Source organism: Mobula birostris, chromosome 5 (genome assembly GCF_030028105.1).
Source record: "Mobula birostris isolate sMobBir1 chromosome 5, sMobBir1.hap1, whole genome shotgun sequence".
Lineage (NCBI taxonomy): Eukaryota > Metazoa > Chordata > Chondrichthyes > Myliobatiformes > Myliobatidae > Mobula > Mobula birostris.
The window spans coordinates 112710121-112836669 of NC_092374.1; the positions used below are offsets into that span (position 1 = coordinate 112710121).

At 42.7% G+C, this 126549-nt stretch overlaps 1 pseudogene; it reads right to left on the reverse strand.

Moving 5' to 3' along the window:
- Positions 1-55811: 55811 nt before the first annotated feature.
- LOC140198397 (DNA annealing helicase and endonuclease ZRANB3-like) lies at positions 55812-120194 on the reverse strand (annotated as a pseudogene).
- Positions 120195-126549: the final 6355 nt, after the last annotated feature.

Sequence of the window (126549 nt, forward strand, 5' to 3'; positions counted from 1 at the left end):
GGTAGGGCATTGAAGAATGCAGTAGAACAGAGGGATCTAGGAATAATGGTGCAAAGTTCCCTGAAGGTGAAATCTCATGAGGATAGGGTGGTGAAGAAAGCTTTTGGTATGCTGGCCTTTATAAATCAGAGCATTGAGTATAGGAGTTGGGATGTAATGTTGAAATTGTATAGGGCATTGGTAAGGCCAAATTTGGAGTATTGTGTACAGTTTTGGTCACCAAATTATAGGAAAGATGTCAACAAAATAGAGAGAGTACAGAGAAGATTTACTAGAATGTTACCTGGATTTCATCTCCTGAGTTACAGAGAAAAGTTGAACAAGTTGGGTCTTTATTCTTTGGAGCGTAAAAGGTTGAGGGGGGACTTGATAGAGGTATTTAAAATTATGAGGGGGATAGATAGAGTTGATGTGGATAGGCTTTTTCCATTGAGAGTGGGGAGATTCAAACAAGAGGACATGAGTTGAGAGTTAAAGGGCAAAAGTTTAGGGGTAACATGAGGGGGAACTTCTTTACTCAGAGAGTGGTGGCTGTGTGGAACGAGCTTCAGCAGAAGTGGTTGAGGCAGCTTCGATGTTGTCATTTAAAGTTAAATTGGATAGATATATGGACAGGAAAGGAATGGAGGGTTATGGGCTGAGTGCAGGTCAATGGGACTAGGTGAGAGTAAGAGTTCGGCCTGGACTAGAAGGGCCGAGATGGCCTGTTTCCGTGCTGTAATTGTTATATGGTTATATGGTTATAAGTTGTCGGAGTGAGGTTGGGGCATTTTCGAGATGGAGTTGGGGCGTGCGAAGGAAGAAAGGTCAGAGTGGAGGAGCTTCAGAGTCCATCCTCCTAAATAGAGAGCAAAGTCTGATCGATCGAAGCTCTGGACCAATTTGGAAAGGGCGGTACAGGCCGAAATGTGGCAGCAGGGTCCAGGCCCAAAGTGTATCATGGATAAAGGGGCACAACTTCCGGATTGAAGGACGTCCATTTAGAACCAAGATGCGGAGAAATTACTTTCCTCAAAGAGTGGTAAATCTGTGGAATTTGTTGCCACGAGTGGCTGTGAAGACCAAGTCATTAGGTGCACTTAAGGCAGAGATAGATGGGTTCTTGGTTATCCAGGCCGTCAAAGGGCATGGGGAGAAAGCAGGGGAGTGGGAATGTCTGGAAGAATTAGATCAGCACATGGAGCAGACTCCATGGGCTGAATGGCTTACTTCTGCTCCTATACTGTATCTTATGGTCTTAAAGAATCCATCAAACTAGCTCTCAAATTGTCCAACAGACATTTAACATTAACAGACATCCACTTTACCACCAGGTTCCACTCTGCTCTTAAATTCACACAGTCCATTTCTGACACCTCGCTCACCTTTCTCAATCTCGTTGTCTTCCTCTCTGGAGACAAACTGTCTACCAATATCATTTATAAACCTACCAACTCACATGTCTCTCTTGACTACATTGTACCTCCTCCCACCCTGTTCCCTGTAAAAATGTCATTCCCCTTTCTCAGTTCCTTTGACTTCATCAGCGATGTCCTCCTTCTTCAAAGAAAGGGCTTTCTCTTCCCCCACCATTGCTGCTGATCTCACTCCCATATCCTCCATTTCCCAGAAATCCACCCTCATCCCACCTTCCCGTCACCATTCCTCCAGTCCTTATCTTCCACCACATGAGCCTCCACATCTGGCACATCATTCTTCACAATCTTCGCCATCGACAGCAGAATCCTACTACCAAACATCTTTGCACCCCAGCTCCCTTTCTCCACTTTCCCTTACCCATTTGTCACTTCCTGCCAAACACCCTCCTTATCTCTGTAAGTGGAAGAACTGCTCCACCTGTTTATTTGTCTTACTCCCCTCCCCACCTTCCCCTCACCCCATTCAGGGCCCAAAGAGTCCCTGCAGGTGAGGCAACACTTCACCTGCAAGTCTGTCAGGGTCATCTGCTGTATCTAGTGCTTCTAAATTGGAGAAACCCAACATACATTTATAGATTGGGAGATGCTTTGTCGAGCACATTCACTCTGTCTGCAACAAACAGGATTTTCTGGTGGCCAAACATTTAAATTCCAATCCCCATTCCCATTCCGACATGGCCTCCTCTACTGTCTCGATGAGGTCACCCTCAAGAGCAAACCCTTATATCCTGTCTGGTTAGCCGTCAACCTGATGACATGAACATGATTTTGCTAACTTCTCCCTCTTCTTTCTCTTTTCTTCCATTCCCCACTCTGGCTCCCCCCTTACTTCCTCACTTCTCCTCAATTGTCTATCATCTTCCTCTGGCGCCTCTCTTCCTTCCCTTTCTCCCATGGTCCACTCTCCTCTCCTATCAGATTCATTCTTCTCCAGCCCTTTGCCTTTTCCATCTCTCCCCTCCCAGTTTCTCAGTTCACCCCCCTCCCACCCACTGACCTTCCCCCTCACCTGGCGTCACCTGGCATCTTCTCTCTTGTCCTGCTCCCCTCCACCCACTTTCTTACTCTGGCTTCTTCCCCCTTTCTTTCCAGTCCTGATGAAGGGCCTCGACCCAAAACGTCGACTGTTTATTCCTCTCCGTAGATATTGCCTGACCCGATGAGGTTCTCCAAAAAGTTGAGTGTGTTACTCTGGATTTCCAGCATCTTGTATTTATGGTCCCCCAATCTATGTTGGGTAGAGGAAATCGCTCCAGGAGCACCAGATATAGTAGGTGACTGTGACAGACGTGAAGGTAAAGTGTTGCCTCATCTGGAAGGACTGTTTGAGGCCCTGAATAGTAGTGAGGGAGGAGGTGTAGGGGCAGCTGTAGCACTTCTTCCATTTTCAGGGTTGGCTTCCAATCCCCTACATCCCTCCTGAACTCTGTAACCACCCTGCCCCTGCCCCACCAATTTGGACAACACCCCCACCTGCTGGTGATTTGCCTCAATAACAAGCCCTCCTCATCAGAGGACACCACTGCCACCAAGTGGTGTTCCACTGTAATAGCAGTGAGTAACCAGAATGTAACACTGCAGCCTGCTAAAATGTTTATTCCAGATTCCAGAGTCCAGAAAGTTTAATGTCATTTCCAATACTCAAGTGTAAAGGGCAAAGAAACAAGTAATGTTACTCTGGATCCAACGCAGCACAAAAAACACAATAAGATAAAGAACACAATAATAATAATAATAACGCAATAAATATAAATACATCAGATAGTTTATATACGTACATAGATTGATTGTATGTCCATAAAGTGATGCTAGGTACTGGAGTGTCTGTACATAAGGTGACTCTGACAGGAAATGATAAAGTAGTGGTGGTTGGGGGTGTGGAGGGGTGGGTTAGTGAGTGGAGGTGATGATCAGCCTTACATAGAAATGTAGAAACATAGAAAATAGGTGCAGGAGTAGGCCATTTGGCCCTTCGAGCCTGCACCGCCATTTATTATGATCATGGCTGATCATCCAACTCAGAACCCTGTACCAGCCTTCCCTCCATACCTGCTGATCAACTTTAGCCACCAGGGCCATATCTAACTCCCTCTTAAATATAGCCAATGAACTGGCCTCAACTGTTTCCTGTGGCAAAGAATTCCACAGATTCACCACTCTCTGTGTGAAGAAGTTTTTCCTAATCTCGGTCCTAAAAGGCTTCCCCTTTATCCTCAAACTGTGACCCCTTGTTCTGGACTTCCCCAACATCGGGAACAATCTTCCTGCATCTAGCCTGTCCAATCCCTTTAGGATTTTATACGTTTCAATCAGATCCCCCCTCAATCTTCTAAATTCCAACGAGTACAAGCCCAGTTCATCCAGTCTTTCTTCATATGAAAGTCCTGCCATCCCGGGAATCAATCTGGTGAACCTTCTTTGTACTCCCTCTATGGCAAGGATGTCTTTCCTCAGATTAGGGGACCAAAACTGCACACAATACCCCAGGTGTGGTCTCACCAAGGCCTTGTACAACTGCAGTAGTACCTCCTTGCTCCTGTACTCGAATCCTCTCGCTATAAATGCCAACATACCATTCACCTTTTTCACTGCCTGCTGTACCTGCATGCCCACTTTCAATGACTGGTGTATAATGACACCCAGGTCTCGTTGCACCTCCCCTTTTCCTAATCGGCCACCATTCAGATAATAATCTGTTTTCCTATTTTTGCCACCAAAGTGGATAACTTCACATTTATCCACATTAAATTGCATCTGCCATGAATTTGCCCACTCACCCAACCTATCCAAGTCACTCTGCATCCTCTTAGCATCCTCCTCACAGCTAACACTGCCACCCAGCTTCGTGTCATCCGCAAACTTGGAGATGCTGCATTTAATTCCCTCATCCAAGTCATTAATATATATTGTAAACAGCTGGGGTCCCAGCACTGAGCCTTGCGGTACCCCACTAGTCACTGCCTGCCATTCTGAAAAGGTCCCGTTTATTCCCACTCTTTGCTTCCTGTCTGCTAACCAATTCTCTATCCACATCAATACTTTACCCCCAATACCGTGTGCTTTAAGTTTGCACACTAATCTCCTGTGTGGGACCTTACTGCTTGGGGAAAGTAACTGTTTTTGAGCCTGGTGGTCTTGGTGTGGATGGTCTGTAGCCTCCTTCCTGATGGGAGTGGGACAAACAGCCCATAATCAGGGTGGTGGGATCCTTACTGGAACTTTTCCGACCCGTTCTGTGTTTACATGAGGGTATGAACAGGATGATTTGGTGGATGAATGCGTGGCTAAGGAAGGGCTTCTGATTTCTGGATCATTGGGATCTCTTGTGGAGAAGTCATGGCCCATACAAGAAGAACCAGTTACATCTGAACCCAAAAAGGCCCTAATACCTTGCTGGCAGGTTTGCTAGATCTGTTGGGAGTGGGGTTTAAACTAATTTGGCAGAGGGAGAAGGCAGCTGGTATACGAGTATGCATTCTGTAGTGAGACTGCGAGGAAGGACGGGCAGATGATAGGACATAATTGCAGTCTGTGGAACTGGTTGAAGTGTGACTTTAAACTAAATAGTAGATGCAACAGTTGAACAGTTTGGAAAAGAGACAATAAAATAAAGGGGAAGGAGAGGACAGGACAGGGAAGGGAACACTGGCAGGGATGACAGCTGAATAGCAATAGCTTGAATTTCTGGGAGCAGTTCAGAAGGTGCAGGAGAAATTCATCACAAAAGAGAATAAGTGTTCTAAAGATGAGGCAAACGTGCATGACAAAGGAAGTCAAAGACAGCAAAAAAGCAAAAGAGAGGCATATGAAATAATAAAAAATAGTGGGAAGATGGAGGATTGGGAAGCTTTTAAAAACCAACAGAAAGTAACTAAAAAAAACAGTAAGGAGAGAAACGATGAAATATGATGAGAAGCTAGCCAATAACACAAAAGAGGATATTGATATATTTTTTCTGATGTATAAAACATAAAAGATCAAATCTGGGTTATTACACAACACCCAATCCAGAATTGCCTTTTCCTTAGTGGGCATAACCACAAGTTGCTCTAGAAATCCATCTCATAGATATTCTTCAAATTCTTTCTTATGAGATTCAGTATCAACCTGACTTTCTCACCTACTTGCATTCTGAAATCATCGGAACATTGCCCTTATTAAATGATTTTTCTATCTCCCATTGTAATTTGTATCCCACATCCCGGCTACTGTTCGGAGGTCAGTATATAATTCCCATCAGGATCTTTTACCCTCGCACTTTCTTAACTTTACACACAAGGATTCTACACCTTCCGATCCTAATGCACCTCTTTCTGAGAATTTTATTTCATATTTTGCCAACAGAGCCACCCCACCCCTCTGCTTACCTGCCTACTTGGATGTTAAGCTCCCAGCTGTGATCTACTTTAAGCCATGACTCAGTGATTTAGACAACGCCACACCTGCCAATTTCTAACTGCATTTCAAGATCATCTACTTTATTTCCTATACTCTGTGCATTCACAAATAACATCTTCAGTGCTGTATGCATCACCCTTTCCAATTTTGCCACCTGATTAACAGAATTTAATTTATCCCTTACTAAACTTTTTATCTTTTTATTTATTCTGAAACATTCATAACCTCTTCTGTACTGTCTTTCTCTTTACTTTATCCACACTTTTCCAAACTGTTAAAACTAGCCCTCCTGGTAATTAGTTTAAAGTTCTATTCACAGCCCTAGTTAAAGTATGTGATTTGCGAGGACCCTGGTCCTGGGATCGTTCAGGAGGTTCCCATCTCATCAGAACAGCTCCCTCCTTCTCCAGTACTGGGGTCAATGTCCCTCGAATTCCTCTCCACTGCTTCCACACCAATCTTTGAGCTTTGTGACCTTATTACACATTTAGCTCTGTGACCTTATTAGCTCTGTGCCAATTTGTACATGGCTCAGGTAGCAATTCAGAGATTATTATCTTTTTGGTTCTGTGTTTTAATTTAGAACCTATCTGCTCAAATTCCCTCAGCAGAACCTCTGTCCTTGTTGTTGGAATCCACGTGAACTGTGACACCTGGATCTTTTCTTTTCCACTTAAAATTCCTCTGTGTATCAGAAGAGATGTCCCAAACCCAGGCCCAAACCAGGCAGACGGCAGCACCTTTGGAATTCTCAGTCCTTTCTCCTCCAACCCTTCTAATATCCAGTGTGGGCAGGATCAGTATGTGCACTAAGGACACACTTTTCTAAATGCACTGGCACTGGCTTCAAAGCCAGAGTTGTGAAGACACAGACCAATACAACACCCAGCTCTCTAATACAAGGACAGAGATTTAACAAAACACAACACCAATGGCCCAGTGCTAAACAATCCTGGCAATGCACTTTAACACTGACCAATATCTTCAGCACCCTAATGTAAGTGCACAGACCCTTACAACAGCTGGCATAGTATTGTAATATTACTGACCCTTACAACAGCTGGCATGGTGTTGTAATATTACTGACCCTTACAACAGCTGGCATAGTGTTGTAATATTGCTGACCCTTACGATAGCTGGATAAGTTTACAAAGAGTATTTTTTACTGTTATATAGCGTGTTAGTGTGGACACAGCTGCAATAATGTGCTCACTTTTGGTCCCCTAGACTAAAGGAAGAGGATATATTATGACTGGAGGCAATCCATTAAAATTCATCAGGCTAATTCCTGGGACGAGAAGGTTGTTTCACAAAAGGAGGACTTTGTACTTTGGAGCTTAGAAGAATGAAGGTTCAAAGTTCAAATAAATGTTATTATTTAAGCAGGTATACTGTATGTCACCATAATTATACCTGCGATTCATTTTCTTGTGAGCATACTCCACAAATCTAGGGACTAGTATCTATAGTTACTGCCCAACTAGGGCTTTCAACCAGAGTGCAGAAGACAACAAACTGTACAAATGTAGAAAGAAGAAACAATAATACAAACAAATAAGCGATAAATATCAAGAAACTTGAGATGAAGAGTCCTTAGTTTCTGGGAACAGTTCAGTGATGGAGCCAGTGAGGTTGAGTGAAGTTATCTCCTTTGTTCAAGAGCCTGATGGTTAAGGAGTAATAACTGTTCCTGAACCTGGTGGTGTGAGTCTCGAGGCTCCTGTACCACCTTCCTGATGGCAGCAGTGAGAAGAGAGCAAGTTCTGGGTGGTGGGGGTGTTTGTCGATGGATGCTGCTTTCCTGTGACGGTGTTTCAGGTAGATGAGCTCAATGGTGAGGAGGGTTTTACCTTCCCGGACTGGTCATATCCATTACTTTTTGTAGAACTTTCTGTTCAAGGGCATTGATGTTTCTCTACCAGGCTGAGATGCTGCCAGTCAATATACCCTCCACCACATATCTGTAGAAGTTTGTCGAAGATGTCGCCCCAAATCTTTGCAAACCCTTAAGGAAGTAGAGGTGCTGCTGTGCTTTCTTTGTAATTGCACTTATGTGCTGGGCCCAGGAAAGATCCTCTGAAATGCCAACACTGAGGAATTTAAAGTTGCTGACCCTCTCCAGCTCTGATCCCTGGCTGAGGACTGGCTCATGGACCTCTAGTTACCCTCTCCTGAAGTCTACAGCCAGTTCGTTGGTCTTGCTGACATTGAGTGAGAGGTTGTTGTTATCACACCACTCAGCCAGGTTTTCAGTCTCCCTCCCAAATGCTGGTTTGTCACCATCTTTGATTCGGCCCATGACGGTGAACTTATCATCAGCAAACTTAAATCTGTCATTGGAGCTGTGCTCAGCCACACAGTCATAGGTGTAAAGTGAGGGGACTCATCACACAATCTTGTGGTGCTCTGGTGCAGGTGGAGATTGGGGAGGAGGTGGTGTTGCCAATCCAAACTGACTGGGGAGTGAGGAAATTTAGGATCCAATTTCACAAGGAGGTATTGAGGCCAGGGTCTTGAAGCTCATTGATTAATTTTTGAGGGGAAGTTGGTTCTGAATGCTGGTCATCTGTAATGAATGGAAATGTCTTCTCTGAACAAACAGTGAATCTCAGCAACACTCTGTCCGAGATTCGGTGGAGGTCAGATCATTAAATATATTCAAGGTGGGAATAATGTTTGAAAGACATTACCAGAAGAATTAGTTATAGAAGTAGCTACGATAAAAATGTTTAAAAGGAATTTGAAAAAAAATTACCTGGAGAGGGAAGGCGTGGAGAGATAATGGTTAGACATAAGTGAATGGAACTAGTGGAGAGGTATCATAGTCAACGTGGATGGGTGGACATTTACAATAGCCAGCACCGTAGTGTAAGGGCACAGACCTACACAACTGCCAACACCATCATAACTTTAGGGCTCAGACCTTTACAACAGCCAGAACTGTACTGTAAGAGCACAGATCTGTAGAACAGCTGACACTGAACCATGAGGAAACAGACCCAATAACACACAATATTATAAGGTGATGAAAAAATGCCCCAACACCCTCACCTCCGCTCCTCACAGCCACAGGTTTACAACAGCAAAGGCTGCTGATGACAGAAAATGGGTGGAAGGTGTTGAGGTTGTCTGAATCTTTAACAGGGTATCAATGTGTTGACTGGGTGAAACCGTGGCCAGTGGATTTCAAGATGAAGACATAAGAACCCCACACTACACAATGAAGTCATGGCCCACGTTCAGCTCAGTGTGGACACCAGTCACCCCAACACTGGAATGATACAGACATGTGATATAGATCCAGGCTGCACAGACAGAAGCCAGACAGTCCGCAGGGACACAGACTGGTACATGCTCAGCATGATTGTAGTAAGGTGGATGCAGTGAATCTTTGGTATAAAACTTTCACTCTGCGCTGTACAGTAGCAGTCAGTCAGCAGTCAACCTGGCCACATCGACATCGACACACCAAGCACTTCACCATAAGGACACAGATGTCCAACCCTCAGCACTGGGCGGTGAGCAAACAGACCTGTACCCTTCAGCACTGTCCTCCACTCTACAACATCAGTGACAAGTGACTCTGAACCAGAAACACAATGATATAGATAAAACGTTGTGAATCTGCACTAGCTGACGGACAGACTGAGTGGGTGGTTGAAAAGCTGACAATGGTGCTCAGCATGGGGAAGTGTGAGGTGCAAAGGGGCCAGAGTTACAAAGAGCAGATTTTCTCCTCAAAGAACGGGGCGTTGGTAGGCACCGTGCTCGGTTTTGGTGCCCTGATCTAAAGAGATGAGGAAACCTGTAGAATATAGGTAATCTGTCAATATTCATCAGGGCAATTCACTGGATGAGAGTGTGGACCTGCAGAAAGGCTGCATAGCTTGCATCTGATTGCCCTGGTGTTTACAATGAATGAACATTAACTTGACTGCACAGGATTGCAAGAAGGCTACAAACTACAGCTGCCACACTGCATTAGGCAGTGCAGCTCCACTGTACCCAACACATTACAGATCCAGTATTACACTACACAGTACAGATCCAGTGTTACACTACACAGTACAGATCCAGTATTGCACTACACAGTACAGATCCAGTGTTACATTACAAAATACAGATCCAGTATTACACTACACAATACAGATCGAGTATTACACTACACTGTACAGATCTAGTACAGTATTACACTACATTCTACAGAACCAGTAATACAGTACACAGTACAAATACTGTTTTGCACTACAAAGTACAGAACCAGTACTACACTGCACAGTACAGATCCAATATTACACTACACAATATTGCTCCCCTATTACACTGCAAAGTACAGATCCTGTATTACACTGCACAGTACCGATCCAATATTACACTACACAGTATTGATCCAGTATTACACTACACAGTATTGATCCAATATTACACTACACAGTACAAATCCAGTATTACAGTACACAGGACAGATTCAGTTTTGTAAGGCCGGGAGAAATTGAATTCAATATGAACCAACGTTGGGGGAATACTTAATTGGATGTTTTTTTAACATCTGACACAACAAAGTGGTAAAAAGATCTAAATACTTTGTTAATCACTATTTTACTCTGGTAGATGATCTTCTCAAACAGCTGTCTGTAATTTCCATTTGGACGGAGGCATTTCAATGCGGCCGAATCATGGCGAGACGTTGGGCTGAGAGTGAGGAAGGCCTGTAGTTCCATTGATTTTAGCTCCATGCCGAATCAGAAAGGTTGGGTTCAGGCTGAATCATGGCAGCAGGGCCTCGCCCGAGCCTACTGAAGTGACTAAACCCAATGATTGGACAGTGATCGAGTCGCCTGGTCTGATTGAAAGGGTCCAGGTGTTGCCTGGGACAATGGTATGGCCAGTTCAGCTCACTGCTCGGCTCTGCCCTGAACTAGTGGGGATGGACTCCTCCTGCACTTCAGTCCAGAACACAATCTGCTTCCATTTATTGTTTGCATGGTTTGTTTGTTTTACTGCACATTGTGTATTTGGCAGGCTTCTTTTCTTATGGGTTCTTTGGGGCTTCTTTGTTTTGTATCTGCCCGTAAGGAGACGAATCTTAAGATTCTATAACGTATATATACTTCGATAATAAATGCACTTTGAACTTTGAACATTACATCTGTAGTTCTCTGGGAGATGGATGGAGTCTATAGAAGTGAGGCAAAACAGCAGGGAGGTCATGGTCCATATACCAATTACAGAGAAGGAGGTACTTAAAGTCTTGAGGCAAATTAAGGAGGATAATTCCCCAGCGCCTGCGAGATCTTCCTTCAGACCATGTAGGAGATTAATGCAGAAACTACAGCATCCCTAGCAGAGATATTTAAAATGTCCTCAGCAATGGGTGATGTGCTGATCAATTGGAGGATAACTACTGCTGTTCCGTTATGAAAGGCTCAAAGAATAAGCCGGGTCATTATAGACTGATGAGCCAGACATCCGTAGTGGGTCAACTACTGCAAGGTATTCTAAGTGATTGACTATATAAGTACCTGGTTAGACAGGGACTGATTAGGGATAGAACAAAGGATCTATGAATGCAGATCCACAATTCTTTAAAAGTGGCGACACAGGTATATAGGATCATAAAGAGAGCTTTTGGCACTTTGGCCTTTCCTAAATCAACGTATCGAGTACAGGAGATGGGAAGTTATGTTGAAGTTGTATAAGATGTTGGTGAGGCCTAATTTGGAGTATTGTGTAGAGTTCTAGTCACCCACCTGCAGGTAAGATATCAGTAAGAGTGAAGGAGGGCAGAGAAAATTGACAAGGATGTTGCCAGGACTTGAGGACCTGAGTGATAGGAAAAGGTTGAACAGGTTGGGAGTTTATTCCCAACAGCGTAGGAGATTTGATAGAGATCAGAAAATTATAAGGGGTATAGATAAGGTAAATGCAAGCAGGATTTTTCCACCGAGGTTGATTAAGACATGGGTCATGGGTTAAGGGTGAAAAGGCACAATGTTCAAAGGGAACATGAGGGGAGCTTCTTCACTCAGCGGGTGGTGAGAAAGTAGAACGAGCTGCCAGCAGAAGTGGTGGATGCAGGTTTGAGTTCAGTATTTAAGAGAAATTTGGATAGGTACATGGCTGGGAGGGGAATGGAGGGCGATGGTCTGAGTGCAGGCTGATGGGAGTAGGCACATTAATAGTTCAGCATGGACTAGATGGGCTGAAGGGCCTCCTCCTGTGCTGTAATACTCTATCACTGTGACTGGGTGACCGACCTGCAGGTTGGGGGTGTGGGGAAGGATAAATCCAGACATGGGAAGTATGAAGCCATGGACTTCAGTAAGAGGAAACAGAAGGTAGATTGTGGTCTAAATGGGGTGAACTTCTGCTGTTCCTGTGCATGAATCTCACAAAGCTCAGCTGGTGCACCCAACAAGTATTACAGAAAGTAACTGGTACTTTATTTGTCATTTATTGCAGAAGGGCTGGAGCTTAAGAAGAGGTTTTCTTCCTCTTGAACTGGGTGCTGCTTGACGCCCTGCCTGGAACACTGTACACAGCTTTGGCCACCTAAGCTAAGGGTCATAGTACCACAGGAATCAGTCCAATCAGAATTCATCAGGCCACCCCCTGGGATGAGAGAACTGTCTCACGAGAAGAGGCTGGACAGTTTAGGTGTGTATTCCTCAGAGCCTAGAAGAATGAGGGGGACAGTATACAGGCATACAAAACAGGTGAGATGTAGAAGAATCACAGACACGGGAAGACTGTTGAGGTGAAAGGAAATGTGAGTAGTGAACCTCAGGAATACGCTGAGCCAGATTATTGGATATATTTAAGGTGGAGATGAACACTGTTTGAAAGAAATCACCGAAAGGCAGACACATTGTGTTGAAGAGGCATTCAGACAGATAAATGCAGAGAAAACCACTGAGGGATAGTGACAGAGTGGGATGACTGATGGTAGGGCTCACGGACAGCACGGACGGGTGGATACAAGGGCACTCTCTCTGTTGTACAGCTCCCTGACTGAGGAATCAAGGGTCACCGTGAACAAACTCTGAAGAGGAGCTGAGGCCTGGTGAACAGTGGGGCAGGGGTGAGTGGCCATGTGGACAACCCCTTCTCTATTGCCTTGTGTTCTAATGCCCAGCAAGCCTAGGGTGAATGAACTCAGCCGGCCAGGCAGAGAGTAAAGAAAAGAATAAACTGACGACATTTTGGGCTGAGGCTCTTCATCAGACCTGAACACTGTCCTGACAAACTCTCTCCCATCCAGTCCTTTTACAAAATGGGAGTCCCAGACTATATGTCGAAAGTTTAAATCACCTACTATAACAACCTTATTTTTCTTGCTATCGCTCTACAAATTTGCTCCTCTAAATCCCATTGATGATTAAGTGGTCTACAACATAATCCCATTAATGTGATCTTCCCTTTTTCATTCCTCAATTCATCCTACATAGCTTCAGTAGGCAAGAGCCCCAGTCTGTCCAGTCTGAGAACTGCCCTGTCATTTTCCATGACTCGTAATGCCACCTCTCCCCCCATCATGTTTAAAACAACTGAACCTCAGAACATCGAGCTGCCATTCCTGCCCCTCCTTCAACTAAGTCTCACTAATAGCTGCAATATAGGGTATGGTTTTGGGGTACAGAGGTACATGATAAAACAGGCCAGTATCCTTAAGGGGAAAAAATATCACTCTAGAGAAGGAGGCAAAAGAAAGGAAATTATAGACCAGTTAGCCTGACTACAATGGTTGGGAAAATGTTAGAATCCATTATTGAGAATGAGGTTTTAGGGTGCTTGGAGGCACATGATAAAATAGGCCAAAGTCAGCATGGTTACTTCAAGGAGGGATCTTGGAATCTGTTGGAATTCCTTGAGGAAATAACAGGCAGGATAGACAAAGGAGGGTCGATGGATATTGTTGACTTGGATTTTCAGAAGCCCTTTGATAAGGTGCCACACATGAGGCTACTAAACAAGATAAGAGTTTGTGGTATTACAGGAAAGAATGCACAGAAGATTGGCTGACTCTAGGAGGCAAAGAGTGGGGATAAAGGTGTTTGTTTCTGGTTGGCTTCTGATGACTAGTGGTGTTTGGCAGGGGTTGGTGTTGGGACTACTTCTTTTCACACTAATGATTTGGAATTGATGGCTTTGTGACCAGGTTTGTAGACGAAGGGACTTGGGAGTCCTTGTGCAGGATCTCCTAAAGGTTAACTTGCAGTTTGAAATAGTGGTAGGAAAGGCAAATGCAATGCTAGCATTCATTCCGAGAGGTCCAGAGTATAAAAGCAAGATGTAATGCAGAGACTTTACAAAGCACTTGGAGTACTGTGAGCAGTTTGGGAGCTCTTATCTAAGAAAGGATATGCTGGCATTGGAGAAGATCCAGAAGAGGTTCAAGAAAGTGATCCTGGAATGAAAAGGTATGAGGAGCATTCAGTGGCTCTGGTCCTCTACTAGCTAGAGTTTAGAACAATGACAGGAATCTCATTGAAACCTATCGAATATTGAAAAGCCTAGATTGAGTGGACCTGGAGAGGATGTTTCCTATACTGGGGGAGTCTAGGACCAGAGGACACAGCCTCAGAATAAAGGGATGTCCCTTTAGAATGGCGATGAGTAGGAATTTCTTTAGCCACAGAGTGGTGAATCTATGTAATACATTGCCACAGACAACTGTGGAGGTTGTTATTGGGTATAATTAAAGCGGAGGTTGATAGATTCTTTATAAGTAAGGGCATCAAAGGTTATGGGGAGAAGGCAGGTGAATAGAGTTGAAAGGATAGTCAGCCATAATGGGATGGCAGAGCAGATTTAATGGGCCAAATGGCCTTATTCTGTTCCTATGTCTTCTGTTCTTATAAGTGAGGATGGCTAACGTGATGCCTTTATTTGAAAAGGGCTGCAAAAAAAAGCCAAGGAACAAGGCAGTGGGCGTAACATCAATGGTTACTCAATTGGCTTGATGGTTGCAGAGGGAGGGTGTTAGCCATACGCAGGTTGAGCACCCTCTATCTAAAATGCTTCGGAAGACATGTTTTAGATTTCAGATTTTTTTTTGGATTTTGGAATATTTGCATCAATATAATGAGAAGCCTTGGGGATGGGACCCAAGTCTAAACACAAAATCGATTTACATTACATATACAGATTATACATTATACTGTATACCCTGAAGGTAGTTTTATATAATATTTATATAATATAATATTTTTAATATCTATCAATACCTCAGCCACCCAGGTGAACAGTTGGTAGGTGTTTGGCATCACCATTATTTCCAAATCTGAATCAATGTGTGACTGATAAGCAGTCTTTGTCTTGTACTTGTTCATCACACGTACTGTAGGTTGCTGGATTTTCATCAGCGACGATCTTGGCAAACTCAACAATGAATTTCTCTGCTGCTTCATGACCAGCAGATGCTTCATCACTACAAACCTTTAAAAATGCAATGTCGTGCCTATTGTTAAATTTCTGCAACCCACCTGCTGAATATTCACAATTACCTTCAATTTTCAGTTCAGCGTGCTAGATAGTTGCCTGTTTCATGATCAGCATACGGTTAAGTGGTATATGTTCACTCTGATGCTGACGAATCCGCTCTTTCAATACATCATTGAGACCTATATACAGTGTTTTTCTATTTTTCATTAACTTCTGTTCGTTACATATGTGAGATCACTTCTCAGAACTGTCTATGATGCGCAGAGACCTATGTATTGGCTGGGAACGTTCCCAGCATCTTGTGGAATTTTCCACTTGTGATATCATGTTAGTACTCAAAAGAATTGGATTTTGGAATTTTGGATTTTGGGATTTTCGATGAGGGGTGGTCAACCTGTAGCCACCAACCTTTGAGTGAAAAAGCTGCTCCTTAGGTCTCCATTTACATCATCTCACCCTCACCCTAAACCTATGCCCACTAGTTTTCGTCTTCCCGGCCCTGGGGAAAATCCAGCTTATCTACAATGCTCATAATTTTAAGCATTTCTATAACATCACTTCTTCAGTGGTTTGATCGAGGCACGACTGCGCAAGCGCATGGACGTCAGCCAGTGAGAACAGCAAGAAGAGTTTAAAAGGAGACAGATTTATTGAGCGGGCAACGGCATAGAAGGAGACAGAGCAGGAAGGCTTTGGCTCAACGGGACTTAGACATTAACGGGTTGAGGTGAGGTAGGTTGCCTGAGTAAAATACAGACAGGAAAAATTGTGTGAGGCCGGTGTTCTGTACTGGGTGCCAGATGTGGGAGGTCCGGGAGACTCCCAGCCTCCTGGACTGCCACATCTGCACCAGGTGCGTCGAGCTGCAGCTCCTTAAGGACCGTGTTAGGGAACTGGAGATGCAGCTCGATAAACTTCATCTGGTGAGGGAAAGTGAGGAGATGATAGAGAGGAGCTATAGGCAAGTAATCACACTGGGGCCTCGGGAGACAGATAAGTGGGTAACAGTCAGGAGAGGGAAAGACTGGAGTCAGAGGCTAGAGAGCACCACTGTGGTTGTACCCCTTGACAATAAATACTCCTGCTTGAGTACTGTGGGGGGGATGGCCTACCTGGGGGAAACAACAATGGGCATGCCTCTGGCACAGAGTCTGGCCCCGTGGCTCAGAAGGGTAGGGAAAGGAAGAGGATGGCCACAGTGATAGGGTACTCTATAGTTAGGGGTCAGACAGGTGATTCTGTGGATGCAGGAAAGAAGCACGAATAGTAGTTTGCCTCCCAGGCGCCAGGCTCCAGGATGTTTCTAATCGCATCCAAGATATCCTGAAGTGGGAAGGAGAACAGCCAGAGATCATGGTACATATTGGTACCAACAACATAGGCAGGAAAAGGGAGGAGGTCCTGGAAACAGACTACAGGGAGTTAGAAGTTCAGAAGTAGGACAACAAAGGTGGTAATCTCGGGATAACTGCCTGTGCCACGTTACAGTGAGTATAGGAATAGAGTGAGATGGAGGAAATATGAAGCTATCAAGCAGGAACTTGGAAGCATAAATTGGAAACCAATGTTCTCAGGGAAATGTACAGAAGAAATGTGGCAAATACTCAGGGGATATTTGCCTGGAGTTATGCATTGGTACATTCCAATGAGGCGGGGAAAGGATGGTAGTGTACAGGAACCGTGGTGTACAAAAGCTGTTGTAAACCTAGTCAAGAAGAAAAGAAGAGCTTACGAAAGGTTCAAAAAGCTAGGTAATGATAGAGATCCAGAAGATAAGGCTAGCAGGAAGGAGTTGAAGGATAAAATTAGGAGAGCCAGAAGGGGCCATAAGAAGGCCTTGGCGGACAGGATTAAGAAAAAACCCAAGGCACATGAAGAGCAAGAGGATAAGGCGTGAGAGAATACGACCGATCAAGTGTGACAGTGGGAAAGTGCGTATGGAACCAAAGGAGATAGCAGAGGTACTTAATGAGTACTTTGCTTCAGTATTCACTACAAAAAAGGATCTTGGCAATTGTAGGGATGACTTACAGCAGACTGAAAAGCTTGAGCATGTAGATATTAAGAAAGAGGACGTGCAGGAGCTTTAGGAAAACATCAAGTTGGATAAGTCACCAGGACCAGACGAGATGTACCCCAGGCTACTGTGGGAGGCAAGAGAGGAGATTGCTGAGCCTCTGGCAATGATCTTTGCATCATCAATGGGGACGGGAGAGGTTCCGGAGGATTGGAGGGTTGCAGATGTTGTTCCATTATTCAAGAAAGGGAGGAGGGAATTACAGACCGGTGAGTCTTACTTTAGTGGTTGGTAAGTTGATGGAGGAGATCCTGAGAGGCAGGATTTATGAACATTTGGAGAGGCATAATATGATTAGGAATAGTGAACATGGCTTTGTCAAAGGCAGATCATGCCTTACAAGCCTGATTGAATTTTTTGAGGATGTGACTAAACACATTGATGAATGTAGAGCAGTAGATGTAGTGTATATGGATTTCAGCAAGGCATTCAACAAGGTACCCCATGCAAGGCTTATTGAGAAAGTAAGGAGGCATGGGATCCAAGGGGACATTGCTTTGTGGATCCAGAACTGCTTTGCAAACAGAAGGCAAAGAGTGGTTGTAGACAAGTCATATTCTGCATGGAGGTCGGTGACCAGTGGTGTGCCTCAGGGATCTGTTCTGGGACCCCCTACTCTTCGTGATTTTTATAAATGAGCTGGATGAGGAAGTGCAGGGATGGGTTAGTAAATTTGCTGATGACACAAAGGTTGGGGTGTTGTGGATAGTGTGGAGGGCTGTTAGAGGTTACAACAGGACATTGATAGGATGCAAAACTGGGCTGAGAAGTGGCAGATGGAGTTCAACCCAGATAAGTGTGAGGTGGTTTATTTTGGTAGATCAAATATGATGGCAGGATATAGCATTAATGGTAAGACTCTTGGCAGTGTGGAGAATCAGAGGGATCTTGGGGTCTGAGTCCATAGGACACTCAAAGCTGCTGTGCAGGTGGCACAACCTCGGATTCGGCAGCACAGTAGATACGGCAATTGCGATTGTGAATTTGCATGTGTCAGATAATTATTATTTAATCATGATAGTATTTAACTACATTCTTGTTGTCGTAGTGCTTGTTGAGACTTGGACAGAGCATAGTAATGCTTTGCTGCTGTTTTGCTTTGAGCCATTGGACATTCAAAATCAACTGACTCTTGAAGGTACTCCAAGAGTGGGGACCGGCATGTCTGTCTACCTGCCTGGGTCCAGCTTAAGCTCCGTTCCATGAATCCCCTCCTGTGTCAGCCAAGGATGTGGACCTGTCTGGGATTCTGGCTGAATATGCCGATCTCCTTGAGGTTTTCAGTAAAAGAAAGGCCACCACCCTGCCCCCACACCGGCCATACGACTATGCCATAGACCTCCTACCTGGCACTGGTCCTCCCCGGGGCCGGTTCTTTTCCCTCTCTCGTCCTGAAACGGTGGCTATGGAGGAATACATTAAGGAGGCATTGAGCATGGGGTTTATCCGTCCATCAACCTCGCCGGCAGGAACGGGCTTCTTCTTTGTGAGCAAGTAAGATGGCAAGCTCCATCCCTGCATCGATTATCAGTCCCTGAACAACATCACTGTGAAGAATCGCTACCCTCTTCCCTTGCTGGGGTCTGCGTTTGAACATTTCCAGGGAGCAACCAGGTTTTCCAAAATTGATCTGTGCAATGCTTATGATCTGATTGGCATAAAAGAAGGGGATGAGTGGAAAACAACTTTCAACACCTCTAATGGCCACTATGAATACCTGGTGATGCCTTTTGGTCTGGCCAATGCTCCCGCTGTATTCCAGGCCTTGGTTAATGATGTGCTCAGGGACATGGTTATCTATTCCCGCTCTCATCAGGAGCACATCCAGCACATCCAGCATGTCAGGAGAGTACTCAGACACCTTCTTGAAAATAACCTGTTCGCCAAGCCTGAACAATGTGATTTCCATAAAGACCAGGTCATTTTTGGGCTATGTACTTAACCCTATCCAGTGTTCAAATGGAACCTAGTAAAGGTCAGGTGGTTGCAGAGTGGCCCAAACCATCTACAGTCAAACAGGTATGGCACTTCATGGGGTTAGCGAACTTTTATCCCTTGTGCCTTTCTTTCCTGTCGCTCGACTCCGGCCGAAAGGGATTACGACATTGGAAACCAGGAGCTTCTGGCTGTCAAGGAGGCCCTGGAGGAATGGCCACACTGGTTGGAGGGGGCAGAGCATCCATTCTTGGTCTGGACAGATCACAAGGTCATCCTATATTCAGGATGCTAAGAGACTCAACTCTCATCAAGCCCATTGGGCTCTCTTCTTCACATGTTTCAATTTCGTCCTCACTTACTGTCCCGACAGCAAGAATACAAAGGACAATGCACTCTCCCGACAGTTCGACGGATCTGAGGACAATACCGTACCGATCCGGAGCACATTCTTCCTCGCTCCTGTATTGTTGCTCCGGTGATCTGGGGAATACGGGCAGTGGTGAGGACCGCCCAACAATCAGATCCAGGCCCGGCTGTTTGTCCCGGCTGCAGTGCGTTCCAAAGTGTTGGAATGGGGTCACTCCTCCTGTCTGGCTGGACATCCGGGAACTCAACGGACTCAGGAGTTTATAAGGAGACAATTTTGCTGGCCATCTATGTCCCAGGATGTCCACAACTTTGTATCTGCCTGTCCCACCTGTGTTCGGAACAAGACATCATGCCAGCGTCCTGCGGGTCTGTTGTGTCCACTGCCTGTGCCCCACCGTCCTGATCCCTCCTCTCAGTAGATTTCATCACTGGTCTGCCCCCGTCTAGTTGAAACACCACCATTTTGGTCGTTGTGGATCGATTTTCTAATGCTGCCCACTTCATTGCCCTCCCCAAGCTCCCATCGGCTCGTGAGGCTGCCACACTCAGTTCAGCATGTGTTCAGGCTCCATGGGTTTCCTCAAGGCATGGTGTCTGATTGTGGATCACAGTTCACTTCCCGCTTTTGGAAGGCTTTCTGCTCTCCTGTAGGAGCCACGACCAGCTTCTCATCTGGCTTCCACCCCCAATCTAATGGCCAGACTGAGAGAGTGAACCAGGAGTTGGAGACAACCCTGCGCTGTCTTGCCTCTTCCAACCCCACGTCCTGGAGCTCCCAATTGGTTTGGGCAGAGCTCACCCACAATAACCTCCAGTCGTCCTCCACCGGTATGTCTCCCTTTTAATGCCAGCAGGGATTCCAGCCCCCGCTCTTCCCTGATCAGGAGATTGATGTATGAGCTCCTGCAGCTGAACAGCTGATCCAGCGCTACAAGAGCACCTGGAGATGAGCCAGGGCTTCTCTGCTGCAAGCCCAGAAACAGCATTGCCAGCAGGCTGATCGGCTCCATCGACAGGTAAGGCCATTCAAGCCAGGAGAGGAGGTCTGGTTGGCATCAAGGGATCTTCTGCTGAAAGTCAAGAACCGGAAATTGGCACCGCGCTACGTGAGACCGTTTGTAGTGGAAAAGGCTGTCAACAAGGTGTCCTGTAGATTGCATCTACCAGCATCACTGAAGATCCACCCAGTATTCCATGTTTCCCAGCTCAAGCCGGTTACTACCTCTCCCCTGGCCCCAGTCACCCTACCTCTCCCTCCTCCCTGCCTGGTAGGTGGTTCCCTTGTCTATACTGTGCGGCGCCTCCTGGCATCTCACCGGGTATGTGGTAAGGTCCGGTACCTTGTGGACTGGGAAGGATATGGCCCAGAAGAATGTAGTTGGATCCCGGCGAAGGACATTTTGGACAAGTTGCTGATCCGGGACTTCCAGCGGACACAGGTCTGTGGCACCTTCGGTGTTGTGCCTAGCAAGGGGGCCCTGTCACAGCCATGGATTCGGCAGCGCAGTAGATACGGCAATTGCACTCGTGAATATCCACGTGTCAGCTAATTATTATTTCGTTATCATTGTACTTAAATAGTACTTGTCGTGGTAGTGCTTGTGGAGACTTGGACAGAGCATAGGAAACAGAACATAGTGAAAACAGAGCTTCGCTGCTGTTTTGCATTCGGCCTTCCCTGAGCTATTGGACTTTCAGAATCAACTGACTCTGAAAACTAGCGGTATTCGTTTAATGTTTAGATATTCTTTTCAGCCGCAGTGTAAGCTTCATTTTCTTTTTGAGAGTTTTAGTTAGCAGCCCTGTTTGGCCTAGCGCTTATTGTTTTATTTTCCCTTTTTGGAATTGAAGTCTGTGAACTATCGACCTGCTTCTGTGCCTCTCCCTCTGCACTTGGGCCATGTCCAAACCATGGTGACAGCAGATTGACTCTGTGGTTAAGAAGGCATACGGTGCATTGGCCTTCATCAATCATGGATTGAGTTTAGGAGCCAAGAGGTAATGTTGCAGCTATATGGGACCCTGGTCAGACCCTACTTGGAGTACTGTGCTCAGTTCTGGTCGTCTCACTACAGGAAGGATGTGGAAACCATAGAAAGGGTGAAGAAGAGATTTACGAGGATGTTGCCTGGATTGGGGAGCACGCCTTCTGAGAATAGGTTGAGTGAACTCGGCCTTTTCTCCATGGAGTGACGGAGGATGAGAGGTGACCTGATAGAGGTGTACAAGGTGATGAGAGGCATTGATCGTGTGGGTAGTCAAAGGCTTTTCCCCAGGGCTGAAACGGCTAGCACCAAGAATTGATTATTTTTTGTTGGACACTCGTTTGGTGCCCTCTGCTGCTGATTGTGTGTATGATGTCATTGCGTTGTCGGATCATGCACCTATGAAATTAACTTTGAAGTTTTCTGATAATATACTGAAGGTGCCTCAGTGGAGGTTTAGTGCTACGTTGCTACAAGATTCAACCTTTGTAAGTTTTATGAAAGAGCAAATTTCTCTACTTTTTGAATTAAATACAACTGAGGGAATGTCAAATTTAGTTATTTGGGACACAATGAAATCTTTTCTTAGGGGACAGATAATTTCATACTCAGTAGATTTAAGAAGGAAAACCAAGGCTGAACTTTTAGTCATTACTGATAGGATTAAAGAAATAGCCAAAGTTTATTCAGTAATGCCTAGTGAAGATCTCTATAAGGGTAGAACTCCAAGCACAGCATGATTTACTTTTGACTTTTCCCATTGAGCAGCAACTTCTTAAATCTAAAAGCCAATTTTATATACTTGGGGATAGTCAGGCAAATTATTGGCTTGTCAATTAAAGGCAACTATGTTTAGAAGACAGATCCTGAAAATTCGAAGACCTGATAGAACCAAAATGGTAGATCCTTATGAAATTAATAAGGTATTTATGAATTTCTACTCTAACCTTTATCAATCTGAATTTTCAGACAATATTACTTTATGAATAGATTTTTGCAAAAATTGAATACACCTAAAATTTCTATCAAAGATGTGAACACATTAAATGCACCTATTAAACAAGAGGAAATAGCAAGGGCTATATCCTCTTCCCAACCAGGCAAGGCTCCAGGACTGGATGGATATACAGTGGAATTTTATAAGACTTTCACTGAAATACTTACACCTTATTTATGTCAAATTTTCACTGACTCCAAATCCTCTGGGCAATCTCCCGAAAACTTTTTATGAAGCATCAATCTCACTAATTCCTAAAAAAGAGAAAGATTTATCTGAATGTGCTTCCTATAGATCAATCTCTTTACTGAATGTGGATTTTAAAATTCTTTCTAAGATTTTGGCTAATAGACTTAAGAGTATCTTACCTAGCATTATTTCCAATGATCAAACTGGATTTATTAAAAATAGATATTCACATTTTAACATTGGAAGATTATTAAACATTATTCATTCCTCTCCAGCTAAAGAATCTGAATGTTTCTCTTGATGCGGAGAAAGCTTCTGATAGGGTGTAGTGGTTTTACTTAATTGAGGTTTTGGAAAGCTTTAGTTTTGGTCCGGGACTTATTTCCTGGATCAAATTGAGCTATCAAGCCCCGATGGCTGCGGTTATAACTGATAATCAAAAATCTCCTTACTTTAGATTATACAGAGGTACTCGGCAGGGATGTCCTCTCAGCCCTTTATTATTTAACTTGGCTTTCGAGACCCCTTGCTATTGCTCTCAGAGATTCCATTACTGTTCAGGGTATTAAGAGAGGGGACAAAGTACACAAGGTTTCGTTGTATGCAGATGACCTGTTAGTTTATATTTCAGATCCTAGGAGATCTATTCCTTCTATGATATCTATATTTTCTGAGTTCAGTAGTCTTTCTGGATATAAATTAAATTTTTTATAAAAGTGAATTATTTCCCATTAATAATTACTCAGATCAATATCATGAAGTACCTTTTAGTATTGCTAAAAATTGCTTTGCTTATCTTGGTATTGAAATTACTAAGAATTTTAAGGACCTATATAAATATAATTTCCTCCCATTAATTGATTACACCCAACAAATACTTTCTAAATGGTTACCTATGACGTTATCATTAATAGGTCGAATTAATGCCATTAAAATGATAGTTCTACCGAAATTCTTATATACATTTCAGGCAGTTCCTACCTTTGTTCCTAAAACGTTTTTTGATAGAATAGGTTCTATAATCTTATCTTATATTTGGAATAATAAAAATCCTAAATTGAGTAAACCTTTATTACAGAAATTAAAAAAGGATGGTGGTATGGCTTTGCCAAATTTTAGAATGTATTATTGGGCCATTAATATTCGATATATTACTTTTTCGATTCATAACTCAGACATACATGAATGTCCTTCATGGTTGGACTTGAAGGAAAACTCAGTGAAGGGGTTCTCTTTGGCCTCTTTACTGGGAGCTCCTCTTCCCTTTTTGTTTTCTAAGATTAGTGGACAAGACTTTAATCCTATTATTAAACATACTTTAAGAATTTGGTTTCAGTTTCGTAGATTTTTTGAGTTAAATAATTTTGTTCTTTCTAATAATATCCATTTCAATTTTTTTTAAACCATCTATTTTGGATAAGACCTTTTTAATTTGGAAAACCAATGGAATAACTACTTTTTCAGATTTGTTTTTACAGGACTGTTCAATGTCTTTTTCTCAGTTAGTGGATAAATATGCTTTATCTAATGTACATTTCTTTAGATATTTACAAATTAGGAATTTTTAGGTAGTTTGCTGCCAAATTAACCTTCTGCTTATCCACCTAATTTGACAGATGCTCTTTCTCAGCTTAAACCACTTCAAAAAGGGTTGATAGCTATAATTTATAAACGGATATTGAATTTACGAATGATATCTAACGACAAAATTAAACGTGCTTGGGAATTGGAAGTTCAAAAGTCATTTTCAGATAATCAATGGAGTAAAATTTTTCATTTGGTTTACAAGTCATCTATTTGTGCCAGTCAGTCCTTGCTACAGTTCAAGGTAGTGCATCGGGCCCATATGTCAAAGGATAAACTCGCACGTATTTTTCCAACATCAATCCTATTTGTTACAGATGTAATATTGGGGTGGCCACTGTAACTCATATGTTTTGGTCTTGTGTAAAGCTAGACAATTTTTGGAGAGATGTTTTTAAAACATTATCAAAAGTATTGGATCTGGAGCTACAACCTAATTTGCTTGCAGCAATATTTGGGATTACCCCATCGAAACCAGGAAATATTCCTTTTTCTGCTCAACACATGATGGCCTTTTCAACTTTATTGGCTAGGAGAGCCATTTCACTGAAGTGGAAGGATTCTAATCTGCCTACTGTCTTTTATTGGCTTTCCTCCATTATGTCCTGTTTAAGTTTAGAGAAAATACAAGTCGGACATTTGATAGATCCTTTAAATTTGAGCAAATCTGGTGACCTTTTATTCAATATTTTCATTTAATTTGATTTATTGTTCTTCCAATTTTTTTTCGAAGTTTTAGATTTGATCAGAAAGTCTTTCTTTTTTTTTGGTCGTATCCTCAGAATGGACTGCCCAGTCCCATTTTGTTTCCTTTTTTTTATATAGTGTAGTGGTTTTTTTTTCTTCATTTCAAATTCAAAGGTGTTGGCATGTGGCCAAGTGGTTAAGGCGTCGGTCTAGTGATCTGAAGGTTGCTAGTTCGAGCCTCAGCGGAGGCAGCGTGTTGTGTCCTTGAGCACGACACTTAACCACACATTGCTCTGTGATGACACCGGTGTCAAGCTGTATTGGCCCTAGTGCCCTTCTCTTGGACAACATCGGTGTAGTGGAGAGGGGAGACTTGCAGCATGGGCAACTGCCGGTCTTCCATACAACCTTGCCCAGGCCTGCACCCTGGAAACCTTCCAAGGTGCAAATCCATGGTCTCACGAGACTAGCAGATGCCTATAAAAAAAATTCAAAGATTTTTCCTTCCTTCTCATGAACTGATAAGAGGAGAATTGCTGTTTTCTTTTTTATTATACATTATATACTAGCTGAACACAATGTATGATTTTGATAATGTCTATTTCAATCTCTGTTTGTATTGTTATTGATATATATATTTGAGATAATTCTCCTCTTGTTTGTATTTATGTTCTTTTTAAATCAATAAAAAGATTAATAAAGAAAGAAAGAAATGGCTAGCACAAGAGGGCACAGTTTCAAGGTGGTTGGAGGAGATGTCAGGGGTAAGTTTTTTACGCAGAATGGTGAATGCATGGAATGGGCTGCCAGCGATGGTGGTGGAGGCAGATACGATGGGGTCTTTTAAGACACTTCTGGACAGGTATATGGAGCTCAGAAAAATAGAGGGCTATGGGTAACCCTAGGTAAAAAAAATTTCTTGGGTAAAGACGTGTTCTGCACAGCTTTGTGGGCCGAAGGGCCTGTATTGTGTTGTAGGTTTTCTTGTTTCTACTCCTTTGCTCCAAGGAATAAAAGCTAGCTTGGCCAACCTCTACCTGTTAATGAAGTTCTCTCGTCTTGGCATATCCCTGAAAATCTTTTTTGCATTCTTTCCAGTTTAACCATGTTGCTCCTAAAAGCAGGGTGATCAAATCCATATACAGACCTCCAAGTGTGGCTTCACCAAAGACTTGTATAGTCTCCATTCCCCTACTCAGTACCACAGATAAAGAAGGCCAGTGCACCAATGTGCTCTTCACCATTCAGTCTACCTGAGATGCTGCCTTCAACAAAACAGGCACTTGCACTCCTAGATCCCTTGAGCCTGACCATTCATAGTATAAGTTCTGGTTTGACTTTCCAAGATGTATCACTTAACAGTTCTCTGTATTGAAATCCATTTCACACTCCACAGCTCACTTCCCTAACAAGATCCACCTATAATCCTTTGCTATTAACAACCTCTCCTAACTTTGTGTCTTCTGCAAATTTACCATCCAAATCATTTATGTAAGTAACGAATATCGGGGTCCCAAAGCCAAGCTCTGCGGTACACCACGAGACACCAGTCTCCATTACAAGAAAGATGGTTAGACTGCAGACAACACAAAAGTTAATGGTGTTCTGAACAGTGAAGTTTATCGAGGATACGATGGGGTCTGGATGAACTGGAACAGGACAAGTAATAGCAACACACACAAAAAATGCTGGTGGAATGCAGCAGGCCAGGCAGCACCTCTGGGTAGCCTCCAACCTGATGGCATGAATATTGACTTCTCTAACTTCCGTTAATGCCCCTCCTCCCCTTCACACCCCAAGCCTTATTTATTTATTTAATATATATATTTTCCCCCTTTTTTCTCTCTCTCTTTTTTCTCCCTCTGTCCATCTCACTATAACTGCCTTGCCTGCTCTCCACCCTCTGGGCTTCCCTCCCCCCTTCTCTCTCTCCCCAGACTTCCCGTCCCATGACCCTCTCCCTTCTCCAGTCTGGTATCCCTTTTGCCAATCAACTTCTCAGCTCTTAGATCCATCCCTCCCCCTCCTGTCTTCTCCTATCATTTTGGATCTCCCCCTCCCCCTCCTACTTTCAAATCTCTTACTATCTCTTCTTTCAGTTAGTCCTGATGAAGGGTCCCGGCCCAAAATGTCAACTGTACCTCTTCCTATAGATGCTGCCTAGCCTACTGTGTTCCACCTGCATTTTGTGTGTGTGTTACAAGGAATAGCAGATGGAATTTAACTCAGACAAGTGTGTGGTGTTGCATTTTGAAAATTTAAATGAGAGCTGAACTTCCACAGCAAATGCCAAGACCTTTGTTTTAAGAAAAAATGAGACACATCAGAATACAGGTGTATTGTTTCCTGAAATTAGTGACTTAGGTAGAGAGGATGGTGATGGTGGCATGAGACAAAGTTGCCTTCATCAGTCAGTGCATCAAGTAAATGAGATAGGACCTCAGTTTACACACGCACACATTGTTGGTGAGACCACAATGTATTCTGTAACAGTTCTAGTCACCCAGCTATAGGAAGAATGTCATTAAGCTAGCAAGGGTGCAGTAAAGGTTCAAAGGAATCTTTGCTTTGTGGATTCAGAGTTTGCTTGCCCACAGCAGGCAGAGGTTAGGTATTCTGGAGGTCAGTGACCAGTGGTTATCTGCAGAGATCTGTTCTGTGACCCCTGCTTTTTTGTGATTTTTTTTAATATAAGTGACTTGGATGAAGAAGTAAAAGGAGGTGGGGGTTAGTAAGTTTGCAGATAACCCTACAGCTGCTGGTGTTGTGGACAGTGTAGAAGTTTGTCATAGGTTACAATCAGACATTGACAGGGTATAGAGCTGGGCTGAGAGGTGGCAAATGGAGTTCAACCCAGAAAAGTGTGAGGCAATTCACTTTGGAGGGTCAAAATTTAGAAAGTATACAGGGTTAATGGCAGGATTCTTAACAGTGTGGAGGATCCGAGGGAACTTGGGGTGCACCTCACAAATCCCTCAAGGTTGCTGCATGACTTGAAAAGTCACGTGGTGCATTGGCCTTCATTAGTTGGGGGAATGAGTTCAAGAGCCATGAGGTAATGATGCAGCTCCACAGCACCCTGGTTAGTCTACACTTGGATTATTATGCTCATCCCTGGATTATAGGAAGCTTTGGCGATGGTGCACAGGAGATTTACCAGGATGTTTCCTGCATTAGAGAATGTGTCTTATGAGGATAGGATGAACAAGCTACAGCTTTTCTCTTTGGAGCATAGAAGGTTGAGAGATGACTTGGTAGAGGTGTGCAAGATGAGAAGAGGCATATTTTGAGTGGATAGCCCAAGGTATTTTTCCAGATCAGAAATGGCTAACATAAGGAGGCACAATTTTAAGCTGATTACAGTAAAGTATAGGGCGTGTCAGAAGTAAGATTATTTTAACTCAGAGAGATGGGGGCATGGAACACCTTACCAGAGATGGTGGAACACTTAAGAAACTCTTTGATAGGCATATGGATGATATAAAAATGGAGAGTTATGCCGGAGGGAAGGTTAGATTGATCTTAGAGTAGGTTAAAAGGTCAACATAACATCATGGGCTGAAGGGTCTGTACTGTGCCGTAATGGTCTAAGAATATAACCAGGACCAGAGTGGTTGAGATACAGTTTGTGAATAGGATGTAAATGTATTTCCCTTCTATACACTCTACAGTTACTTGTTAATGCAAATATCTAATCAACCAATCCAGTGGCAGGAACTCAATGCAGAAAACCATGCAGACGTGGTCAAAAGGTTCCGTTGTCTTTCAGACCACAATTGTGAAGAAATGTGATCTAAGTGACGTTGGCTGTGGAATGATTGTTGGTGCCAGATGGGCTAGTTTGAGTGTCTGAGAAGCTGCTGATCTCCTGGGATTTTCACCCACAACAGTCTCCAGAGTTTACAGAGAATGGTGCAAAGAATCAAAGCTCATCCAATGAGCAGCAGTTCTGTGGGTTAATATGCCTCGTTAACGAGAAAAAAACAGAAGAAAATAGCCAGACCGGTTCAAGGTGCAGGGAGATGGCAGTAACTCAGATAACCACACGTTACAAAGATGGTGTGCAGAAGAGCATCTCAGAACACACAACACATTGAACTTTGAAGTCGATGGATACAGCAGCACAAGGCCATGAACATCCACGTGGTGGCCACTTTATTATATCTGAGGAACCTCATAGAAATTTGGTAAATCATGGTGGAGGGTATAGATTAGGTGGATGATAATGTTCATTTCTCAGGGTGGGGTAATCTAAAACCAGAGGAGAGCTTTAAGGTGAGAGAGGAAGGATTTAAAACAACCCAAGGTGCAGCTTTTTTCACACAGGTTGATAAATGGAATGAACTGCCTGAGGAAGCTGTAAAGATAGATACAATTAGAATGTTTAAAAGATATTTTGCTTGCCTCTCTATCACATGAGCACTGCCTGCCCCCTGGAGACTAACCGCCCTACACTTGAGAAGGTTCACACGTGATAGGGAAGGATGAGATTGTTGATTGATGAAGGAGACTATCACTGCAGTAATGAGGGCAGATGTCGCAGAAGGCTCTTCGCATGATGCCGTGTGGGCAGATCTGAGAAATTAAAGGGTCTTCATGTTGCCACAGGCAAGAAGCCAGGTGACTGCAAGACAACAGATGTGGGATCCTTATTCAGGAAGAGTAACATGGTAAGATAGATAATGTAGTCAGTTTCAGATCTATAGGACGGAGAATATTAGAAAAATATTCCAAGGGACTAGAATAATCTGCACTTGGAAAGACAGGGATTAATCAGACACAGGTAGTATAGTTTTGTTAGAGGGAGACCCACCTGACTAATTTAATCAACACCTATTTTTGAAAGGATAACCATATTGATAAAGGCACTGTGTGTAACGTGGTTCATATGGACTTTGGTAAGAACTTTGACAAGTCCCCTCATGGAAAGTTGGTGCAAAATGTAAAAGCCACAGAATCTAAAACTGTCTTGGTAACAGGAAATAGGTCATTGGGAATTACAGTATGGCTCTTTGGCCCATCTCATCCATGCTGACCAAAATGTCCATCCGATCTGGTTCCATTTGCCTGCATCTGGACCATACCCCTCTAAGTGTCTCCTTTGTGCTTTTCCAAATATGAACTGGTTAACTGTTGTTATTCTGTTTGCCTCAGCCATTTCTTCTGGCAGTTTCTTCCATGTACCCACTGGTCTCTGTGTCAGTAAGAACTGTCCCTGAGATCCCTCTTAAATCTTTTCCACCCTCACCTTAAACCTTTGGCCTCTAGTTTTTCAATCTCTGACCCTGGGATAAAGGACAGAACAACCAACCAGTTTGTGTCACTCATGATTTTATGCAGTTCAAAAGGTCACCCCTCAGTCTCCTGTACTCCATGAAATAAAGTCTTTGCTTGCCCAACCTGACACTATAAGTCAGAACCTAGTACTGGCAGCATTCTCATAAACCTTCTTTGCATTCTTTCCAGATAAAACACATTCGTCCTGTAACACAGTAACCAATTTGTACACAATAGTCCATCTGCAGCCTCACTGACATCTTTTACATCTGTAACAATAGATCCCAATTACAATATTCATAGATGGACATTGAGGGTGATGGTGGAGGGTGGTTTTGTGACTGGAAGCCTGTGAGTGGGCTTGGGGTTGTGTGACTGGAAGCCTGCGACCAGTAGTGGACCACAAGGATCGGTGCTGTGTCCCTTGCTGTCATCTTCAGTACATGAACAATTCAGATCTGAATGGGGGTATGATCTCCAAGTTTGCAGAAGACACAAAACTGGTGTTTGTGTTCAGCTCCGGTTACCACAATGATTGAGAGAATGCAGAAGAGACTCAGGTGAAAGCTGGCCTGACTTATAAGGGACTGAATCTGAGTTTGTTTTCCCTGGAGAAAAACAGGGGGCTGAGAGGTGACGCAAAACAGGTATAGAGAATTTTCTGAGGCATAGATCGGATGAATTGTCGAACTCTGTTTTTCCTGGTAGAGGTGTCTAAAGTTAGAGGGTGTAGGATTAGAGTGACAAGGAGGTGGTTCAGGGGAACCTGAGAGCCAAATTTCCAACACAAAGAATAGCTGCTATCTGGAATGAGCTAGCAATGGTGATGGAGGCAGCAACCCCACAAGTTCTCTCTGTTGAACAACACACCCTAGGACCCTGCCATTTACTGTATACATCCCCCTTGGTTTAACTTCCCAAAATAGAGTCATTTATTTGTACAACACAGAAACAGGCCCTTTGGTCCAATTAATTCATGCCAGCCAGCTGCTGAACTCAACTAGACCCAATTACCTTCAGTTGGGCCACATCATTCCAAATCTTTCCTGTCCGCCTACCTGTTCAGATGTAGTTTATGTAATATGAATTTACTTATCTCTGCAGCTTCCTCCGCATATCCTTCTGTGTGAAAAGTTGCCCTCCCCACCCCAGGTTACTTTAAATGTTTATCACACTATATATTTATACTCTTTACATTAGACTCTTCTATCCTGGGGGAAAAGACTGTGACCTTGTAATTATATAAACCTGTACAGGGAAAACAGTCCCAGTCTATCAATTCCCTGCTTATAACTCTAGCTTTTTCCATATAACTCCAGATCCAGAGACATCCTTGTGAATATTTTCTGCACCCTTTTCAGCTTAAATGGCATGTTTTGTGTGATTCTGTGACCAAAGCTGCAGACAGTGCACTAAGTGCAGTCTCAGGAGAGCCCTGTGGGACAGTGGGATATAACATCCAATGAGTTGTACTCAGTGCTCTAACTGGCAAAGGCAAATGTACCAAATGCCTCTCCGCCACTCTGTCTACCTGTGTGGCCACTTTGAGGGGTTTAAATACTTGCACCCCTTTGTTCCGCTGTTTTACAATACTCACCAGGGCCCTGCCATTTACTAAGTAGGTACTGTCCTGATCTAAATGAGTAAAAAGCCTCGCTGTGTACTTCTCTGAGTCAAATTCCATTTGCCAATTCCTTGCCCACATTCCTAACTAATCTCTCTCACTACCTTCAGAGCAGTCCACTCTACCACCAACCTTGGTGTCATCTGCAGGTTTAGTGGTTAAACCATTTACATCCTCACCCGAATCATCAGTGCGTGCGCCAAACACCAGATCCAATCTAAGGTGGGAAGTGAAGTTCCAAAAGGGGCCAAGCATGTGGATGGGAGGGGTATGGAAGGCAGGCCGATGGGGCAAGGCAGATAAATAGTTCAGCATGGACTAGATGGGCCGAAGGGCTTGTCTCTGTGTTCTAGTGTTCTATAACTCTGTGTGGGGGAACAGATATTTCAGAGGGACACAAGGACTGGAGGAAGTTACAGAGTGTGAGGCTACAGAAGAATTTATTCTTATCTAGGCTTATTTAGTTACCTTTCCATGAATTAATGTGCCTCTTTCAGCTCACACCTCAGCTTCTTGTGCTCCAGAGAAGACAGACCCAGTCTATCCAGTCTGTCCTTGTAACTCGGGCCCTCTGGTGCCAGTAACGTCTTTGTGAATGTTTTTTGCACTTTCTCCAGCTGAACCACTTTGTTGCTGTAACTGGGTGACCAGAACCCCGTGTAGTCTAACCAACGGTGTATACTGTTGTAACATAACATCCAACTCCAATACACACTGGCATGACCAATGAAAGTAAGTGAAGTCCAGCGCTTTCTCCATCACCTTGTCCACATATGTACGCCCTTCCAGGAATTCCATCGCCAGCTGCCTCTGTTCTGAACAATCACTACTTAATCTTTAGCCCTGCTTTTTGGTGTGGAGAAAGGTGTCAGGGCCTGTGTCGTGGTTCAACCCCAGGAGCTGCTTGACTGAAAACTCTCTGCTCTGGGATTGATGCAGGAGTATCACCGCAGCCACCGCAAGGGCTCGATGGGGAAGGAACACGTTGTAGGGTTTGTCTCCTGCTGGAGAGGGAGGGGTCAGGTTGGGAGAGGATGCCTCTCAATTATTAGTACATAGGACAGTTCAGCACAAGAATGGGCCTGTCAGCCCGCAATGTTGTGCCAGAAGAATTACATTATTAATCAAGTTGCCAACTAAACTAATCTCTCCTGTCTACACAATACTTACTGTATATCCTTTCATTTTCCTCTCATTCATGTGCTTATGCAAACATCTCTTCTAAGTCCCTAATGTATCTGCTTCTACCACAACCCCAGGCAGTGTTTTCCAGGCACCCTCCACTTCGTGAAAAATCTTTCCCCTCCCATCTCCTTTGGAATTACCCTCTCTCATCTTTAGATTAGATTAGATTATGAGAACACGCAGTACTCTTTTATTGTCATTTAGTAATGCATGCATTAAGAAATGATACAATATTCCTCCAGTGTGATATCACAGAAACACAGGACAGACCAAGACTGAAAAACTAATAAAAACCACATTATATAGTTACAACAGTGCAACAATACCATAACTTGATGAAGAGCAGGCCATGGCACAGTAAAAAAGTTCAAAGTCTCTCAAAAGTCCCACATCTCATGCAGACGGGAGAAGGAAGAAAATTCTCCCTGCCTTGCCCGACCGCAGTCCGGCTCTGAGTCGTCCAAAAACTTCGAGCTCTGATCAGCCCTCCAACACCGAGTACCGAGCACCATCTCTGCCGAATGCTTCGACCCCAGCCTCAGTTGCCAGCCGCAGGCAAAGTCAGGGATTTTGGGGCCTTCCCTCCGGAAATTCTCGATCGCACAGTAGCAGCAGCAGCAAGCCGGGCATTTCAGAAATTTCTCCAGATGTTCCTCTGTGCCTTCTCACGGATGTCTCCATCAAAACAGAATTGTGCACGGCATCCTACTTACAAATACAATATCATTTCACCGGAGAGCTGCGCGCGCTGCGTTGTGTCGCCAACTTCTCCACCCACCAAGTGCATGCCCTCTGCTATTGAACACTTCAACCCTGGGGAAAAAAATACTGTCTACTCTATCAGATCTCCCCTCAGCCTCCGCTGCACCAGAGAAAACAACCCAGGATCTTCCAACCTCTCTGGTTACGTGGCCTCTAATCCAGGCAGTATTCTTGTAAACCTCTTCTGCAACCTCCCCGAAGTGTTGACATTCTTCCTAAAATGGGGTGACCAGAACTAATTGCAACACTCCAGGTGTGGCTGAACTAGAGTTTTATAAACCTGCAACATGACTTCCTGACTTTTCAACTCAATGCTTCAAATAACAAAGGCAAGCATGCCATATGCCTTCTTAACCACCCCGTCAACCTGTGTAGTCACTTTCAGGGAGCTATGAACTTGGACCCCAAGATCCATCTGCTCATCAATATTGGTGTAATGTCTTTTTGTATTTGACCTACCAAGGTGCAACATTTCACATTTGGCTGGGTTAAATCCCATCTGCCATTTCTCTGCCTATACCTGCAACTGATCTATATTGTGTTTTATTCTTTGCCAGTCTTCTACACTATCCACAACTCCACTAATCTTCATATCATCTGCAAACTGAACATAATACTTCAAAAATAGCCTCAGCAAGGTGAACTGTGAGGCAACTTTGAAGGATCTGTCATCGTGAATCATATGAACCCTCTGATTCATCACATTGTAAGAATTCTACCATTAACTCTGTATTCTGCCAGAGTTTGTATGTTCCTGTCGGAGTAAAAGGCAAGCAACACACATCAAAGTTGCTGGTGAACGCAGCAGGCCAGGCAGCATCTCTAGGAAGAGTACCGTCGACGCTTCAGCCAAGACCCTTCGTCAGGACTAATTAAAGGAAGAGCTAGTAAGAGATTTGAAAGTGGGAGGGGGAGTGTGAGATCCAAAATGATAGGAGAAGACAGGAAGGGGAGGGATGGAGCCAAGAGCTGGACAGGTGATTGGCAAAGGGGATATGACAGGATCATGGGACAGGAGGCCCAGGGAGAAGGAAAAGGGGGAGGGGGGGGGTAAAAGCCCAGAGGATGGGCAAGGGGTATAGTCAGAGGGACAGAGGGAGAAAAAGGAGAGAGAGAGAAAGAATATGTGTACATAAATAAATAACGGATGGGGTACGAAGGGGAGGTGGGGCATTAGCGGAAGTTAGAGAAGTCAATGTTCATGCCATCAGGTTGGAGGCTACCCAGACGGAATATAAGGTGTTGTTCCTCCACCCTGAGTGTGGCTTCATCTTTACAATAGAGGAGGCCGTGGATAGACATATCAGAATGGGAATGGGATGTGGAATTAAAATGTGTGGCTACTGGGAGATCCTGCTTTCTCTGGCGGACAGAGCGTAGGTGTTCAGCAAAACGATCTCAGTCTGGCCACATCGGGAGCACCGGACACATATATCACCCCAGCCAATTCACCTCCCTTGTCCTGGAATGAAAAGCCTCATCCTGAGAGCAGATGCGGCGGAGACGGAGGAATTGCGAGAAGAGGATGGCATTTTTGCAAGAGACAGAGTGAGAAGAGGGATGTCGCATCTCCCCATTTCACGCTCTCAAACACATCTCCCCCATTTCACGCACATCTGCTCTCACTCCATCCTCCCACCACCCCACTAGGAATAGGGTTCCCCTGGTCCTCACCTACCACCCCACCAGCCTCCAGGTCCAACATATTATTCTCCGTAACTTCCGCCACCTCCAACAGGATCCCACCACTAAGCACACCTTTCCCTCCCCCCCCCCCCCCCCCGTTTTCCACAGGGATCGCTCCCTACGCGACTCCCTTGTCCATTCATCCCCCCCATCCCTCCCCACTGATCTCCCTCCTGGCACTTTTCCTTGTAAGTGGAACAAGTGCTACACATGCCCTTACACTTCCTCCCTTACCACCATTCAGGGCCCCAGACAGTCCTTCCAGGTGAGGCGACAATTCACCTGTGAGTCGGCTGGGGTGATATATTGTGTCCGGTGCTCCCGATGTGGCCTTCTATATATTGGTGAGACCCGACGCAGACTGGGAGATCGTTTTGCTGAACACCTACGCTCTGTCCACCAGAGAAAGCAGGATCTCCCAGTGGCCACACATTTTAATTCCACATCCCATTCCCATTCTGACATGTCTATCCACAGCCTCCTCTACTGTAAAGATGAAGCCACACTCAGGTTGGAGGAACAAAACCTTATATTCCGTCTGGGTAGCCTCCAACCTGATGGCATGAACATTGACTTCTCTAACTTCCGCTAATGCCCCCCCCCATACCCCATCCATTATTTATTTATATATACATTTTTCTCTCTCTCTCATATCTCTTTTGCCAATCACCTGTCCAGCTCTTGGCTCCATCCCTCCCCCTCCTGTCTTCTCCTATCATTTCGGATCTCCCCATCCCCCTTCCACTTTCAAATCTCTTACTAGCTCTTCCTTCAGTTAGTCCTGACGAAGGGTCTCGGCCTGAAACGTCGACTGTACCTCTTCCTAGAGATGCTGCCTGGCCTGCTGCATTCACCAGCAACTTTGATGTGTGTTGCTTGAATTATCATCTAATGTCACTTAGATCTTCAATTATGAATGCCGCGTCAACTGACCCACCAACTCCCTCAGAATTGAAAGCAGGATTTGAAATTAACATAATCTGCTAGACCATTTTTAAAAATAAATCGTTTGCCTTAAAAGAAAATCCAAATATATTGAATGTAATTTACACTGATAACTGGGCAAAATTGTTATCTAAAATCAGATTTCATGGTTTGTGGTTGCAGAATTTTAAAAAGCTATATTCAGACAAAAATCTATGGAGAAATGCAACAGCCAAAGGGAGGCAGCTTGAGGTAATACTTTGCAAATTACATCTTTCATTTCAGATTTATGGCAGTGACTGTGAACACAAATCGAATTGTTCCAATAGTGTCATAATCCAAGAGTAGCTCCAGTAGTTTTGGAGCCTTAGTAAAACCTGTAGCTTAAATTGTTGCCTTGTCAGCGTTTTGTTCCTGTTAAAAACATTTTTTTTCTTTTTAAACTGCTGTTGAAAAATAGATGCAATAAAAATGATGTGATATACTTTAAAATACGAAAGTGAGAATGTACTAATATCAGTGAACAGGTAGCCTAGCAGAAATTTCTCCATACAAATGCTTCAGTATAATTAGTGTTTAGACATCTTTGCAATTAGTAATTGAGTATGAAGATTAGTGTTTATATTTGATGAAAGACAATTATATTCCCACATGGGAGAAGAACACTTTATCTTGAGTATAAGCTGAATTTCCATTTGGCACCCAGGCCAATGCTTGATTAAGAAATCCCATTTTTTTGCTCCACTTCTTTCAAATGTTGCCTTATTCCATTCAAGGGGTTTCTGGTAACATGCCACCTTAAGTGAAGAAATTAAAGTAGTTTATTTCCACAGAAGACTTTATGAATGAATGTTGTACTCACACTAATTCTATTATGTTGGCTTTTAATAAACAAACAATTCTTCACTGGGAAACTTTCTAAACTGGCTATAATTTCTGAAATTTAGTAGTACATCACTTTACGCTCTGCAGTATGGTTGATAAATTTCATGACCACTTAATTTTATTTTACACTGACCTGCCCTGAGATGTTAAGAAGAGAAGGACAGAGTTAACATTAAAGATCAATGACCTCCCTTCAGAATTGATGACTGTTGTCCAAAATACCCCTGCTTGCTGAAAATAATCTAGACAAAGGAAGATCCCCTTCCTCTCCCAGCCACCTTTCATCCCTGAGGGCCCAAACTGAGCCTGGAAGCAAAAGGGCCAGGGTTTCATTCTGCTAGGATATTTAGCTACACAGTGGGACTGAAAATTCTTGATTGAGCTGGAGAAGGAAAAGCCATTTAACCATGAGAAGGAGGAAGGTTACTGGTCTCAGTGGAATGGCTAGGGACTCTCTTCTTCGGTATGCAAGCAGCTTGGCGAAGTATGTTGTTGCTCTGCCCACTTTGCAACTGGAAACAAAAAAATCACACAAGAAGTCCTGCAGGTGCCGGAAATCCAGAGCAACACACACAAAACGCTGGAGGAACTCGGCAGGTCAGACTTCATCTACGGAAAGGAATAAACAGTTGATGTTTCAGGACAAAATCCTTCATCAGAAAAATTACAAGCCAATTACCCCTAAACATCATAGAGTCCAGTCATCACCAATGTGGTCGGATGATAAGAATACTAAGTGCCTTATGTAAGGACAATTAGACAATGCCACAACAATAATTGTGTACAAGTACAAGTTTGAATAGGGCCACAATACACAAGAATAAACCAGTCATCATAAACTTGCACCAGGTTTAGCTTTGAGTATTAAGCAGAGTTTTTGACATCCTCGTTCCAGAAAGACATTTAATATTATTGACAAATCCATTCCAGATTTATTTAAACTGAGAGAGTTTTAAAAGGAGGACTCCAGGGTGAGAAAGGCTGAGGACAATTTAAAAGATATTTTGAGAATTATCGAAAGCTTTGTTGGGGTTTACAGGGATAATTAGGTTTAGGGAATCGGGGATCAGTGATTATTTAAATTTTGATGTGGAGGCTATGAGGAGAGATTACAAGAAAATTCTTTATATAAAGAATTGTAACAGTGGCACCAGAAAGCTGCAGGAAATCTCTGAGCTCAAGACCATCGCACGGTCTAAAAGAAAAGCAGCTTATGGTTACTGTGGGCACTCGCTTCAGCTAAAAGCTGCAATCGGTTTCTGGGTACCAACACTGGTAAATAGTTTGTTAAACTGTAGTAATTTGATGTTGCAAATTGAAAGAAAATGTTAAAAATGCCTAACAAGTGTTGACTCATTCCTTCAATGCAGAAGCAATATATAGTAAGCAGCACAAATACCAATTAAAGATCACTTTTTGAAGAATTTCCTTGGTATAAAAGATCTGAAATAATCACCTTTATTCAACATTTTCATCGAAAACATTCTGTTCTCTATGCCCCATTTGATAACTATGTCACACCTTTACAGTCACCAATTTCTGGACTGTTGACCAAATATACTTCCCACCCTCTGTAATGAAGCACTTTGTCTGATTTATGTAATCCACACTGAGCTCATTCATCTCTGTCACAGACACAAGAGAGTCTGCAGATACTGGAAATCCAAAGCAAAACTCACAAAACGCTGGAGGAACTCAGCAGGTCAGGCAGCATCTATGGAAATGAATAAGCAGTCGACATTTCAGTGCTGATGAAGGATCGCGATCTGAAACGTTGACCGTTTATTCATTTCCTGCTGAGTTCCTCCAGCATTTTGTGTTTTTAAACTTGCCTCTGTTTTGTCTCAAGAGCTATTCTCCAAACTAAACGAAGTTACAGCTTATCATGTTTTCTATTAACTTAAAGGATTGACGGTGGATATGCAATGGCAAGCATTTAAAGGTCGCATGGATGAACTGCAACAAATGTTCATCCCAGTTTGGCAAAAGAATAAATCAAGGAAGGTAGTGCACCCGTGGCTGACAAGAGAAATTAGGGATAGTATCAATTCCAAAGAAGCAGCATACAAATTAGCCAGAGAAAGTGGCTCACCTGAGGACTGGGAGAAATTCGGAGTTCAGCAGAGGAGGACAAAGGGCTTAATTAGGAAGGGGAAAAAAGATTATGAGAGAAAACTGGCAGGGAACATAAAAACGGACTGTAAAAGCTTTTATAGATATGTAAAAAGGAAAAGACTGGTAAGGACAAATGTAGGTCCCCTGCAGGCAGAAACAGGTGAGTTGATTATGGGGAGCAAGGTCATGGCAGACCAATTGAATAATTACTTTGGTTCTGTCTTCACTAAGGAGGACATAAATAATCTTCCAGAAATAGTAGGGGACAGAGGGTCCAGTGAGATGGAGGAACTGAGCGAAATACATGTTAGTAGGGAAGTGGTGTTAGGTAAATTGAAGGGATTGAAGGCAGATAAATCCCCAGGGCCAGGTGGTCTGCATCCCAGGGTGCTTAAGGAAGTAGCCCAAGAAATAGTGGATGCATTAGTGATAATTTTTCAAAACTCATTAGATTCCGGACTAGTTCCTGAGGATTGGAGGGTGGCTAATGTAACTCCACTTTTTAAAAAAGGAGGGAGAGAGAAACCGGGGAATTATAGACCGGTTAGCCTAACGTCGGTGGTGGGGAAACTGCTGGAGTCAGTTATCAAGGATGTGATAACAGCACATTTGGAAAGTGGTGAAATGATCGGACAAAGTCAGCATGGATTTGTGAAAGGAAAATCATGTCTGACGAATCTCATAGAATTTTTTGAGGATGTAACTAGTAGGGTGGATAGGGGAGAACCAGTGGATGTGGTATATTTGGATTTTCAGAAGGCTTTTGACAAGGTTCCACACAGGAGATTAGTGTGCAAACTTAAAGCACACGGTATTGGGGGTAAGGTATTGGTGTGGGTGGAGAGTTGGTTAGCAGACAGGAAGCAGAGAGTGGGAATAAACGGGACCTTTTCAGAATGGCAGGCGGTGACTAGTGGGGTACCGCAAGGCTCAGTGCTGGGACCCCAGTTGTTTACAATATATATTAATGACTTGGATGAGGGAATTAAATGCAGCATCTCCAAGTTTGCGGATGACACGAAGCTGGGTGGCAGTGTTAGCTGTGAGGAGGATGCTAAGAGGATGCAGGGTGACTTGGATAGGTTGGGTGAGTGGGCAAATTCATGGCAGATGCAATTTAATGTGGATAAATGTGAAGTTATCCACTTTGGTGGCAAAAACAGGAAAAATGATTATTATCTGAATGGTGGCCGATTAGGAAAAGGGGAAGTGCAACGTGACCTGGGTGTCATTATACACCAGTCATTGAAAGTGGGCATGCAGGTACAGCAGGCGGTGAAAAAGGCGAATGGTATGCTGGCATTTATAGCGAGAGGATTCGAGTACAGGAGCAGGGAGGTACTACTGCAGTTGTACAAGGCCTTGGTGAGACCACACCTGGAGTATTGTGTGCAGTCTTGGTCCCCTAATCTGAGGAAAGACATCCTTGCCATAGAGGGAGTACAGAGAAGGTTCACCAGATTGATTCCTGGGATGGCAGGACTTTCATATGAAGAAAGACTGGATGAACTGGGCTTGTACTCGTTGGAATTTAGAAGATTGAGGGGGGATCTGATTGAAACGTATAAGATCCTAAAGGGATTGGACAGGCTAGATGCAGGAAGATTGTTCCCGATGTTGGGGAAGTCCAGAGCGAGGGGTCATAGTTTGAGGATAGAGGGGAAGCCTTTTAGGACCGAGATTAGGAAAAACTTCTTCACACAGAGAGTGGTGAATCTGTGGAATTCTCTGCCACAGGAAACAGTTGAGGCCAGTTCATTGGCTATATTTAAGAGGGAGTTAGATATGGCCCTTGTGGCTACGGGGGTCAGGGGGTATAGAGGGAAGGCTGGGGCGGTGTTCTGAGTTGGATGATCAGCCATGATCATAATAAATGGCGGTGCAGGCTCGAAGGGCCGAATGGCCTACTCCTGCACCTATTTTCTATGTTTCTATGTTTCTATTCTCTCTTTACTGCCCATCCATCCACCGTCTTCCTGCACAGAATTTCACAGATATAACTCCAGGACAATTCTCCTCATCTTGCTACTCAACAGCTTCCTATTGCCAGTGTTTCCATACTTGCATTGATATTGGTCTACCAGTGAAAATCTCACCTTGCATATTCCTCATACAATTCAAATATTACACAGTGCACAGAGGCTGACCAAGGTAAAAGAATAACAATGCACAATAAAGTTTATCAGTGACAGAGTAAGTGGGATGCAGCTAAACAGAAGTATAGGCAGAGTCCCTGGAGAGGAGGCTGGTTTCCATGATGTGTTGAGCTGTGTCCACAGCTCTCTGCAGTTTCTTTTGGTCACAGACAGAATAGTTGGCATATCAAGCCACTGTGCATCCAGGTAGAATGCTTTCTATGGCGCATTGATAAAAATCGGTAAAGGTCGCCAGGGACATGCTAAATTTCTTTAACCTCCAGAGGAAGCAGAGCTTTGCTGAGCTTTTTTGGCTGTGGAATTTACATGGTTGTAGCAGAACAAGTCACTTGTAGGAACTTGAAGCTCTCAACCTGAACGGTGTTGATATAGACAGGAGACTCTGCATTCACACAACACCCACCCACCCCTCCTACGTCAATGATCAGCTCTTTTGTTTTGATGACATTGAGGCAGAGGTTGTTGTCATGACAACATGTATCATGGCTGAAGGATGGTTGTAGTTGGGAGCTGAATGTCCAAGGTTACACATTGTATTGGAGGGATAGGAAAGTAGGCAGAGGGGGTGGTGTGGCTCTACTGGTAAAGAATGGCATCAAATCAGTTGAAAGATGTGACATAGAATCAGAAGATGTTGAAACCTTATGGGTTGAATTAAGAAACTGCAAGGCTAAAAGAACTGATGGCAGTTATATGCAGAACTCCCACAGTGGCTGGGAAGTGGACCACAGGTTACAGCAGAAAATAGAAAAAGCGAGTCAAAAGGTAGTCATGGGAGATTTTAACATGCAGGTCAATTGGGAAAATTAGGTTGGTGATGGATCTCAAAAGCGAGTTTGTTGAATGCCTAAGAGATGGCTTTTTAGAGCAGTTTGTCATTGAACCTACCAGGGGAGCAGCTATACTAGATTGAGAGTTATGTAATGAGCCAGAGATGATTAAGGAGCTTAACGTAAAAGAACCATTAAGAACCAGTGATCACAATAAGACTGAGTTCAATTTGTGAGGGAAATTACACTGGTATGAGAGAGGATATGGGAAAAGTAAATTGGAAGGAGCTGCTGGCAGGGATGTCAGCAGAGCAGCAATGGCGTGTGTTTCTGGGAAAAATGAGGAAGGTGCAGGACATATGTATTCCAAAAATGAAGAAATACTCAAATGGTAAAATAGTACAACTGCGGCTGACAAGAGAAGTCAAAGCCATTGTAAAAGCAAAAGAAAAGGCATACAACAAAGCAAAAATTTGTAGGAAGACAGAGGATTGGGAAGTTTTTAAAAACCTACAGAGAGCAACTAAAAAAAATCATTAGAAGGGAAACGATGAAATATGAAGGCAAACTAGCAAATAATATCAAAGTGGATAGTAAAAGTTTTTCAAGTATGTTAAAAATAAAAGAGAAATGAGAGTGGATATAGGACCTCGAGAAAATGCGAGAGGAGAAATACTAATAGGGGACAAGGAGATGGCTGATGAACTAAGTGAGTATTTTGCATCAGTCTTCACTGTGGAAGATACTGGCAGTATGTCTGATGTAGTGTGTGAAGGAAGGGAAGCAGGTGCAGTTACTATTACAATAAAGGGGTGCCCTTTCTAAACAGAGATGCAAGATACTTATTTAGCCAGAGGGTGGTGAATTTGTGGAATTTGTTGCCACAGGCAGCTGTGGAGGCCAGGTCACTGAGTGTATTTAAGGCAGAGATTGATAGGTTCTTGATTGGACATGCATCAAAGGTTACGGGGAGAAGGCCGGGAACTGGGGAGGAGGAGATTTAGAAAAAGGATCAGCCATGATGGAATGGCGGAGCAGACTCGATGGGCCAGATGGCCTAATTCTGCTCCTATGTCTTATGCTCTCCATCTCCTTTTTGTACTCTGACAGTCGTATCATCTGTAATCTCATGAATGGAGTTCAAAGACAATGCCGCCACAAGTGTACAGGGGGGACACAACCTTGTGGAGCACCTGTGTTTAGGATAGTGTTGGTGGAGGGGTTGATGACATCTGATTTGCAGGAAGTTGAGGATCTAATTGCAGAGGGAGGTTCGGGAGTTTGGAGTTGAGTTTGCTTGGAATTACAGTACAGCACGGAAGGTGGAGTTGTGTCAATAAACTGCAGACAAGCGTGAGGTGTTGCATTTTGGAAGGATAAGTCAAGGTGAGACATACTTTTACGTAACTAGTAACAATAAATAGCAATCGAGACAGGTTATATAAAAACAACCAAACATTTATTAAACATGGATAAACAATAAAACACAAACGAAAACCTTAACCCGAAGTTAACCGCTATGCAGCCGTTCAACAAATTGTCACTCAGCACTGGTTCTTAAAGCATTAAATGCAAAAACAGTTCTTAAAGCAGTAAAGTCAAATACAGTTCTTAAAATGATAAATTCGAAAGTCCAACAGATTTATACGTTCAATTGGGAGAGACTTCTCTGGAGAAGGATTTTTTCATAGACACGACCTTCCTGTTGGTTCTGTCCAAAGGATTCACGATGCAGGAGATAAGCAGCTTAAAACAACTGACCTTAAATTCTAGAGAGCACCTTGCATGAACTACCTTGCTCTTTTGGCAAGTTATCTTTGATGCAGGTCGCTACTCCTTCAACGAACACTCAATAAGGTCGATCCTTTGTTAAACTGCCGAACGATACCAACTTCTCTTAATCCTTCGGGTCCTGTACTTCAATAAAGTCTTCACTCTCCAGTACTGCTGGATAAAGGTACATCAACACATCTAGCAAAAATTTCCAGTCCAGCACTATTGTACCTTGCAACAGAACGTAACACTCCGTTTTAAAAATGAAACTGCATCATAAAAACAAATACTTAACAGAAACGGAGACACAGACGCACGTCCTAGCTGGAAAACTAAACACTAAAAACTAACTACGTTATCTGAGGTCTTTCCTTATATACCTATGGTGAACATGTCCTCACGTGACCGCACATTGGTGTGAAAATTACCTCAGGTGACCTCCAAAAGACCATTACATCATTCTCACAAAAAAAGTCACAGATCTCCTTGAGGTATGTAACACCTCCCTCCAAAAAAAAATTTTGGTCTCTTAAAGAACAAAATTTTAACAATTAACAATTTATACAAAAAACACAATGATATAAAATTTACAACATACACAATATATACAGTCTTATCTTTCAGCACTTTACAAACGAATATACAGTAGGAGTGTTACAAATGTTAAAATACCACTCCATAAAAAAAATTTTCATTGTACATTTAACTTCTAGACAGACAATCAGCGATCACATTATCTTTACCCTTAATATGAGTGATCAAAACATTGTACTCCTGTAACATTAAACTGTATGATTAAATTGGAGTTTAATTTCCTTAACCCTTTTCCTTAACAGTCACAGTGGCATGACCAAATTCACTTTTAGCTAAGTTAATAGTTAAGTTAGCTTTTGAAAGTCTCTCAAATAGTTTCTCCACTGCAGTAATATATGCTTTCCACGTAGTATTTCCTGTAACTAAATCATCAATATAGGCATCTGTATCTTTTAATCCCTGAATCACACTATTTATCATCCTCTGAAAAGTACCTGGTGCATTCTTCATCCCAAATGGAAGAACATTATATTCATATAACCCAGATGGGGTTACAAATGCTGAAATCTCTCTACCTCTATCCATCAATGGAACACACCAATAACCTTGTCACAAATCAATTTTTGTAGAGAATTTGGCTTGTCAAGCTTTATCCACACAATCATCTACCCTAGGGATTGGATATGCAGAGCATCAATGGCATGTGTTTCCGGGAAAAATGAGGAAGGTGCAGGACATGTGTATTCCAAAAATGAAGAAATACTCAAATGGTAAAATAGTACAACTGTGGCTGACAAGAGAAGTCAAAGCATCAGTTTTTGTCACAGCATTCACCTTCCTGTAATCTGTACAAAACCTAATACTATTGTCTGTCTTAGGCACCATAACACACGGTGAACTCCAATTCGAATTAGAATGTCTAATAATATCATTCTCTAACATATACTTAATTTCTTGTTCAGCAAGTTCACATCTTTCCCTGTTCATTCGATACGGATGTTGTTTTATGAGTTTTGCATCTCCAACATCTACATCATGTGTAGCTACAGTGGTTCTTCTAGGAACGTCTGGAAATAAATCTCTGTATTTAAAAATTAACTGTTTCATCTGCTCTCTCTGCTCTGGCTGTAAATGAGCTAATTTTTCATTAATATTTTCTAGAATTTTTGAATTTGGTAACCTGGCTGAAATAATGTTGGGTTTAAAATGAGTTTCAGATGAATCCTCCATTAAGTTTTTATCAAGATCAGACTCATTATTGATCACAACAGTCATAGTAGCAGCTTCTCTCTCATAATACGGTTTTATCATATTTATATGACACAGCTGTGTTGTCTTTCTATGATCTGGGGTTTTTATCACCTTATCCACATCATCTACCTTAGATTTAATCTCATGAGGTCCATGAAATTTAGCTTGTAATGGATTCGTTTGCACTGGGAAAAGAACCAACACCTTACCTCCAGACTTAAATGACCTCATCCTAGCTTCCTTATCATACCAAGTCTTCATCTTCTCTTGAGCTAATTTTAAATTTTCCTTTGCCAAGCTACAAGATTTATATAATCTTTCTTTAAATTTTAAAATATAATCTAGCAAATTAGTGTGTACCTGTTTATTAATCAATTGTTCCTTCAACAAGACTAAAGGTCCTCGAGCTCTATGCCCAAACACAAGTTCAAAAGGACTAAAACCTCTTGCACTGCAAAAGGTAGTAAATGTATACCTTCATCCCAGTCCTTTTCATTTTCTACACAATATGTCCTAATCATAGTTTTTAATGTAGAATGAAATCTCTCCAAGGCTCCTTGTGATTCTGGATGATAGGCTGATGAAATAATCTGTTTTGCTCCCAGTTTATAATCTATGTGCTGAAACAACCCACACATAAAATTACTACCTTGATCTGATTGTATTTCCTTAGGCAACCCAAAATAAGTGAAGAATTTTATAAGAGCCTTTGTAACAGTTTTGGCTGTTATATTCCTAAGAGGTACTGCCTCTGGAAAACTAGATGCTGTGCACATAATAGTTAATAAATATTGATGTCCAGTTTTAGTTTTTGGCAAAGGACCTACACAGTCTACAATAATTTTTGAGAACGGCTCACCAAATACTGGAATTGGTTGCAGTGGGGCCACTGGAGTAACCTGATTATGTTTACCCACAATTTGACACGTATGACACGTTCTACAAAATGTGGTCACATCTTTTCTTAAACTAGGCCAATAAAAATGTTTAGAAACCTCGTTCATAGTTTTCTTTACACTAAAATGACCACCCAAAGGAATACTATGAGCCACAGTTAAAATCTCATTTCAATAAACTTTAGAAACTACTACCTGATAATTAACTTCCCATTCTGCACTATCAGGAATTGTAGGCGATCTCCACTTTCTCATTAATACCCCCTTTTCAAAATAATATCCTACTGACACTTTTTCAATTTCACTATCTGGAAGAGCTTGTTCTTTTAATTTAACTATCTCAGGATCTCTACCTTGCTCTGCTATCATCTCCTTCTGAAATAAAGACAAATCTTCCTGGTCAGACTTACCACTAAAATCCTGATCAAATAATGTAGGTAAGAAAGTCTCTGGTACATCCTAAAAATTCGAATCTTGATTTGAACTGTCGTGGGTAACAATCTCATCTTTTACATCAGTTTTTTTTAGCCATAGCTCTTGTAACAACACAGGAAGAATCTGTGTTAGAATCCCTCTGTGCTTCCTCAGAATTAGGATTTATTGTTAAATGCACTTCAGGAAAAACATGTCCACCTGCTAAATCATTCCCTAACAAAAGAGAAACATCATTCACAGGTAAACTGGATTGTAATCCTACTTTAACAACCCCTGTAACTAATCCTGACCTTAAATTTACTCTATGTAAATGTACTGGCATCAGGGCACTCCCAACTCCGCTTATATAATTTACCTCACCAATGTCAGACTCATCACCAAACCTTAGCGCACTGTCTAATATTAGTGTTTGTGAAGTTCCGGTATCTCTAAGTTTTCTTATTGGTACTGAATTGGATCCTTTTTTCAAGGATACAAATCCTTCTGTTATAAAATTTTCATATCCCCTCTTAACTTGTCCAGGTTTCTTACAATAATTACAAATAATACCAAAATGTCTTTCCTTCACATATCTCCCTTCATCCTTACTTTTATCACTAACTTCAGGTTTAATTTCTGATTTACCTTGACTCTCTGTGCTAGTTTTCCTTTTAAAAGTTCTACCTGGAGAAAATTTATTCTTATGAATTAAAGTATACTCATCAGCCAATTTAGCAGTCTCCTGCTATGTAGCAGTGTCCCTTTCATTTAAGTATGTTCTCACTTCAACAGGAATGCTTCTTTTAAATTCCTACAGTAAAATCAACTCTTTCAATTTATTATACTCCCCATTCACATTTTTAGAGGAAACCCATTTCTCAAAACACACAGATTTCTCATGGGCAAATTCCACATAAGTTTTTTCCACTGATTTCTTCAAATTTCTGAATCTTTCTCTATACGCTTCTGGAACCAGCTCATATGCCTTTAATATACGCTGTTTAACAATATCATAATCCAGTGCTTGCTCAGCATTTAAAGCTGTATAAACTTGCTGTGCCTTGCCTTTAATTACACTTTGTAACATCACTGGCCATTGGTCTTTCGGCCACTTTAAACTCAGAGCAACAGTTTTGAAATGCTGGAAATATTTGTCCACTTCAGCTTCATTAAATGGAGGAGCCAAAATAACCTCACGACTAGCAATAAACTGTTTCTTAGAACCAGAAGACTGATTTCCCATCCTTAATTTCTCCATCTCAAACTCAAACTTTCTCTGGCTTTCAGCTCCTCTTTCTTCAAATTCCCTTTTTTTATTAGCCTCACTTTCGGCCATTTCTGCTTTAAACCTTTCAAACTTTAACTGTTCAAGATGTAACTGCATTTCCAGATTACTCATTGGAAACTTATCTAACTCCTCATCACCAAGCATTTTCAAAGTAATATAATGCTCAGCGATTTTTCTTTGTATGAAAGCCTTTGTGGAATTCTTCGTAATTCCTTTAATATCCAATTTCCTAGCAATCTCCAATACCTCAGGTTGTCTTGCATTCACTAAAGGCACTGGGTCAGGCGTGTCCATAAACTCGTCAATATTCATTGTTGCCAAATACCACTCACACACCAATCAAACTAAAAAAAATCGGGCATTTTCCTTTTCCAAATCACAATGGCAATTACTAGCACTTAAACTCAAAATTGGAACATCTTCTGGGTGAATCCCCACAAATTATGTTACGTAACCGGCAACAATAAGTATCAATCAAGACAGGTTATATAAAAACAACCAAACATTTATTAAACACGGATAAACAATAAAACACAAACGAAAACCTTAACCAGAAGTTAACCAAACAACAGGAATTCTGCAGATGCTGGAAATTCAAGCAACTTTGATGTGTGTTACCGGAAGTTAACCGCTATGTTAACCGTTCAACAAATCGTCACTCGGCACTGGTTCTTAAAGCATTAAATGCAAAAACAGTTCTTAAAGCAGTAAAGTCAAATACAGTTCTTAAAATGGTAAATTTGAAAGTCCAACAGATTTATACGTTCAATTGGGAGAGACTTCTCTGGAGAAGGATTTTTTCATAGACACGACTTTCCTGTTGGTTCTGTCCAAAGGATTCACGATGCAGGAGATAAACAGCTTAAAACAACTGACCTTAAGTTCTAGAGAGCACCTTGCATGAACTACCTTGCTCTTTTGGCAAGAGTTATCTTTGATGCAAGTCGCTACTCCTTCAACAAAGACTCAATAAGGTCGATCCTTTGTTAAACTGCCGAACGATACCAACTTCTCTTAATCCTTCGGGTCTTGTACTTCAATAAAGTCTTCACTCTCCAGTACTGCTGGAAAAAGGTACATCAACACATCTAGCAAAAATTTCCAGTCCAGCACTATTGTACCTTGAAACAGAACATAACACTCCGTTTTAAAAATGAAACTGCATCATAAAAACAAATACGCAACAGAAGTGGAGACACAGACGCACATTCCAGCTGGAAAACTAAAAACTAAAAACTAACTGTGTCATCTGAGGTCTTCCCTTATATACCCATGGTGAACATGTCCTCATGTGACCTCACATCGGTGGGAAAATTACATCAGATGACCTCCAAAAGACCATTACATTATTCTCACAAAAAAAATCACAGATCTCCTTGAGGTATGTAACAATACACAGTAAATGGTATGGCACTGAGGAGTGCGGAGGAACAAAGGGATCTAGGACTTCAGATACATAATTTCCTGAAACTGGCGTCACAGGTAGTGAGGGTTGTAAAGAGGGCTTTTGGCATCCTGGCATTCATAAATCAAAATATTGAGTATAGGAGTTGGGATGTTATGGGGAGGTTGTATAAGACATTGGTGAGGCCAAATTTGGGGTATTGTGTGCTGTTCTGGTCGCCTAACTATAGGAAGGATATCAGTAAGGTTGAAAGAGTGCCGAGAAGATTTACTAGGATGTTGCCGGGTCTTCAGGAGTTGAGTTACAGGGAAAGATTGAACAGGTTAGGACTTTATTCCTTGGAGCATAGAAGAATGAGGGGAGATTTGATAGAGGCTTACAAAATTATGAGGGGTATAGACAGAGTAAATGCGAACAGGTTCTTTCCACTTAGATTAGGAGAGATAAATACAAGAGGACATGGCTTTAGGGTGAAAGGGGAAAGATTTAGGAGGAACATTAGGGAGAGCTTCTTCACTCAGAGAGTGGTGGGAGTGTGGAACAAGCTGCCATCTGACGTGGTAAATGCGGGCTCACTCTTAAGTTTTAAGAATAAATTGGATAGATACATGGATGGGAGAGGCCTGGAGGGTTATGGACTGGGTGCAGGTCAATGGGACTAGCGGAATAAAATTTTGGCACAGACTAGAAGGGCCGAATGGCCTGTTTTCTGTGCTGTAGTGTTCTATGGTTCTATGGTTCCAAACAACAGTCTAACGTCGCTGTCTTTGCTGGTTGAGGTTACTTATGATTACTCCCTTTGCATCACTCTCCACCCACATGACCTCTTTCCCTTCCAAAACAACTGTTTTCTGTGCTTGTTCCTGAAAGGAAAGATCCCTCCCGATTTACTTGCAATCCACTTTATACATCCCAACCTCCTAGCTTCCAGCACTCAGCTTACCTCAACATTCCTGCCTTCGCTGATCAGCTCCACGCCATGTTCAACTTCTTTGGTTGTTTGTTGGTCCTCAGTAACAGCCTCTGTTTTTTCTTAGTTGATATTGTCCCTAACTGGGTTTCAACTCCACTCCCTTATATCTCAGGCAAACAAACATGAGCATCATGAAAGTCAGAGGTCTGTTAATGACCAAAATGGATACAGATCAAAGATCTTCTAGTATTCCCTAGATATATGCTGTACACAGGAGATAGTCCTGGGTTCCTTCCTCTAATATAAATAGTCTTAATTTCCTTGCTCACCTTCTCCGTAATTACTGCCAAAATGATAGTTTATTTCTCATTATGAACGAGGCAGCCAATGCATTTCTTTTCTGCTTCCTTAACTTTACTTAACAAATCCATTCCAGATGGGACTCTGTTTCACATCCCACATTGCCGAAGCATTGAACTCATATCTTCTTCTCACTTCCATCTAATTACTTTTAATATCCTCTTCAAACTTACCATTATGTGAGAGTTTCCCACTCTCCGGTTCAATGTCACTAACAGCATCCTACATGTCTGTGACAAAGGTAAACCATCCTTTCTCATTGATCCAGTGGCTACATGATCTTCACTGGCATCCAGCCTGCTGACACATTCCTGCCTCCATTCGCCCTTCAGTGAAAAGCAATATCTGAAATAAAAATAGAAAACGTTGGAAGTATCAGGTCAGGCCACATCTGTGGAAAAGGAAACAGAGCCAAAATTTCAGGTTGGCCTTTTAGTCCGAATGTTTTGACATAGGGTCTTTAACCTCACATATTATCTGTACTTCTTTCCCCACAAATATAAGACCATAAGATATAGGAGCAAAAGTAAGCCATTCGGCCCATCGAGTGTGCTCCGCCATTCAATCATGGGCTGATTCAATTCTCCCAGTCAGCCCCACTCCCCTGCCTTCTCCCCATACCCTTTAATGCCCTGGCTAATCAAGAACCTATCTATCTCTGCCTTAAATGCACCCAATGACTTGGCCTCCACAGTCACTCATGGCAACAAATTCCATAGATTTACCACCCTCTGACTAAAGTAATTTCTGTTCTAAATGGACAAGCTTCAATCCTGAAGTCGTGCCCTCTTGTCCTGGACTCCCCTATCATGGGAAATAATTTTGCCAAATCTAATCTGTTCATGTCTTTTAATATTCGGACTGTTTCTATGAAATCCCCCCTCATTCTCTTGAACTCCAGGGAATACAGCCCAAGAGCTGTCAGACGTCTATTCCTCATATGATAACCCTTTCACTCCTGGAATCATTCTCGTGAATCTTCTCCGAACCCTCTCCAATGTCAGTATATCCTTTCTAAAATAAGGAGCCCAAAACTGCACACAGTACTCTAAGTTAACCTTTAGGTTATTTTGCACGAGGACTCTCAAGTCCCTTTGCATCTCTGCATTTTGAATTCTCTCCCCATCTAAATAATAGTCTGTCCATTTATTTCTTCCACCAAAGTGCATGACCATACACTTTCCAACATTGTACTTCATTTGTCACTTCTTTACCCATTCCCCGAAACTATCTAAGTCTCTCTGCAGGCTCTCTGTTTCCTCAGCACTACCCGCTCCTCCACCTATCTTTGTATCATCGGCAAATTTAGCCACAAATCCATTAATCCCAGAGTCCAAATCATTGACATACATCGTAAAAAGCAGCGGTCCCAACACCAACCCCTGTGGAACTCCACTGGTAACCGGCAGCCAGCCAGAATAGGATCCCTTTATTCCCACTCTCTGTTTTCTGTCAATCAGCCAAAGCTCCACCCACACTGATAACTTCCCTGTAATTCCATGGGTTCTTATCTTGCTAATCAGCCTCATGTGTGGCACCTTGTCAAAGGCCTTCTGGAAATCCAAGTACACCACGTCGGCTGCATCTCCTTTGTCCACATTGCTTGTAATTTCCTCAAAGAATTGCACTAGATTTGTCAGGCAGGATTTTCCTTTCAGGAAATCATGCTGGCTTTGCTCTATCTTGTGATGTGTCTCCAGCTATTCTGTAATCTCATCCCTAACAATCGATTTCAACAACTTCCCAACCACCGATGTCAGGCTAACAGGTCTATAACTTCCTTCCTGCTGCCTCCCACCCTTCTTAAATAGCAGAGTAACATTTGCATTTTCCAGTCATCCAGTACAATACCAGGATCTATCGATTCTTGAACGATCATTGTTAATGCCTCTGCAATCTCTCCACCTATTTCCTTCAGAACCTGAGGGTGCATTCCATCAGCTCCAGGAAATTTATCCACCCTCAGACCATCAAGCTTCCTGAGCACCTTCTCAGTTGTAATTTTCACTGCACAAACTTCACTTTCCTGACACTCTTGAATGTCCGGTATACTACAAACATCTTCTACTGTGAAGACTGATGCAAAATATGCATTCAGTTCCTCTGCCATCTCTACATCTCTGATTACGATGTAACATAGGTTTCACTGCTAATATAATGGTTTCTCTGTAGCAGCAATGTTTGGGTTATGACCAGAGATAACCGGGTTTGGAATGGTGGGGCCATCCAATCAGAGAAATGTTGTTCTTTCTTGTGAGTCTGGAAGAGAGATTTTCGCAGTCTCTTGCCGGGGAGAGATGAGGATGGAAGACACGTATGGAGAGAGATGATAGACCGCTGGACAGAGTGGACTTTGAGTGAGGGTCCGGAGGTCAGCGACAATCGGAGGAGGTCAGTGTGCACAACCAGCTTATCAGTGAGCTCCAACCTTGCACAATAGACTGTTTCGTGAATAGGCTCTTTTTCTGTTTTTTTGCTTTCTTTACTAACCATATAGTCAAAGTAAGCTGGGATCATCACCGAGTCCTGAAGCCCCTATGCGTCCCCAATAGTAGTGGCCCGAAAGAAGAATGGGAAGGTACGGACGTGTGTGGGCTATAGGACTCTGAACAGGCACACGGTCCCTGACCAGTATATTGTCCTGAGGATTGAAGACGTGCTGGCCTGCCTGAGTATCAGAGGATGGCGTTGAAATCACGTCATGATGATTCTGGACACTTGGGGGTGGAAAAGACCTATGGATTGCTCAGAGACCAGTTTTACTAGCCCCGAATGAAGTCGGAGGTTGAAGGATACTGCAAGTCATGCGTTCGATGAATACAGCGGAAGACACTGCCTATGCGAGCATCTCCCTTGTCCCAGTTGCAGAGTGCAGGGCCCCTGGACCTGGTGTGTATGGATTTCCCATCAATAGAACCCAATGCCAGCAACACGGCGAATGTCTTAGTCATCATGGATCATTACACTAGATACATTCAGGCTTTTCCTACCAAGGACCTGAGGGCGACTACAGTGGCAAAGGTGTTATGGGAGAAGCATTTCATTTACTATGGCCTTCCCAGGAGGATACATAGTGACCAGGGATGGGATTTCGAGAGCAGACTCATCCATGAGTTACTCGTCATGCTTGAAGTCGAGAAGTCAAGGACCACACCCTATCACCCACAGGGTGATCCCCAGCCAGAGAGGTTTAATCGGACCTTGCTAGACATGCTTGGGACCCTGGAGATCAGCAAGAAGAGCAGGCGGAGTCAATATATAGGGCATCTGGTTCACTGTTACAACTATACACGAAATGAAGCTACTGGGTACTCGCCATATTATCTGTTGTTTGTGCGCGAGGCGAGATTGCCCATTGGCTTTTGTTTTGGGGCTGACCAGGGTGACCTACCACAGAAGACTTATCTGAAGTATGTGTCTGACATGAGAAGAGAGTTGAAAAAGACTTATAAATTAGCTGGGGTCATGGCTGCCAAGTAGAATCAAAGGAATAAGAGGAGGTATGATCAAAAGGTTAGGTTCTTCCAACTCATGCTGGGAAATCGAGTTCTCATAAAGAATTTGGGGCTACCTGGAAAGCATAAGTTGGCTGACCGCTGGGCAGCTACGGCCTATGTGGTGGAGAATCAGATGCCAAACCTATCCTTCTTGCATATGTCCCTTTCCAGTCAACTTCAGCCAGTTCCCCTCTCATGCCATTGTAATTTCCTTTATTCCACTGAAATACCGACACATTGGATTTTACTTTTTCCCTCTCAAATTTCAATGTGAACTCAATCATATTGTGATCACTGTTCCCTAAGCGTTCCATAACCCTAAGCCCTCTTTTCGCCTCCAGATCATTGCACAACACCCAATCCAGCACAGCCGATCCCCTAGTGGGCTCAACAACAAGCTGTTCTAAAAAGCTGTCCCTTAGACATTCTACAAATTCTCTCCAATGAGGTCCAGTACTGGCCTGGTTTTCCCAATCCACTTTCATGTTAAAATCTCCAACGATTATCATGGCATTGCCTTTCTGACACGGCTTTTCTATCTCCTGCTGTAATTTGCAATCCACATCCTGGCTGCTGTTTGGAGGCCTGTATACAACTGCCATTAGGGTCCTTTTACCCTTGTCATTTCTTACTCAACTCATAGAGACTCTACACCCTCTGATTCTATGTCATCTCTTTCCAATGATTTAATATTATTTCTTATACACAGGGCCATACCACCCCCTCTGCCTACTAACCTATCTTTCTGATACACTGTATATCCTTGGATGTTCAGCTCCCAATGGCAGCCATCCTTTAGCCAAGTTTCAGAGATGGTCAAAATGGCATATTTGCCAATCAATAGCTGAATTTCAAGATCGTCCATTTTATTCCTTATGCTGCGTGCAGTCAAATATCACACTTCCAGTCCAGTATTTGCTGCTTTCTGTTTTAACTGCACCACACAGTCCAGTGAAAAGCAATGTCTAAAATAAAATAAAATAAAGATAGAAGACTTTGGAAGTATTAGGTCAGGCCACATCTGTGAAGAAGAACAGAGTCAATATAGCCAAACAGAGCAATATAGCCTGACCTGCTGTGCATTTTCAGCATTTTCTTCTCTTGATTATTTTCTATTCCTACTCACCCAACCTTAGCCAGAGAATTAAGTATAATGTTAAATGGGAAGGCTCTATTTTGACTAAGAAATCAAAAACCAGAAACATTCATCTAAATTAAATGGTACAAGAAATGAGAAAATGAGAAAAACATTCTCCCACTGGGGTCTAGAAAACACTAACTGTCCCAGTGGGGGCAGGAACAGACTGATTCTCTCACTGGTGGCTGGAACCCACACATTCTCACACTGGGAACTAGTACACACTGATTCTCCCATTGGGATCTAGAACACAGTGATTCTCTCACTGGGGTCTAGAACACACCAACTCTCCCACTGGAGTCTAGAACACACCGATTCTCTTACTGGGGTCTAGAACACACTGATTCTCACACTGGGTTCTAGAACACATTGAATCTCCCACTGGAGACTGGAACTCACTGATTCTCACACTGTGGTCTAGAACACGTTGATTCTCCCACTGGAGACTGGAACTCACTGATTCTCACACTGGGGTCTAGGACACGTTGATTCTCCCACTGGAGACTGGAACTCACTGATTCTCACACTGGGGTCTAGAACACACGGATTCTGCCACTGGGGTCTAGAACACACTGATTCTCCCACTGGAGACTGGAACTCACTGATTCTCACACTGGGGTCTAGAACCACGGATTCTGCCACTGGAGACTGGAACTCACTGATTCTCCCACTGGGGTCTAGAACACACTGATTCTGCCACTGGAGACTGGAACTCACTGATTCTCCCACTGGGGGCTGGAACACACTGACTCTCACACTAGGGTCTAGAACACGTTGATTCTCCCACTGGAGACTGGAACTCACTGATTCTCTCTCTGGGGGCTGGAGAACGCTGATTCTCTCTCTGGAGTCCAGAACACACTGACTCTCCCACTGGGGTCTAGAACACGTTGATTCTCCCACTGGAGACTGGAACACACCGATTCCCCCCCCCCCCCCCGGGGACTGGAACACACTGACTCTCACACTGGTTCTAAAACACACCAACTCTCCTACTGGGGGCTGGAGCATACTGATTCTCACACTGGAGACTGGAACTCACTGATTCCTCTCCTCTCCCCCCCCCCCCACCGGGGACTGCAGCACACTGATTCTCTCTCTGGGGTCCAGAACACACAGATTTTCCCACTGGGGGCGGGAACACTATGATTCTCCCACTGGGGGGTAGAACATTAGACCATAAGACCATAAAACATAGGAACAGAATTAGGCCATTTGGCCCATCGAGTCTGCTCCACCGTGGAGAGGCATTCTGACAGGCTGCATCACTGTTTGGTATTGGGGGGGGGGCTACTGCAGAGGACTGAAAGAAGCTGCAGAGGGTTGTAAATATAGTCGTCTCCATTCTGGGTAGTAGCCTACAAAGTATCCAGGACATCTTCAAGGAGCGGTGTCTCAGAAAGGCAGCGTCTGTTATTAAGGACCGCCAACACACAGGGCATGCCCTTTTCTCATTGTGACCATCAGGTAGGAGGTACAGAAGCCTGAAGGCACACACTCAGCGATTCAGGAACAGCTTCTTCCCCTCTGCCATCCGATTCCTAAATGGACATTGAACCCATGAACACTACCTCATTTTTTTAATATATATTATTTCTGGTTTTTGCACAATTTTTAATCTATTCAATATATGTATACTGTAATTGATTTACTTATTTATTCATTATTTTATTTTTTTACTATATTACGTATTGCATCGAACTGCTACTGCTAAGTTAACAAATTTCATGACACATGCCGGTGATAATAAACCTGATTCTGATTCTGATTCAATCATGGAACGCATTGATTCTCTCACTGGGGGTTAGAACGCTCTGATTAAAAGGATGGTAGCAGCTGAAAACTTCATCACATTTAACATGTAGTTGGTTGTGAAACTGAAGAGCTGTGACCTGCAAAACCAGGAACCTAATTAAAGAAAGTGCGATTATGCTGGTTAGCTCTTCATGGGCTAACAGTAACACGGGGTGGGGGGTGGAATATGTAAACCAGGTTAATTAAATCCAAAGGTGTAATGTCAGAAAGCTCTACCTGTGGAGGGATGAAAACGAGGTTTACCAAAATTTTTAAAAAACAGAACTTGGGGGGGGAAGAAAAGCTACGTGAGAATGAGGCATGGACAAGTGACCAAAACTCAGCAAACTATCAAAACTAACTAAAGATAAAAACTGTTAAAAGTAGAGTTAAAAACGTCAACACGAAAAAGTGGAGTTATTAGCTAATATCTCTACCCTACTTACTAGAAATCCTTAGGGTAGAAACCCCTGGAGGAGAGACGATATCAATAAAAGATATATTGAAAGCTGCAGCTATAACGAGCACCAGCTATAGCGAGATAATATCAGCAGGGACAGTGTCTAAGATCTCTACCGTGTAACTGGGAATTAGTTCTGTTAAATGACACCAGGAGATTTGGTGGGTTAAAACACACTTACTGTTCCAAATGTTAATTTGCGTGTGAAATATGTTCAGAAATGTTGTTACTGAGAAATATTTGGAAGTGACAATGTGATATTGAGTTACCTTGAAATAGAAAATAGAATGTGTATAAAAACTTAAATTTGTAATCCTGTTGTATAGAGGTCAGATTTCTTTTGTGTAAGTATTGTGAATTGACTTTCTATGGATGACCCACCATTTCATCCAACAAACCGAGAAACAAGATGGCAAGCCGCCCGAGATCGAAGAACCAGCGCAGGAATGAATTAACGTAGAGGATTTAATAATTTTATTTCTCTTTCGAAGAATCTGAATTTGAGTTTCTGGAAGAACTGATTATTTTTGCAAAGACTTTGATAAGTGACTGAATGAAACTTACTTTGTTTAGAAGTTGTGATGTTGGAGAATTTGTCATGAAAGGAGTTAAACTGTATATATATATTTTTTTGATGTTGAATTTTAATTTGTAAACATACTGACCTGAAGTGAAACTGAAATTAACCATAATACAGGTTTCCCCCGCTATCCGAATGTAGAGCGTTCCTATGAAACCTTTCGTAAGCTGAAATGGCGTGAAGCGAAGAAGCAATTACCATTAATTTATATGGGAAACATTTTTGAGCATTCCCAGACCCAAAAAATAACATACCAAATCATACCAAATAGCACATAAAACCTAAAATAACACTAGCATATAGTAAAAGCAGGGATGATATGATAAGTACACAGCCTATATAAAGTAGAAATAATGTATGTACAGTGTAGTTTCACTTAACAGAATCCGGAAGATTTAGCCAAAACTGATTTGTAGAAAAAAATTTGTAGAAAGTGCAAGGCTTCACGGTCATGGTGGTCTTTCTTAGGGTAAACACAAGTTTAAAGCGGGTGCCTTTTTTCGTAAAAGTGAAAATCCTCTTCGGATTTCTTTCGGTTAGCGAAAACAGGTACTAATGTAAGTCTTTCGTAAAAGCGAAGTGGCGTAAAGCGAACTTTCGTAAAGCAGGGGACACCTGTACATAAGAATAGGAATTAATTAGTTTCCTAACTAACTAGGGATAAATAGAAAGGCAATTGTTAGTCTCTAAACCTTTAAATAGGGAGTAACATTAGATCTAATTACTTGGAGAAATTGGAGTAACAAAGGTTATTCTAACGAATCTCACTGATTCTAACTAAACGGGGAATTTGGTTTTCATTTGATATCTGAGACTTAGAACCTAAGACAGAACGTTGGAATTTTGAATTGTTCTTACTCATGTAAATATCTTGTATAACTTGCTATTTTTTATAAACAAAATTTACCTCCAGAAGTGTGTGTTTTCTATTCACTGCCTCCTTCCAAAACCTAGAGCTTCTGATGGTCTACTAGCACCTGGTGTAGTGCTACGTAATTTGACTTTTCTCATGAAGAGTGCGGCGACCAGCCACACAAGATAAGACAAGAACTACAAAGGTGTTACAAGTGTCTGCATGATTCATTCATGCACAATAGGAAGAGAACGGAAATTGCTGGAAACACTTAGGAACGCAGGCAGCATGGATCAGGGATCTTCCTGAACACATCCTCAAGAAACATTTTGAAGAACAGCCCCAATCTGAAACATTAACTGCTTCCCTTTCTACAGCTGCTGCCTGACCTGCTGAGTATTTTTAACATTTATTTTCCTTCCGATTTCCAACAACTATAGCTGGGTTTCATTTTAATTCACTCTTCCATCTCAAGCATCTTCACGCTTCCTACTCAAGCATTGCCTCCACCATCCCCAAAAGATTTGTGTCCCGTGACTGTTTTAATTGGGTCTCACTACGTCCAAAGGTATTACAAATTTTACTCTTTTATAGTTTGTGCAAGTACAAAGATCTGGGAGGGTCACAGGTAACAAACATCATAAGGTGGACTGTCAAATTGAAAACATGTCAGAATAGAGCATGTTTGGCTTTTACATAGGGGGGGAATATATAAAAGCAAGAATCATGTAATATTACAACTTGGTTAATCACTGATTAAGCCAGATTGTCTGCAATGGCAGATCTGACACTTTTGCAATAATGTCAAGATCTTGGAGAAAGTGCAAAAGAGATAAATCAGATTGGTAGCAGTGTAGAGCGAATACATGTTTGTGAAGACTTTAAAGAAACAGAGATAGTTTGCCTCAAAGCCAAAAGGATCAGAGGGAATTACAATGATCACCAGCTTAGCACTACCTGATTTGATAGTGCCCCTGGTCCTTTAGTCCAAACACTCACAGACACGTTGCCCTGATGCTTCAATAGATACTCGCAAGACAGCGTACTGCTGTGCCAGAAACATGCTGGATGTGTTGAAAGCTGCTGTCTCTCCCTATCTTTGTTTCACTGAACAGTCCTCCCAGCTTGGAGATTTCTCTATGGCAACGTTCAACAGTGATTGCTGGCAAGTAAGCTTGTTACCATGGAGAAATCTCTAAATTGGAGAATGCAGAGAAGTAAAGAGAATACAGGAGCTTCCACCATCCTAGAATCTGAGCAGATTAGAGCAGGGGCTGTCCGGTCCTACGCTCACTGTGCCAACCAGGGTGCAATGCAGTGGTCCACATCTCAGTACTGGGCAGCCTTTCCCCATGTGCTGAATCACCCAACAACTGCCTCTCTACACCTACACCATGGGACGCCAACAGATCATGCCAAATTCCTGCCATAGCTGTTTACAGCAATAGGGAGGACAAGAGTTTGTAGCAGATTATTAGCTGAACAGTATTGTTAATATTGCACCTCTCTAAACCTCATATATAATTAGCCTCTCTAGTCTCAAATTCATCAGGGCTCTTGTTAACGGGAGCTTCAAGTGTAACAGAGGTGCTATAGCTGGGCTTTCATCGAGTAACTAAAAAAAATTTGTCTGCTGCCAGATCATTAGGAGCCAAGGAGAAAATTTACAACAAATTCAAAAAGAACCAGAGGGAAGGATTTTTTTTTTCAGATGGGAGAATCTGGAAAGCACTATCTGAAAATATGGTGGAAACAGAATTAATGCCAACTTTCAAGAAGAGTTAGATATACACTTGAGAGGGAAAATAAAATGAAGAACTTTGGTGAAAAGTATACAATAGACTATGCTCTCAAAAGATCAAGCCCCCAGAACACTGGACTGAATGTATTTCTTCATCTCAACATGTTTCTATTATATAAATACTCAACTATCTGTCATTGAAAACATACCCTACACTTCAGCATGCTCCACATGAATGAGCCCTGTGTTCCTTTGGCAATGAGATAATGAATGTGAACTGAACGACACTACTCTATACAGTGAGCTCGATCTTCTGCTGCAGTAAGAGGCCTGGATGCCAGTATAGCTCAATGAAGACAGCGTGTGTACCAGCTGTAAATGCTAATCCCTACACCAGATTGAAAAAGAAAGGTTAGGCAATGAGACATACAAATTATCATTGGTTAACCAGTAAAGGTCCTTAATGATCAATCTCTACAACCAAAAGATTTTAAAACAGAATTACATGAGGTCTTTACAGATTTAAAGGCAAATAATATCAAAAATGGCACAATAAACCTTTGTAATAATGCACATGCATAAACAAAAACTGCATTACTTTGTCATGTTGTGGTCAATTGAACTCAGTACCATGGTTCCTTACAGTGAGGAAGTATAACATGGGGATGAGGACATTCTCAGAAAGGCAAAGAAGAACAGATTCTTCAACTGGATGTGGCTCAAAGCAATATTGTGAGAAAGCCTGTTGAGACATCCAGAGTTAAAAGAAGCAGGAAACAGATTAATACAACATGGAGACACAAGACTAGTTTTGGATTCTTGTCATTGATAACGCAGAAACATTTTACATATAAAAGTTAAAGCCTTAATCCCCTCCAGCAATGATTTTAAGATTGCTAAAATCTTTCAGAAGCACCTCTGATGTTCACGTATTTTAATATGTTTGTATTTTAATGACTATATTGATCTATTTTTTACAATCTATGTAAAGCACTTTCAGCCTGCATCTTAATGCATGAAAGGTGCTATATTAACAAAGCTACTATGATTATTATTGCAGTTTATTTTGTCTCAGCTCAAGCTGATGAAACCTCATTTCTCAATTGCTAGGAACTTTCAGACTATTCTAGTGGTGTTTAGTATTGTGGTTTTCTGAAGATTTACATAAATATTGCCGTGTAGCTCTAATTGTTTAATGCTATTGTGTAGTGACTTTGGGATGACATCAGTTGTAGATACTATTATTGGGAGAATCTATACCCTGTTCATGTTTCAAAGTCATGCAATTTCCTCTTTTAATTCAGCATATTTCTGGTGTGTTTCACTTACTGATTTATTTAAGTTATGCATGTTTGGAATGGCTATATCTACTAAATAACTCATTGTTGCTTGCTTATCCTGTGTTATTATATCCAGATGGTTATTTTGAATTGTCCTTCTGTAATAACTGATCAGTCATAATATAATTTGTGGGATTCTGACTCTAAAACTGGATCAGGCTTATATTTACAGTAAGGTGCGATTTCATTTATGAGTTTGTATTTTAAAGCAAGATTTTGGTGAGTGATGTTTGCCACTTGGTAGTGCCTGTGTAAGTAATCAGATTGTGTTAAACTGCTATGAGATCCTTCAATATGTTGGATTGTTTCTGCTTTTTCTCCACATTTTCTACATTTAATGTCTTGAATTTGTTGGTCTTTTATTATGTATTTTTGATCATTTTTTGTGTTAACCACCTGGTCCTGTCTTGCCACAAGGAATCCTTCTGTTTCTGGGAAGAGATCTCCAACTCTGAGCCAGGCAGTCAACACTTCCTTGTCGACACCTAGTCTGCTCAGGTCATGGGGATGTTTTCCATGGAGGGTCGTGCTCTTCCATTGGTTAACTTTTCCTTCAATTATGATACTGTCCTCATTTTTCTGGATTGTGCTCTCATTTCAGTTTAGTAATGTGTACCTCTTATCAGAATTGCATATGCTTGTGTAGAGTGCTGATTCCTGTTTTCATTGATGAAAATATATCCTTAGAAGTTTTATCTGACGGTTGTGTAGATTTTCAATGTCCTTTATTCCTTTTCCCCCTCTGTCCTAGGTAGTCTCAATCTAAGCACATTCAAATGTACATAATGTTTTCTGAAATTTGTCATTTGTTCTTATTTTTCTTTGTAAATTTTCCAGATCAGTTCCAGACCAAGATATTATGCCAAGAGAATATGTTAATATGGGCATAACAAATATGTTTATTGACTTTGTTATATTTTTAATTTGGTTGATTTTCTTAAGCCTTGATTCTGTCAAATGTTTTTTCCTTTATCGCACTTTGATTTATTTTCTTTGCTTGTTGCTATCCCAGACACTAGGATATGATCCCAGATCATATTCATCCATCGGTTGTATTGTATCCTGCTGCTCTGTTTTGTATTCTATTAGCTCCATTGCACATTTCTTTATGTTTAACGTTCTGCATTTATCAAGTCCAAAGTTTATGTTTATATCTTTCACAGAAACATAGAAAGATAGAAAACCTACAGCACAATACAGGCTCTTTGGCCCACAAAGTTGTGCCGAACATGTCCCTACCTCAGAAATTACTAGGCCCTCCATTTTTCTAAGCTCCATGTACCTATCCAAGTCTCTTAAAAGAGACCACTGTTGACGGCAGCCCATTCCATGCACTCATCACTCTCTGAGTAAAAAACTTACCCCTGATATCTCCTCTGTACCTACTCCCCAGCACCTTAAACCTGTGTCCTCTTGTGGCAACCATTTCAGCCCTGGGAAAAGAGCCTCTGACTATCCACACGATCAATGCCTCTCATCTTTTGAAAATAGTTCTATTATTTAAATTAATTGTTTTAGCTTAATTGATAAAGGAGCATGTATAGAAGGTGCATTAAGGTATAGCTTATTGCATTGTTTCTGATTTGATGCCCAAATTTTTTTCCAATTCAGTAAATTAGAGAGTGAGTTTAAAGCTAGACAGAACCAGGTGGCCTTTAGTGCCTCAAGTTATTTTAATAACAGTGGCTGTTCTTTTTTGGTTGTTAATCGATAGGGTGATTACAGTACTCCCATACTTCATCAGCTGGTGCAGGAATTTCACAAGTATTGGGTGCAGTTTATATATATTAAGAATGAGTGTGGCACAGAGTCAAATGCCTTTTGGTAGTCAATATAGCAACCTGAAAGCTTTCTGCTTTTCTGCCTGGCTTGATCTAGAATTATGGAATCTCTTATCAGATGTTTTTTTACATCCTTTCATATTCTTACAGCATCCTTTTTGCTCTTCTATAAGTATATTGTGGTTATCTAAGTGAGTGGTGATCAGTTGCAGGATACATGATGTTATAATTTTAAATATAGTTTACAAACAGGTAATAGGATGATATTTTGATGGATCTTTTGTGATTTCCCCTTCAGGTAAAAGATATGTTTTACCTTCTGTCATGAATTCAGGCACTTCTTCAGGATTTTTAAGAAAATTGTTAATATCCATTAATAGGTAGGGATGAAGGCAAGTTAATTTTTATCCCAATAATTATGAATATTATCACAGCCAGTACTTCTTCAGTTGTGGGTGTTTTTTATAACCTCTTTCAGGATATACATTGTAACTTCAGGTATTTGTATTTCTTCATTCCTGTGTTCCTCCCTAACCAGCTTGCTTTTTGATTCTGCATCACTCTGTTTGACCAGATATTAGACCAAAAGTCCATTATTTCTGTGCTTGTTGGTAATTCTGTGCTGGGGTTGGTGACATTTTGGTGCAACAAATTTATTAATACCATATGTACAACCTAATTCATTCATTATCTTTCTTCATTTTAAATGAGTCAATTCCACAAAAAAAATCCTGCTGCGATTGGGATTAGTGGGGAGAAGAAATAGACCATCTCTCTGAGCCATAATGTTTATTAGATTAATAAGGCAAGCATTATCCCACCAACTTGCTCCTGTCGTATAGATAATTACAAGATACTTACAGTAGGGGAGACACAAGAGAATGCAAAGAAATCTGGGACAATATACAAACTGCCAGAGGAACTCAGTGAGCCAAACAGACAAATTGTCTATGCTTCGGTTTGATGCTCTGCGTCAGGACTGAGAGCGAAAAGGGAAGACAGCCAGTATAAAAGGGAGGGGGGCTGGGAGGTGGCAGGTGGACTAAGGAGGTGTGAAGGATGATGAGCTGGGTGGGTAGGGGGGGAGAAAGACAGAGGCAGGTGGGTGACAGTTGGGAAGGATGCAGGCATTGAAATCTGAGGCAGTGCAGATGTAACCCACATGGGGAAGAACCAGAAGTGGATTAGACGGGGGCTACCTGAAATTGGAAATCTACAACGCACACAGAGTAGGAGGTGACACACATCAGGTTTGCATTGTGCCTCACCCTAGTAGCCAAGAATGTTGAGGACTGATAGATTGGTACAGTAAGATGTTTTACACAAAGTATTTTAGTGACTGCTTAAAAATCAGTGAATAAAATCAAAGTAACATTGCTAGAAATGAAAAGTGGCCAGAATAAAAATACAAATCAACTAAAAATGAGTTCAGAAAAATCACTTATATAAGCACAAAATGAAACAATGAGGATTAAATAAATATGTGTCAGAAAGACAAATGACAGAAAGATAAACTTGGTTTACATTTTTCAGTTCTCTTCAGAATGGAGAGGAATACAAAAAATGCAGCAAAGACTTTTAACAAGAACTTGCACGAACATTCTAAATAACATCCAACAGCACATAATATAAATAAATAAAGGCATCCGTTAGTCTTGCGAGACCATGGATCTGCGCCTGGTTAGTCTTCACTCTCCAGGGCGCAGGCCTGGGCAAGGTTTTATGGAAGACCAGCAGATGCCCATGCTGCAAATCTCCCCTCTCCATGCCACCGATGTGGTCCAAGGGAAGGGCATTAGGACCCATACAGCTTGGCACCGGTGTCATTGCAGAGCAATGTGTGGTTAAGTGCCTCGCTCAAGGACACAACACGTTCCCTCGGCTGGAGCTCAAACTTAATATACATTTTTACTTAACTAAGTTTGATATATCTCAAATTATAGCAAAAGGTCAGGGTAATTTTATTGTAGCCATAATGCCTGTCCAGAACTTCAATGCTGAGGATTGTCATTCTGAAACTGATGGACAAATTAACCCTTTCCAATGATTGAACACTGCTATTGGTTTTTATGTATTGTACTAAACGAATAGGTGGTCCATGATGCTCACTGACAGGACAGAACTGAGTATTAAAGTAACAATTGTGTGGTTCTAAAAGATCTTGAACCTCATAAACAGAATACATTTACACTGGGAACAATTTAAACCAGCCTTGTGGGAAGAGGATATGAAAAGCATGGGAAGTTAAAAAGGTGAAGGGTGGGAGATGAGGGGCAATATTTTCATATTTGGATTTAGGGTTTAGAACTGACAGCAGGCGGGTGGAAGAAATACAAGTGGGACAGTAATTTTGTGGTAATGATCATAATCAAGTTTGCTTTAGCGTAGTTGTTGAAAACCATAAAAACATCCAAACAAAGGTTCTACAAGAGGTCAGGGCCTAATTATAACATTGTGGATTGATTCAGCAAAATTGGGCTTTGGCAAATTAGATCGAAAAGCGAGTAATGGTTAACGAGTGTTTTTGTGATGGGAGTAGAGTTCATTTGGGCATGGAATTTGTTTCCTTGATTTTCATAGTATTTATTAACGATGCAGACTTTTATAGGTAATTTTATAGATGACAGCAGATGATATAAAAATGAGGTGCATGGAGGACAATGAAGAGAAAATCATTAAACTGCAGGAAGAAATAAATGATTTGGGCACTTGGGCAGAAAATTGTCAGGGGAATTTAGATCCACAGAAGTGGAAACTATTGTATTTGAGTAGAAATATAATTAGGCGTATATTGAGTAAAGTGCTATAGGTAAGCCTAGTAATTTCTAAGGTAGGGACATGTTCGGCACAACTGTAGGTTCTCTATGTTTCTATGTTTCTAAAAACTTGAATACATACTCATACAACCTTGAACAACGGCACTAAGTGTTAGAAGGTAGGACTAAGCTGCTGAGCTCTTTTTTACATGTAGAAACATGATTTGCTAGATCGTATAGTAAAACTTCAGCTCTGATCTTGCTGGAAACTTCACAGATGAGTCTTTTACTGAGGTGGTCACACCCAGGGTGTGGGCTTCAGATAGTAGATAGGTGGCCACCAGGAGAGGTAAGGGGAGAAAGCAGTCAGTGCAGGGTTCCCCGGGGGCCATTCCTCTTCAGCAACAAGTACACCCCTTTGTATACTGCTGGGTACGGGGGGGGGGGGGTTCAGGAAAGACTGATCTATCGGGGTACAGTAGCAAAGCCAGGCCAGTGGCACTATAGCCAGCTGTGAGTCTCAGCACACAAGGGTAAAGTCAGGCAGAGTGATAGTGACAGGAGACTCAGTAATGAGGGGACAGACAGCAGATCCTGTGGCCACAAAAGGGAAGCCAGGGTGGTGTGTTTCCTTCCAGGGGCTGGGGTCTAGGATGCTGCTGAGCAGCTGCAGATGATTCTAAAGTGAGCAAATAGAGGTCATGGTGCTCATTGGCACCAATGACATAGAAAGGGGAAAGAGATCCTGTACATTGACCATAGGGGGTTGGGGAAGAGGCTGAAGAACAGGACTTCCAGGATAGTAATCTCGGGATTACACCCAGTGTCACGTGCTAGTCGAGGCAGGAATAGGATGATAGTACAGATGAATGAGTGGCTGAGGAACTGGTGCAGGAAGCAGGGTCTCAGCTTCCTAGATCATAAGGAGCTCTTCTGAGGAAGGTACGATCTGTACAAGAAGGACAGTTTACACCTGAACCTGAGGGGGGCCAATACCCTTGTAGGCAGCTTTGCTAGAACTGTTGGGGAGGATTTAAACTAAGTTGGTAAGGGAATGGGAACCAGAGTGATACAGCCAGGGATAGGGCTGTTGGTTTAGAAGCACAGATGTTGTGTAGTGACTGTGAGGAAGGACAGGCAGACGATAAAGCAAATTTGCAGTCAATGGGATGAGCTGAAATGTAACATGGGGGTAAAATCAAAAAGGGTGATGAATACAGGACTGAATGTGCGCAAGAATGGAATAAGGTAGATTATCTTGTAGCATAGTTAGGGATTGGCAGATATGATGCCGTGGGCATCACTAAGTTATGGCCGAAAAAAGATCATATTTGGGAGCTTAACATCCAAGGATACACCTTGTATCAAAAGGACAGGCAGATAGGTGGAGTGGCGGGGCTTGGGGGGAAAGGGAGGGAGGTGGTGTGACTCTGTTGGTAAAAAATAAAATTGTGCTGGATCCCAAGAGAGGGAATTTGAAAAATACTTACAAGATGACTTTTTAGAGCAGTTGGTGGTTGAGCCCGTTAGGGGAAAGGCAATTTAGAATGGATGTCATGTAATGAAGAAGATTTGATTTGGGAGCTCAAGGTAAAGGAACCTTTGGGAGTCAGTGGTCACAATATGATAGAATTCATCTTACAGTTTGAGAAGGAGAAGATAAAGTCAGATGTATTAGTATTGCAGAGGAGTAAAGGGAATTACAGAGGCATGAGTGAGGCACCGCCCAACATTGATTGGAAGTGAACACTAGCAGGGATGATGGCAGAACAGCAACGACTGGAATTTCTGTGGATAATTCGGATGGTGGAGGATGGATTCATCCCAAAGATGAAGGAATGTTCTAAAGGAAGGATGAGGCATCGATGGGTGACAAAGGAAGTCAAAGACACCATATAGTAAAAGAGAGGACATATAATACAGCAAAAATTAGCAGGAAATTAGAGGATTGGGAAGCTTTTAAAAATCAACAATAAGCAATGAAGTAAAAACACAAGGAGAGAAAAGGTGACATAAGAAGTCAAGTTAGCCAAAAATGTCAGAGGAATCCAAAATCTTTTTTTTCAGATTTACAGCACTGTGCAAAAGTCTTAGGCACTTATAAACAGCTAGAGTAATTTTATGTATCACGTTGTACTGTTGCTGCAAAAAGAAATCATGATATATGCTGCATGATTGACGATAAACTTGATCCACCTATGTGTCTCTATTGTGGACTGAGAGTGGGAAGGGGGCAGGGAGAGGGGAATCATGGATGAGAAAAGGGGAAGAGAGAGGGGCGGGAGTGGGAAGCACCAGAGGTACATTCTGTAATGATCAATAAGCCAATTGTTTGGAATCAAGTGACCCTGCCTAGTGTCTCAGAGCTGGGTGTGTCTTCACCCATGCCTCACCCCACCCCTGACACTCTTTCTCTGCCACCTGTCCCATACCCCTCCCGCGGCACTCCACCCTGGCCATTCCTAAGAGTTTTTTCTCCTGCCAGACTTAAAAGCCATCTTACCACACCACATTGACAAATACAGTACTGTGCAAAAGTCTTAGGCACCCTAGCTGTAGATACATGTCTAAGATTTTTGCATAGTACTGTACAAAGAGTAAAAGAGGCAAGATTGGATATTGGACCACTGAAAAACTACATTGGAGTAGTACTGAAGTAATAATGGGGGAAAAAGAAATGAGAGATGAACGGAATAAATATTTTGCATCCGTCTTCACTGTAGAAGATATCAGCAGTATGCCTGAAATTTGAGTGTTGGGGGGGTTAGAGGTGAGTGTCATTGCTACTACTAAGGAGAAGATGCTTAAGAAGCTGAAAGGTCTGAAGGTAGATAAGTCACCCGGATCAGATGGATTATACTCCATGGTTCTGAACGAGGCAGCGGAAGAGATTGTGGAGGCATTATCAATAAACTTTAAAGAATCACTAGTTTCTGGAATGGTTCCAGGTCACTGGAAAATTGCAAATGTCACTCCACACTTTAAGGAGGGAGAGAGGCAGAAGAAAGGAAATTACAGGCCAGTTAGCCTAACCTCAGTGGTTGGGAAGAAGCTGCAGTCTATTATTCAAGATGAGGTTTCAGGGTACTTGGAAGTGCATGATAAAGTAGACCAACATCAACATGGCTTCCTAAAGGGGAAGCCTTGCCTGACAAATCTGTTGGAAATCTTTAACAAAACGAAAGGCAGGATAGACAAAGGAGAGTCAGCAGATGTTGGTCATTTGGATTTCGAGAAGTCAGTTGACAAGGTGCCATACATGAGGCTGCTTAACAAGATAAGAGCCTCTGATACTGCAGGAAAGACACTGGAACGGATAGGTTGGCTGAGTGGCAGGAGGCAGGAGGCAGGGTTGAAATAAAGAGGGCTGATTCTGGTTGGCTGCCGATGATAAGTGGTGTGCTGCAGGGGTTGGGATTGGGGAACGCTCCTTTTCACATAACACGTCAGCAACTTGGATGATGGAATTGATGGCTTTGTGGCCAGGTTTGCAGACATTACGAAGTTATGTGGAGGGGCAGGCAGTTTGAGGAAGCAGAGAGTATGTAGAAGGACTTGGAGATTATATTAATGGGCAAAGAAGTGGAAAATACATAGAATACATAGAAAACCTACATCACAATACAGGCCCTTCAGCCTACAAAACTGTGCCGGACATGTCCTTACCTTAGAAATCACCTAGGGTTACCCATAGCCCTCTATTTTTCTAAGCTCCATGTACCTATCCAGGAGTCTCTTAAAAGACCCTATTGTATCCGCCTCCACCACTGTTGCCGGCAGCCCATTCCACGCACACACCGCTCTCTGTGTAAAATAAACTTGCCCCTGACATCTCCTCTGTACCTACTTCCAAGCACCTTAAAACTGTGCCCTCTCATGCTAGCCATTTCAGCCCTGTGGAAAAAGCCTCTGACTATCCACACGATCAATGCTTTTCATCATTTTATACACCTCTGTCAGGTCGCCTCTCATCCTCCGTTGCTCCAAGGAGAAAAGGCCAAGTTCACTCAACCTATTGTCATAAGGCGCGCTCCCCAATCCAGGCAACATCCTTGTAAATCTCCTCTGCACCCTTTCTATGGTTTCCACATCCTTCCTGTAGTGAGACGATCAGAACTGAGCACAGTACTCCAAGTGGGGCCTGACCAGGGTCCTATATAGCTGCAACATTACCTCTCGGCTCCTAAACTCAATCCATGATTGATGAAGGCCAATGCACCGTATGCCTTCTTAACCACAGAGTCAACCTGCGTAGCTGATTTGAGTGCCCTATGGACTCGGACCTCAAGATCCCTCTGATCCTCTACACTGCCAAGAGTCTTACCATTAATACTATATTCTGCCATCATATTTGACCTACCAAAATGAACCACTTCACACTTATTTGGGTTGAACTCCATGTGCCACTTCTCAGCACAGTTTTGCATCCTATCAATGTCCTGCTGTAAACTCTGACAGCCCTCCACACTATCCACAACACCCCCAACCTTTGTGTCATCAGCAAATTTACTAACCAATCCCTCCACTTCCTCATCCAGGTCATTCATAAAAATCATGAAGAGCAGGGGTCCCAGAACAGGTCCCTGAGGCACACCACTGGTCACTGACCCCCACACAGAATATGACCCATCTACAACCACTCTTTGCCTTCTGTGGGCAAACCAGGTCTGGATCCACAAAGCAATGTCCTCTTGGATCCCATGCCTCCTTACTTTCTCAATAATCCTTGCATAGGGTATCTTATCAAATGCCTTGCTCCAAATGTTCATAAATCCTGCCTCTCAGGATCTTCTCCATCAACTTACCAACCACTGAAGTAAGACTCACTGGTCTATAATTTCCTGGGCTATCTCTGCTCTCTCTTTTGAATAAGGGAACAACATCCGCAACCTCCAGAACCTCTCCCGTCCCCAAAGATCATCACCAGAGGCTCAGCAATCTCCTCACTCGCCTCCCACAGTAACCTGGGGTACATCTCATCCGGTCCCGGTGGCTTATCCAACTTGATGCTTCAGCACATCCTCTTTTTTAATATCTACCTGCTCAAGCTTTTCAGTCCAATGCAAGTCATCCCTACAATCGCCAAGATCCTTTTCTGTAGTGAATACTGAAGCAAAGTATTCATTAAGTACCTCTGCTATTTCCTCCGGTTTTCCACTGTCACACTTGATCGGTCCAATTCTCTCACGTCTTATCCTCTTGCTCTTCATATACTTGTAGAATGCCTTGGGGTTTTCCTAAATCCTGTCCGCCAAGGCCTTCTCATTGCTCCTTCTGGCTCTCCTAATTTTATTTTTAAGCTCCTTCCTGTTAAACTCATAATCTTCTAGACCTCTATCATTACCTAGTCTTTTGAACCTTTTGTAAGCATTTCTTTTCTTCTTGACTTGACTAGCCTTTGTACACCACGGTTCCTGTACCCTACCATCCTTTCCCTGTCTCATTCGAACATATTTATGCAGAACTCCATGCAAATATCCGCTGAACATTTGCCACATTTCTTCCCTATGTTTCCCTGAGAACATCTGTTTCCAGTTTATGCTTCCAAGTTCCTGCCTGATAGCCTCATATTTCCCCTTACTGCAATTAAACGCTTTCATAACTTGTCTGTTCCTATCCCTGTCCAATGCTATGGTGAGGGGGATAGGAACATTTATTTTTCAACATATACAGCTCTCGTTACATGCACATGCATTTCAACTCTGAGTGATTATGCAGAAAGTTTGAAGTTAATAACTCATCTCCTTCTACCTTCAGCGACAAATTTATCAATCACCCCTGCTGTGGACCACTTTCTGGAGGTCCAAGACGCCGACTTCTACAAAAAAGGGATCCATATGCTCCACGACTGCTGGACTAAGTGTGTAAATGTAGGAAAAATAAATGTGCTAGGTTTTCTAAAATTGACTCCTTCTATCTTAGGCCACGAACTTATCAATCACCCCTCATAATGTAGGGAAATGGAATATAGTGTACAGAAATTAAAGGTGGAATAAATAAAGATGTTGACTATTTTTATAACAGGGAGAAAATTCAAAAATCAGATGTGCAAAGGGACTTGGGATTCCTTATGCAGGATTCCCTAAAGGTTAACTTGCAGGTTGATTTGGTGATGAGGAAGGCAAAACCAATGTTAGCATTCATTTCAAGAGACTAGAATACAAAAGCAAGGATGTAATGCTGAGACTTTATAAGGTATTGGTTAGATTGCACTTGGAGTATTGTGAATAGTCCATTTAGAACAAAGATGAGAAGGAATTTCTTTAGCCAGAGGGTGCCAAACCTGTGGAATTTAACGGCACAGTTGGCTGTGGAGGCCAATTCATTGGGTATATTTAAAACAAAGGTTGATAGGTTCTTGGTTAGTCAGGGCATCAAAGTTTATGGGTAGAAGGCAGGAGAATGAGGTTGAGAGGGGAAATAAATCGGCCATGCTGGAGTAAACTTGATGGGCCGAGTGGCCTATTTCTGCTTCTATACCTTATGGTCAAGTGATATCAGATAACAGGGTGTGGTATCAGATGGACACAAATCATTGTGCACAGATGACTGTTCTGTCCTTTATGTTAGTGTTAATGTTTTTAATTAATCTCACCCGCCTGTTCCTTCACTACATTCTAGAAGTTATTTGATGTTTATCCCACACTCCTTTGAAAATCCTATCAAATTGACTTCCATCCACTCTGAATTGTAATTACCACCAGTGAGAATAAATATTTTCCCATGATTCCCAGTCCCCTTGCTTGTTGTTTCCTCAGAGCAGAAATAGTTTTTTTTACTTTAAACTGTCGTTCTGGTAGAGAAAGAATGGGCATCAGAATCAGGTTCAATATCAAATTCTCAAATGTCATGAGGGTTGTTGTTCTGTGGCAGTAGTAAATGGCAATACATAGTTTAAAAAACAATAAGGTACAATAAGAAGTATGTATAAATAATCAAACTAAGTAAGTAGTACAAAAATAGAGGGAAAAACAGTGGATTCTGGTTAATTGGGACACATTGGGGCCAGTACATTTCGGCCCAATTAAGTGGCTGCCCCAATTAGTCGAAGTTTCATGGAAATAGTTAAAAAAAGACAAACTACTGTTTGACTGAGTGGTAAATTAGGTATTTAAATGAAATACAGAACAAATGAGAGCACTATCAACACTGCTGAGGTTGTCCATTGTACCTGGTGATGGGGCAATTCCACTCTCTTGGCCTCAGTCCAGGTCCAGTGGTACAACTGGACGTCACAACGGGGGTCTTCCCTGGTTACAGTGGATGACCATGACTTTTTCTGTGCCTCGTCATGCTCTTCAGTCTCAACATAATGAAGCAGAACCGCCTTTCTGACCATTGGATCTCACTGTAGGTCTCATCCGTTCAGTCCAATGGTGTTGTCTTCGCATTCTAGGACAGGCATATCCCTATCTCACTGGGGCATGACACCCACCAGCCCCCTTTACCTGCTTTAGCCTGCCTGTCGAAGCATTGTATCAGGGGTATGGCCCCAGTCACAGGCAAACAGCTACGTTGGGCCAAAGGCGAGAGCTGGGTGTCCACTGGAGACCAAAGGTAACATTCAAGATGATTGTTACTACAGTCAAATTCTTTGTAGTGCCTAACTTGTTGAAGTAGTGAAATCCTTTCATTTTCATTCTTGGCCATTTTTGACATTTCCAACTCCATAAGACCATAAGACATAAGAGTTTAATTAAGCTGTTTAGCCAAGTGAGTCTGTTCTGCCATTTCATCATGTCTGATCCATTTCCCTCTCAACCCCATTCTCCTGCCTTCTCCCCATAACCTTTCACACCCTGACTAATCAAGAACCTATCAGTCTCTGCCTTAGATACACACATGACCAGGCCTCCACAGAACTGCCTATGGCAACAAATTCCAAAGAATCACTACCCTCTGGCTAATTCCTCCTCATCTCTATTCTGAATGGACGTCCCTGTATTCTGAGGCTGTGCCCTCTCATCTTAGACTTTCCAACCATAGGAAACATCCTCGCCATATCCACTCTAACTAGGCCTTTCAACATTCAATTGGTTTTATTGAGATCCCCCCATCATTCTTCTAAATTCCAATGAGTAAAGGCCCAGAGGCATTAATCGCTTCTCATATAATAAGCCATTTATTCACAGAATCATTCTCATGAACCTCCTCTGAACCCTCTCTAACGTCAGCACATTCTTTCTTAAATAAGGGGACCTAAACTGCACACAATACTCCAACCAAGGACTCACCAGTGCTTCATAAGGCCTCAGGATTATGTCCTTGCTGTTATATTCTAGTCCACTTGAAAATGAATGCTAACATTGTGTTTGCCTTCCTCAACCACTCTCCAAGTACTCAGAAACCATATCCTTAACAATCGACTTCAACATCTTCCAACCACCAAAGTCAGGCTAACTGGCCTATAATTTCCTTTATTCTGTTTTCCTCTCTTCTTAAAGTGTGGAGTGACATTTGCAATTTTCCAGTCCTCTGGAATCATTCCAAAATCTAGTGATTCTTGAAAGATTATTATTAATGCCTCCACAATATCTTCGGCTACCTCTTTCACAGCTGTGCAGTGTAGTCCATCTGGTGCAGCTAATTTATTAATCTTCAGACCTTTCAGCTTCCCAAGCACCTTCTCCTTAGTAATAGCAACTGCCCCTTGACACTCCTGAATTTCTGACATACCTTCCAAAGTGAAATCTGACTCAATCTGTTCATAGACATATTTTTTACTTGCAAGGAAAAACACCTCCACTCTTCATGGATGACAGGCTGCTTCTGATTTACAGTTTACAAATTTCATTTTTTATACAGGTATTCTTTAGCTGCTAACTGTTCTAGAGGTCAACTCCTCCACTGCAGTATAGCTGCAGTACTCAATACCACACAGTATATTAATCTCCCTTAGTTTCACAATGAACAATGATCAGGACATCACATGCCTCTTGCCACATCACACACTTAGCAAAGCACTCTGGGATTATACAGGTTCCATTTTGTCACATTGCAAGATTAAGTACATAAGAATATTGGTTTTGAATATATTTCCACGCTACATACACAATAAGGCTACAAGAGCAGTCAGGGGCTCAGAATCATGCAGCGAGAAACTCTTCCTCTTAACTTTTCAAAGCCTATTTACTATATACAAAGCTCAAATCAGGAGTCAAGTCAAACTTATGGCCCAAGTTTCCATTTTCAACCTCACTGCTCTAGGACATAGCTCGTTTAGACTGGACAACTTGCTACATAGTGGATGGCTCCCTTTGGAATTTCTCCTTCTTCTTGGTTGCTATCATATCCAATATCACTATGGCCTTCTCTTTTAATGTTTGATTTATTACAGACTCTCTCCAGAGAAGTCATATGCAAGTAATGGCAACCCAAACTATAGTATCTCAGCTATGGCCTCAATCCTGTGACTGTGTGGGTTTTCTCTGGGTGCTCCCACGATCCAAAGATGTACCAGTTGGTAGGTTAATTGGTCATTACAATTTTCCCCGTGAACCAGGGGTTTGGTGGGCGGCATCGCTCAATGGGCCAGAGCTGTCTATTCAGCAATGTATCGCAATAAATAAATAAATGACGACACTCTTTGGAATGAGTTATTTTTTTGCTGAAATCTGATAGTTTCCTATTCCCTATGTCCCTCTTATTCAGTTTTCTAGATCTTTATTATTTTCTAAATGCAGCTTGGATTGCTACTGCATTAAGAACCTTGTTGCATTAAAAGGTTTTGTGTTCCTCTCTCTGCCACATTTTAACTCCTGTTTTTGGGGCAGCCTGAAAATTATAGTTGTAGCTGCCTTTCCCTTTTGTGAGAATCTGTTTCTGATATGAATTGTACGTTATCAATAACTGCATTGTTGCCTCTTTTAAAGTGTTGATTTCTTACTTCCTCTATCAAAAGACTGTTACCTGGGCCAGAACCATTTTCATTAAAATTTAATCAAACATTTTCAAAATTATTTCAAAATACGCCAAGTTTCAAAACTGAATAACGTTGGACGGTACAGCACAGGAACAGGCTGTTTGGCTCACAATCGAACTAATTAAATTAGTAATCAAATGGCCAAATAACCTAATCCCTTCTGCCTACATGATGTCCATATTCTCCCATTTTCCTCACATTCATGTGCCTATTTAAACATCTCTTAAAAGACCCTAATAAATCTGTTTTAGCACCACCCCAGGATGCACAATCCAGGCACCCACCACTCTGTAAAAAAACTTGGTACTCACGTCTCATTTGACCTTTCACCTTACATGCATGCCTCTGGTATTAGAAACGCATGCCCTCTGGTATTGGAAAAACCTCTGGACTCGTAAAGAATAATTTTCCACATAGACATCAGAAATTATCAATGCCAAAGTACACATAGCCACTATTGTTGTTGCCCTCATCTACACCTCCTCCATTTCCCAGACGTCCGTGCTCACCCCACCTTCCCACCGATTTAGGAGTGATAAAATTCCTCTTGTCCTTACCTACCACCCAGTGAGCCTCCTCATCCAACACACCATCCTCTGCAACTTCCACTAATTCCAAAGAGATCCTACCACTAAACGCATTCTTACATCCGCTCTCATCTCCACTTTCCGCAAGGATCATGCCCTCCATGATTCCCTTGTCCATTCATCCCTCCCTGCTCATCTCAAATCAAAATCAAATCAGATCAAGTTTAATTATCATTCAAACCATACACAAATATGGCTGAACAAGACAGTGTTCCTCTGTGGATAGGGTGCAAAACATTCAAAATAGTGAGTAATTTCATTCAAAATAGCAAGCAATGAGACATATTCACTCAAAAAAAACATACATACAGTCCAAGAGCCTGAGCAACGATGTCCGGTAATGGATGGTACAGTCTCCCAGCAGTGTGCAGACGCGTGCAACCCAACCTGTTATCCCACTGCTCGAACACTGGAGGGCAGCACTGATGCGCAAGGCTGGGCCCCAGCCTAGTATGAATGCCACGCTGTAATGCTTCTCACCTGGTCTGCAGTAGCAGACAAGCTTGAGGCTCAAGGCTTGGTCCTCAATACAACTGAGGCTACACAGCTCCCATGTTGTTTTTCCCTCTACCAGACAAGGGTAACCCCAGGTCTGCAGCCGCAGAGTCTTGCGGTTGCAAGTGAAGTGTCCGAGGCAATCAAATCAACATGTTTATACCGCACTGACTTCAACGATTTCAACTCACGGGCAGCTACACAGTCTGCAACCAAATCGGCTCCTCTGTACACAATCCAGCTTCTCCGATATGCCAACCATCTCCTTTCCCGATATCCCGATCGGCTCCTTCTCCAACATCCCATCCAGCTCCGCCGCTGACAACAGTCCAGCCGCTCCAATCACTGAGCGGCCCTGGTGTGGAGGGGCCCTGCAATATTCAAAGTTCTTGGAGTATATTTGTCTTTGGATCAGAAAATTCTAATTTTACAAAGAAAACGGCACCCTTGGTTGGCCCCCGAGAGGCTGTCACATTCGTACGTGCCGCCATCTCACTGGAATCTTCCCTCCCAGCACTTAACCCCGCAAGCAGCCTAGGCACTAAATTTTCCCTCCCTCACCTCCATCTGGTGCCCCACAAAGTCCAATGAGGCCATCCTTCACCTGCAAATCTGCTGCAGTTGTCTATTGTACCTGGTGCTCCTGATATACCCTCTCTACATTGGCTAAACCCACCGTAGATGTGGGCACCGCTTCCTCGAGCACCTCCTCGCCATCTGTCAAGTGGCAGAACTTCCCAGTGGCCAAACATGTTAATTCCAACTCTCATTCCAACACAGCCCCCTCTTGAGGCTATCCTCAGGGTGGAAGAGCAACACCTTATATTCCGTCTGGGTAGCCTCCAACCTGATGGCATGAATATTGATCTCTCCTTATGTTGACTTATTTCCTCCCCCCCCCTTCTATTCCTTTCTCTGGGTACTTACCTCTTCTCACCTGCCTATCACTTCCCCATGGTACCCTTCTCCTTCCCTCTCTCTAATGATCCATTTTCCTCTCATATCAGCCATTTACCTTTCCCATCCTCCTGGCTCCACCTGCCACCTTCTAGCTATCCTCTTTCCCCTCCCCCACCCTTTTATTCTGGCCATTTCCCCTTCCTTTCCAGTCCTGACGAAAGCTCTCGGCCCAAAACGTCAACTGTTTATTCCTCTCGGTGGAGCAGCATGACCTGCTGAGCTCGCCCAGCATTCTGCACGCTTCGCTTCGGATTTCCAGCATCTGAAGAATTCCTTGTGCACACAACCTGTGCTGGCTTTTGACAGATGATACCAACATTACTGATCTACTTGTCCTTCCATTAGAAACAATTTTAAACCACTGAAGCCCATTTTTCCTGCCTCATTCAATACTGCTTTATTGTAGCATTGTCTTCCATTCCGTTGTGATAAGAGAATCCAGTTGAGTATGTGATGCAGTCATTTATTTTGGACTGCCTCAGATAGACTGAAGGAAGAGGTTGGGAGGACCAATTGTAAATTTGTAAACTCCAGTGACTCTGGGCAAAAACCCATGGCAAGATGGCAGGAGAACATTGAGCTGTTCAAACACAACACATACCCAGTTCTGTGAGTCTTTCATCTGATTCCAAAAATTATTCTCTGCCAAATAATTAAATCCATCACTCATGAATGTAATCTTGTGCAGAGAGTATGTCAAAATCTATGTAAAATTATTACACACAAAGAACATAACTGATCACGTGCTTAAGAAGGAGGTGCATTTCCAACTGTCCTTCAATTAACTTAATTTTTTTGCATATGAATTTGGCTCAATACAACATTGGCAAGCCAGATTTACATTGATATATCACAGGTATTAAGGGAGAATTAGTAGATATTAAACATCCTAAAACCATAAGGTCAGCTGGTGGAGCAGTGACATCAGTGCCGGACTCCGGAACGTAGGTTCCCGGGTTCGAATCCAGTTGGGCCGCTCCCGAGTACGCTTTCCATCCGTGCCGGGTTGAGTGTTGAGCTCGCAACTCGACCTCGTAAAATAAAGAAAAATACAGCAAAATGTCTGTGCGAGGAGAGGTGCCTTTCGATTCACGTCTTGTAAGGCATGAAAATGCCCGACACTGGCCTCTCAGGCCTGAGTCGACGTCATCCTCATCATCATCATCATTAAGACCATGAAAGACACTACATAAATGCATTTTTTAACCCTGTGAATTTGTTCATTGTTATTCACTTCAATTGTTCGCATGATTTTATATTTTTTTCTTTATTTCTCTTGGCGTCAATTGTTGGTCCTTTATTTTTACTGTTATTTTTTAATTGGGTTCTTTTGGGTTTCTTACTTTGAGGCGACTTGCGAGGAAGCAAGTCTCAAGGTTGTATAATTTATACATTCTTCAATAATAAATGTGCTCAAATCCTGAATTAATGAAGTATGAAGATACATTATTGCTCTGTACCTACAGCAGTAGTGTAATTTTGGTAATAAGGTGAAGGTAGTTTACTTGCAAGATACCTTAGATTCTATCACAGCCTCTGTGAAAGCCTTCAGCATGGTCAAATGATAAGCAAAAACTAAGCATTTCAGTTTCTCGTTTTCCAGCGTTATTTTAATGTCATCTTTCACTGGTCCTGCCTAAAGCAGAAACATGTTTAAGTCTGCTTATTATTAATACAGATAAATATCACAATGATGAATATTAAGATAATTCCATAAATCTACCCAAAACCACCAGGCAATTACACAATTAGTCAATAAAATGCTATTTAATGAAATAAGGAATTCAAATCAAATATTTAAACTAAGTTAGCTGATTGATAATCACAGCTTTATGAACAAGTATTTTACATTCCACATCATTATGTGATGTGCAGTTCATCTGTGCTATGCTTAAGTCAAGTAACGAGTCTGAATAACTTGCGATTTATAAAAGAAAATGCCTGCTATGGAAATCAATGAATAAGATGTAAGTATTATTTCCATATAAATAAGCATTAAAAACATAACAAACCATATCACAGGAATAACATGAAGGGATACACAATAATACTTTAGGTATTCAGAGAGTCACCAATATAACTGAGATATATATTCTTACGTCTAGTTATACAAATCACTAAATTTGTTTACAAATGAAGTTCAAAATCAATTGAAGTGCTTCTAAAATGGCACCAGTTTAATCGATAATCCGTTACTAACTTAGGCGAAGATTGCTTGTGTGACCCTCAGGCTCGGCCAGCAGGTGCTCGTCTAGGGGAAGGCAACTCCTGGCCCTGCCAAACTGAGAAATCTCGCTTGTGTGGATGCTGCGTGATGTGTTGCCCGGTTACAAATCCGTGCCACAAAATATCAGATAGTACACCATATGCAATTAGCTGATTGAACTTTATAAATCTTAATCTGAATATAGGGCTAGTAAAGAAAATAAAAAGAAAAAGGGCCCATTTTAAGGAAAAAGTCAAAAGTGCACGTTGGAGCTCACTGATACGGCCATTCATCAACCATCAACCTCCTCCGAGCGTCACTGACCTTCGGACCCTCACTCCCGGTCCACTCCATCCGGTGCTCTTCCAGCTCCCTCCACACCTGTCTTCCTTCTTCTCCTCTCACCGACCAAAAACCCGTGAAAATCTCTCCTCCAGACTCACCAGAAACAACAACATTTCTCTCATTGGATAGTGCACACATTCCAAGCTCTGTTATCTCCATCATAACCCACACATTGCTGCCATGGAGAAATCATTACATTAGCAGTGGAACATTACAGTGCATTACATTCTCCCCCTACCAAATTTAGTCATGTCCTCATGTCTTTGAGATAATTTGCCAACCCTTCCGGCAAAACACAAAGTCCAGTCCAGGTGTAAAAGGCAGTGACATAGCTCCCTTAAACGGTAGGGGTCACTCTCTGTTCCACTGGTGCTACATAGGCCAGCCTACAGGGTGGTCTCCTAATTCTCTGAGACCTCCGCACCCCCTCATCTAACTCTTCAGGTTCAAACACTACTGGGGGTACTTCCGGTCTACCTGGCGAGGCCTCCCCTGCATCTTGGAGACCTCTGTCCCACAGCCAAACCCCGCTTCCTCCCCTGTGGAATCCCGCAGCAACCCAGGCTGCCCACAGATAGACCCCCCCCCAACTTCACCCGTCTCAATTGGAGAAGGGCTAGAAGTCTCTTCCTCAATCAATGGGGAGTTAGCGAAAAACAGCATATACCACACATCCAGGTCCTCATCCTCCGAATCAGTATCCCTCTCAGGGGTGGGGGCCGGCCTAACCTCGCCTGTTGGGGGCCCGGTAGTCCCCCTGCGTTTCCGTAGAGTCCTCTTACTAGGTGTAGGCTCCAAGTTAAGCTCTGGGTCAACCTGCACCCCTTGTCCCAGGGGCAACAGGTGGTTCCAATGGAGAACCTTGACAGGCCCATTCCCATCCTCTGGTTTCACCTGGAAAACTGGTAGGTTTGGCAACTGACTCTCCACCACATAGGGTGTGGCCACCCATCGGTCAGCCAACTTGTGCATTCCAGGTAGCCCCAAATTCCTCATGAGAACTCAATCTCCCGGCATCAGTTGGGAGAACCTAACCTATTGATCAAACCTTCTTTTATTCCCTTGATTCTACTTGGCAGCCGGGACCCCAGCTAATTTATAAGCCTTTTTCAACTCTCTTCTCATGTCAGACACATATTTCAGATAAGTCTTCTGTGGTAAGTCACCCTCATCAGTCCCAAAACAAAAGTCAATGGGCAACCTCACCTCACACCTAAACATCAGATAATATGGCGAGTACCCAGTAGCTTCATTTCGCATACAGTTGTAACAGTGAACCAGATGCCCAGTATATTTGGCAGGGGGATTGGAACCAGAATGATAGAGCGGAGGAAGGGGAAAACATAAATAAATCTAAGATAGTGAGCAGTAAAGATGTCAGGAAAGACAGGTAGGTGATGGGGCAAATTTGTAGCCATTGGGATGAGTTGCAGTGCAATAAAGTTGCAGTGAAATCAAAGCAAAAAGTATCAAATACTGGTCTTAAGGTGTTGTACTTAAATGCACGCAACATAAGGAATAAGGTGGATGATCTTGTCGTACAGCCACAGATTGGCAGGTATGATATTGTGGCCTTCACTGAGACCTGGCTAAAGGGTGCATGTCTCTGGGAGCTGAACGTCCAAGGATACATGGTGTATCAGAAGGATAGGAAGGTAGGCAGAGGGGAAGGTGTGGATCTATTGGTAAGAAATGATATTAAATCATTAGAAAGAGGTGATATAGGATCGGAAGGTGCAGAATCTTTATGGGTTGAGCTAAGAAATAGCAGGGGTAAAAGGACCCTGATGGCAGTTATTTATAGGCCTCCAAACAGCTGCAGCGATGTGGATTACAAATTACAACAGGAAATAGAAAAGGCTTGTCAGAAGGGAAGTGTTATGATAATTGTGGGGGATTTTAACATGCGAGTGGATTGGGAAAATCAGGTCAGCACTGGATCTCAAGAGAGAGAATTTGTAGAATGTCTGCGAGATGACTTTTTAGAACAGCTTGTTGTTGAGTCCACTAGGGGATCGGCTGTACTATATTGGGTATTGTGTAATGAACCAGAGGTGATTAGAGAGATTGAGGTGAAGGAACCCTTAGGAGACAGTGATCATAACTTGATTGAGTTCACTGTGAAATTAGAAAAAGAGAAGCTGAAATCTGATGCGTCGGTATTTCAGTGGAGTAAAGGAAATTACAGTGGCATGAGAGAGGAACTGGCCAAAGTTGACTGAAAAGGGACACTGGCGGGAAAGACAGCAGAGCAGCAGTGGCTGGAGTTTATGCGAGAAATGAGTAATGTGCAAGACAGGTATATTCCAAAAAAGAAGAAATTTTTCAGTGGAAAAAGGATGCAACCATGGTTTTAAACATGGACATGGAAAATAGGTGCAGGAGTAGGCCATTCGGCCCTTCGAGCCTGCACCGCCATTTATTATGATCATGGCTGATCATCCAACTCAGAACCCTGCACCAGCCTTCCCTCCATACCCTCTGATCCCCGTAGCCACAAGGGCCATATCTAACTCTCTCTCAAATATAGCCAATGAACTGGCCTCAACTGTTTCCTGTGGCAGAGAATTCCACAGATTCACCACTCTCTGTGTGAAGAAGTTTTTCCTAATCCCAGTCCTAAAAGGCTTCGCCTTTATCTTCAAACCATGACCCCTCGTTCTGGACTTACCCAACATCAGGAACAATCTTCCTGCATCTAGCCTGTCCAATCCCTTTAGGATTTTATATGTTTCAATCAGATCCCCCTTCAATCTTCTAAATTCCAATGAGTACAGGCCTAGTTCATCCAGTCTTTCTTCATATGAAAGTCCTGCCATCCCAGGAATCAATCTGGTGAACCTTCTTTGTACTCCCTCTATGGCAAGGATGTCTTTCCTCAGATTAGGGGACCTAAACTGCACACACTCCAGGTGTGGTCTCACCAAGGCCTTGTACAACTGCAGTCGTACCTCCCTGCTCCTGTACTCGAATCCTCTTGCTATAAATGCCAGCATACCATTCGCCTTTTTCACCGCCTGCTGTACCTGCATGCCCACTTTCAATGACTGGTGTATAATGACACCCAGGTCTCGTTGCACCTCCCCTTTTCCTAATCGACCACCATTCAGATAATAATCTGTTTTCCTATTTTTGCCTCCAAAGTGGATAACTTCACATTTATCCACATTAAATTGCATCTGCCATGAATTTGCCCACTCACCCAACCTATCCAAGTCACCCTGCATCCTCTTAGCATCCTCCTCACAGCTAACACTGCCGCCCAGCTTCGTGTCATCCACAAACTTGGAGATGCTGCATTTAATTCCCTCATCCAAGTCATTAATATATATTGTAAACAACTGGGGTCCCAGCACTGAGCCTTGCGGTGCCCCACTAGTCACTGCCTGCCATTCTGAAAAGGTCCCGTTTATTCCCACTCTTTGCTTCCTGTCTGCCTACCAATTCTCTATCCACATCAATACCATACCCCCAATACTGTGTGCTTTAAGTTTGCACACTAATCTCCTGTGTGGGACCTTGTCAAAAGCCTTTTGAAAAACCAAATATACCACATCCACTGGTTCTCCCCTATCCACTCAACTAGTTACATCCTGAAAAAATTCTATGAGATTCGTCAGACATGATCTTCCTTTCACAAATCCATGCTGACTTTGTCCGATGATTTCACCGCTTTCCAAATGTGCTGTTATCATACCTTTGATAACTGACTCCAGCAGTTTCCCCACCACCGACGTTAGGCTAACCGGTCTATAATTCCCCGGTTTCTCTCTCTCTCCTTTTTTAAAAAGTGGGATTACATTAGCCACCCTCCAATCCTCAGGAACTAGTCCAGAATCTAACGAGTTTTGAAAAATTATCATTAATGCATCCACTATTTCTTGGGCTACTTCCTTAAGCACTCTGGGATGCAGACCATCTGGCCCTGGGGATTTACCTGCCTTTAATCCCTTCAATTTACCTAACACCACTTCCCTACTAACATGTATTTCGCTCAGTTCCTCCATCTCACTGGACCCTCTGTCCTCTACTATTCCTGGAAGATTATTTATGTCCTCCTTAGTGAAGACAGAACCAAAGTAATTATTCAATTGGTCTGCCATGTCCTTGCTCCCCATAATCAATTCACCTGTTTCTGTCTGTAGGGGACCTACATTTGTCTTTACCAGTCTTTTCCTTTTTACATATCTATAAAAGCTTTTACAGTCCGTTTTTATGTTCCCTGCCCATTTTCTCTCACAATCTTTTTTCCCCTTCCTAATTAAGCCCTTTGTCCTCCTCTGCTGAACTCTGAATTTCTCCCAGTCATCAGGTAAGCCATTTTTTCTGGCTAATTTGTATGCTTCTTCTTTGGAATTGATACTATCCCTAATTTCTCTTGTCAGCCACGGGTGCACTACCTTCCTTGATTTATTCTTTTGCCAAACTGGGATGAACAATTGTTGTAGTTCATCCATGCAATCTTGATTGACAAGAGAAGTCATAGCCAAAGTTAAAGCAAAGGAGAGGGCATACAAGGAAGCAAAAATTAGTGGGAAGACAGAGGATTGGAAAGTTTTTTAAATCTTACAAAAGGAAACTAAGAAGGACATTAAGAGAGAAAAGATTAACTATGAAAGGAAGCTAGCAAATAATATCAAAGAGGATACTAAAAGTTTTTTCAAGTATATCAAGAGTAAAAGACAGGTGAGAGTAGATATAGGACCGATAGAAAATGATGCTGGAGAAATTGTAATGGGAGATGAGGAGATGGCAGAGGAACTGAACAAGTATTTTGCATCAGTCTTCACTGAGGAAGACATCAGCAGTATACCGGACACTCAAGGGTGGCAGGGAAGAGAAGTGTGCGCAGTCACAATTACGACAGAGAAAGCACTCAGGAAGCTGAGTAGTCTAAAGGTAGATAAATCTCCTGGACCAGATGGAATGCACCCGCGTGTTCTGAAGGAAGTAGCTGTGGAGATTGCGGAGGCATTAGCGATCATCTTTCAAAAGTCGATAGATTCTGGCATGGTTCCGGAAGACTGGAAGATTGCAAATGTCACTCCGCTATTTAAGAAGGGGGCAAGGAAGCAAAAAGGAAATTATAGACCTGTTAGCTTAACATCGGTGGTTGGAAAGTTGTTGGAGTCAATTGTCAAGGATGAGGTTACAGAGTACCTGGAGGCATATGACAAGATAGGCAGAACTCAGCATGGATTCCTTAAAGGAAAATCCTGCCTGACAAACCTATTACAATTTTTTGAGGAAATTACCAGTAGAGTAGACAAGGGAGATGCAGTGGATGTTGTATATTTGGATTTTCAGAAGGCCTTTGACAAGGTGCCACACATGAGGCTACTTAACAAGATAAGAGCCCATGGAATTACGGGAAAGTTACATACGTGGATAGAGCGTTGGCTGATTGGCAGGAAACAGAGAGTGGGAATAAAGGGATCCTATTCTGGTTGGCTGCCGGTTACCAGTGGTGTTCCGCAGGGATCAGTGTTGGGGCCGCTTCTTTTTACATTGTACATCAATGATTTGGATTATGAAATAGATGGTTTTGTGGCTAAGTTTGCTGACGATACGAAGATAGGTGGACGGGCCAGTAGTGCTGAGGAAATGGAGAGTCTGCAGAGAGACTTGGATAGATTGGAAGAATGGGCAGAGAAGTGACAAATGAAGTACAATGTTGGAAAGTGTATGGTTATGCACTTTGGCAGAAAAAATAAACGGGCAGACTATTATTTAAATGGGGAAAGAATTCAAAGTTCTGAGATGCAACGGGACTTGGGAGTCCTCGTACAGGATACCCTTAAAGTTAACCTCCAGGCTGAATCAGTAGTGAAGAAGGCAGATGCAATGTTGGCATTCATTTCTAGAGGAATAGAGTATAGGAGCAGGGATGTGATGTTGAGGCTCTATAAGGCGCTGGTGAGACCTCACTTGGAGTACTGTGGGCAGTTTTGGTCTCCTTATTTAAGAAAGGATGTGCTGACGTTGGAGAGGGTACAGAGAAGATTCACTAGAATGATTCCGGGAATGAGAGGGTTAACATATGAGGAACGCTTGTCCACTCTTGGACTGTATTCCTTGGAGTTTAGAAGAATGAGGAGAGACCTCATAGAAACATTTCGAATGTTAAAAGGCATGGACAGAGTGGATGTGGCAAAGTTGTTTCCCATGATGGGGGAGTCTAGTACCAGAGGGCATGACTTAAGGATTGAAGGGCGCCCATTCTGAACAGAAATGCGAAGAAATTTTTTTAGTCAGACGGTGGTGAATCTATGGAATTTGTTGTCATGGGCGGCAGTGGAGGCCAAGTCATTGGGTGTATTTAAGGCTGAGATTGATATGTATCTGAGTAGCCAGGGCATCAAAGGTTACGGTGAGAAGGCGGGGGAGTGGGACTAAATAGGAGAATGAATCAGCTCATGATAAAATGGCAGAGCAGACTCTATGGGCCGAATGGCCTACTTCTGCTCCTTTGTCTTATGGTCTTATGGTCTTATGGTCTATATTGACTCCACCTGCTCTTCTTGCTGATCTCCAGGGTCCCGAGCATGTCTAGCAAGGTCAGATTAAACCTCTCAGGCTGGGGATCACCCTGCGGGTGATAGGGCGTGGACCTCGACTTCTCGACTCCAAGCATGCTCAGTAACTCAAGGATGAGTCCGCTCTCAAAATCCCGACCCTGATCACTATGTATTCACCTGGGAAGGCCATAATAAATGAAATACTTCTCCCATTACCCTTTTGCCACTGTAGACGCCCTCTGATCCTTGATAGGAAAAGCCTGAGCATATCTGGTGTAGTGGTCCATGATGACTAGAACATTCGTCGTGTTGCTGGCATTGGGTTCTGTTGATAGGAAATCCACATACACCAGGTCCAGGGGCCCTGCACTCTGCAAGTGGGACAAGGGGGCTGCCTGCATAGGCAGTGTCTTCCACCATATGCATCGAATGCACAACTTGCAGTATTCTTCAACCCCTGACTTCATTCAGGGCCAGCAAAACTGATCTCTAAGCAATCCATAGGTCTTTTCCACCCCCAAATGTCCAGAATCATCATGACGTGACTTCAACACAATCCTCTGATACTTCTCCAGCAGAACCAGCTGGCAATGCCAGGGTCAGTCTGGGGTGATGTGACCCGGTATAAGATCTCGTTCTTCAACTCCAACTGAGGCCATTCTCATGGTACTGGAGGCACCGACGCGTGTTTCATGCTCTCCGCCTGAGCCATGTCTCCCTTTCCGACTGCCACCCAATGGTACCAATGCCCGGATCATCTCACTGAGCAGCTGCCACTTCCCCAGAACTCAATTCCGGCAGCTGATTTGTCTTCAGAGCAGTCAGGTTACGATAAACTTGAGGTATGGCATCATCAGAAGCCCCCAATTGATCCACCGTGCGATCCTGCCTCTCCTTTTCCTCTGCCTTCATGGTGATGGCAAACTAACACATGGCCCTCACTCCCGGGGCAGGAATGCTCTCCCAGTCCTTGTCCCTATCCAGCCCCTCATGCACCCATCAGGATGCCACCTCAGTCCCATGGGCTCTGACAGATTAAGATACTCTCCACCTTCCTGTCCTTTATTCCCCCTCCTTTTCTTCCCCAAGGGAGGGTAACTGTACTGAAGCTGATTCAACAGGTGACTCACTTTCACGTAGCCTTTCACAAACCTCCGATAATAACCGCAGAACCCGAGGAACAAGCGCAGAGCGCTCAGTCTGGGGTCTTAGCCAAGTGGAAACTGCCTCTATCTTAGCTGGATCAAGCTACTCTACCCCATGAGACTATGTGCCCAATATAGCTAATAGATATCTTGCAGTACTGGCACTTGTCCAGGAAAAGTTTTAGCCCTTCAGCTTTCAGGCAGCCCAACACCTTCAGCAGCCTCACTTCATGTTCTTCCAAGGTGGATCCAAATACTATGAGGTTATCCAGATATACCAATACCTCAAACAAGTTCATAGTTCATATCCCCCACTGTCTTCTCTATGAGTCACTGGAAGGTTGCAGGAGCTCCTGATATGCCCTGGGGCATCCTTTCGAACTGGAAGATTCCCAGGGGACATATAAAATCCATCTTCTCTCTGTTGGCCTCACTCATAGGGATCTGGTAATATCCCCTCCTCAAATCCAGCACACTGAATCACTTCACACCACTCAGATAGGCCAGCACGTCTTCGACCCTCAGACCGTACACTGGTCAGGGACTTCATACTTTATTGTCGCCAAACAATCAATACTAGAACGTATAATCATCACAGCGATATTTGATTCTGCGCTTCCCGCTCTCTGGAGTACAAATCAATAGTAAATATTAAAAATTTAAATTATAAATCATAAATAGAAAATAGAAAATGGAAAGTAAGGTAGTGCAAAAAAAAACGAGAGGCAGGTCCAGATATTTGGAGGGTACGGCCCAGATCTGGGTCAGGATCCGTTCAGCAGTTCTATCACAGTTGAAAAGAAGCTGTTCCCAAATCTGGCCGTACGAGTCTTCAAGCTCCTGAGCCTTCTCCCGGAGGGAAGAGGGACAAAAACTGTGTTGGCTGGGTGGGTCATGTCCTTGATTATCCTGGCAGCACTGCTCTGACAGCGTGCGTTGTAAAGTGAGTCCAAGGACGGAAGATTGGTTTGTGTGATGTGCTGCGTTGTGTTCATGATCTTCTGCAGCTTCTTCTGGTCTTGGACAGGACAACTTCCATACCAGGTTGTGATGCACCCTAGAAGAATGCTTTCTACAGTGCATCTATAAAAAGTAGTGAAGGTTTTAGGGGACAGGCCAAATTTCTTCAGTTTTCTCAGGAAGTAAAGGCACTGGTGGGCCTTCTTGGCAGTGGACTCTGCTTGGTTGGACCAAGTCAGGTCATTTGTGATATTGACCCCGAGGAACTTAAAGACAGTATGCCTATTCAGAGTCCTTTAGTCCCCACACATCCATACCTTCCCATTCTTCTTCCGGGCCACTACTATTGGGGACACATAGGGTCTTCAGGACTCAGTGATGATCCTAGCTTCCTTCAACTTACACAAATGCTGCCACATGTCTTCCACGTCTGCAGGGGCGAGTCACTGCGACCTCTGTCTAAACGGGATGTCCTTGGTCACCCAGATAGTGCGACCAGTGTTCTTGGAACAACCCACATTAAAATTGTCAGTGGAAAAGACACCTTTCAGCTTCAACATCTTCTCTACCAGCCTGCTTTTCCAACCCGGTAGCACCGGGGAGGCCCCGAAGTTGAATGACTCAGCAGTCAACTTTCCCCCCTTTTCCAATAGTTTCTCCCTGGCTTGTCTCACAGGTGCGCTGGACATCACAGTCACCTGGAGCAAATGCGCTAGGGGCATCCCCCGCTGGAAGGTGACCTCCCTCTTCGTAGTGTTCCTAATAATCACTACCATCCTGCGTTCCTGTACAACCTCGGGCTTCTGCAATTCGGGCCTCACCAGTAGCCCAACAGGAAATCCCGACTCCCCCTTGTGGTCCTCCAGAGCGTCCACTAAGAGGGCTTCACCCTCAGGCACTCTGGGAAATTTGGGGTCCCCATCACTCTCGCCACTTCCCCAGGCCGTACCACCATTGGCTTCAACAGGGTGAACCACACAGGCCCTTGTCTAAATTCAGTATCCAGCCTGATGCAGTCACGCACTTCCTCAAAAGCAGCTCGAAACACCGGGTGCACGGACAATGTTCCCAGAAAGCTCTCACCAGCCTTTCCCTTGCAGGCCCCCATGAGTCTCCTCACTAGAGGGGTGTTGGTCCCCACCAGAAATTAGGCGCCGCCCTTCTCTACAGGGTCCGGACAAACCAGCACCAATGTATCAAGAACCTCAGACACTCCCACATCAGCCTCCGAGAACTCCAACTTCACTGACAAATAACCATCGTATGGGTAATCACCAGCACTGAGACCCCAGATCTCCAGTACACTGAACGGAGTCAATGGTAAGTGCTTCAGATACTGATTGTAAAACAAACGGTACAACAACGTGACCTGCGAACCTGTGTCGCGTATGGCTTTAGCATAAATACCCTCTATTCGTAGTGACACACTGGAGCGTGGTCCCACCAAGCCTTCAGGAATCGGGCCTTTTGCGTTCAGGAGTTCCTTGGTACATTGCTGGGAACGTGTTCCCCCAGAGACACCAGGCCGTTCCCTCACTAGGTCTCCTCTAAGTTTTCCCAACCACTCTCTCTGCTTAGGTACCCGGGGGCTCACTCTCCTTCTGGCGTGACACCTGCTGCCTGCAGCCCTCTGTGTTGTTTATCCCCTTGGGGAATCCACACCCCCCATCAGCTCCATCACATGGGGGGGGGGGTCACACCCGCTGATAACAGTCAACATATCTCCATTCTCAACTCTGCCACAATCTCCTCTACCGCTCCCCAGGGTAGGTTATCTGTGGTCACTTCACCGCAGGGGACCACTACCGAGGACTGTACCCTGCTGACAGAGCCCTCCCGTGCCTCTGACGTGTTCTCCTCTTCCCGTACCTCTCGGATCAGCTCAACAAAAGATGGAGGGGGAACGTCTTACAAGACTGTCAGAGACCCCAAGCAATCAGATCCTAGGACTGGGCGCCCATGGCTATCTGGTCCATTCTTAACTGATCCACCTCAGCTGCCTGAATGACCCCTCTGTGCCGCAAGCCATTTAGCTTCCTCTCTAGCTGAAAAATAAAAGCAGAAAGCTTCTCCCCCTTCTCCAGACACATGTTCTGAAACCCCACCATGAGTTCCATTGGGCTCACTGTCGGGCCAAAAGCACTGCCCAGTGCTTGTATGTAATTGACATCTGTCGATACGGGAGATTTCAACCTGACAGCTCTCACGTCAGCAGCCTGCCCATTCAAACTTCCAACCAATCTCTGTTGCTTTACATCATCCGAGCACTGCCGCTCATCTAACAACTGAGAGGTCCGCCCGCCCACGTCTCATACTCCTCCTTCCCTTTAGGGTGGGCAGAGCCTGCCATAGCTGGGATTTTGAATCTGATTTTTCCATTTATTCACCAGAGAGGTAAGGGTGGATACTAACTCAGAATTCTCACTTTTCACTGGGGGATGTGGACTAATTGGACATTCCAAATCCAACCACTCTTTCCTGTCACTCCTCAGAAACGAGAGAACCTTGTCTTTGAAATCTCCGCCCCCAACTACCGCTACCACAGTGCTGGTCTGCATTAAAACAAGAGCTGCAGCAGCCATTTTATCAAACCTCCGCCCACAATTGAAACTTTAATGGTACTTAACAGTGGAATTAACTATTCATCCAGAGTACAAATATCTACCCCACTAGTTCGATGCTCAGGGTAATCACACAGCATCCAACGGAATCAATCCCGGACAAGCCCCCACAATTGTGACTCTCAGGCTCAGCCAGCAGGTGTTCGTCTCAGGGAAGACAACTTCTGGCCCCGCCAAACCGAGAAATCTCGTTTCTGTAGATGCTGCGTGATGTGTTGCCCAGTTACAAATCCACACCACAAAATATCAGACAGTACACCATATTCAATTAACTGATTGAACTTTATAAATTTTAATCTGAAGAAAGGGTTAGTAAAGCAAATAAAAAGAAAAAGGAACACACATAAAAGTTGCTGGTGAATGCAGCAGTAACAGTTAGTCCTGACGAAGGGTCTAGGCCCAAAACGTCGACTGTACCTCTTCCTAGAGATGCTGCCTGGCCTGCTGCGTTCACCAGCAACTTTTATGTGTGTTGCTTGAAATTCCAGCATCTGCAGATTTCCTCGTGTTTGCATTTTTAAAGAAGAAAAAGGGCCCATTTTAAGGAAAAAGTCAAAGGTGCACGTTGGAGCTCACTGATACAGCCATTCATCAACCATCGACCTCCTCCAAGCGTTGCCGACCTTTGGACCCTCGCTCCCAGTCCACTCCGTCCGATGGTCCACCAGCTTCCTCCACATGCATCTTCCTCCTTCTCCCCTCACGGACCAAAGACTGCAGAAATCTCTCCTCCAGACTCACAAGAAACAACAACATTTCTCTCATTAGATAGGCCCCCCACATTCCAAGCCCCGTTATCTCCATCATAACCCACACATTGCTGCCACAGAGAAACCATTACATTAGCAGTGGAACATTACAGAGAAACCATCACATTAGCAGTGAAACGTTACAGAGAAACCATCACATTAGCAGTGGAACGTTGCAGAGAAACCATCACATTAGCAGTGAAACATTACAGAGAAACCATCACATTAGCAGTGGAACGTTGCAGAGAAACCATCACATTAGCAGTGAAACGTTACAGAGAAACCATCACATTAGCAGTGAAACGTTACAGAGAAACCATCACATTAGCAGTGAAACGTTACAGAGAAACCATCACATTAGCAGTGGAACATTGCAGAGCGTGACACTTGTATAAGATTAGCTTTATCTTGTCACATGCACATTGAAACATAAAGTGAAATGCAGCACTGGCGTTGGAAGCCTGCAAGTTTCATCATGCTTTGGTGCCAAAAAAGCATGTCCACCATTTACGAACACGAACTTTTTTGTCTTTGGGATGTGGGAGGAAATGGGAACACCCACATGGTGACAGGGAAAACATACAAACTCCGTACAGAGAGTGGCAGGGACTGAACTGCAGCAATGTTACTTAACTTATTGAAGTTTCAATATCCACATGACATAGTAAACATATCACTGAACCCTGAAGCTTAAATAGATGAAATTCAATTAATCAAATTAAAATATTATTAAAATTTTATAGTTTTGGATAAGGAATAAAATATTGTATATTTCTTGTCTAAATTTTTTTTGAAATTATAAGCATGAAAAGGGGAGTCTTTTTTCATACAGTAAATTGTTAATTCATAACCTGAAGGGTTGGTGAAAAAGTATTTAATAACAGTTTTTGTTCATTTGTTATGTGCTGCATCATATCATGTGGGCAATTGTGGTCTTTCCAGGACCATAATTGTTCTTGACAATTTTTTCCACAGAAGTAGTTTGCCACTGCTCTGGGCAGTGTCTTTACAAGATGGGTGACCCCAGCCATTATCAATAATCTTCAGAGATTGTCTGCCTGGCATCAGTGGTCACATAACCAGGACTTGTGATATGCACCAGCTGCTCATATGACCATCCATTACCTGTTCCCATGGCTTCACATGACCCTGATCAGGGGAATACGCAGGTGCTACACCTTGCCCAAGGGTGACCTGCAGGCTAGCAGAGGGAAGGAGCGCCTTATACCTCCTTTCATAGAGACATATCTCCATCCCGATACTCAGAATAATGGTTTAGTAAAATAAATTAGATAACTGTTTAAGAAGAAAACAATGCTACAGGTTACATGCAAAGAACTGGCACATGGAAGCAACCTGATAATTCTTCCAAGGAGCAAACACATTTGTGATCCAAGTGAATACATAAATGCAGTATTGAGAAGGGGGAGTGCCATGTTGAGAGCAGTATTTGGATGGCAATTTTATCAACTTGTTCTGGTAGATACAAAGGATATCATTACACTATCTGAAGTGTCCTGCTCAAAGCTTCCCTTCAGATAATACCAGCAAAAGCAAATCATCTTGAGGTGGAAGTGGTGGATAAAAAATACAAAAGAAGGAAAATTCAGAGAATTGGCCTCTGCCAGAGACAGGTTTCACACGACTACTCAATTGTCCCAAATTCATTCCTGGGCAGACCTACAAAGTGCAGACAGGTAAGGTTAATGGTTTTTAACATTAGTTAGCTGGTTAGGCAGTTGTTTTTGATAGCTCTAGTTAATGTGACTAGTATTCCACTAGTTAAGGCATACGGTGCATTGGCCTTCATCAACCGTGGGATTGAATTTAGGAGCTGAGAGGTAATGTTGCAGCTATATAGGACCCTGGTCAGACCCCACTTGGAGTATTGTGCTCAGTTCTTGTTGCCTCACTGCAGGAAGGATGTGGAAACCATAGACAGGGTGCAGAGGCGATGTACAAGGATGTTGCCTGGATTGGGGAGCATGCCTTATGAAAACAGGTTGAGTGAACTCGGCCTTTTCTCCTTGGAGTGACAGAGGATGAGAGGTGAGCTGATAGAGGTGTATAAGATGATGAGAGGCATTGATCATGTGGATAGTCAGAGGCTTTTTCCCAGGGCTGAAATGGTTGCCACAAGAGGACACAGGTGTAAGGTTCTGGGGAGTAGGTACAGAGGAGATGTCAGGAGTAAGTTTTTTACGCAGAGAGTGGTGAGTGTGTGTAATGGGCTGCCAGAAACAGTAGTGGAGGCTGATACAATAGGGTCTTTTGAGAGACTTTTGCATAGGTGAATGGAGCCTAGAAAAATAGAGAGCTATGGGTAGGCCTAGTAATTTCTAAGGTAGGGACATGATTGGTACAGCTTTGTGGGCCAAGGGGCCTGTATTGTGCTGTAGGGTTTCTATGTTTCTATGTTTGATTGTTTCTATGTTTCTATGTTTCTATCTACCTTTGCAATATTGGTTTGTTTGTACCTGATGAGCCCCATGACTTTTATAAAAGGATTATTGGTCTTGAATGCAGATCTCTCATTAATCTTTCCCCACTCTTCAGTACTGTTATTAATTTCCTACATGGGCAGAAAGAATAATGTTTTGAATGAAAGAGGGTGGCACTATTAATGGATTTGTGAAGTATGCCCCACTTTCATCCAGACTGACTGGAGAAACAGGAACAGAAATATTCCCAGTTCTAAGGCTGCTCCTGAAAAAGAGAGTCAATGCTGGTGAGGTCAGTCACATGCTCTGTTCAATTATAGAAACTTGTGACAGGCTGGGGGCAAAGAAAAAAAAATCTTCTCTACTGTTATAAATCAAGGACCTAGAATGTTTCAAGGAGAACTTACTAAATATTTAGCAAGTCCAGGAACCAGACCACAGTAAATACATCTGTGTCACAGAGTGTAGACTGAAGACAGCCTTTACCTGATTGAAGAAAATGAATAGGTTTGAGTATTATCCCATTAACAAATCTAAAGGATTTTTGGAATATAGGTATTTAAAGAACCATCTCACCTTCTATCCACTTCAGTGATTTACATTACTTCTACACTACTGGGCAAAATAAACCAAAAATAACATTTGTATTAAATTTTTACCTTTTAACTGCAAAGCCGGATACCGCAATAGTAATATGAAGAAGTATTGAGAGGAGAAGTATTAAAAAAAGGGATAACATATTACAAGTAGAAATGCATTCTTCTCACAAAGATGTTTATCAAACCAAACTTATAAACACTGTAAAAATTATCAAAAGCTTCACAAATCAGTTCCTGATTTCAGAAAATGTAAATCTATTCAATGCAAGGGGAAAAAAATCTAATAACATTATAAAATGCAACCTGATTTGCCAGAGCATTGTAAACAAGTTGTGGTGTGACACAATGTCCTTCAAGAGCCAGTTTTCTCCCCCTCTGCCAATGGAGTATTATTGAATAGGCCTGGGCGTCGAGAGAGATTCAGGATGCGGCATGACTCGGGAGAGGTCGAAGATAAAGTGAGCTGTGTGAGAGAAGACAAAGGTGGTGCAAGGCACAGCAGAACAATAAGTGTTTCCGGAACAAGAATAGGACAGAGGGCAAGCCAGAGCACAGGAGTGAGAGATCATGAGCTCAATGTAAAGAAAGCTAAACAGATAGCCAAACGAGCAGAGAATACCAGTAAGTGAGGCAGAGGGAGCTCTACAAGGCAGAAAACTTTAAAATGTTAATTTGTTCAACTTCAATCAAAAACAAATTAAATTAATAGCATTTTTAAAGTACCACTGGACAACAATTTTTTTCAAAAGTGTTGCTTCCTTAGGAATTCTTTTGTTATGATAGATCACTTGAAGCTGAACATAAATGCAATTTCAGACTACTTTTATCATGTAGGAATTTGGAGAAACAAAAAAATTAACTTTATTGAATATAATGTATTTAATTCTATAACGGTGCTGACACCTTGCGTCAACTAAGTTCAACTGAGCTAAAAATACTTTGTTAATGATATTCATTTGTACTTAGTGTCTGAGCCTTCTGCCTCAGGTGTCCAACAATAATCAGCCAGCATTGATGGATTCCAATTGCCCTGATACCGCTTCCCCATGACCACAATGTCCTGGCGAAACCTTTCACCGCATTTGTCATTGACAGTGCCAAGATTTGTAGGGAAGAAGTTTAAATGGAAATGCAGAAAGTGTATCTTTAGTGACATGTTGCACTTCCTGGTTTTGTATGCTTGAAGCATGTTGGCAACCAGCTGCACGTACATAGATTGGTGCTCTGTAGTTGCCAAGAAAATTTTCAGCAACATCCTTGAATGCCTTCTGTGTAATTTTTAGATTAGATTAGATTATGAGGACACGCAGTCCCCTTTTATTGTCATTTAGTAATGCATGCATTAAGAAATGATACAATTTGTTCCTCCAGAATGATATCACAGAAACACAAGATAAACCAAGACTAAAAAAACTGACAAAAACCACATAACATATAGTTACAACAGTGCAAGCAATACCATAATTTGATAGAAGAACAAACCACGGGCACAGTAAAAAGTCTCAGTCTCTCAAAAGTCCCATCATCTCACGCAGACGGTTGAAGGAAGAAAACTCTCCCTGCCATGAACTTCCAGCGCCGCAAACTTGCCGATGCAGCACCCTGGAAGCACCCAACCACAGTGCGACTCCGAGTCCGTCTGAAAACTTCGAGCCTCCGACCAGCCCTCCAACACCGAGCACCGACCACCATCTCTGCCGAGCGCTTCGACCGCGGCCCCGGCAACAGGCAATAGGCAAAGCTGAGGATTTGGGGCCTTCCCCTCTGGAGATTCTGGATCGCACAGTAGCAGCAGCAGCGAAGCGGGCATTTCAGAAGTTTCTCCAGGTGTTTCTCTGTGCTTCTCACGGCTGTCTCCATCAAATCAGGATTGTGCACAGCATCCTAGTTCACAAATACGATATCAATTCGAAGCAGCCCCACGCGCTGCGACACGCCGCCATCTTCTCCTCCCCCCCCCATCTGCAGTCCCATTAGAAGTACTTCAAATTGCCTGTCATTGTTGACCTGTTTGATTTGTAGACCAACAAAAATGTCTTCTTTAATCTTATCATCAGTTATTCTGACTTGAATTACGGATTGAAATAACAAATAGAGGTTATTTCAAAAGCATGATGTGTGATAGGGACATTTTGCGGTAGCTTTCATAATCAGCTGCCCAAGGTCTATAAGATACACCCAAAAATATTTAGGAAGCAAAATCTGTGTGGTCCACTGTATTCAATCCCTTCAATTTAAAAATCTCATTGCACACCTTTAAATCCAAGATCTCAGTAAAATGCATGAGGTTGCTTAGCAACCAGGCACAGCTTCAGTCCCAAGGGACTTGACATACTGGCAATGCATTCCTTGCTTTGACTGGAATCAGAGCAAAAGATATTTACTTTCAAAATGTTAGTGAAAGAAGTTAACAATTTTATCTTCAAATTAGATATTCACAGATGAGTGCTATTACACAAAACTCTCATCTTAGCAGCATCCTTTGACAAATCAAATGGGATTTGTAGCCGAATCTTTGGGGGCAGTCAGGTTGGAACTTCATCCTTCAGATCATTACCTTGCTCAAACTTTGGTGGTGTTCATTTAAGTCGGAGGCTCCTTGACAATCCCACTGAGCTCTTTTGCCAAAATGTCTGTTTTGCATTCCAATTGAAATGGCGTGAAGTTGTCACACTTTCACACAACAAAACAAATGAAATGGAACACATTGTTTATAAATGCTACTTGTACACTTAATGTTAAAAAAGTGAATACAGAAAGGATCATATTTGGAGAAGCAGAGCCTTTTAAAGATAAAAAATGAAACTTGTGATGGACATTGCAGACGTGGTTAAGGTATTAATTAAGTATTTTCACCAGGGAAGAAAGTGCCTCCACAGTAACAGTGAAGGAGACGGTGAGAAGAGCAGTGGCACCAGTGACCTGGTTTTAATGGTGACCTCCAGTGCTGTTGATATGCAATGTTTACATTCTCCCCGTTTTCTGCTTGTTTCCTCCCACATTCCAAAAATGTGCCAACTGGAAGGTTCCTTGTTCCTCCTATGAGTGGAAGAATCTGAATGGCAGGGATTGATGGGAACGCAGGGAGAATGAGATATGTCAGGGTGAGTTTAGTGGATAAATGGGTGAGTGATGGTCAGCTCAGACTTGCTTGGAATTGGAAAATTGGCCAATGAACCATCAGTTTAGGATGGGCTGCATCCAATGATTTTGAAATTGCAGGGTCCCTGACCATAATCTTGCAATGATCTCTGGAAAAGGGCTGAAGAGAGAGGAGGAAACTTTGCTCCCTTGTTCAAGAATACAAGGAAGGAAAATCTCAGCAACTTCAGTTCGATTTTGGTGGTGGGAAAGCTTAAGAAATATTGATCCATGAGATGCGGAATACACACTTGAAAGAAAGATTAACTAAGGCAAGCAAGTGCAGACTTCATGACAGAAAACTTTTTGAAGTAATGTGATGGACTTGTTAATTAGGTTACAGATATAGTTGATAAGGTACTGCACAGAAAATGTTCCTTTGGGCCACCATATCCAGGTCTGCCATCAAGTAACCATCTATATTAAACCCCATTCAGAAGCAGTTGATCCAGAGACATCTGTACTTATATTTTTATTTCTGTTGGATATCAAGAATAGACCATTATCAAAAAATATGAGTAAGAAATAATCTAACTTTGTAATCTCCCATTAAACTGAATGTTGTATGAGATCATCAATCATGAAAACCGCATGCTAATACTGAATGAGTTAATTGAACATTATTCCCTGGTAAGCATGATTTTCATATTTTATCATGTAGAACCAGATGATTGCTAAGAGTTCCAATGCAAAGACCTCAGCCTATTTCACTTTCACAAGGACTATCTGACATGTTAATAATTTAATCTACATCTTCCTATTATGTCAGATGCTATACCATTTTCTAAATGTAGAAAAAAATGTTTTGATGAATTAATCTGCATAAAGAGTTGCATGCAATTAGCAAGGAGAAAAATGAATGTAAAGCTTTGCATGCAAGACTTTCAAATTATCTGTGCTCTGATTGTGAAAATAGACAGGATCAATTTATTTCTCAGGGACCTAGGTCAACACATGCAAACTCTTGACTTCTATTCTTTCCTAGCAATGAAGAAATTAAAATTTAAATTATGACAAAATTTGGAATAAATTGAATATAAAACTGAATTATTTAAGTGTGATTATTTCATTTCCTGAGCTTCATGAACAATCTAATATTATACAACATGGAAGCATCCTTCAAGATTTGATAAGAGCACTGTGTGTGTGTGTTTTTTTTATACTGAAAAGAGTTCTATTCAGAAAGAATAGGACAAAATATAGCTTTAAAGCAAGTGAAAAGGTTTTAGTTGATGTGCAAGAACGGGATTAACAAGCGATGCTCCAAGCCAAATGGTCCCAGACTATACAAAGTTCTTTTTTTGCTCTGGCATTGCATGAATGCACAGTTCAGCTTACTAAATTTATCCTGCACCACCACACAAGGGAAGATGAGCTCTTCCAGCTTGGCATTCAAATAATGGGGAGAAGGACTTTGATGGAGAAGCAGTTGGCCATCTTCTGTGCTGATGCAATATTTAATTCATGTTAATAGGCATGTTGTACGTGTTGGTTAATCGTCCACATTTAAATAAAAGTATTATGACATTAAACTAACAGACAGAAGCAGAGGACACAGGCAACAGTGTCAAGCCCCTTTAGTGTGATGCTTCAGCTTCATAAATAACCTCTTTATAAAATCAGAACCATCTCCATGGTGTATGACAGGCCCAAAACTTTCCACACAAATAAAAGAACAAACTGAACCACTAGTTTCATCGAGACTAGATCCAAGTATTAAAATCAAGTTTTCCCTTTTCTGGAGGAAACATTTTGTTTTTCCACCCTGTATTCCTTCATACTTAGGGAAGGAAGATAAATTGTTATTGTCGTGTCTTTGTTTGCTAAAAATCTGTGCTTTTATCTTTAAAAAACTCAATCAAATCTTCATTTTAAAAAATCCAGAATTTGCGGGTGGACATATTGCCAAATGATGTGTTATTTGACTAGTTACACGCCTCATTATATCGCATCAAAATAAAGTTTTGTGATGTAAATCTTTTGCCTTCGTCACACTTTGGCAATGTAATGGTGATATATTACACAAGCAGCTTTGTTCAGGCAGTCAAGGCTAAGACACAAGTATAATTGGAATATTCTTAATATAGGACTTGTGACAATTGCAGTCTGCCATATGTCCCAGACAAGCATTTTGTCCATAACAGTCAGCTTCAGTTAAAATCAGATCTGATCAATCATTCAGCTCCAGGCCCGAAGGAGCTTCAATGACTTAATCTTGTTCCTATTCCTTCTGTTCCAGCAAGGTGTATTTGGTTTTATGTAACCGTTGTGCTTAATACCCACAGCACATCTTAAAGCTGTATTTAAGGAAGCATCTCTGCATATGTTCATGTCTGTCTGTCGACATGCCTGCAACTATGCCTCTGCGTATGTCTGATATGTGGCACAACTGTTGAAGTGAAAGCATCAGGTTTGGATAAATGCAACCAGCTTGTGAATGTATCTGAGTAACGAAGGAAAGTGGACACTCAATGCAAACACATTCCAATTTTTTTAATCAAACTATTTATAAATAACATAACATAATTGACCATTCTTACTATGCTTATCACAAGGTGGCTATGTTTTCTTTCTACTGTGTATTAAATGTCTGAGAGAAAGAATAGGCTTTGTAATTAGATAACAACAGATGTCTTGGGAACATGTTCCAGTCAGTTAGTATTAAAAATATTCACCCTGCTGCAAGTTTCAATTCAGGGTCAACATGTGCACCAGTTCCAGCACTGGAATGATGTGATCGTGCAGGGCCATGGACTTGTGGCATTCACAGACAACAGAAAATCAAATATATGATCCAAGATGCAACTGAAAGACTTTTTAAAATGTTATCTGCTAACATTGGGCTTAATAATAAATATGTGAATAGATTAAATGAAACTTCCAAAGTATTATAAATGTGTTGCAATTACTAATCAATCAATGACAAACAGAAACACTTATGATATTGCAGCAACATTGAATTACTTAGTTTGTGTCTCACAGAGGTGGTTTGCTTCAATGACCATCAACCAGTTTTGTATCCTCCTTTAAAATGTAATAAGGAGGCTCACCTCTTCAGGCAACTGAGAGCAGGAGTCCCAGAAAGCAGGATTGCTCAGTGACCTGTTCTACAATAGGAACAGGCACCGAAATTGTGCTTCCTACTGCATTACGTGTCTTCATGTAGTGAGACTCATCCTCTAGAACAACTTGAAATTTTTGATCATATAAATCATTTACCAAAGTCTATACACCACTCATCAAAAGGCCAGAACCCAGAAAGGTAACCTTGCTGGCTGGAATTCTCCTGCACAAGATAAAAAATAATTGTGATTACAGATCAAAACGTTGTTCTGGACTGTTGCATTTTACAACACACTTGTATAGAGATAATCACTGGAAAGTTATTTACCAGGGGTTAAAATTTATTCTATAAAATTAGATTTATCTCGCTTCAGCAATGTGTAAAGGAATCAATATTACAGAATTTCATTCCATATTCTTCCGTTCAGGAGATGACTCACGGATCCAGAAAGCTAGACTTCATGTACTGCAAATTCCAAACGACTTCATTTCTCCCATTCAAAGAGCTTATTTGTAAATGTATAAGGAAAAGTAAATATATAGTGCTTTATGTGTTTTACATTTTATCCCATGCATTAATAATATTGGTTGTGAATTACAAGATAAGGACATTCGGTCAAGATGACGCCAGCGAAGAACAATTTCTCAGGCATCTACCAGATAGCCAATCTCTTCAATTCTTTCTCTTTATCTATGCCCTAGGCATGTTCTTTTTGTATTGATTGTGTTTTGAAAACTGTTAGAGCCTGTGATGTGAACTTCGGAGTTTGATTGAATGATCTAGCGCTCTGCTGTCCCCGGAGAGGACTGCGAGCACGGGCTGCCTCACGCAGAAGACAAGAGACAGGACACAGGGCCATGGTCAGCTCCATTTCGAAGCACCAATGAAGGATGAAGCATCGAGGCGAATGCGGAGGAGGTCAGAGGTCACTCTCCATAGAGGCCGCAGGTTGAGGCAGCTGGTAGCTGGGTGGTGATGGCCACGGCACACCAGTCGCTCTTCACAGAACGACTGAGTTTGAGTGGCTACTCTTCTTATTTCTGACGAGAGGATGTTTTTGAAATTCTAAGATTTATTTGATTATTGGATTGTAGTTGCTCTCCTTCCGTTTTCTGTGTTTTCCTCCTTGTTGCTGATTACCAGGTGGGGTTCCGGATGGGCGAAATGTTAGGTTTTGTGTATGGGAGAGGAGGTGGATGTTTGATATTAATGTCACTATATTTCTTGTGAGGGAGGGGATCGGGGGTTTGGGGATTAATGATCCATATGCTGTTTTCTATGCCGGGGGGAGTGGTTTGGGGTTTGCGAGGTTTTTTTTCTGTTTCCATTTTGAGCCGGGGGGATGGGGTTGATGTCTTTTTTTTTCATTGACTCCCGCGGTTTTTTCTGTGTTTCATGGCTATCTGGAGAAGGTGACTTTCAGAGTTGTATTGCACATGCATACCTTGACAATAAAATGAAACTTTAACTTTTCAACCTTTGACATCTGCTGATAAATGACTTCTCATTTCAGACGGCAGCAAGTTCTTCCAGTTCTTGTCAAGCATTCTTATTGAACATCAGAGCATACAAGTAAAGGCCATATTATGACCAACATTCTGGAGAAAGAGATTATAAATAGGACATCAATTGTTGAGAGTAATTCCAAATTCAACTAACAAAGAGACAAATGGGGGAGATCTTAAATAGGCGTTTTGCGTCTGTATTTACTAAGGAAACTGGCATGAAGTCTATGGAGTTAAGGGAAACAAGTAGTGAGATCATGGAAACTGTACAGATTGAAAAGGAGGAGGTGCTTGCTGTCTTGAGGAAAATTAAAGTGGATAAATCCCCGGGACCTGACAGGGTGTTCCCTCAGACCCTGAAGGAGACTAGTGTTGAAATTGCAAGGGCCCTGGCAGAAATATTTAAAATGTCGCTGTCTACAGGTGAGGTGCTGGAGGATTGGAGAGTGGCTCATGTTGTTCCGTTGTTTAAAAAAGGATCGAAAAGTAACCCGGGAAACTATAGGCTGGTAAGTTTAACGTCGGTAGTAGGTAAGTTATTGGAGGGAGTACTAAGAGACAGAATCTACAAGCAATTGGATAGACAGGGACTTATTAGGGAGAGTCAACATGGCTTTGTGCATGGTAGGTCATGTTTGACCAATCTATTGGAGTTTTTCGAGGAGGTTACCAGGATAGTGGATGAAGGGAAGGCAGTGGATATTGTCTACATGGACTTCAGTAAGGCCTTTGACAAGGTCCCGCATTGGAGGTTAGTTAGGAAAATTCAGTCGCTAGGTATACATGGAGAGGTGGTAAATTGGATTAGACATTGGTTCAATGGTAGAAGCCAAAGAGTGGTAATAGAGAATTGCTTCTCCGGGTGGAGGCCTGTGACTAGCGGTGTGCCACAGGGATCAGTGCTGGGTCCATTGTTATTTGTCATCTATATCAATGATCCGGATGATAATGTGGTAAATTGGATCAGCAAATTTGCTGGTGATAGAAAGATTGGAGGTGTAGTAGACAGTGAGGAAGGTTTTCAGAGCCTGCAGAGGGACTTGGACAAGCTGGAAAAATGGGCTGAAAAATGGCAGTTGGAGTTTAATACAGACAAGTGTGAGGAATTGCACGTTGGAAGGACAAACCAAGGTAGAACATACAGGGTTAATGGTAAGGCACTGAGGAGTGCAGTAGAACAGAGGGATCTGGGAATACAGATACAAAATTCCCTGAAAGTGGCGTCACAGGTAGATAGGGTCGTAAGGAGAGCTTTTGGTACATTGGCCTTTATTAATCAAAGTATTGAGTATAAGAGCTGGAATGTTATGATGAGGTTGTATAAGGCATTGGTGAGGCTGAATCTGGAGTATTATGTTCAGTTTTGGTCACTAAATTACAGGAAGGATATAAATAAGGTTGAAAGAGTGCAGAGAAGGTTTACAAGGATGTTGCCGGGACTTGAGAAATTCAGTTACAGAGAAAGGTTGAATAGGTTGGGACTTTATTCCCTGGAGCATAGAAGAATGAAGGGAGATTTGATAGAGGTATATAAAATTATGATGGTTATAGATAGAGTGAATGCAAGCAGGCTTTTTCCACTGAGGCAAGGGGAGAAAAAAACCAGAGGACATGGGTTAAGGGTGAGGGGGGAAAAGTTTAAAGGGAACATTGGGTGGGGGCTTCTTAACACAGAGAGTGGGGAGCATGGAATGAGCTGCCAGACGAGGTGGTAAATGCGGGTTCTTTTTTAACATTTAAGAATAAATTGGACAGATACATGGATGGGAGGTGTATGGAGGGATATTGTCCGTGTGCAGGTCAGTGGGACTAGGCAGAAAATTCTTCGGCACAGCCAAGAAGGGCCAAAAGGCTTGTTTCTGTGCTGTAGTTTTTCTATGGTTTCTATGGTTTCTACAAAGGAGTAGGCCCCTCAGCCCCTGATATTTTCACTTGTTCAATGGCTGATATGCACAGGGGACAATTCATCCTTGAGAAGAGTGTTGGAATAGGTCTGTTATCAAGTACTCAGAGCTGCTGCTGCTGAGCTCCAGTGAGTGAGCCAGGACTGATCCTGACTTTGGGCAAGGTGTATGGCGTTTACATATTCTCAAGTGATAGTGTGGGTTCTCTAATACGTAATGTTTGGTTAATTGGCTACAGGATATCACAACCAGTGGGTGACAGGAGAATCAGGGAAGAGTCATTGAATATATGAAAGAAAATGGACTGCAGAGAAATCAGACTGACTGGCCCACTCGAGCAGCTCCCATACTCTACACTAGTAGGGCCCAGTAGCATTCTTCCATGTTCTAAGTAAATATATAAATATGAAATGATTTGTGGAGACTGACTGAAGTACAGTACATCACAAGGGGTCACTCAAAAAATACATTTTGCTGTGCGCAACATCTCCTTTAGGCTCTTTTACAGCGAAATCCCAGACAAAGCACAGCCTGTGAGGAAGCCCCCGGCCTGCTGAGCTCACACCAGTTCCACCTGAGAGCAACGAGCAAGACTCTGATGCCATGTTCTCCTCTGCTGTTCCCTATACCCTTGCAAATTCTTCACTGCCCTCCCCCATTCTGGTTCTTAATTAATTCCCTTTTGAGTGCTACAGTTAAATATTCCTCTGCTGCTGCCCCTGCCATTTCAAGCCCCTAACTGCACACTGTGCAAAACAAGAGTAATTCCTGGTTCTTTTGCTTTCACTCCAGGCTTACTTGGTTCTTGACCTCGACACACCAACAGAAACAGGTTACAATATCTGTTGATAATATCCAATTCTGTATCTGATTCAAACTTTAAACAAACTATATCATATTCCCAAACCCACCCTCCAAAGATTCCTCTGTTCTTATATATCTAGAATTGTGCCTTCAAATCTGCAGCTTGTTCAAAGTACCCTTCTAGCAGTGAACATTGATTCTCAAACAGCGTGAAGATCTAGTCATAACACCAGAGAGATTATAGAGAAGCACTGGAGAAGCTGCACAGATCTTGCAGCCTGCCGCTGGGGATGAAACTATCACCAGAGTAAGTAAAAGGTATGCAGCTAAGCACTTGAAGAGGCATAGCATACAACAGGGCTGTGGATATAGGGCTGGGAGATGAGATTCATCCAACATTCATTTCTCTTTAAACCAGCAAAATACAGAAGTGTCCGAAAGTCTTCAGCGCACACACACACACACACACACACACACACACACACACACACACACACACACACACACGCATATATATTGAGTGAGGGTACCTAAGACTTTGGCACAGTACAGTATTTGTCAATGTGGAGTGGAGAGTGAGAGAGTGAGTTTGTAAATCTGGCCAAAGCAATGGATGTTGGGAATGGTGAGGGTGGAGTGCCGTGGGAGGTGTGAGGGACAGGTGGCAGGGGAGTGGGTGAGGGGTTAGAACGGGTGCAGACACCGAGCCCTGAGACACCAGGCAAGGTCATTTGATTCTAAACAACTGGTTTATTGATCATTACAGAATGTCTCTCTGGTGCTACCTGCTCCCTCCCCTCTCCTTTCCCCTTTTCCCAACCATGACTCCCCTCTCCCTGTCCACTTCCCACTCTCACTCCACAATAGAGACCCATATCGGAATCAGGTTTATCATCACTCACAAATGTCATGAAATTTGTCTTATTTTGTGACAGCAGTACAGTGCAATACAGAAAATTACTACAGTTCTGTGCAAAACTGTTCAAGTTTGCTGATGTCACCACTGTCGTAGGCTGTATCAAAGGGGGTGATGAATCAACACACAGGAGAGAGACTGGAAACTTGGCTGAGTGGTGTAATAACAACCTGTCACTCAATGTCAATAAGACCAAGGAACTCATTGTAGACTTCAGGAGGGGGAAACCAGGGTCTGTGAGCCAGTTCTCAGTGGATAGGAGGTGGAGGTCAGTAACTTTAAATTCCTGGGTGTCACTATCTCAGAGGACCTGTCCTGGATCCACCATATAAATATAATTCCAAAGAAAGCATGTCGGCACCTCTACTTCCTTAGAAGTCTGCGGAGGTTCAGCATGTCACCAAAAACTTTGACAAACTTCTATAGATGTGTGGTGGAAAGTGCCGACTGGCTGCATTACGGCCTGGTATCGGAACACCAATACCATTGAATGGAAAATCCTGCAAAAGCTAGTAGATTCAGCACAGTACATCACAGGTAAAATCTTCCCAACCATTGAGCACATCTACATGAAACACAGAGCATCATCAAAGATCCTCACCACCCAGGCCATGCTCTTTCCCTACTACTGCAGTCAGGTAGAAGGTACAAGAGTCTCAGGACTTACACCACCAGGCTCAAGAACAGTTACTGTCCCTCAACCATCGAACTCTTGAACGAAAGAGGATAACTAAACTCATTTATTGAAATGTTCCCACAACCAATGACCTGACTTTAAGGGCTCTTTATCTTGTTATTTCATGCCCTCAGTATTTATTTCTATTTGCATTTTCACAGTTTGTTGTCTTCTATGCTCTTGCTCTTTCATTGATCCTCTCTACAGTTACTATTCTGTAGATTTGCTGAGTGTGCCCGCAGGAAGAAGAATCTCAGGGTTGTACGTGGTGACATGTACGTACTCTCATAATAAATTTTACTTTGAACTTTGAGCTGAACAGTCTTATTCTATGCTGTAACTAAATGAGATTTAGTGAACTTTCTATTTTCAAACAAAATAAAAATGGATGTTATAATCTGCATTGTGAATGTTACTAAACTTTTGTATAACATAAAGAAACAGAAACATACATATATGCGAAGATAAGCATGAAAAATATTAATATATATTTATGTATTTCAAATATAAAAGTTCGAATACCTACCTTTCATGTTGGCTAACAATATCAAGTATTGCAATCGAAGTAATATAAAAGTCACCCTTTGTTTTCCACAAGGCAGCCAGATGATTCAGCAAGGGCTGATCCTGCTTGGGCAACCAGCTTGACAGCCTTTGAATATGAAGCAGCTTAAAAGCTACTGTTAAAGCTCTGCAATCTGTATCTAGACTACAAGAAAGCGAACTATGAATTTCTATACTGAGAACTAATACTCAAGTTTATTAAAGTGGTTTTCTTAACTTATGGACAGAAAATAACGCAAAAGCTTTTTGCAGTCCATCCAAGTTATTAAAACCAATCGTGACTGAAATAGTTTTCTTTGAGGTCCATTATTTATTCTTCACCACTTTCTTGTTAGTGCTTCCCTCAGATTTTAAACATTTCTGTTGCACAACCTAATACGCACTGTAACCGGCAGTGACATTAGAAACATTGATGTACAGAGGGACTTTGGGTGCAAATTCATAGCTTTCAGAAAATGGCAACATGTTGAACATGAAATAGTTTGCTTGCCTTCACAGACCAGGAGATTGAGTGTAAGAGTTGGATTGGCCTGTAGCAGCTGTACAAGGCATTGGCTTGTAATTATGCTTTGGATAGTGTGTGCAATTCATTGGCTTGTAATTATGCTTTGGATAATGTGTACAGTTCTGTACATCCCAGGGTAGGAAGGGATGTGAAGTGGTACTGCTGATATTTACAAGGATGCTGCGTAGAATGGAGTTACAAAAAGTGGATAGGCTGGAATTGCTCTGACTGGAGTAATCCAGGCTGACCACTGATATTTGTAAAATTATGAGGGGCTTAAGATAGGGTAGTTTTAGATTCCCCTGCACTTTGAGGTGAGGGAAGAAATATTTCAAGGAGATCTGAGAAACAAGTTTATCCCCACAGAGATGGTGGTGGGTATTTGGAACAGTTTGCCAGAAGGGGTGGGGACAGGTTCAATCATAGCATTTCAAAAGCTTTACATCAGGCACTCCCTAGTGTTTTATCATTTCTAAATGATCTCCTCTATATCCTTAAATATTCTCAATGGAGTGAAAAACTCAAAAGCCAGTTGAATAAATATGCTAATTTCCACAAGAGAAGTTGAATACTCTCCCTGATCTATTGCAAATGGTGATATTTTTCAAATTTCCTCATTATACACATAACAGCATCAACCATACCACTAAATAAGCATTTAAGTAGATCTGCAAATATCAAAAGATAATATTGGTGCTCAGGGGAAACAGGCTCATAGATAGTTGTTGAGGTTGGAAATACAAAGTGTACAGCAGGCTTTTGAAAGCCAGTCTATAAAACACCACGGTGCATATGACATGACTTGGTTATCTTGCGGTATTTGCGCACTGCATGAAAACTGGTGAGCTGTGGACAGTGAAGAAGTTCCTCAAAGTATACAGGAGGATGTAGCTCAGTTGGAAATTTGGACAGAACGGTGAAGGAGAAAATTTAATCCAATGTAGTGTGAAGTATTGTATTTTAGGGGATGGCCTCTGTGGGGGAAAATATACAGTAAATGGCAGGACCCTAAGGAGATCTGATGAACAGCGAGACCTTGGGGAACAGGCCAACAGCTCCCTGAAAATAGCAAGACAAGTAGACAGGGTTGGTTAAGACAGTGGACAGTATGCTGGCCTTGGGTAAACCAGACTGAAAATCATGTTGCAGCAGTACAAAACTTGGAGGATTGTGTGCCATTCTGGTCATCACATTACAGGACAAGTATGGTGTCATGGTCCTGATCGGTTATTCCCTGGGTCCCTTTAAATTTACTTTGTGTCACGATCAGGACCGTTGACTCCTTGTTTTCCTTAATTCATTGTTTCCCCGTGTTTCTTGGGCTCTGTAATTAAAGGCACTTGAGACTCAGCTGAACGAGGCAGTATTTAGTGTCGGGTTTACAGCTAGATTGTCATCAGACGTCACCGAAGCAAGTAGGCTCTGGTGTTCCGAGTTCCAAGTCTGAGTCCTGAGTTCCAAGTCCGGGTCCTGAGTTCCAGGTCCAGGTCCCGAGTTCCAAGTCCAAGTCCGAGTCTTGCCACGCTTATTCCCGCTTCTGCTTTTCTCACTCTTTGATCTCCCTCTGAACTATCCTTGCTCCCCTGCTTTCCAAGTAACGATTAATAAATTCTATTCTTGTTAACGCTACAAAACGTGTTTGTATCTTGCTTTTGGGTCCACCCGTGCTCCATACTTGTGACATAAGGAGGCTCTGGAGAGGGTACAGAAGACCTTTGTGAGCATGAATTGGAGAGGGCTAAGTGAGGCAAGCTACAAGGAAAGTCTGGACAAACTTGGATTGTTTCTTCAGGAGCGCTGGAGATGAAGGGGTGACATGAGTGCATAAAAGATGACTGCAGCCATAGACAGGCAAGGTAGTCATAGTCATCGCAGGAAAAAAAAGTCAAATATTAAGAGGGAAAAGGTATTAAAGATTATTTAACGTCATTTTCAGTACACAACTGTAAAGGAGAATGAAATAATGGTTACACTGGATCCAAAGCAGCACAAAAAACAACATAATAAAATAAAGTACACAATAGTATTAAAAAACAGAATAAAAATAAATACATGTTAGCATATATACATAGATTGATTGTTTGTCAATAAAGTGATGCTAGGCATAAGAGTGCTTGTACGTAAGAGAATGGTAAAGTAATGGTGGTTGGGGGTGTGGAGGTGTTGAAGAGCCTTACTGCTGGGGGAAGTAACTGTTTTTCAGTCCAGTGGTCCTGGAGTGGATGCTACGTAGCCTCCTTCCTCATGGAAGTGGGACGAAAGGTCCATGAGCAGGGTGGGTGGGATCCTTCATGACATTACTGGCCATTTTCTGGTACCTTTCTGTTCATGTGCCTTGACAGTGGGTAGACTGGTGGCTGGTGATGCGTTACACCGTTTTGACAACCCGTTGTTAAGCCTTCCTGCCTGCCACAGTGCAGTTTACGTACTGAGCAGTGATGCAGCTATAGGTTGCTCTCCTCTGTGCATCTCGAGAATGACATGAGTATATCTGTGCAAAGTCTAGCTCTTGTCAGCCTCCTCAGAAAGCAGAGGTGTTGGTGAGCTTTCCTGACTGTGTAGAATGTGCTTTGGGACCATGAGAGGTTGTATAAGATGTGCACTCAAAGGAGCCTGAAACTGCTTACAGGTTCCACTGCGGTGGTGCAGAGGGATGTGTGATGCAAGTTCTCCTGAGGTCGATAACCATCTCCTTTGTCTTGTTGACACTGAGGAAGAGGTCATTTGCTGACACCAGACCTTGAGCACTTCCATCTCCTCTCTGTAGGTCGTCTCATCGTTGTTGGCAATGAGCCCCACCATGTGGTATCATCGGCGAACATGACAACACCATTACTCGGGTGTTTGGGCGTACAGTTGTGTGGCAGCTGAGTGGGCTCGACACACAGCACTGGGAGGCAACTGTGTTGAGGATGGTGGAGAGGGAGAAGCGGATGCGCATCCTGAATATCTGAGCTCTTTTGGTTAGGAAGTCCAACACCCAGTTGCATAGAGGTGTATTCTGACTGAGGAGTAGGAGTTTGTTCAGCAAGGTCTTTAGGACAATAGTGTTGAATGGAACATTTGATGATTAAATGCCAACCAATCTACTTACCAAGACAGTTCTCTCCATGATCCTGACTGCAGCCAAAGGCAGATGTTAAATAAGCACTCGATATACTGAGAGCCACAATTAAGATACAGCCTACCCCATCATCACCAGGTGCCGTGCCCAGTTTGAGCTTTGACTGCCATGGCCCACACACTTCTGTTTTGGGTCAAGTGGATCAATTCACTGGTATTCATTTCCAGTTCTCTGGCTACTGTCTCCATCATCATTTGTCTTTGCCTTCCTCTTGCTTTCTTCCCTTCAATCTTTCCCATAATTACCATACATTCTAACTCCTCTTTCCTAATCACATGTCCAATGAAATTGCGTTGCCTTTTCATGATCTCATGCATTATTTCTCTTTTTGTGCTTGCTCCGTTCATGACATCCTCGTTAGATATTCGTTTTGTCCATAATATTCTTTACATCCTCCTCAAAAAACACATTTCTGCTGCTTCAATTCATTTCCTCATGTTACTAGATATTGTCCAACATTCTGATCCATATAACATAACTGGATAAAGTTTTGGATGAAGAACTACAAAACTTAATTGATATAGTTGTTGAAGAAAGTGCAAAAATGGGTCTATCAATTGCAAAAAGACAGAATGTATGGTGATATCCAAAAAGAAGGAGAATCCTATCTGCAGGCTGAGAATAAACAGGTAAGACATAAAACAAGTACAGAACTTTTGCTACTTAGGAAGCTGGGTGACATCAGATGGCAGGTGTGACATGGACATCAAAAAAAGAATAAGGATGGCAAAAGACACCTTCATGAGTATGAAGAGTATACTGACCAATACTAAACTAGGCATGACAACCCGCCTCAGAGTACTGAAATGTTTCGTTTAACAGCCTACCCCACTGCCATCCAAACAATTGTCAGGGACTTCAAACTTCAAAGTTCAAAGTAAACGTATAACGGAAGTACAAACGTTTGTACATATATGTCACCATGTACAACCCTGATATTGGTTTTCTTGAGGGCAAACTCAATCCATAATAGAATAATAATCAGTGGAATCAATGAATAACCACACCAACTTGGGCATTTACCCAGTATGCAAAAGACAATAAACTAGGCAAAAAGAAATAAATAATAACAATAATAGTAAAGCAACAAATATCAAGAACATGAGATAAAGAGCCCTCGAAAGTGAGCCCATACGTTGCAACAATGGCAAAGTGAAATTGAGTGAAGTTATCCCCTCTGGTTCAAGAGCCTGATAGTTGAGGGGTAATAACTGTTCCTGAACTTGGTGGTGTGAGTCCTGAGGCTCCTGCACCTTCGTCCTGATGGCAGCAGTGAGCAGAGAGCATGTCCTGGATGGTGGGGGTCCCTGATGATGGATGCTGCTTTCCTGCCACAGCGTTTCATGTAGGTGCACTCAATCGTGGGGAGAAATCTCCACCCAATTATCATCAATATTTCATCTGCAGCCCCAGGGGTCCCCACAAACTCGACCACTGTTACACTACGATTAGGAATGCCTACGGTACCATATTCTGGGAAATCAATCACTTCGCTGTCCTTCTCCTACTTGCAGACAGGCAGAGGCGAAAGAGCAAGGTGCGAGAGAAATGGATAACGAAGAGGTGGTCAGAGGAGGCTGAGCAGTGGCTACAGGATTACTTCAACTCAGTAGATGGTGCCAAGTTCAAGGACTTATCAGAGAACCTGAACAAATACACAACGGTTGACACGGACTTCATAAAAAACAATCCTTGAAGTAGGTGACCCCACAAAATCATTCAGAGTCTTCATGAACTGGAAGTCCTGGATGAACCATGAGATGCACAATCTGCTGAGGGCCGAAACAGTGGCGTTCAGCTCTGGCGATCAAGTTAACTACAAGAGGATTTAGGTACGACCTCCAGAAGCCATCTCACATGAAAAATGGTGATGAACAAACTTGAATTACTGAAGGATGCTCGACAGCTGTGACAGGGTTTGAATGCTATCACCTCCTAAAAATTGAAACCAAACGATAGAGGTGACAACAAGGCTTCACTCCCAGATGAGCTCAATGCCTTTTATGCTCGCTTTGACCATCAATACATGGAGACACCTTCATGAGCTCCCACAGCCCCTAATGACCCTGTGATTTCAGTCTGTGAGGCCAACATAAAAGCACCCTTCAGGACTGTGAACCCATGGAAAGCAGACGGGGTACTTGGACAAGAACTAAAGACCTCCGCTGATCAATCGGCTGGTGTGTTCACTGATATCTTTAACCTCTCGCTTCAGCAGACCGAGCTACCCATCTGCATCAAGCAGGCTTCAATTATACCGGTGCCTATGAAGAATGAGGTAACTGCGTCAATGACTACCACCCAGTAGCACTTACATCCACAGTGGTGAAGTGTTTTGAGAGGTAGGATGATGAAACATATCAACTCCTGCCTGAGAGACAATTTGGACCCAGTCCAATTTGCCTATAGTCACAGCAGGTCAACAGTAGATACCATCCCATTGGCTCTTCACTCAATTCAGGAGCACCTATGTGAAGATGCATACATCAGGATGCTCTTCATTGAATACAGCTCGGCATATCGTCCCCTCAAAACTAATCAATAAGCTTCAAGTTCTAGATATCAACACTTTCTTGTGCAACTGAATCCTTGATTTCCTCATTTCCAGATCACAGTCAGTTCAACATCTCCTCCACAATCTCCATCAAAGCAGAGGCATCACACAGGTACATCTGCAGAGCCAATGTTGTGTTCCAGGTGTCAGACGTGGGATTTCCAGGAGACTCCCAGCCTCCCTGATGGCCACATCTGCGCCAGGTGCATTGAGATGCAGCTTCTCAGAGGGAGCTTAGGGAACTGGAGCTGCAGCTCGATGACCTACAGCTTGTTAGGGAAAGTGAAGCAGTGATAGGCAGGAGTTACAGGGAGACAGTCACCCCAAGGCTACAGGAGACAGATAAATGGGTGACTGTCAGGAGAGGGAAAGGAGAACATCAGATAGTGGAGAACACCCTTGTGGCCATCCCCCTCAAAAATAAGTACTCCATTTTGAGTGCTGTTGGGGAGGATCTACCTGGGGGAAGCAACAGTGGCCATGCCTCTGGCACTGGGTCTGGCCCTGTAGCTCAGAAGGGTAGGGAACTGAAGAGGATGACAGCAGTAATGGGGACTTCATAGTCAGGGGAACAGATAGGCAATTCTGTGGATGCAAAAAGGAAACATGGATAGTAGTTTGCCTCCCAGATGCTAGAGTCTGAGATGTTTCTGAACGCATCCACAAAATCCTGAAAAGGGAGGGTGAGCAGCCAGAAGTCGTGGTACATATTGGTACCAATGACATAGGTAGAAAACTGAGCACATTTATTTTTCAACATAGTCCCCTCCTACATGTACACACTTAGTCCAGCAGTCGTAGAGCATACGGATCCCTTCTTTGTAGAAGTGGTCCACAGCAGGTTTGTGGCCTAAGGTAGAAGGAGATGAGTTATTAACTTCAAACTTTCTACATTATCACTCAAAGAGTTGAACTGCACGTGCATGTAATGAGAGCGTCTTGGACCTCCAGGAGGTCCACAGCAGGGGTGATTGATAAGTTTGTGGTCTAAGGTAGAAGGAGATGAGTTATACAGCTCTCGTTACATGCACGTGCAATTCAACTCTGAGTGAAAATGCAGAAAATTTGAAGTTAATAACTCATCTCCTTCTACTGTAGGCCACAAACTTATCAATCACCCCTGCTGTGGACCACTTCTGGAGGCCCAAGACACCCACTTGTACAACGAAGAGATCCATATGCTCCACGACTGCTGGACTAAGTGTGTAAATGTAGGAAAAATAAATGTGCTAGGTTTTCTAAAATTGACTCCTTCTACCTTAGGCCACAAACTTATCAATCACCCCTCGTATTTCAAAGGAAAAAGTGCTATGCAAACTCAAAGGTCTTAAGGTGGATAAGTCACCTGGGCCAGGTGGACTACATCCCAGAATCCTGAGAGAAGTTGCTGCAGAGATAACGGAGGCATTGCTTATGATTTTTCAAGAATCACTTGATTCTGGCATGGTCCGGGAGGGCTGGGAAATTGCAAATGTCACTCCACCTTTTAAGATGGGAGGAAGGCAAAAGAAATTATAGGCCAATAAGCCTAACCTCAGTGGCTGGGAAAGTGTTGGAGTCCATTACTAAGGATGAGGTTTCGGGGTACTTGGACACTAATGACAAAATAAGTTAAAATCAGCATGGTTTCCGTGAAGGAAAATCTTGCCCGACAGATCTGTTAGAATTCTTTGAAGAAGTAACAATCAGGGTGAACAAAGGAGAGGCAGTGGATGTCACCTACTTGGATTTTCAGAAGGCATTTGATAAGGTGCCACACATGAGGCTGCTTAACAAGATAAAATCCTATGGCCTTACAAGAAAGATACTAGCATAGATAGAGCAGTGGCTGACAGCCAGGAGAAAGTGGGTGGGAATAAAGGGGGCCTTTTCTGGTTGTATACCAGTGACTAGTGGTGTTCTTCAGGGGTCAGTATTGAAAATGTGCTTTTCACATTGTTTGTCAGTGATTTAGATAATGGAATTGATGGCTTTGTGGCAAAGTTTGTGAATTATACGAAAATAGATGGAGGGATTGGTAGTGCTGAGGTAGCATGTGATTGCAGCAGGACTTAGACAAGTTAGAAGAATGGGCAAAAAAATTAGCATATAGAATACAGTGTTGGAAAATGTATGACAATGCATTTTGGTAAAAGGAGCAATAGGATGGACTATTATCTAAATGGGGAGAAGGTTCAAACATCAGAGGTGCAGAGGGACTTAGGAGTCCTCGTGCAAGACTTCCAGAAGGTTAATTTATGGGTTGAATCTGTGGTAAAGGAGGCAAATGCAAGTTCGGCATTTATTTCAAGGGGAATAAAACATAATAGCAAAGAGATAGTACTGAGCCTTTATAAGACACTAGTCAGATCACACGCGAAGTATTATCAACAGGTTTGGATCCCATATCTCAGAAAGGATCTGTTGTCATTGAAAAGAGTCCAGAGGAGGTTCACGAGGATGATTCCTGGAATGAAGGGGTTAACGTATGAGGAGCGTTTGGAAGTTTTGGGCCTGTACTCACTGGAAATTAGAAGAATATCTTGGGGGTATCTCATTGAAACCTATGCGATGTTGAAAGGACTAGACGTGGTGGAAGTGGAGAGGTTGTTTCCTATGGTGGTGGTATCCAGAACAGGAGGACACAGCCTCAAAATTGAGGGGTGACCCTTTAAAGATAAAATGGAGGGGAGGAGAAGATGGCAGCGCAATGCAGCCCGCGCGGCCACTCCGAAATGATATCGTATTTGTTAAGTAGGTACCGTGCACAATCCTGATTTAATGGAGACAGACATGAGAAGCACGGAGGAACATTGGGAGAAATTTCTGAAATGCCCGCTTCACTGCTGCTGCTACTGTGCAATCGAGAATCTCTGGAGGGGAGGGCCCCAAATCCTCGGCTTTGCCTATTGCCTGTTGCTGGGGCCGGGAGGTCGAAGCGCTCGGCAGAGATGGTGTTCGGTGCTCGATGTCGGAGGACTGGTCGGAGGCTCGAAGTTTTCAGACGGACTCAAGAGTCGGCTGTGGTCAGGTGCTCCCAGGGCGCTGCATCGGCAAGTTTGCAGCGCTGCAAGTTCATGGCAGGAAGAGAGTTTCTCTTCCTTCTACCATCTGCGTGAGAAGTTGAGACTTCCGAAAGACTTTGAAACTTTTTTTTACCGTGCCCATGGTCTGTTCTTTATCAAATTACGGTATTGCTCTGCACTGTTGTAACTATATGTTATAATTATGTGGTTTTTGTCAGTTTTTTTCAGTCTTGGTTTGTCTTGTGTTTCTGTGATATCATTCTGGAGGAACGTTGTATCATTTCTTAATGCATGCATTACTAAATGACAATAAAAGAGGACTGTGTGTCCTCATAATCTAATCTAATCCAATCTAGTAATCTAAAGAGGAATATTTTTAGCCAGAGAGTAGTGAATCTGTGAAATGCTCTGCCACAGACTGCGATTGAGGTCAACTCCGTGGATGTATGTAAAGCAGAAGTTGATAATTTCCTGATCAGTCAGGGCATCAAAGGATATGGTGAGAAGGCATGTGTATGGGGTAGAGTGGGATCTGGGATCAGCCATGACGGAATGCAGGAGCAGACTCGATGAACTGAATGGCCTAATTCTACTCCTGTCTTGTGGTCTAAGGCTGTGTGCTTAACCCCCTGCTCTGCTTGTTCTACACTTATGACTGTGTGGCTAAGCACAGTTCCAATGCCTTATTCATGATTGCTGATTGCTGATCGTCATTGGCCGAATCAAAGATGGTGATGAATCAGCATATAGGAGGGGGATTGAAAATCTGGCTGAGTGGTGCCACAACAACAATCCCTCACTGAATGTCAGCAAGACCAAGGAAATGATTATTGACTTCAGGAGGAGGAGACCAGAAGTTGTTGAGCCAGTACTCATCAGAGGATCTGAGGTGGAGAGAGTGAGCAACTTTAAATTCCTGGGTGTTATCATTCCTGAGTATCTGTGCTGGCTCTAGCACGTAAGTGCCATTATGAAGAAAGCACAGCAGCCCTTCTACTTCCTTAGAAGTTTGCTAAGGTTCAGCCTGTAATCTAGAACTTTGACAATTCACTGTAAATGTGTGGTGGAGGGTATATTGACTAGTTGCATCATGGTCTGGTATGGAAAAACCAAAGCCCTTGTATGCAAAACCTTACCGAAAGTAGTGGATACAGCACAGCCCAACACGGGTAAAGCCCTCCCCACCAGACAGCACATCTACATGGGGCGTTGTCACGGGAAAGCAGCATCCATCATCAGCGACCCCAACACACAGCCCATGCTCTCCCTCACTGCTGCCATCAGCAAGAAGGTACAGGAGCCTCAGGACTCTCACCACCAGGTTCAGGAACGGTGATTAACCCTCAACCATCAGGCTTTGAACCAGAGGGGAGAACTTCACTCCTTCCATCACTGAAACTATGGACTTACTTTCAAGGACTCTTCATCTCATGTTCTCAATATTCATTGCTTATTTATTTATTTATTTATTTATTATTGGGTGCATGGTAGTATAGCAGTTAGTATGACACTATCGCAGCTCAGGGCGTCGGAAATTGCAGTTGAATCCTGATATCCCTAAAAGGAGTTCGTACATCCTACCAGTAGGATTCATGAGTTTTCTCCGGGTGCTCGGGTTTCATCCCACAGTCCAGTGGCATACCGTTAGTTGGTTGATTGATCATTGCAAATTGTCCTGTTATTAGGGTTAATTTGGGGATTGCTGGGCTGTTTGAAGGGCCAGAAGGAACTGTTCCATGGTGTATCTCTAAGTTAAACAAATAAAAAAATATTACTTCCTTTTTTCTCTCTTTCTTTTCTACATTTGCACAATTTATTGTTTTTTTTTTTGCTCATTGCTTGTTGTCCGTCCTGTTCAATGCAGTCTTTCTTTGATTCTATCATGTTTTTTCCTATTTCCTGTGAATGCCCTCAAGTAATGAATCTCAGCGTCGTATATGTTGACATATAGTATATGTAGTTTGAGAATAAATTTACTTTGAACTTTAAACGCCACACTGAAATCCAGAAGCAGCATTCTGACATCCACGTCCTTGTTTTCTAGGTGTGTGAGAGCCGGGTGTACGACAGGAGCTATGGCATCGGTTGTAGAGCGGTTCCGACAGTAAACAAACCGGTGATTGCCCAGTGTGGCAGGAATGGAGTTTTTGATATGTGCCATTACCAGCCGTGGAAAAATTTTCATGATGATTTGTGTCAGTGCCATCAGGTAGTCATCATTTAGTTCTGAAGGTATAAAGTTCTTTGGTACAGGGATGATGATGGCTGATTTGAAGCATGTGGGAACAGCAGTCTGGCTGAGTGAAGTGTTGAAGATGTTTAAGATGTATAATGTGAAAGGGGGAAAATTAAAGGAGATTTGGGAAGTAATTTCACACACACAATTGTAGGTAGAGGAATTCGACACCAGGAAACGTAGTAGAAGCAGATAAAATAGCAACATTTATGAGGCATTTGGACAAATACATAAATAAAAAGGGAATAGAGGGGTAGAGGCCATGTGCAGGCAGATCGACATTTTGACCAGAGCACACATGGTGGAACAAAGGACGATACTAGGCTGAATTCTTCTTTATTCAACCGTTCAATCATGGCACTGCTGAGATAAGTTCATCCATTCTGTTTGCATTGTTGTAACTTTCTCCATGCTTTGTGAAGCATTGGCATTTATAGTCAGTAATTCTTGAACAAGGAAGGTAGAAACACTGGGATAAGATGCATTTTCTAATTATAAAGCTTTTTGTATTATATTCATCAGAGTCCTTCTTATAAAGCCCTTGTGAGAAAAGTGAAAGAAGATTAAGCAGATTATTTACTTATGACTTGAAAATATTCTAACAAGATTGCTTACATTAGGGTTTCCAACTTGGAGTCCACAGACATCTTGTTGAATGGCATTGGTCCACAGCATAGAAAGGTTCTGAACCTCTGGCTTACGTTTATTTTGATGGTAATGAAATAGTTACCATTGTATAGCTAATTATTAACTTCAGGAGAAGGAAACCAGGGTTTCATGAGCCAGTCCTCATCAGAGATCAGCACCTTTAAATTCCTCAACCATATCATTTCAGAGGACCTGTCCTGGGCCCAGCACATCAGTGCAACTACAAAGAAAACACAGCAGTGCCACGACTTCATCAGGTGTTCGTGAAGATTCAGCATGACCTCCGAAACTTCAGCACACTTCTATTGATGTGTGATGGACAGTATATTGACTAGTTCCTGCATAGCCTAGGATGAGAACACCAATGCCCTTGGATGGTCAATCCTACAAAAATTAGTGGGATACGGCCCAGTCCATCATGGGTAAAGCCCTCCCCACCATTGAGCACATCTACAAGGAGTGCTGTTGCAGTAAAGCAGTATCCATCATCAAACACTCCCACCACCCAGGACATGCTCTCCTATCACCGCTGCCATCAGGAAGAAAGTACAGGAGCCTCAGGACTCACAACACCAGGTTCAGGAACAGTTATTACCCCTCACCCATCAGGCTCTTAAACCAAAGTGGATAACTGCACTCAACTTCACTTGTCCCATCATTGAAATATTCCCACAACCCAATGGATTCACTTTCAAGGACTCTTCATCTCGTGTTCTTGATATTTATTGATTATTTACTTATTATTATTATTTCTTTATTTTTGTACTGTGACGAGAATACACATAAATTAAGATGTTTGCTGGCCTGGGATAGCACCAGTGGCATCAGCAGTTGGTCTGCCACCTGTCTTCAGGGGAGGGAGAGGTAAGGAACAATGAAGCAGCATTTGGAGGTGTTAATGAAGGAGCCATCAGTCTGGGTATTGTTAAGATCGGCTCCCCCTTTGAACCCTAAACTGTTTGAAGTGATGGACAGGCGATCTGGAGATGTGTAATGAAGGGACGGGAGAGAGAGCTGTCTAGAGCGGCTCCCCCTTTGAACCCTGAACTGTTTGAAGTGATGGACAGGCGATACCCCAGCAGGGGGATAAAAAGGGACAGGTTCGCTAAGGCAACACACACACGACACCCGAGGTAACGAGACCCTGGAAGTGGTGCGCCTCTCACAAGTCGGTGGGAAGTACCAGGCCATAAACGCACAGGGTGGAAAGGTACGATCAGCGGGAACCCGGTGTGTGTCCACCCTCGCTCGGGTGCCAGGTTCACTGCAGAGGATCGACCGCATCTGGAGGAGGGGTCACAGTCGGTGACCTCAGGTGACATCACAAAGGACTCGCCCGAAAGCTGCTTGTGAGCAATATCGCAGGTCTGTGAGTGGAAGCCGTTCTGAATGATCATTCGTTCTTGTTCTCTCTCTCCCTTCCCCCACGTTGTCTATCGCCATGGCAACGATTACTGTGAACTGAACTGAACTTTGCGTCACTTTGAAACTGGTCATTTGCCCCTAGACAACGATAGAGCTTGATTGATCCTGTTATCTTAATTCTGTGCACATGTGTGCTTATCATTGCTGAACTGTTGCATTTATTATCCTTTCGATTACTGTGTTGCTTGTTTCTTTAATAAAACTTTCTTAGTTCTAGTAATCCAGACTCCAACTGAGTGATCCATTTCTGCTGGTTTGGCAACCCAGTTACGGGGTACGTAACAGTACTTGCATAGTTTGCTGCCTTTTGTACTCTAGGGGAATGCCCAGTTGGTGCAGTCTTTCTTTAGTTCTATCATGGTTATTGGATTTCTTGAGTTCAGCCACAAAACAATAAACCTCAGATTCATGTACGGTGACAATTCATATTTTGGATTCATCAAATTTTGACTTGCAAAATTTACCTGGTTAAGAATGAAGACATAGACAGTGTGCAACATATAGTTTAAAAAAAATACACATTCAATCAGTAATTTGTCCAAGCTTATTCTTTCAGGAAACCTTAAACAAATTGTGAAAATATGCTTATTTTCAAGATGAGTCATTTCGCAAATGAAAAGGGACATACCATGGGATCTGGAAATGAAAAGGGTAAAGAAGATATTTCTGTGTAAAATGTTTAGACAAGTGCATGTTACACACCATTTATCTGCTGAATTAAATGAGATATTTGAGGGGCAGAACCAACATTTTAAAGCCTTAGTCTGAGTACCAGATCGGTACTCAAGAGTTGGCAATATACAAGCCTGCAGGATGAAATAACAACTATGTACTGATAATCATACATATTTTCAGCATCGTTCATGCTGGAACTATAATGGTCAAGTTCTCAGATTACTTTTGATGATATTACTCTTCTAGTTTACAGCATCTGCTCTGTACCATAAGGCTAACAATGACATAGAATGAGATCTAATGCTTCACAGTGAACAGTAGGGCTTGGCAAATGTTGTACAAGAGGGGTCTGGGAGTATTAGTACATGCTTCCCCAAGAGCGGAGTCATGGGTAGACAGGCTGAAGCAGCTGTCAAGGCAGGTTGGGACATTTGATTGCAATTGCACAAAATGTTGAAAAGGCTGCATTTACTATGTTCAGTTTTGGTCACATGCCATTAAGCTAGAAGGAGTGCAGGAAAGCAGCATCCATCATGAGAAAACAACAATGCCCCCGGACAGTAAATCCTACAAAAAGTGGTGGATACAGCCCAGTCCATCATGGGTAAAGTTCTCCCCACCATTGAGCACATCTACATGGAGCCCTGTCGCAGAAAAGCAGCATCCATCATCAGGGACCCCCACCATCCAGGACATGCTCTCTTCTTGCTGCTGCCACCAGGAAGATACAGGAGCCTCAGGGCCCACACCACCAGGTTCAGGAACAGTTTCTGCCCCCCATCTATCAGGCTCTTGAACCAAAAGGTATAACTTTTGAAATGTTCCCACAACCTATGGACTCACTTTCAAGGACTCTTCACATCATGTTTGTGATATTTACTGTTTATTTATTTATTATTATTGTTTTTTTTGTATTTGCACACTAGTTGAAAGCTCAGTTGGTGTGGTCTTCCTTTCCTTCTATTGTGGTTATTATTCTATTATGTATCTACTAAGTATGCCTGCAAGAAGATGTATCGCAGGGTTGTATACGGTGACATGTATGCACTTTGATAATAAATTTACCTTGAACTTTGATAAGATTCAGGAGGATGTTGCCGGGGCTCGAGAGACTGGTTTATGGGGAAAGGCAGAGCAGGCTCGGACTTTTTTCACAGGAGCAAAGGAGAAGTCTGGATAAGACCATGGATGGGAGGGGCATGCTGGGTTATGGTCCAGGTGCGGGTCAGTGATAACAGTTTGCACGAACTAGATGGGCCAAAGGCCTGTTTCTGCGGTCTAATGCTCCTTAACTTTATGAGAATAAGAGATGACCTTATAAAGTTCTGTAAAATCATCAGGGGCATTGACAGGGTGAATGCGCACAGTCTCTACACATACAGTGCATTAATAACATTTAAGTACACTTGACAGGTACTTGCACAGGAAAGAGGTAATGGGATATGGGCCAAATGTGGTTAAATAGGACGAACTTAGTCAGCAGTTGAGCCCAAGGGCCCGTTTTGGTGCTGTTTGAGTCTGACTCATCTTGCCGACCTTTACCTTGCAAGATATACCATAAAATGAATTGCATCATAATTTAGTTATCCTGCTCTGGAAACTTATTAAACATACCAATCTTTACTACCTTAAAATACATCTCAGTTTTCCCCAGCACATCTTACACAAAATTCTTTGCTTATGTAGTTGGTTCATGATTGTTAACGTGTTCTGAGATAACAGTGAAAAGCTTCACATTCCATGACATCCACACAGACCGTTTCAAACACAAATATACTGAGGGAATACGAATGAAAAACTACAACAGAATACGGAATATATCATTACAGATAGAGACAAAGAAATAAATGACAAGGTAGATTGAAAAATTCAGCTTTATTGCACAATAGGTACATTCAAGGGGCTTGTAACGCAGGAAAGAAGCTGTCCTTAAGTCTAGTGCTATGTGTTTACATGCTTTGTATCTCCTGCAAAATGAAATTTGCTGGAGGGTGCCGGTAGGGAAGGGCAGGGACCATGACCAGGGTGGGAGTGGCCTTGAATGAGGGTGGGAGTGGCTTTGAATTAGGGAGGGAGTGTTGAATTAAGGTGGGGTGGCCTTCAATTATGTTGGCTGCTTTATCGGGGGCAGGGGGCAGCAGGAAATGCAGACATGAACAATGGAGGGAAAGCTGGTTTCCATGATATATTGGTTTGTGTGTATAACTGCGATTTCTCCCAGTCTGGCATCCAGATAGGGTGCTCATGTGTGATCATGGATGGTTTCATAATTTTCCATCTGGAAAGCTCTGCTCTTCAAAATACTTCAATCACATCTTCCATCCTGTCAGAAGATAAATCCTTCCTATTTCTTAAAATGCAACCTTTAAAAGATGACGTTTAGCAAATTTGCTCCTGCCACATGCAGTCAGAAACTGCAGTGACTGACAATAGCTTAAGCATTTGCAACCATCTTCAGCCAAAAGTAGTAAGTCAATGATCTATACCAGGTGTCGATAAAACTTTTATCGAATATTAAAGATGGCAGATAAGCTGCCAGTCAATTTGGTGACATTCTGCTGAGTGGCATAAAGCTTCCTATTCTTGGAACTGCAAGTGAAGAGATTTCCATCACGACCTGACATGCCTTGTAGACTGTGGAAAAGTCTTTGGAAAGCAAGTTGTTGTTCGAAACACAGCTTCTAATTTGCTCTTGAAGCTATAGACTATACTTACAACCAGCTCAGTTAACAGAAGTTGACTGGGTGGGGTGGGGGGGCACTTGGTGATGGTTATGCTGTTAAATAGCGGCACAAGATGACAGACGCCAAGACTCTTTTGTTTAGTTAAGGGATGACTGTTGTCGGGAATTGTGTGGTCCAAATATAATTTTGGTCTCTTCACTCAGTTACCAGCTGTTATATAGGTATAGAAGCATGGATTTCTAAACAAGTATGCAATAATTATGTTCTCAGTAATTATCTTATATTATTTATTTATATATAAACCTGAAACATTGGTTCTTTATTCCT